The 144,179-nt window shown below is 38.3% G+C and overlaps 3 protein-coding genes across 4 annotated transcripts; all 3 read left to right on the forward strand.

The window, feature by feature from the left end:
* Nucleotides 1-27,289: 27,289 nt before the first annotated feature.
* On the forward strand, nt 27,290-65,954 carry nkd1 (NKD inhibitor of WNT signaling pathway 1). Of its 2 annotated transcripts, XM_030129997.1 has the most exons (12): nt 27,290-27,457; nt 27,573-27,605; nt 27,830-27,969; nt 47,954-48,011; nt 52,259-52,362; nt 52,486-52,581; nt 57,579-57,726; nt 58,578-58,659; nt 59,639-59,766; nt 60,966-62,072; nt 62,107-63,249; nt 63,557-65,954. In XM_030129997.1, exons 1-10 carry the CDS (start codon nt 27,433-27,435, stop codon nt 61,496-61,498), a joined length of 1,347 nt encoding a protein of 448 aa, XP_029985857.1. In that variant the 5' UTR covers nt 27,290-27,432; the 3' UTR covers nt 61,499-62,072; nt 62,107-63,249; nt 63,557-65,954. The 2 variants fall into 2 exon arrangements, with proteins under 2 accessions (XP_029985857.1, XP_029985849.1); XM_030129989.1 differs by having other exon boundaries at nt 60,966-63,249.
* An 11,344-nt stretch (nt 65,955-77,298) lies between these two features.
* nod2 (nucleotide-binding oligomerization domain containing 2) lies at nt 77,299-83,241 on the forward strand. Its single transcript, XM_030163363.1, has 11 exons — nt 77,299-77,525; nt 77,635-78,168; nt 78,387-78,513; nt 79,762-81,541; nt 81,662-81,745; nt 81,822-81,905; nt 81,994-82,077; nt 82,166-82,249; nt 82,407-82,490; nt 82,647-82,730; nt 82,999-83,241. Exons 2-11 carry the CDS (start codon nt 77,683-77,685, stop codon nt 83,069-83,071), a joined length of 2,970 nt encoding a protein of 989 aa, XP_030019223.1. The 5' UTR covers nt 77,299-77,525; nt 77,635-77,682; the 3' UTR covers nt 83,072-83,241.
* A 453-nt stretch (nt 83,242-83,694) lies between these two features.
* Nucleotides 83,695-107,758, forward strand: cyld (cylindromatosis (turban tumor syndrome)). Its single transcript, XM_030163376.1, is given in 18 exon segments — nt 83,695-84,053; nt 85,124-85,666; nt 87,251-87,571; nt 90,284-90,389; nt 92,256-92,357; nt 92,890-93,006; nt 97,173-97,561; nt 99,579-99,684; nt 99,687-99,743; nt 99,835-99,976; nt 101,201-101,323; nt 101,592-101,683; nt 101,815-101,881; nt 102,776-102,908; nt 103,684-103,792; nt 104,013-104,131; nt 104,469-104,685; nt 105,412-107,758. Coding segments are annotated over 17 exon segments (2,877 nt in total). The 5' UTR covers nt 83,695-84,053; nt 85,124-85,174; the 3' UTR covers nt 105,597-107,758.
* The last annotated feature ends 36,421 nt before the right edge of the window (nt 107,759-144,179 follow it).

Consider the following 144,179-nt stretch of genomic DNA (forward strand, 5'->3'; position numbering starts at 1 on the left):
CATATACTGTATGTATATCTCAAAACATTACTGAATACTAGAATCCTTTAAACGTTGGGTAAAAAAAAAAGCAAAAACTGCAAGAAGTAAAATCACTGGAGGGTCATATCATTTGATTAAACTTTTCCAAAACTGAATTATAATATGCAGCATTAATTTACACCTTTCCTGTATCATGCACTATAAAATGGTAATGTTACCTACATAGCTGAATGACAGTAGTCTATTAATAAATATGTTGTTGTAATTTGAACCACGGGATAATTTCCCACTGTATTTTTTCTGTCCATTGTCTTTTCCACAGCTGACCAGTTTTCCCACTTTGTGTTTGATCTGGTTAGTACTCTTGTTACCTCCGCCAAGGACGTTATGTTTTTGCCAGGGTTTGTTTGTCTGTCTGTCTGTCTGTTTGTTTGTTTGTCTGTCCGTTAGTGTGCAACATAACTCAAAAAGTTATGGACAGATTTTGATGAAATTTTCAGGGTTTGTTGGAAATGGGATAAGGAAGAAATGATTAAATTTTGGTGGTGATCGGGGGTGGGGGGGCCCACGGGGGGGGTACAGACCAGAAAATTTCATCAAAATCTGTCCATAACTTTTTGAGTTATGTTGCACACTAACGGACAGACAGACAGACAGACAGACAGACAGACAAACAAACCCTGGCAAAAACATAACCTCCTTTGCATGGGGGGGCCCACGGGGGGGGCCACTGATCAGCCTTGGCGGAGGTCTGCACTCTTCGAGTGCTTCTAGTGTTTTCCTCATATTTTACAACAACAGACCTCAGATCAGCATTGTGTTAATCCTTCCTCTTGACATGCACCAGGTGTAATAGGACAGTTACAGGTTTATAGCTCCCCATGGGAGGTTTGGTACCTGGCCTTTTATCACAAGAGACATAGGTGATCATATTGAAGTTAATAACTAGAAGCACTCGGAGAGCGCAGACCTCCGCCAAGGCTGATCAGTGGCCCCCCCCGTGGGCTCCCCCACGCCAAGGAGGTTATGTTTTTGCCAGGGTTTGTTTGTCTGTCTGTCTGTCTGTCTGTCTGTCTGTCTGTCCGTTAGTGTGCAACATAACTCAAAAAGTTATGGACAGATTTTGATGAAATTTTCTGGTCTGCGCCCCCCCTGTGGGCCCCCCCACCCCCGATCACCACCAAAATTTAATCATTTCTTCCTTATCCCATTTCCAACAAACCCTGAAAATTTCATCAAAATCTGTCCATAACTTTTTGAATTATGTTGCACACTAACGGACAGACAAACAGACAGACAAACAAACAAACAAACAAACCCTGGCAAAAACATAACCTCCTTGGTGGAGGTAATGATGGATCCATTCCATTTATGTGTCCTAGAATGTCATACCACTGTGCTACTATGTACAACCCAAAACCCTGGAACTGATGCACAGGTTAAAAGTATCACATTGGATCCTTTTTTGCTATAATGAAAGGTCTATAAATGTGTCCTGAAATGGTACTTTCAAGATGTAATATCATTGCCAAATGTAAAGCTGTACAAACATCTTATTTCTGACCTGTGTGTCTTGGCAAAACCTTCCTTTATAGAGCTGACAATCAATTTAACATTACATTACCAAAAGATTTGATGGTGTTTTAAGTAGGTAAATTGACACAGTCTCCTAGTATTATGACAAAATAGACATTATATTATTCACTGTCAATGCAGATATATATAATACTAGTGCGCTGACCCATGGGGAACCACAGGCTCTAGATGTGGTAGTGTTAGTACTGGGGAGATGTTAGTCTATATTTTATGAATACTGATTGACAAATTAATTGGTAAATCATGATGTTTAATATTTTATATATGATAGTTGATGTATTTCGATTACAACTGTTTGAATTGTGAAAGTTATTATTTTACATATTTAGTTAATGCAATAGATTACAGCTGGTACTGATGATACCCTGGACTTCATCATTGTCAATACTGAGGGTGGGATGTGAAAAAAGAAGTGTGTGTGTGTGTGGGGGGGTTCAAATCCACATCGTGACCCTGAGGGACAACATCCTGGTCCCCTGGCATGGATATTTGTTGTGTCTTCACGCACGCTGTACCGAATTTGTCCAGCAGTCACCGCCAAAGAGCTCAACATGATTGTAAGGCTATTGTATTCCAAAATGACTAATATCTCCCAAAATACTGGTCCTATCAACTTGCTGTTTTTGATAGTCTCTTCCTTGACCAAAAATACATCACTATTCCAAACTACAGCAGTCAGCTCTTTATGGATTTTGTGTGATGCCTGAGACACACACACATACACACACACGCGCGCACACACACACACGCACACACACACACACACACACACACAGCCACTGTGACACACATTTATCCTTTACATAAAACACATAAGTTACAGTGAGTATAATGTTACGTATATTACCTAGAGTATTGAGTGAGAAAGATTATGTTTGTAACCGAGGTATACGATGGAACAGGTAACAGACTGATTCTCACCCTGTGACTAAAGGTAAATACTAACTATACCTTATTATATTTAGTGACATTTTGATCACAGAATAACTGTCATATCTACAGTAATATAGAGCCTTTTACAGAAAAGATCACATATTCAGATGTAACCTCTTTGTTATCACTAAGATTTTAATTACAGTAATTGTCGTGCCACCTGTAATGAATAATAATAATAAAAAATTTGTAATCTTATTTTATGCAGTGTCATTACATGTAACTAGTTACTGCCCAAAGTGCGAGAGTCAGAGTGTTGGCATTTTGCTGGCTTGCTGGAAAACCTAAATGAAACAGTGTTTGTTAATGTTGTTTCACCTGGACCTTTCTCATTAGTACAAGTGCAAATGTTTTCAACACTTTTTTTTTTTTTTTACGCTGGAAGAGAAATGTATTTTTATCTGAATGTAAACTGAATAATTAGTGTTGGACAAGCTAATCCTGAATATAATTTTGACATTTGACATGATATGTTTGGCCGCATATCCAGTCTGATGGTACGTTTACATGCTGAGTCAAACACCAAAGCTGTACTTTACTACCAGACATGTTTCCACACAAGGTATAATGGGACCATAAACCGAAACAGATTACAGGGATCGCAGCTAAGTGGGGAAAAAGTAACCAGTCCATCAACAACAGGGATGAAAATACACAGCATCTGTAGTGTGAGGCTAAAGTGTAAAGCTCCTCCTCATCTGGAGTGAAAATGGTTTGTGAGTAAAGTAAACCCAGACAAAGTGCTGCTCACATATTTCTAAAAAAAAAATGTTAAAAACTTGGAGAAGTGAGTAGTGCTGACAGGGAACAGGTCTCCAAGTAAAGAGGCTTTGAGATCACTTCTGAAAAGTCCGTGAACGCCTCTCTCTACACTCTTGTGTTTCTGTCTCGTTATCTGATTCTTTAATCACATTTCTGTTGCTTTGTGACGCTGCTGTGACAGTGCTTTGCCGCTGTCACCTCACAGCTATACTGTGGGGTACCGTTGCGAATCCAAGACGATTCGCTGCCGCAGAACAGAGCAGCCAGAATCACAGTAAGAGAGACTTTAAAAGGCGAGCCACATAAAGCAGCCTGTCATTCTGTCTCAGCAAAAGCCAGAAGAATACAAGACCAAACAAGATAATTTGCAAACTTCATAATTTTCTTGAAAGGAAATAAAGAACCGCTCCTGTCCCGAAGTATGAGACTGAGTCCACCCCCTCCCTCAAAAGAGTGGGAGTGCAACCCATTAGCAGCAAGTCACTCGCACTGATCGTCAGCATTAGAAAGTGCTTTCAACTCTTGCAGGCTGTCAGCAACTCTGGCAGCTTGGAGGAGCTTTAGCTTCTACTCTGAATCTTAGTCGAGGGGCTGTGGTCGGCGGTGACAAAATCAGTTTGAACTGTTGTGTGGAGGATCTGTTAAAAGGGGTTTTGGATCAAAGCAGCCTAAGTGGGTCAAAATTACCTTGACCATCTGAGAACAGTCACATTCTGGAAAGGGGCGGAGGTAATCTGCAATGTAGAGGGTAGATTAACATTTTGCCAAGAAGATTCTTCCTAAAGATGTCAGATCAAAGCTGTGTGAAGATTTTATTTTTTTCTCCTCAGATGTTCCGCTGGCTCAGTGTTAATTTGGTAATTTGGATGGCGCTTCAGTCTGAGTCTGTCTAGTAAGGCAAAAATGTGTTTACCTTTTGAGTGTTTAGAGAAATGTCTGGGGGCTCTTTTGCTTTGCTATTCATTTGAATTACAACAAAGAATTCAATGTTATTTTGGTCTTAATGTGTACAATGGTTTAAGCCTTCCAGAGAGAGAAATGCTGTATTATACACATCTGGGAAAATATCTCCACACACACAGCAGTCATTTCCTTCAAAGGAGAAAAGATAGACAGCTGATGTTGGAGTGCAGTTTTTATATTTGTCTCTCGTTGTTTTTTTTTCATTTTGCATCCACGATCACATCAGGCAACCCATGTGTCTCTGCAAACCACAATGTGTGGCAACAAATCAACAGTTCTGAGCCATGACTGTGTTTCACGTCAACATTTCTCAACACATGTATTTATCCATGTTACACTGTTTTAGAAGCTCAAGTTGCTTTTGACTTGAACAAAAATTTTGTTTATGCAAAACTGCTTTTCTGAAAGTGGTCCACAGGATATGCAGAGGTCCGGCCCCCACTTATTATTAAACCTTTTAAAACAAATGTCTCTGACTATAATAGGCCAGTTGGTCACTCTGAATCACCAGTTAGTATGAATGTAAGAGTAAATGCTCGTTCATGGTTGTTTGTTTCTATATGTCAGCTCTGCGATTAACTGGCGACTCGTTCAGGGTGTACCCCGCCTTCGCCCATAAGTAGCTGGGATAGGCTCCGGTGACCCTAGTGAGGATAAAGCAGGTTCAGATGATAAATGAATGAATGGTTGTTCATCTGCATATGTCATGACATGTCCAGACTGTTCCCTGCTTTCACCTGTTGGTAGCTTGGATTGGCCCCTGCACCTCCATGACCCTCACAAGGATTAAGTGTTTCTGAAAATGAATGAATGAATGTCTGTAAAACAAAAAAGTTGTATATTTTGGTAAGATAATATTTATTCTGTCTTGTCGTTCATGTCAACGTTTACTGAAGCCATTTTTAACTGCATTAAACCTAATTTCTGTGTGAATATGCGCACTTCCTGGTTGCAGACGAAATGAGTGTGTAATACTTATGAACAGGTGAAATGATGTTTGTCCCCCATAGTTTCATAGAATTGTTTTATTTCTTGTCTCATGTAATTGGATATGGTTGGTTTTCGCTGTGTTGGAGAAGCCATCAGATACTTTCATCACTGACCTGCTCCAAATAGCTCCATTATCATTAACATTTCCAGGAACCGTATTTGTCAAATACACTATTAAGTTTATTCAAATGGACAGAGAGATGGTAGCAGTGCACTTTTTGGAGTGAGATGAATATGCTGTATAAATGGACCCAATCGTCCGTCCATTTCTTGTAGCTTCTCTTTTTTTTGCTCCATTTTCCTAATTATCAAAACACAAGTGAAATGAAGTTTGTAGAAATGGAATAAACACGTTTGCACACACACTAGTTTCAACACTGTGGGTGAACATTACTCCACCAATCAGCGTTCCACAGCACACAGTCCCGCCCCTCAAGAATTCCGGGGAATCTGAAAAGTCCCACATCCTACCAGGAACTTTTTTCAGGGAACATTTTTTACCTGGGTAATTTTGGTGGAAATATGCCAAGGTTTTTCAAAATCCCAGGAAAATTAAAGTTCTTGTTGTGGAAAAGGGACAAATATCAAAGTTTTGTCCTCCTCAGCCTGAGACGTCTCTGTTTAGTCATATCCACCTTTGGGTTTTACACGGGGACTGTAGTTTACTGGAGTATGAGGCCAAATGACACTTAGCTATTCAGTTGCATAGTGATGTAGGGCCTCTTTGAAGCAGCTGTTCTGTAGTTGAGTGAATAGCTCGTGGGTTTGACACCTGAGGGACTAGGCTTTGAATCCTATGAGGTACTTTTATTAGTGCAAAAAGAACTCCAAAATGCAAGTGGTCAAAGTAGAAGACATATTATCACAAATATTATAAAAAATGTGGCTCTCTGCACATATGTGTTCATATTCTCTTGTGCCCTCCCAGATTTAGCACCAGCTGCCACTGGTCAAGACCCAAAACAGGTCACGAATCTGTTTCTATTGGGTCAACGATTGGCAGCTTAAAATACAGAATAATATAACATCTGAGTTCATTTTCTTAATTACAATAGAACAGGAATATTCTGTGGATTAGACACAAGAAAATATAATGATAAAGAGGTGACTAAAACTGTGTTAAAAAAAAAAATCTAAAAGATGTAAGGGATAATATTTTGATAGAAAGAAAATCAGATACGTGAACATTTTAGTCTGCTAATTGTTTCTTGTGATTGTTGTCAGTTATTGAGATTCCAGAAAAGTGCATTTATATAGCATCATTTTGACAATGGAATAGTGTGCAAAAATGCAGATGTTATGTCCATTTATGACGATTAATTTTTGTAAATTTGGTGTCCCAAGTTGTCCTAAAATTGAAATTTTTGGTTTTGAGCTGACTCATGCAGTAAGATAAATTATGCATACTTGATGGTTGTATATACTCTGTCACTTACAGGAAGTTTGTGTTAGAGTCTGTTTAATACTAGGACACATTTTCTAAGCAAATGACTATCCCTGTAGCCTGCATTCATGATGACAGCCATAAAACACTGACTTATAGAGGACTTGTTTTGATTTTCTGTTAAAATCCTTATACACAGTTCTTCAGTGCCTCCTGTTAATCCATAGCTAAAACACTAGCTGTTATCTTAGAATTGCAGTCAGCAAACATCAAAACCCAACCAGCTCCACAAACAACAGACTCTAACACTAACAGCTTTTATGATTATAGTTAGAAAAAAAAAAAAAACAGACCTTGGTTTAAGACAGAAATATCCTTTATGCCACAATACATGACTTATATGTCATTTAGTATTATTCAAATCAAATTACAACATTTTCCTAACCTTAAACAAAGCGTATGACCTATATAATAAAAAAAATGTAGTTTAATGCAGGTTAATAGAAAAAACTGGCTAGTTATTATTAATATTATACTTAACCTCTAACCCTGGCCATTAAAGTAAAGGCAAAAAAGTACAGGATTAAAATTACACACATCTGTAGGATTTGTATCTGTGTGCAAGGCAAACAAAATTAAACTAGAATAAAACTCAAACAAATGTTAGAATTTTTCTCATTCATAAAATTCAACACCATTCTCATTCCTCCCTCTCTTCTCGTACAATCTTTCCAGAGAAGAGCCAAGCTCTCAGACAATACCTTCTCTGGGCTTTCCAGACAAAAACTGTTTGGTGATGAAGCAGCAATGAGCCATGGCAGTTACTCAATGGGAGCTCTGTATGAACAAATGGGCAAGAGGAGAGGTGCCATAACAGATTAAAATCAAATAAAACTCTGTATTGACAAATCACTGCAGCTCTTCCTGTGCTTTTAGCAAAATCACCAGGCGAGAACTTGTACCTGTTTGCTCCTTCCCTCCTCCTGAGGACCTGTCTGCTCTGTTACAGCACCTTTAACGTTTCTATGTGCGGTGCATTCTTTTAACCCAACGGCTGTAAGAAATAAACATAACTGTGCTGCACCTACAAGAAAACAGCAGTTTTTTTCATGCCTTCACATAAAACTGAATGTTAGCTACTCAAGATTATGCACATGTTTTAACCCTTTAGGTGCCAGAGTTGTTGTTTTTTTTGTTTGTTTTTTTCAAAAAACATCCAATTTTGATATTAGGATTTCAAAAAGCTGGATCTTGGAAGTGGTTAGCGATAAAAACATATTGTAAATGAGAAAAAAAATATTGGATATGACCCAAAGTTTATTATAGGGGTAAATTTACTTATCTAATTCACATGTTGTGATGTCACAGAGTGGCAACCATATTGGATTGCGTAACTTTTAGTAAAACTTTGAACATATTTACATGGAAGTTTTCTTTGTATGTTTGTTTTTTTGTCATCTAATCCTTAAAATAAATGAATCTAAACATTAGTAGAAAGTAAAATGCATTAAGTTTTAGTAGCCGTTTAGCCATGCAGCAGAGTAGCCAAATCTGTCCTTAACTATTTAAAAAACTAAATATACTTTACTTAATTACTTGCTAAAGCAGCTCACCACCACACCTTTCAAACTGGATTTTTTTCTTCTCTTTGAATAGAACCATGCCCTGAAATGGTGTTAGGACTGAAGAGGCACATGTCCGTCATTTATTTATGGGAAGTGGCAATTTAATCTGGAGCTATTCTCTGTTTCATTCAGTTATGTTGCTTATCACAGTATTGCAACTTTTGTGCTTAAAGGGTTAATATGCTTTAAATAAAACCATATAAATGCATTTTTTGTATCACAGTCATTCTATGGCTTCTGTTTATGTAGGTACCATTACATAACTCTAAATAAATGTTAGCAGGAGGAAACATTTTGCTTTTAATGGAGGACTTGAGTGAAATCATGTTGCCTCAGTTCATTAGCAGAGGTAATTTTTGTTTTAACCTAGGCCGTGCTAATTCCAGCCTGGCCTTTGGTACATGTGAGGCAGTCCTTTAAAGACGGCCTGCTTTTGAAGCCTGCTGGTCGAGCTGTTCAAAGCTGCAGCTGTTTTTGGTGGTGTTTGACAGCTTTAATTGATGTTTATTTTGGCATCTAGTTTCATTCCTTTCATGCAAATGTCCCGCATGCAGGGAAATGGGTCAGGGCAGCACTAGGTGGGCACAGTTTGTGTGTTCCAGGATAAGAGCAAAGTGCTTAACGAATTTACATTTTAGATCACAGAATCTTAACAAGCAAAGCACAACAAAAAGAAGCCACAGTAATGCTTAAAATTAAAAATGGCTTAACAAGTCTTTCTTTGATTAGATAATGACCGGTAACTCATTGCACAGCATATTAATGTATCTGACATTATTGCACAAAAACGGCTTTTCTCTGCTTTCAAGAACGAGATAATACTATGTTAAGGTTCACTTTTAAGTATGCATAAATTAACATCACCTAATTAAGAGGCATTACATAACAGTTAATTAGTTGGTGATGATACACTAGTTAATATATCATTAACTAACATTTAATATAATAAGCGTGATGTAGGTTTACATGATAAATGCTGTGCTAACTGCTAGTAAATGACTGACAAAGATGTTAATTAACATGTATGTGATGATGCAGCTTCGGCATTTCAGTAATCATTGCCCATTTCCGTGTCGATCTTCTAACAGTTTTTCATGACTGATGCTATATTCTTCACTAGAAAAGCACTCAGAGAGCACAGACCTCCACCAAGGCAGATCAGTCCCCCCCAAATTTCCACTGTCACCAGTCATAAGTGTTTGCTCCTGAAGGATTCTGTTGGGTTTCTGTAAATTGGCTTAAAATTTGATTTGATCTTTCTCTCTTTTATGTGAAGCATTTTGTAACATGTTGTTTTAAAAAGTGCTATATAAATAAAGCTTTACTTACTTACTTAAATTTCATCAACCCCTCCCCCATCACAAAATCCCTCCATAACTTTTTGAATTGTCTTGCTAACAGACAAACAAAAAATCTCCCCTCCCCCCCGATCATCACCAAAATTTAATCATTTGTTCCTTGTGCCAGTATCAACATTTCCTGAAAATCTCATGAAAATCCGTCCATAACTTTTTGAGTTATCGTGCTAACAAACAAACAAACAAACAAACAAACAAACAAACCCCGATGAAAACATAACCTCCTTGGCGGAGGTAATGAATTTAATAATGTATAAATGAATACCAGGATTAGTAACTGATTACATTAGTTTAAACTGAATCATCTGCTAATGTTTATTACATCGCATTACTTAGATTTAACTGCATTATAATGGTTGTAATTATTGTTTTATAATGTTTTATGGACTTATTCATTTCTTATTTGTAATATTTGTGTGAACTCTTTGCTGATGTTTTTGTGTTGTTGCCAGTCGGCCCACCTGTGGACCTACAGAGTCAGCACCTCTCAGACATTCTGGATTACTGCATACCCCTACCTCCCCCACCTCACCCCACCCCACCCCTCCTCCTCTTCCTCCCCCTCCCACCCCAAAACCCGCCATGCTTTTCCCTCCACCAGGGCTGACATCACCATGGAGGCACGCAGGGGCCTCCTCATCTGCTCCCAATTACGGCCTCACAGGCTCCTCCACGGAAAAGACTTCAAACTGTTATGAACCCGAGAGGAACAACCCGAGACCCCGAGAAAACAAACTGATGATGAGGATTGCCACCAGCGGGTCCGGCAAGGTGCAGATCTGCGTAATTGTCCAAGGACACTTTTTGTTCAGCGCGAAGCATTAGTGGCGCTTAGAGGACATTATCAGAGGGAGAACTAAGGACGATGAATGGATATAGAAATGTAAGATGTTCTGACAAGGCCTGGATGGGCAGCAAAAAGGAAGCGTGGGAGGATGTTTGTGTCCCATTCCCACTGAACTATGTGAAAAGAAGCAGGATGGTCCAGCTGACTCGTATGTGAACTTCTGGCTTGTCCAGAGCCAAGTGAATGGGAGGCCATAAAGTCCAGAAATGTCAGAAATGAAACCACTCAAATGGGCTTTTCATATATGATGCTATCTTTACTTCAGCATCAACATCTTTTTATCTCCACAGATTTATCCCTAGTCTCTCTCTTTTTTTTTTTTTTTTTTTTTTTTTTTTTTTACATTTTTCAACAACATTTCAGTTTTGATAGATGGAGGGAGATTTGTACTTCTTCTGAAAAAAACATGCCTAATTTTGGATTATAATACACTACCATTTTAAGGTCAAAGGCCTGCTTGCCGACACAATACATCACAGTCAGAAACAGTAGAATCAGAACAACGCAGACAAAATATACCCATGAACTGTGCATACTAGAAAACTGTAAAATCCCATTAAAGTTCAGTCAAAATGAACTGAAAAGCACATTTAAACAGAACAGCTGACCAAAGTACTGTAAAAAAAAACAAAAAAAAAAAAAAATTGAAAAAGGTAAAAACGTAAAAATATCATAATAAAATCACACATAACCCATTTTCAAGATAAAATCACAATAGCATACATCAAGCAAAAACAGGAAAATGAGGAGCATGAGTTAATTCGCTAAAAAAAAACCCAACTTCTTTTTGCTACACTTATGTGACAACATCCTGAAGTTATCATGACACACAGTCTGGCTTTATCCAGTTTAATACAGGCACATTCTGTCACCATGTCCTGCTCTGTTGTACTCAGTAGGGAATTTATTTTTTAACAAGAGAAATCCCAAAGGGAGACCCCCCCCCCACTCTGGCACCACAGTGTCCTTTGGGATGTGTTCCCATTGTGGCTTTAACTATAACGGTGACCTTTCTAGTTGTATGATTTCCTTGCTATCAGTTATATTCATCCTTCCCCTTCTTCTTGTCATAACTGTGTATGTAGTGATGAGTAAATGCATCTTCCTGAGTGTATTCAAGCACAGTTTTCCTGTGTTTCTCTCAAAATACAACAAGGAGTGTCATTGTTAGTTGCATAACTCACACAACCATGAATTTTCTGAGTGACAAAATAAAGACGAGAACATTATAACATAATACAGATAGTTAAACTAAGTATGTTAAAAATAAGACATATTTGTATCTTAACCCATAAAGACCCAAATATCTACCTGTGACCAAAATCATTTACTGATATAAAAAGGTAAATCACTGTTGATCCATTAATTCTATTAATCCATGGATATAACTGTTGTAAAATGCAGTTTGTCATCTTTTCATGGTCATCAGATATGACCCATTTGGACGTTCAGAGGCTCAGTAGTGAACATAGAAACACTGTCATCTTTTAAAACATTGATTCACCAGTAAATAAATGACAGTGGATGGACACACTTGGTTTATGTTCATTTCATAATATACTTTACTAAAAAAGTCACTTTTTCTTCATTTTTCTCTGTTTTTGATATAATAACCCTCAACTTTAATCTACAAAATCAGTAAATTAAATACAGGTAAATAAAAGATTTTCACAGAAAAATATGCAAAATACAGAGGATAATATAATTCCAAATGGTGATGAATTGCTCAAGAAAGGTTCAGTCTAGAGAAAAATTCAATTGGGAACTGACACAAAAGAAGCACAGGGTCTTTATGGGCAGAGAGCACAAAAAATACTCCACTGTATGCAGGGTTCTTACAGGTTTCTACAAGGTAAAATTAAGAACTATTAAGACTACGTAGAACAGAAATTAATGCCCATTTCGCAGCCATACTGTTTTCTCTGTTTTTGGTAAAATAACCCTCAAATGTAATCTCAGCATGATGACTACAGTACATGATAAGTAAATTAAATATTGGAAAATACCTGATTTTCACTGAAAAAATACAAAATGGAGAGAATATTATCATGATAAATGGGGATAAATTACTTAAGAAAGGTTAAATCTAGAGAAAAATTCATTTGGGAATTGCAACAGAAGTAGCTCTGGGACTTTATGGGTTAATGACAGGTTGACAAAGTGCATGTATTTTGGTCATTTTGCTAACAAGGGGGAAAACATTCCCCACCCCCTCAAATCAACTACAGCTCTATATAACATAACATCCTTTAAACTTGATTCAAACACTAAATTGTACAAAAAATGGATCAGTTGTGTTTGCTGGGGGTCTTTGCACCTCTATCTTCATATACTTGATACCCACACCCACACAGCTGTGACACATTTAATGCCTTTTCTCATTCCAGATACTCTCCTAGGCAACAGAAGGCACAACATCCAACCAAATGACATCACCGACCTCTGTGAAGCCTCCACCCCCTTCCCCCTTCGCTTCCCTCCTACCTTCACCCTCACCCCCCACCTTTAGAGACAGCAATCCAACTGGTCAGCCTTTCTCTCTCTGGGAACACGACTTCATTATGGAGATGAATTGTCTTATTGTGAAGGCCAAACTGCCCCCTCTTGCAGGAGAGGTGGAGCCTCTTGCTGGACATTGGGGCATCATGCCGTGACCCGGCTTCAGGGGTCAGTTCACCCACTGTTTGAAAAGCATCTCATGTAACGCATCAGTGGATGACCGCCTCCTCTTCTCAGCCCAGGGCTCTCTCACAGTCACATCAGTCACCAATGCACTGAACATTGTGTGTCTTTTGTAAAACGTAAACATGGAGTTAGCAGCTTTATTTGGCATCACTGGACAAAATTACACCATAAACCCCCAGAATATTGTAATTCAAATGCTCTGAGAGGACATTAGAGAGGTGATGTCCCACCCCCTCCAGTTGTAGAACCTTGATAAACACTATTATAGTCAAAGGTGATAGACAAGTAATTTTTGATGCTGTTTTGATTTATGCCACATATGATTTTTGACAGTTTAACCCAGTGCTACTTTTGTAGCAGTTCCCAAATTTTTTTTTTTTTCTCTTCTTAACTTTTCTTAAGTGATTTAACACCATTTATCATAATATTAACCTTTGTATTATGCATTTTTTCAGTGAAAATTAGGTGTTTTCCTATATTTAATTCACTGATCATGAACTTTACTCATCGTGCTGAGATCACATTTGAGAGTTATTATAACAAAAAAAGAGAAAACTTTAGAAAAAGTTACTTTTTCAGTTAAATCTATCATTAACTGAACCTAAAACAAAATGTCTCCATCCACTGTCATTGATCCAACTCCATGGGTTTTACTGGTGAATCAATGTTCTAGAAGATGACGGTGTTTCAACATTCATTATGGAGCCTCTGAACATCCAAATGGGTCATATCTGATGACCATGAAAAAATGACAAATTGCATTTTACACCAACTATTTACATGTATTGATAGGATTAGTGGATCAACAGGTATTAAACATTTTACATCAGTAGATGCTTTTGTGTATTTGGGTCTTTATGAGTTAAAAGATACATTTACAACCCAAGAAAGTCACAATTTTTAATAAAACTGTTGAAATCATAACTTTCTCTCCACAGTCTTTTTCAGAGTTAGTGACCCTGTTTACATGACCATAAAAATCCGATAACTTGGAATAATCAGATTATTGTAATAATCAGAACTGATATGTTTATGTGCACTTCAAAAATGTGATAACTGAAAAAACCCTTGGTTTAAATGTTTCAGTCCATTTCAAAAGTTCTTCTGCAGTACATACATATGTAGTCATGGTAGACTCAAACTTCCTATAGTTGTTTTCCGCTCATGTTTGACTACATCGATTCTGCTTTCTATGATTTGTTTTATTTTTTATTTTTTTACACATGTGCAGATGTAAAAGAACAAAATAAATCAGATTAACAGGTTTACATGCATGAAGACATCGGAGTACAGGAGAGAAATCCAGGTGTGTTAATTATACACATATTGTACATTTTACCGCTCGTATGATCACTCGAATGATTTGATAATTCCACATGATGATCCGATGATGATCAGAGTTTTAGTGTGCATGTAAACAGGCTCACTGAAGATCTCTCAGTATTAACAGATTTGTAGTGATTTTCACCTCTTAAAACTTCTTCACCTTGCTTTGGAGGGGCGGGCAGTTCTTTGACTTTTTTGATAATGGTGATGTGTATCATTTGAGACAAGAGCTGGAGACCACAGAGATGTGTCACACAAAAGTTAATGTTACGTTACCATTTTAACCAGAAACTGCAACTTTCTTGACTTGTATAATAATAGTAATAATAATAATAATAATAATAATAATAATAATAATAATAATAATTATTATTATTATTATTATTATTATTATTATTATTATTATTATTATTATTATTATTATTATTTCTAAAATAACATGTAAACTGGCTCCGGTTTTTTTGGGGGGCAAAATAAACAATCTTGGTGATTTTCCTGAACTACTCAACAAGATGAAACATGTTTATACTATATTTTCCAGTATTAGCTCAGAGGGGCCTCTTGCAACTTCTTTTTTCTGTTCTATTGTGGGTGGCCAATGTTAAGGGGCTCAACTCTGACCTGCCATGTGAGTGTGAACCAGAGATATCATCACCTAAACAAACGAGCCCAGAATAAACAAGACAAAAACTGGCTGTAACAAGGAACTTCTGCATTATTTATGGCTACTGGATGGAGTAGTAATGGGTATTCAGTTTGTCATAATCTGCAACTTCACCACTATATGTCACTAAATGTCATACACCCAACCTTGAATTCTTACACTATAGCCCCTTTCCCACCAGCATTCCATGGAACTTTTACAACCAGGAATTTATTTACCTGGGTAATCTGCTTGGTTTGCATTTCTGCCACACCTCAAAGTTCCTGAAAATTTAGGACCAGGCTTTTAAGAGTGTAGACATTAGCCCCCTTTCCACAGCACTTCTCTCACGGGAATATTTCCCCTTTATTCCGGAACGACGTCTGTGTAACAAAATGGTGGGATCATTTGGTCCCACCTTTATCGCAGCTTTGCAATGCCTCTGGAGGTAGAAACAGAGCCATGATATAGGTAGAATCATGATACTGGAACGCTATGTAAAAGGAACACCTCTTGTTCCGCAACCAAGGTGTGACGCTGTGATGACGTATCGTGTGTGCAAACCCTGCAACGGAGGGATTTAAAAATGCGCGCAGGTCCTGTACAGTAAACAAACATATCAACACAACCAGAAAGACGTTGAACTGGGGAGACGCCAAGATCCGCAAACTGTTGTCACTTTGGGCGGAGGACTCTATCCATGCTAACATTTGTGGAACGGTGAAAGACTGGAGAGGTTAGCAACACCACTATGCTCTGGGTATTTCTGACGTGCAAGTTAAACGTCACACTCTACGGTGCGCTGCATCACCGCCCCTTTGGTTCCGGAATGCAAGTCTGCTGTATAAAAGTCCAGCCTGTGTCACCTCTGTTACTCCTTTGGATTGGTTGTGGAAATCAGTCAGTGGTGGAAAAAAAGGTGGGATCACCATCTTACCTTTTTTCTGGGATCTGTGTGTGCCAATGCATTTGTAGGAGACTGTTAAATATGCTCAAAAGAGGATATTCAGCAAACATACATCACCATCCATCCATTTCTTGCAGTTTCTCTTCTTTTGCTCCTTTTTTCAAATGATCCAAACACAAAACAAAGTGAAGCTTATAGAAATGGAACAAACAAATTTGCAGCTGAATTTTGGCTTAAACACTGTAGGTGAACGTAAGTGTAGAAACGCTGCAAGTAACGCTGGCTGTAACAAGGAACTTCTGCATTATTTATGGCTACTGGATGGAGTAGTAATGGGTATTCAGTTTGTCATAATCTGCAACTTCACCACTATATGTCACTAAATGTCATACACCCAACCTTGAATTCTTACACTATAGCCCCTTTCCCACCAGCATTCCATGGAACTTTTACAACCAGGAATTTATTTACCTGGGTAATCTGCTTGGTTTGCATTTCTGCCACACCTCAAAGTTCCTGAAAATTTAGGACCAGGCTTTTAAGAGTGTAGACATTAGCCCCCTTTCCACAGCACTTCTCTCACGGGAATATTTCCCCTTTATTCCGGAACGACGTCTGTGTAAACAAAATGGTGGGATCATTTGGTCCCACCTTTATCGCAGCTTTGCAATGCCTCTGGAGGTAGAAACAGAGCCATGATATAGGTAGAATCATGATACTGGAACGCTATGTAAAAGGAACACCTCTTGTTCCGCAACCAAGGTGTGACGCTGTGATGACGTATCGTGTGTGCAAACCCTGCAACGGAGGGATTTAAAAATGCGCGCAGGTCCTGTACAGTAAACAAACATATCAACACAACCAGAAAGACGTTGAACTGGGGAGACGCCAAGATCCGCAAACTGTTGTCACTTTGGGCGGAGGACTCTATCCATGCTAACATTTGTGGAACGGTGAAAGACTGGAGAGGTTAGCAACACCACTATGCTCTGGGTATTTCTGACGTGCAAGTTAAACGTCACACTCTACGGTGCGCTGCATCACCGCCCCTTTGGTTCCGGAATGCAAGTCTGCTGTATAAAAGTCCAGCCTGTGTCACCTCTGTTACTCCTTTGGATTGGTTGTGGAAATCAGTCAGTGGTGGAAAAAAAGGTGGGATCACCATCTTACCTTTTTTCTGGGATCTGTGTGTGCCAATGCATTTGTAGGAGACTGTTAAATATGCTCAAAAGAGGATATTCAGCAAACATACATCACCATCCATCCATTTCTTGCAGTTTCTCTTCTTTTGCTCCTTTTTTCAAATGATCCAAACACAAAACAAAGTGAAGCTTATAGAAATGGAACAAACAAATTTGCAGCTGAATTTTGGCTTAAACACTGTAGGTGAACGTAAGTGTAGAAACGCTGCAAGTGTGTTCCATCAATCAACGTTCTTCAGCACACAGCCCCACCCCTTAAGAATTCTGGGAATCTTTTTTCTAGGGAAGGTTTGAGGTTGAGGGAAAGTTTTTTTACCCTGGTCATTTCGTTGGAAACACATTGAGGTTTTTCCCAGGTATCCCAGGCAAAGTTAAAGTTCCTGCAGTGAAAAAGGGGCTTACAAATTTTTTTTTTTGTTCTTTAACTTGACCCCCTTCTCTCATGATGAAAGGTCTTTATGAATAATATCTTTGGAACAGGCAGGATTATACACATCCTTGATGGTGGTCTGTTTGTACAGAAAAGAGGACGTTACAGTCATTAGTCAGTCAGGTAGAGCCGGCTTTATCAAATGCACACAGGAAATTAGTCATTTTTTTGTCAGATAGTACACATGCAAACCATGGAGGCAGACATCTGTGGGGTAGGTTATGGGGGCTGAGCTGGTAAGAAAGTCTTTGATCAGGTTCTAGAGGAAGCAGAAGTTTCCTCCTGTGGTAGTCTGTGAACGTGCCACCTAAAGCCTGCACACATGCATCTCTCATCAAGACCATAACACGGCCAAAATAAAGGGTTAAGAACCACTTTTTACCTCTGGAGAGCTGACTTAGCACACATTCATGGAGGGAGCCGCTGTAACCTGCACACATAAAGAGGATGCAATGGAAAAAAGCTCATGGTCACTATAGCTGTTTCATTCTTTCCCTGAGCACATAGAAGACCCACACTACAAAAGTGTTGCAAAGAAAGTAGCCCATTCAAAGATGAAAACTGAAACTGTTGATATTTTACTTTGTTGTGGCATTAAAATCAGATCACACTCATGTGTTGAGGCTGGAATTTAAAGCGTTTGGCTTGTCCTAGAAACAGCGCTATAAAAGGAATCAATATGCTTTATTATTTATTTGTTCATTGTAATGCACGGTTGTTGAAACAGTTTATAGAGGTAGAAACCAGCCAGTAAAGAATTAGTGTTGCTTTTATTGCTTTTCTTCTCAAATGTCCTCGCTGCTTTCTCACCAAGCAGCTGCTGGCAGAGTTCTGTGGGGGTGGCTATGAGCCGACATAGAAATGTTTTATTGTTGTGGAAAAATTATTTTAAGTACTTGCTTTACAATGCTGCTTGAGGCATGCCTGTTTCTGCTGACAGCACTCTGTAGCTTTAGTCTGGTTAAATGATATGCTTTACAACATTTTTTTTTAAGTCAACACATAAAAAGAACAATGTCAAAACACTCTGTTGTGAAATGCTCTTTGGAATAGTTATGCTCAGAAAGTCTACTGTATAATGTTGTTTTTTTTTTGTTTTTTTTTACTTTTCGCAGCATCAGTGATCGTATTAACCTTGTCATCCCTTGTGCTATCTTTGGAGAGGCGAACAGTGCAGTGGAATTTGTAATATTCATGCATGCAGGAAAAACACAATATTGTCTTTCCTTTTATTTAAGTAAGTGCATTGGCCAGTTCACACATTGACTACACTGTCTTAAGAAGTTTCACAGAAAATGCGTGAGGTCCCTTTCTCACACCTATGTTTTTGGCCTGATGCCTAGAGGTCTCTTTTGTGTTTCTTTGCTCCAGTCATTGAAGAAGCACCGACTCTCCTCTATGCATGTTGCATTAATTCTTCCATGCTACTCTGTGATGGACTGCTTATTTTCTTTTTTTTTTTTTTTTTCTTTAAAGCAGCTGAATACAGATGGCTGACAAACAACTCATTTTTTCTGCCTCTTTCTTGTCAACTTTTCCAAACAGTGAATTGGGTTTTCCACTTCCTTTAGCAAACTTGATGACTTTGTGCCAGCATATCAACACTTATTTGATAGTTTTGTTGGTGTTCTTATATTTGTATTTGCTTCTATCTGTATTTCCATCCTTACAGAGCGACACACTATCCTGCATGTTTCTCTCTAAATCTGTGGGTGAAAGGTTACAGGTCTGTGGACAGGAAGCTTTTCTGCAATAAGAGCTTAGAGGCTTGGTGCGCCAAACCATAGTCTTGTTATTCCGAAACAGGCCCCTTTGCTGTGGAAAGTGCAGCTAAATATTTGGGTATTAGCCTGCCATTGTTTTCCTGTGTGGACCTCAGCTCCGCATCTCGGGTCCAGTACCCTGAAGATGATATAACACTGAACGCAATTTGATCGTGGCCTCTGTGACTGAACCCAAGCAGAGAGTGCGATTTCAAAGCCTGCTGAAACTATTCAAAACACTAGCGGCCCGTTAACAGCCCAGCATAATGAATTCCATGGCGGGCCAGGCCTCTATGTGTGGGAGACTCTGAGCTTAGCTAAATAAACCTTGTCTGGCCGAGTGGCCCCACTGGTGCCCGGCCCTGTGGGGACAGGAGCAGCCTGGTCTCTCACAGGTCACTGGTCAGACTCAGTGTTAATGACAGCCTCATTTACTCTAAACTCATGTCCACTAGCAACATCCAACAAGTCACACCTCTGCTCTGTCACAGATTATGGGCAAGGGCATTGTTAGTGGCTCAGTTTGAAATGACAAACTGCATCTATAGAAGGTTCATATGAGTTGTTCTGGTTGAAGCTGATAGCAGAGATCGCTGTTCTTCCCTGTGGTGGGAGTGACGGGCTTTGATTTTTTTCTCCTTTCGTCATTAACTATTCACATTTTCACCTTATGTGCAGATCACCATCGCCACTCGACATGAGTCCAAGTAGTTCAAAGGCAGCGTTGCTTGGAAGTGCACGCGCCACCCCAGGAGTCGCCAGGCCACGGACACCTGCAGAGTGGTGGGTGCTGTGAGCTTGGGCGTGTTTGGATCAGGGACTGAATTTTCCTCTGAAGATGAGGAAAAGGTTTATGGCACGCTCCCATGAGAGTGTCTCCTGCTCTTTGAAGCTCCTGTCTTGGTGGCTGCTCTTATCTCAGGGAAGGATTATTTTATCTCCCCCTGTTCCCTTCTTTCTCTTCTTCTTCTTCTTCTTCTTCTTCTTCTTCTACTTCTACTTCTTCTTCTGTCTCACTTTCCATCAGCTCAGGTTTTGAGCAGATCTCTTAAGAGATCTTCTCCTTTGCCCTTGCTCTTTCACTACACTCATTTCCAATTTTCCCCTTTCAGTGTACACCCAGTCCTCTTTTCACCACTACCCCCACTCTCTTCCCTCTGCTTCCTCTGTTGCTCTCCACTCTCTTTTTCTTTTTCCCTATCTCCCCTATTCTACCCTTCCAACACATGACAGACTGTGTAATTAATGAGCATCATAAACCTCTCTTTCTATTAGCTACCCATTAGTAAACCTGGCAAGCCTGTCATTTTGGACAAAAACACACAGCTCCTCCATTTGATCCCCACATCAAAGGGGGAACCCCACTGTTTTCGGCTGAATACACTAATTGTGTCCTCGTTCTGGATGGGGCTACACCCCCACTGCTTCAAAAAAGCAGCCAGTGCCAAGTGCAGATAGTAAAGAGAAGTACAGAAGCAGAAAGTATTGATTATACAGGCCTAAATTTGGAGAGCCTCTGACGTTGGAGAATTACCAGTCATTCAGCATCGTACCTAAAAGTCTCCACAAGCATGAGTTTATTCTCACCACATCACCTGCTCTGTATAGTTACTGTAGACATAATCTGCAAAAAAAAAAAAAAGAAATTTTAAGAAGCTCAAGGCCCCGTTGTGAGTATTTTACACTCTGCTACTAAGATAAAACAGAATTTTTAAGTGGGATTGTAAGGATTTCCTTATTTTACACTACAAACAAATATATATAGGTTTGGCAATCTTATTTGAAAGATTTTTTAAAAATGTATGTCTGAGGTTTTGCCTAAAGTCTCATCACCCTCTCACTCAGTCTGAGTTTGAGCAGATTAATAAAGTTTTGTGCTAATATGACAACAAACAAGCTTAGAGGGGCAACTGCAAGTCTTTGAACTGAAAACGCAGCTCATGAATATTTATTTCATGCATTTATATACTACAAAATGAAAACGGCTAAAGACATATGTGACCAATAAACGTTAAGACTTTGTGTGTTTAATGGATTCCACAAAGAGATTTTTTAACCACATTTTAAATCATTGCTTCTCTTGCACATATTATAGATTTTATTTTCATTTTATAAATTAAATTCCATGTTTTTGTTCTTGTGCTTGCCAGAAAAATGATTGCATGTATTCTGATTTACTCTGATTAACAATTTGCACTCTATTAATGTATATTTGACTCAGTTCAAATAGGGTGCAGGTCTATTGTCGTAAAAAGTACACCAGTAGTACTAATATCAAAGTATCAAAGTATGTCTGTATTTTTATTGCTTCCAGCGCACAGGACGGCAAACGCATGCCAGCCTCTTTCTCCCTCCCCGCAGACCCTTCGCCTGACACATCACACGCTGGGCCACCACAATGGGCTGAGTCACCACCGCTGCAGGAATCAACACTGTACTTCAGTCACGATTGTCTTCTGCCCTTTACAACATCTATGCCCTTTTGTTCCTCAAGATAAAGGCAACAGTCACATGTTTGAGCTTTAAGCGCCTGGCAGCTGCTCTTCTCTGCCTCTATATGCTTCACATCCCCCTCTTCACCACCAGGCAGCATTCCCTCCGGTGGGCTCTCCAGGCATCAGGCCCCTAACATTGTTACAAGGACATAAACACAGACAAACCGTTAGATCCCCCTGGATCTGGCAGTCTGAATGCCCCCTATTATGCCTGTTTCCTGGGAGAATGCAGAGTTTTATGGTGGAATGAGTTCAAACTGACCACCAAGGTAGGAGCTCCCACAGGTCAATAAATACCTATATCAATCAGGCAGGTGTCTAAAGGGTTTGGCTTTTGTTCCAAGAAGCTTTTCCATCATAAAACGTACGCACACACACTAGAAACCACTGGACAGATATGACAAATGCCTCAAATAACAGTCATATATTAACCTCATTTATTCACAGATATGAAGACGTGTCAAGCTAGAATAACTACATCCAGTGATAATGGGGGTTGATTGGAGGTTTGGGGGTTCATGTCCATGAGATGGTACTCTAGCTTTAAACCCCCGCCACCTCCTCCCTCACAGGCTTCAAAGGGAAAGCTTGGAAATAAGGCCCGCAAAGCCATCTCTCCGTTGGCCTCTTCAAAGGACAGGAAGTGTGTCAGAGGGACAGGCCTTCTTTCCCAGCAAATTCATGTGAGTTGCTATAATAACAAGCTCATCAGTGTGTCTGTGGCAGACTAGTTCAAAGGGGAGCCTGATTCCTCTTGGTATAACATGTGATGATAGAGTCAGGATGCGGAAACCGCTGTTTAGTAGAAATGCAACTGGAGGGCTGGATCCAGCACACAAGTACATCCCTAAAGCTGTAAAATTCCTTCCCTGAAAATTGGGGCCAGATTTGTTTTTTCGATCTAAACTTACACTGGAAATCAACCCTGCTCATTTGTGTTTACATATGTCACATTTGGATGCTTTTACAGGAATATTCAGGAAATCTTGGGAGGATAGTTGGAAAGTTAAATGTCCACAGTCTCAATGCACATGTGAACTGGGCTTTTTATACTATAATTATATATTAACTCTAAAAGAAAGATTAGATCTAACCTTTACAAAGTGATTTATCACCATTTATTATTTTATTCTCTACATTTATCAGTGAGAAGGAGCTATTTTCCTGTATTTACTTTACTAATTATATAGATGTTCATAAAAGCTCAGTCTAAAGTCAAAGATTATATCAAAACAGAGACAAATATGTCTTTATCAAAAAAAACAAACAAACATTACCTGGATTTAAAAACAAGTGTCTACAACCACTGTCATTTGTCAAACTATATGTGTCTTATTGGTGAACCTATGTTCCTAAAGTTGACAGTGTTTTCTCGTTCATTATGAAGCCTCTGAATGTCCAAATGGGTCAAATCTGATAACTATGAAAAGCTAAGAAAACTGCATTTACCTGAATTCTTTAATCCATAAAGACCCAGCGTGACTTTTATAGTAGTTCCTTAAATTAATTTTTCTCATATTTCTCTATATGTAACCTTTCTTAAGTGATTTATCACCATTTATTGCATTTTGGGAATTTTCAGTGAAAATCTGGTATTTTCTTATATTTTATTTACTTATCATGGAAATGTTTATAAAAGCTGAGATTAAAGTTGAGGGTTATTATATCAGAAACAGAGAAAACTGAAGAAAAACTGACTTTTTCAGCAAAGATATTAATAACTGAGCATAAACCAAGTGTGTCCATCCACTGTCATTGATCCAACTCCATGGGTTTTACTGGTGAATCAATGTTGTAGAAGATGACGGTGTTTCCACATTCATTACGGAGCCTCTGAATGTCCAAATGGGTCATATCTGATGACCATGAAAAGATGACAAACTGTATTTTACACCAATTATTTACATGTATTGATAGGATTAGTGGATCAACAGGTATTAAACAGTTTACATTAGCAGATGCTTTTGGTTGGCAGTGGATGTTTGGGTCTTTGCGGCTTAAATGCATTAGTATTTATTGTGGTTCAAAAATTCAGAACATTTTAGATCAGTAGATGCTGTTGGTCAGCGGTTTATATCTTTGAGGTGTAAGCAGTACCAACCCAAAACTAGCCGACAGACAGACTGATAATATTTTCTGTTGTGTAAATCAGCCCCTTAAACTGTAAACATTAGTTGCTCTGCATTCACATCGAAATCCCTTTTGTGCAGCACTTCAACAAGTCTATTTGTTTTACTTTTAAGATTATGTCCTAAAAATGTACAAAGCCGGCTCTATGATTTTAATCTGCTTTGAATCAGAAATCCACCATGACAAAGAAATAACAAGATAAGAGTTTTTGCCTCTAAAATTAGACATCCCACATTTGAAAAGCACACATGGTGCCTTTTTTGGCAACATGATTGATAACACAAACAATACAACCTGTTAAGTCATATGAGAATCTGTTTGACAAAAAGATAACACTTCTTCTGAATGACTGTGGATGGCAACAGATCACAAAAATATCTTTAAAAGACTGAGCTAAGCAGCCTTTCAGATGAACCCCAAGCATTTACCACAGTGTATTGTTCTTGAATAAGGAACAATACGATTAAAACAGTTCATTAAGGCCATATTTGCTATTGTTAGATGCTTAATAATGATTTTAAAACACATACATCCACACAATGATCCAAATCCTACTGGAATTGCTGCATCATTAAAATTAGTGCCTGAGGAATTGTCCATTTTGTGTTTCTGTGCAATGATAAGCATGTATATTTGTTTTCTGTTCATTTTATTTTCATATTCATTAATCCTGCAGGCAGTAAAACAATGGCGTTATAGCTGATTAACTCACATATGCATATGTTCTACAGTGCATTTAGAACTAATATCTGTTAAGTGTTTCTGTGTCCACTATGGAAATATGACAGTTTCTAGGCCATTGCAATTGCTTTTTCAGAAGATGTTATCCACCGTTGCATGGAGCTACTGGCGGCCTGGTGTGAAATGGTGCAGTGGCTTCGATAATTTGGAGACATCAAATGATAGCCTGCTTTTTTCTTTTTTTGTGTGTGTGTCTCAGGCCAAAAAGCTGTAGACTCCTCATGTCAAAGACTGCAAACAAACAGGGACTGACCACACTGGCCTGGATAATATGATTTTGTCTCCAGAGCAACTACTGTAGGTTTGATTACATGGAGAAACAAAGAATAATCCAAGTATTAATGTAATTGCTGCCATTATTCTTACTTGAGCATGACAGCGTGACTGAAGGGGGGAACACCAGCTTTGCTCTGTTTATGCAATAAATAAATAAATGATTCGATAACAGCTGATTCGAGCTCAATTGGCTTGAGTCTGACCTGCTATTGTCCCGGGACACTGAGGCCCCTGGATCTCCGTGCGCTCCCAGGACCCCTCTCTTTTGTAAACAAGCCTCTCGTATACTACTGTATGTGGTGTGAGGTGTCAATCTTCATCTTGTCTTTCGGTGAAACGCTGTGCACTTTGATGGGAGACGAAAGGGGGGGGGGGGGGGGGGGGGGGCGACTGAGAAGTGATAAATCAGCAAAGAGTCAGTCAAATAGTACCGGAAGTTGGAAAATATTTTCATAATAAAAATCTGAAACGGTCCAACACACAAATGAACAGTGAAGATGGTTTGTTTTTGGTCCTCTGTGGGTTAGTTTAAGATGATCTTATGCAAATAGCACAACATGTGTTCATTTACTGCAGAAAATTAGGAGTGATTATCCTACTGCATTATAGAATTAATTGGTCTCTAGATGGCTGAGTGTTGCTCTATTTAATACTGTGTCTTTTTTTTTTTTTTTCATATTTATGCTCAAACCCCTTTAGTTTCAGTGTGATATTCATGATTGAACAAAAATTGCACTAGAATTTATAAAAGCTGATACAGAGTTTATTTAAATTTTCTTACATTTTTATTGGGGCTATATCTTGTATTTATATTTTACTCGAGCAACAAAATCAACATCAAAGACTTCATTGTATATGTTTATAGCAATCTGGTGAATAATGATTATTTTGACTCTCATAGTGTGTGGTGTTTGTATGGAAGTAAATCTGTGCGATCAGATATTGAATAGTTGTATTTCGCAAGAATTTTTTGTAAACAGTTATATTTCGTAAATTACATTTTTTATAATGGAATTTTTTTTAAATAGCTGCATTTCAAACTTTTTAGTTTCATAATCTGAAATCAGTTATTTAAAAAAAAGTTTTTTTAATTTAATATTCTCAAATACAATGCTTTTCCAAAAAAATTCAATATATCACGGACATCTTGACCAGGTAAAACCAATGGAGCGCAGGGATTTACATGATTGACGCTTATGTGCGCTGCTACCTGAGCGTCACGTGAGCTTCTGCGTGACGCATGATTGGGTGAAATTTAGATCAAGTAGCTCGATTCTCCATTGGTTTTGCCTGGTCAAGATGTCCGTGCTATATTGAAATTTTTCAAAAAGCATTGTATTTGAGAATATTGAATTAAAAACCTTTTTTTTTAACCCTTCCATGCATGAATTATGAGAATCGTAATCAAGATTTTTTTTTTTCCTGAATGTTTTTATTCCTCTTTAAGCATGAAAAAAACAATACAGTTGAAAATTATGTTATGAACCTATTTTTCAAGGAGTTCCAAAAATGTCCACTCAGCTGGAAACCATGCATTTAATTTTTTAAGCAAAGAAACATGTATTTACTGATATTCTGTGTGAAATCTGTGAAATAAATGCATTTTAATGCTACTAATCTGATGTTTTCTCACATTTTAACATACTGTAATACTAGTTACTACTCACTTCACGGAGATAATATGCAAAAAAACAACAACAACAACAACACTTTTTGTTTAAAAAAAAAAAAAAAAACAACTCTTAATTGCAGTATAATAACAATAACAAGCCATTGATTTACACTCAAACATGTGCAGATCAGGTTTATCAAAAACAGCAAAGTTACAGTAATGGCATGAGTGTCAGTGTATGGGATGGTGCACAAACGTCCACTGTGTTGGCTGATATGGAACTAAAACAACAAAACCCATGAATACATAAGAGAACAGCTTTGAACAGATGTCCACTGTGGTGACCACTATGCATGAAAGGGTTAATTTAATGCAGATTATGAAAAAATTCTTACAAAATACAACTATTCAATAACTGATGGCACAGATTTACTTTGTGTAATTCATTCTGCACTTGTACACAGTCAGTATTAAGGCTTTTCCAACTCCAAGTGTGATGTGACTTTGGTTTGTGCAGCATATTCCAGTCTCTTGGCTCCCTGACTAATTTATTGTGAAAGCGTTAACCGGAAGTCCCGTGCGCTCCTGTGTGCGTCTCGTCGGTGTCGGGGCCCTGGATCAAACAGTCGTTTGGCTCTCAGCCGTTCGGTCCTCCACTGAGCGCAGTCTGCTGTCGGTCTCTACGGACGCGCCTCTGTCTGGATACCGCAGCCTGTTCTTTTATCATATCCTGGGATTATATTTTCCTCTGATGGTTTTCAACTTCAACTCGATGCTTAGAAATGGGTAAACTGCACTCGAAACATGGTAAGGTTTGTTATTCCTGAGAGAAATCACAGCTGTAGTTTTGTTCAACTGCTGCTGCCAGACTTTCGAGTAACATTATTCATTGTCTCGTCTTTTTTTTCCTGTGTTTCTCAAGCCGCTATTTGTAAACCGAGGGAGAGTCCAGAAGGTAAGCGCACTTTTCCTCCTCTTCGTGATAAAAGTGGGTAAAATAAGGTGCAGTTTTAAGAGTCTTTGCTCATTGTAACCGCGCGACTCTTATGAGGATGAAGCGCTTTAATGGAAAACATGAGTGAGGAGCGAGAAGATACAGACTTAAAGCCCTAACGATGCGCTTCTTCTTCTTCTTCTTCTTCTTCTTCTTCTTCTTCTTCTTCTTCTTCTTTGTTCCAGGTGACAGTTTTGTAGTCAATGCCTGTTTGGCCAGGAAAGGAATCGACGACTGGCTCGTGAAGCAGAAGTACTACTGCACGAGCTCTCGCCTCGAGCAACAGGACTGTCACCACAAGAATAACTGCGGTTTGACTGCACGGGTGAGTACGACGCCGTCCACGAGGTTCACGTATTTATGGTCAAGTGGCGTGTCAGACTTGGTTGTTAAATTACTTTTAAAGTATTTCGCTGCTTGTATACGGCGTTTGGTCTCCTGAAACTAATTAGGACGAGGTTTCTGAGGCGTTTTTCTTTTTTCTTTTTTTGTCTGTGCGTAAAATCTTATCACATCGTGCGTAAGTCTGTCTTCTCCCTCTCACTTGTATCTGGAAGTACTTACAAACTTTCTCAAAGCCTCACAATAGTTTCCAGACGTTTTTTTTTTTAATCCATTATGAAAGAAACCAAACTAAACTGCGCAGAATTAATCTAATGTGATAAATGAAATGAGGCGTTTGGAAGTCTACTGTTAGTGTCGTAAAACGGAGCTACACATGACAGCAGGAGCCAAAGTTGGCGCATCACCTCCGTTTTTTGTGTCTGTCGCAGCCGATTAGACCCCAGTTTAAGGTTGAAACACAATGAATTTTAATACTCCCTCAGTGGAGGTCTCATCTGCTTATGTAGAGAACAAATGCTGGTATCAGCCTCTGCATAGATCTGAAGGCTCTTAAGGTAACAATAGATCAAGCTTGAGTTGAAAGCATTGCACTGTGACAGTCTGGTGACAAGTGTGGATTGTAAAGGCTGGGGAAAAATGTTGGAGGTCATGCTTGTTTTGTTTTTTTGGCATTGCCGTAAACACTGTGCTGTTGTTGTCAAGTAGGGAAATCCTTTGGAATTGCTACAGAGGAGCCTTAAGCCTCTTTGGTTAGAAATGCCTTCCTCAAAGGCAGCATGTCTGAAGAATTGGAGCCCATCAAGAAGAAAAACGAAAAGCAATTCCTCCACCCACGATCAAGACTCTCTGAGCAGAAATGCATCTATCCATTGAATGCAGCTCAGGAACCTGAATCTCTTGCATTTGGAACACATAAGAGTACCTTTTGTGATATTCAGCCTCGTTGATTTGTATTCACAGGCCGAATGCGACTTATATGAAAAGAATCCTGCCACTAAAACAATGCAACCAGCTCATGTCCTCTTATTAGATTAAAATGAAGGAATTTCAGGTGACTGCTTATGTTGGTTTGGCTTCTGTGAAAAATCATACAGTGATGTATTAAGGAGAGCTGGGACATCCAACATGAGGAAGTCTTGGCAAAGTAATGATTCACACTCTAACTGGGTCTAAAGTCCACCATTGTTTGCTTTTGTTCTGGAAGGTGTTTTTATTTACGTAGCATTGCTTGGCTTGAAAACAAATGGAAATGATGCATGATGCTTCAGTGATGGCATGATTTATTATTGTCCAGATCTGACTAACATGAGATAAATGAGATATATTTGCCACAAAAATAAACATCTTAGCATCTTTTTTTTTTTTTTTTAAATTGAAAATAGCTATAAGATGACTCCCAAATGAACTAAAATAATCATAATATTTCTGTAATATTGTCAGTTTTCACCCTGAATTGGAAGGATTTTACATTCTAAATTGTAGTAAATTAAAGCATATTGTTATTTCATTGTTTTCCTGAGACCACAGAGCTGAATTAGCATGTTTTAAATCATTTAATTAGATATAGGATTCTTAAAACATCACTAATTCAGGTAATTATATAAACAAACTGTCTGTCCCTAATAGAAAGTGTTGAGAGGTTGCCTTATGTTGTACCCACATAGTGTCAGAGTTGATAATCCTGCCTTGTGCCCGGACCAACAGTGAATATCTTCATAGTAACCAGATCCACTCAATGCAAAGCTGCGTCTTTTTTCTGGATTGGCGCTATGAGAAACACCTGAAAACAAAACATACCGTTTACGCTGTTGTTCATGTGTTGACTGGGCTTCATAAGCTTTGGACAATTTGGGCATTTAAAACCCCATTATTACCATGCAATTACCATACATTATTACCACAAAACAAACATTCATTACCTTGGTCCTGGAAATGTGCATGCACTTTGGCTTCATTTCCCAGCAAAAGTGGTGTGTGAAGGTTTGGCCGCTGAAAGAGCTGGATGTTTTGAAACAATTTAGAAGTAGTGGAGCTTAGTTTGTATAAATAATTCAAGCTCTGCCTAATGGCTTTCTTATCTGGAGGGAAAATAAATAAAAGAAGAAAGGTGTTTTCAATATGAGGCTTTATTTGGATGCTTTCGAATCTCATTAAAAATACAGACCCAAATGTTGTATATTGAAGTGTAGTTTATAGAAGCATTTGTTAGAAGGTAGGAGTCCTTGATCACCCATAAAGCTCTCTTCTGTTTCTGCAGTTTTATGTGTTTTTACTGCGTCAGAGCCACCCTTCAACACTTTATCATATCATTCCACAAAATCTTATAGCGGTGTTTTGTTAAATTTATGGTTGTGACATTCTACAAGTATTCTGTTCTCAAAATTTATTGTAAAAAAAATGGCTACAAAATGATATTGTTCAAGATGAAAACTTTTTCCCAAGGCATAAATAACCTTTTAACATTGGGGGAATACAGTATTAATGTCTTAGCTTAAAATCCTGTCTATATTCAATAGGATACCTGGTGGGAAAGCTATTTATAGCTGCTGTTTTTTGAGCCCCCTCCCAGCTGAACCAGGGTCCAGGAGAATTCGGGTCAGGTGTCAACAGTAGGGAGTCCACATTTGGAATTCTTTTGATCCAGTCTTTTCCAAAACTATTCCTGACAGGAACAATGCTGTTTATTTTGCAGAGGGTGTTGTTTCATAGTAGTGGATGTTTGTCATGTTGAGCGCGTGGGTGCATTAATAGACTAAACCCTACTTTAGTTTAAGGCTTAATGACATTTCCATGCCCACCTTGTGTCCATTCATGAGCTGTGTAGGCAGAGATGCAGTGTTGGTTGCAGACAGTGAGTGGTGTGGGCAGGTGGATCTGTGTGTTTCAGTTATGTGAGCCTTGGCACGCTTTCTCCCCTGTGTCCAGCATGGTGTCTACATCTACCCATAAATTTGATATGTTGTGTTCACTCCACAGAATTATGTTGCTGACATAGACACTGATAGCATTGAAGGTTTTTACAACTTATGACTTGGAAGTTCAGATTTCTGTTGGCTAGTTATTGGGTTGCTCCTGAAGCTTAACATGGCATGAGTTAAAAGAGGAGTGAATTATCTTTGTAGCATATAAGATTAACTGCGGATGGATTATATTTTAATGTTATTTGTAGCATTATGGTTATTCCCCTTCCTAGGCTTAAAATCCCCCTCCCCCGCTGCTGTTCGCCTTCTTTCTCCCCTCCTAGACTCCATCTGTTTGTTGCGTTTACCCTGTGGCCCTGTGTTGGTTGTGGCTGATGAAATGAGACTGCATTTGAAGTGGGCCACGCAGGGAGGTGTTTGTAGTGACACTGATGGCTCCTCCTCCACTGTGAAGCCCTTCCCTCTGTGTAGTAAACGGAGCCCCTCCACCTCCAGTCTTCCCAAGCGGCTGCTCGTACAATGCCAAAGCTTCATTTTGTTTTGTTTTTTCATGTGAGCTTCCATCTATTTGTATGGAACAGTAGGCAAAAAAGAAGCAAAGGTACATCTGATGACAGAATTCAAGTCTTCAAGTGAATCACAGTAAAACTTCTGCCCCCAACCCCCATGTCTCTCAGTAGGTTGCCAGCTCTTTGATTTTTCTCAAGTAAGTAAAGGTTTTTTGGAAGTAGGCCTAAAGCTTTTAAACACATTCCCTCAGCCTCTACGTCTGACAAAAGACATGGCAGGTTTTGCGCCCCCTTCGTTCCTTGCTTGTGCTGCGGTGCTTTTTCTCTCCTTGTCATTTTCACAAAGCAAGGGCCCTTGTCTTGAGGCTGAAAGCACCTTTCAAATGCAGACTCCTCTTCCTCTTTCTCTTCTTCTTTCTATTTTGTCCCATTGCGTTTTCTTTTCCCACCGACTGGCCTCTTTTGCGTGTTGTGTGACGTATGCCCCTCTCCCACCGGGCTCTACCCCCTCTGTGCTCCCAAGGGACCGAGGGCCTGTTGTTGCTCTTTGAAGAGGCTGGGAGAAAAGTTTGGAGCCACATTCTAAAGAGAAGAAAAGGCCTTAGCCTTTGGGGAGGAGGGGTAGCACCTGGCCATAGAGGGGCTCTGTGATTTTCTTTTCTATTTTCCCATGAGAAGATGGGATGGTAGTCTTGTGTTAATGTCAATGTAGCTGGAGGACTGGGAGGTTAGAGGACATACAGGTAGCTTTTATGTCATACGTGGCATCGTATGTCATGTAGATTACTCCAAACCGGATGAGTTTGTCCGGTGTGACAAAGCTGAGTGGATAACTCTCAGGTTCAGCTGTTATGAATGGTGCCCTCTGGAAAGGATTTCTATGAAAGAATGAAGTTTAGACCAAGGTAAATCTGCAGTGACATGTAGAAATTTGATCAGGTTTATCCATTTCCTTTTTGTGGCAAAGCATTTCTTCATTTCCTTATGTGTGCCACACTGGCCAGATTTTCTCATGAAATGCTGTATGAATGAGTAGAAGTCTATAAAACAGGTCAGGTTTCTCTTCAACAACAACCTTTTTCTTTACCATAACATGTACAGTGTGTCATTATGAATAAAACTGCACATATGGGATATTAATAGTGTGAGCGAGACAGTGCACATATATGTACACATCTGTTCATGCATGTGCTGTAAGTGTGCAGTATGTCTGGAGTCAGCTGTCCGGATGCACTCCCGAGATCAAAGACTTCTGCGGGAATGTGCTCTGAATCTCAGGGGATTAGCAGCTGAGATTGTGCTTTGTTTCCCCAAATATATGCTCAGTTTGGAGCAACGGTTAGCTGTTGATCAAAGTGTCTCTCACCACCCTTTCAGTGTTACATCTAGGCTTGTGCGTTTTGTTCCACGCTTGGGGTCGGGTGGGATTTATTTCAAAATGATAGAGAATAGCTTGAGCTTTAAAATATAAGTGTTAAGATGCACATTTAACCAATCTAGTTTTACCTTTTTCTAACCAGAGTTGAACATTGGATGCAGCCTGAAACTGAAATCCCTTACATTTAATATGCACATGGTACCGTGCAGATGATCTGTCTAAATACAGAGTGATTTACCTGAGATCATTATCTTTTTAAATACCCACATCTCTTCAACCTTTTGATCTATTTGGATGTCTTAGACATGCTAATGTACTTTCAAAGCATTGGGGAAGTGCTTCTTTTCCTTCTGACCTAAAATAGTAAGATCAAAAGAAGAGAAATTATGTGATAATTATGGTAGATAATAGATAGAGGCTACCTTAGTGCAACCAAAAAGAATTTTATTCACCTGTTCATGGCTTGTATGACTTTTAAGTATTAAAATAATCTCCCACAATATGAAATATAAAAGTATTTGTTCTTTCTCTGATTTCATTGCAGTACAATACACTAAAGAGATTATCTGTATGTCATTACAGATGCAGTAGCAATTGCAAACACTTAATTTAGTGGTGATTAATCCAAAATAGACCTACACATAAGCACATTTTGGCAGGTGCAACTTATTACTGTAACAATATCTCAGTTCAGTTAAGTGTACAAGTAAACAATTCTATGCAAAATTCAACAACCTGGTTTGTCATCAGTGGTATTATTCACACCTGTATGTATGTTATATGATGTTATTAACAGCTGAGTGCATACGACAGTGACGGTGTAGGAAAAACTCTTGGGGAGTGGGGCTTCTGTGGTGGTGAGCCCCTCAGAGCTTTCTGTGGGAGCGCAGTGCCCGTTTTAATCACCCACTTAAAAGGCTCTGCTGAAGTGGGTGTTTAAGTGTTTAAACCCTGAATAATTCTCTCTTGTTTGTTTATCAGGTTTCCCTGCGGGTTGTGCTCTGGCCCATGCAGTAAGTGCTGAATAATTTGACTGAACACTCAAAGTGGTGCTCAAATAGGATGAGATCAACATCTGCTTAAAACTCCTATCAAGCTCTCTTGAGAGTGCACACTGACACTCACAAATATACATACACTCATCCCATTTGTTTACTCTAATATGTGAATCTATTTATCACTGCTAACAGACGCACAATCCCAGCGTGAATCACTTCCACTGTTTTGCTTACAAACTGGATGTAGGGAAACATCATTGATAGACTCCACAGTTTCCATGAGCCCTGCTGTGGTATTTATCCTCCTTGTGTGAGAGCTGTTGTGGCTGAGGCCTTAAGGCCACCTAGGTTAAAGGGAATGGAGGAAGTAACTTTAGGTAAACAGAGTTGGGAGAGCATTGTGCCTCCTACAGATACAGGTTCCAGGGCTCTTCAGCTCTTCCTGTGGCGCCACTCCTGGAGGAGGTCTGGATTGTCTGTTAGGGGATGTTTTTGGTGGAAGGAAAGCTAAACACAGGATCAACCCTGCTGAAAGGAAAGCTGTCCTCTCCTGGTGTGTTTATGCTCCACAGGTGCCACAACCCAAAGAGGACCTCACCCTGTAGAGTCTGAATGAAGCCGTCCAACCCTATGCTCCCCAAATGGCCATTTGGCCCCAATGTTAAACTTTCCTCATCTCCACCCATTTTTTTTTTTACTCAACTTTGAAAAACAGTAACCTTGATGTGTAGAGAACTTCACTGGATTGGACAGAGGTTTTGTAATTCTTAAGGGGACTGCAAAGTAACCATAAGCTCCTGAGTGCAGCAGTGAGGTTGAGTAGCAACCTCCCAAAATAGTTTCAGTGGGATTAGTTTTACCTCTCAGTGTACGAGACCAACACTGTATTTGTAAGATGTGGGCCTGTGGTTTTTTATTTCCTCTTAATAAAAGTATCATTGTGTTCAATCATTAATTATGATTGCTCTTGGAGTTAAAATAAAGTCCCTGAGGTGTTGTTTTTACTCTGGGTCTTTGTTGATCAACCCCTTGATTACAGAGTCAAGTCGCTCTTTTAACATATACATATATATGGTATTTGAGTTTTGCTTGCGGGTTTGGCTGAATGTCTGACAAATTATCAGTAAAGGCAGAACTTGGCTTCAGTAGGGACTGAAGGATAATATTATAATATTGATTTAGATGTTTAGTTCAACATACCTACAGTATGCTGATGATGCAGTCCTTTTACAAAAGACTGAGCTGCCAATCCAACATGTGCAATAGAGCTGAAGTTATAAGAAGACAACTTGGTTTTTTTTAGCTTTTATGTAAATATTGTTGACTCATAATTGTTTTTGAGTGTGTGTATAGTTTTATTCTCTTTTTGTGTCTTTATATGTGTAGCATATATGTGGGATACTATGCACACAGTGACTTTTTTGGTGTGTGCATTGTTGGTGGAATTTGTTAGCACTTTACAGCTCAGTAACTGCAAGTTCATTATGGAGAGCAATGACACAAGCCACTAAATCCAGAAAGCTATGAATAGAAACGTGCCTCTGGCACCAGTGTACTTGTATATAGTAGTTGAAGTGTCTATTTCTGCTGCTGTGTTTACTTGCTAAGTTGAAACACTCTCTGTAATTACAGAAATTTTAGGTCCACAGTTAAAAGGTCAGATGTGAGGGATGTTTAGAGGTAGTGGCTTGTGGCTGGTGGTATGTCTGCTCCAAACATGCTGTGTGTGTATATCTGTGTGAGCATACGTCTGTGTGTATAGAGTAAGAGAGAAAGAACGGCCACCTTGGTGTTGAGGTCGGTTGCATCTGGTCAACATGCACACGTCAGAGGTTTTTAAAGCTGCCACCTACCACATAGAGGCTGATTTCTGTCATATAGTGTTAGAAATGTCTCTGACTTGGTTTTTACTAACTCCCCTGTGAACAGTTTTTATGACTTATCAGCTGTGATTACAAAGGTCAGGTTTATATAACATTTCTTTTGCTAGTTTTGTTATTTTTCCCATCTTGTGTTTTTGCTTTTGATTTTAGCTTTTGATGGCCCAGTTGGATCAGATGATAAAACACCTCACTCATTAAACTTAATTACACTGAATGATATGGTGGAGATAATATGATTCCAGCAATGAGGTTATAGTTTCATTTTGTTTGTCTGTCAGTAGGAGTACTTCAAACTGTAGCACAGATATTCATGAAACCTATGAACTCCTGGAACTTTTTTCAGTTTCTCTAACTTTACAGGATAGGCACTTACAGACTTTTACATTATAGACTGCAGACCTTCACTGTAATGGCGGTCTGTTGTGATTGAGTCATGTTTACAAGTTCAGTTTGAGTTTCACCTGTCTTGTTGCTCATATTGATGCTCCCTATGTTTTGATTGCCAACATGTGCAAATCAAATTCTCCAATTAGTTGTGTCCCTTTTCTTTCTTTTATCAAGAAACTTAACTGATGTTAATCATCAACATAATTGCATTACTGGAAAAGTTGGGTAGCCTCCAAAGGAGGGTTAATTCAAGCACCATCCAATGTGGGTTTACAGACATAACTTGGGATTAAATAAGGATAGGAAAGAGGAGGCTTCCTAATGTCTAAGCAACACAAATGACCTAATTATTTAGACACTGTAGTCTTGAATTTTTTAACAGCAGTGGGCATTGTAGAAACATTAAGCATGAGCTGCTGCAGTGTGGAAAACATGGCATTATTTTAAAGTCACAGAGGTGCACTATGCAGAGGTGCTGCGGTGAAAGGTTAAAGTGCTTGTCACTTTTTTGCTGCCCTCGAGGTAGACTTCCTGACTAAAATCCTGTTCCTCCCACACTTCAGCACTTGAGTCTGGCGTCTGAAGCCACCCAGACGGCTGAAGGACTGTCTCTCCTCAAAGAAGGCTTTGACTAATTACTGAGACCCTCTAGACACGGTGTTGCGCACTCGCAGTTCAACAGAGCACACTGACACTCAAGAATGAAAGCAGGATTATTGCCAAGCATTTGTCTTCGGAGTCGTGCAATCCATACCACTTTTGCAAATATGATTGACATGCATACACACACACAAACTCTAAGTGAGTTTCCTCTCACTGGACTGGTTCTCCTTATTTGCCAGGGAGGTTAGCAGCTCCAGAGCTAACTAATTTCCTTCATGAAGGGTGAGATATCCTGTTGCTAAACTAACCACACAAGCTTTTGCAGATGAGGTGTGTCATTTGCTCAAGACTCTTAAGTCTCTTTTCTTCCTCTCCTTTTTTCATTCTTTGGAACTTAGCTTTACTCTGAATTCAGAGGACCATAATGTTGTGATTTGTAACTCTTGGCAGGCAGAGACCACCTGTAAATCAAGGCCAAGCGACAGGCTGTCTCCATTCCCCTCCAAACCAGAGCTTCCTTTTGGGAATGCAGGGTCCCTAAGTGGAGTTCATTGCTTGGTGGAGAATGTGTTTTAAGGATTCACCTCTTGCGCCTTTTCCCTGTTAACCCTCTGACTCCCAAAGAAACTTAAGGATAAAACAGAAAAGACTTTGCTAGTGCTGTCTGCACCCGTTATCTTCACATCAACATGTGACTGTTGCTGCTGTTAACTTCTAAACAGAACAAATGATTAGAGATCATGATGAAGCTCAAGTATTTATCTAATTTGTTTAGATAATAGGAGGTTAATTGACTTCTGCTAATTACAGCCACACACATTCTACATATTCATTTATGTAAGAAATATTAAGTCCACTATTTGTGAATTAAAACTGACTTCCTTTGCAGTTTTGAAGCCAGTTTTGAACCACAGTGTTTTTGTCTAAGAAAATGAAAGCCCTCTTATACATTGGTTTGTCTAAATTGCTGGATTGTTAATTATGAAGTTTAGACTCTTGATCTTGACACCTTGTATCCTCTCTTTCTGCTCCTCTCTGGTAAGATAAGGCTTTGATAAACAGTGTGATAAATGTTAATTGCTATGGTTACATATTTTTCCCAAGCTACTAAAGCAGGTACTTTGAGTAACAGGTAGAGTTTAGTGCCCAGGGGGCTAGCTGAGCTATAAAAGCTTATCTTTGCAGGTGTAAAAGTTTTGTAAATGGGTCATTAAGTGTTGGCTAACTTCACACATAAAGCACATAAAGGGAGAGGGGGAGGGAGATTACTTCAAATCAGCATGTTTCTGAAGCGCAGAGATCAGGGCTGTAAATTCTGCTAATATTCCACTGAGCCTTTGAGGAGGCAGGCTTTGATGTGGGTGAGGTAATGTGACCATCAGTGTTTGCAATGTTAATCTGACGCGGAGAAATGGCTGGTGCTCCACAAAAGGAAGGCATCCAGTCACTGCACTTGTTCCTGTAAAATTCAGACGAATTCACTGAGCAAACAACACGTGCACTTAAATTCACACACCCACATGTGTCAGAACGCACATGCTTACTTATACATGTAACCACAAGACACGTGCCTCTTCTTCAGCAGTGACACACATTCTATCTCGACACACACATGCACAGTATAATTTATACCCGTTATAGTCTTTATAAATGAAGAATTTTGATGCTGCAGAGATGCCCTGGCCTACAAATCATAGTCGTCAGACATGGATTTGCTTGGCACATACCATACACTGTATATAAAGATGGATGCCAAAATGCTGTTTCCTGCTGTGCACAAATTAATTCAAAATCCCACGGACACAGGAGCTGTCATGTCGCTTGTGTGACACACTTTGAAGTCAGAGTCTGATTAATACGGATGTAAAGATCTATCTAATTGGTTTGAATCTGTGTGGGATTCAGTTAGACTTGTCATTGTAACACTAAACAATTCATTAAAACAAATTGATTAGAAAGGTAAATATGAAATACAAAAAATAGTATGAAATTTATATAAAAAGGCCAAAACTGCCTTTGGGAAGAATGTAATTTTGGCTGTTGAGAGGGTATACTACAGGTAGCCAATGGGAGAAGATATGTTGGCTTCACTTTTAGAGAACTTTCGTTGTGTCCATCTTCACATGCAGTTTGTGATACAGACCTTTTTAGTGAAATGTGAAAATTACCATTCCCACTATAAAGCCATTATGATTCTTTTTTTTAACATTGCTCACCCTACAACTCTTCATGCTTCTTAGTCCTCAGCAGTTTTTCTGTTGTGTGTTCATGTGGACAATCTCTGCATGACCTGTGTCATGAACTGCAGTTAAAATGGCAAACCCTCTGGTATGTGGAGCCTCCTCAAACCCTTACAACCTTGGTGTTGCTGACCATGCATGCTTTAATCATAGAGCAGCTTCCTCCAAACCTGCCTGGTGATGTATCCCATCTCCGTGGCTATAATTTCCTTCCTGGGGTGCAGGAAGAGGAGCAGGCGTGCCGTGACTGAGGGGTGTCAGGCATGGGGCCGCAGAGTCTGCCTGCAAAGAAGGTGTCTGTCTTTGATGTTACTGCTAAAATGTCATATTACACTTAAGCGCTCTTAGCAGTGTTTAATGTTTCATTATTAAGCTTGTTATCCATTTGTGTGGATTTGTTTAGTTGGATGGGCTGTTCAAGTGTGTTAATGGCTGACTGTGAGCTACATTGTTTTGTGTAGTATCATCTAAATGGACCCACTGTAGTCTATATAAACCTAAAATATTAGTGAACTGCAACTTACCCTTAAAAGAAATAGAGACAACTTTCAAGGTGACCTCATGAACAGTAACCACACTAATGCAACTGATTACTTAAAAATACCAGAGTACAGTGGTCCATGAAGGTTATAATTGACATGATCTGTCATTGTTTTCAAAATCTACAGAGCCAAAGCTAGAGGAATAAATAGTCAAAAACCAAACTTTAAGTATAACCTAATTCTATGGGAAACACTGCCATATGTGCTTTTAAAGATTCAAAATGTGTTGTAAACACTTGATAATGACACAAGTTTTCCATTAAATTTTTAGGAGTGTCATATTTATACTGTAGAATAAAAGCCTGGGTGCTGTTTTGTAAAGTCTTTCAGATTAAATTCATAACAGCTTATGTTTTGTTCATGGCGTATGCGAATGGCTCTACATCAAAGCATTTACAACTTGTGACCTCTGGAAAGGCGTTCGGTTTCTTATCAAAGGTGTAAAATTGTATTGTAAAACACAGCAGATATGATTTGCTTTTGGTGCTGCTGACTGTGTATGAGTTCAGTAAAATGCGTTTGTTGTAAAGCTGTGACATTGTACATGTTACACTGGAGCAAATTCAAGAATTGCATTATGATGATGAGCTTCATAGGTCCTTTGTACGAACACATATTTATCTCATTTGGCTGAAGAGAAATGCAAAAATTAATTGGACATGGCTCACTATGATGTAGGAAAATTGGCCCTGTTTCCCCTCCTTCCATAAATGGGACCGTATCAAGTCAGCTTTGCTATGCTATATGATTATCTAAGATCTTTATTTCATGTGTGAAAATGGATCCCCTTTGAAGCCACACTTAGAGGCAGTGCTGTGCTTCACTGCCTCACATCAACACCCTCTATCTTGACTCCAGCTCTGGCTGTTATGTTTTACTGCAACGAGGTGCTTTGAATGAGGCTGTTAAATGTTGCTGGAAGGTGAGGAGCGCATAAAGAACTGGAAGACGAGACTGGATACAGGTTTAATCGGCTGTCTGATGATGACTGGTGGTCGTCTTTTTTTTTTTTTTCTTCAGTATACTCACACACTTACCTCATATCGGAGGACAGGCACTGCTCCAGATTTCAGGAGTTGTGTTGCTCCGTCCTTTGAAAGTGCCTCCTGTGTATCTCAGTTTACTCTTTGGGATGGTGGAGGGGGATGGGTATTTCCTCTCTTGAGATCTTCAACGAGTAACACTACACCTATAAGCTAATTTGCAGCTCCAAAACTAATACAAGTTTTTTGTTGTTTTAGTTCTTAGTTTTCAACTTTTGGCTAGTGTTTGCACTAGAGATTCCCAAATTCCCATGCTGTACAGCTGTTTTCTCCATCAGTGATTCAGAAACTTTCACTAATGGGTGCAGTCCAAGTTATACAGAATGAGTCAAAATTGCTTATTTGCAGTGTGTTGACTACTTAGACCTTTACACTGTGGATCTTGACACACCTGATGCAAGGATAGCAAGGTATTACATCTGAAACTGGCCAGTCTTCTATACTATATTTGTAGGTATATGTGCAGATGTTGGCCATTCTGTAGTTGGCAGCAGTATGGTGCAAGTGTGAATAATTACTTCACACTTGATGTAATGCTCTGTTTTGCTTTCCAGGGCTTGGGTAGCTTTAATGTGAGTGTCAGAGACCTCAGCCATCTCCTGTCTGAAAGGCCCAGGGATAGCAGACATGTACTACTAGAAACACAGCCACTATTTCCACATTCTCCCTTGTCTCTGTCACTCTGCCTGTCTCAACCCCTCAGCTAAATGGCCTTTCATGTGTGTAGCTCCCCACTTCATGTCGGCACCGCTGCTCCGAATGACGCAGTGCTTTAGGTGTTTTCTTGCGCCGGGCGAGGGACAGAACAGGAGGCACCCAGCCGCAGTCCTAATGAGATTTTTCCTGGGTTTTGATGGAGTGCCAGTAGCACTGCCATTGCTCTAGAGGCCTGCCTCCACTGAGCCCTGGCACGCGATCAGGGGAAGCTGTCGTCGGCCGCATAAATTGTCAGCCTGTGTGGCAGGTCGTAGAGTCAGACAGCATAGAGACCAAGAGGCCCTGTGGGACTTTCCCACAATCACATACAAGTACATATTACTTGCACTTTAGTGTACCCTTTTACTTTCAAACACAGATACTCAAAACCCCCATAAAATTGGCTCAGTGGGTTCATTTTTGCTGTGCAAGTTTAAGGACGACACTAGCGGCAACTGTCTGTCTTAGCTCACCAGGTCTCTGTCAGCAAGCTTTTTCTCTTTCTCTGTCCCACTAGATTTATCCCAAGGAAAAAGACAAATTTAGATGGCAGAGGTTTGCACATTTAACTCTAGTGTTTATTTACTCAGGGTTGGTCAGTAGAGCACAGAGACCAACGACCTACTCAACGTATGCATACGATGTGCTTGTATCATTGTAGGGATAGTGTTTAGTCACATTTTATGAAATTATCTAAATCATGTCCTTGCTGTTAATGTGGCTATAACAAAATATTTAATTTAATATTTAAGAACTATAAAGAACTCTGGCTTCCTCCCACCATCCAAAGACACGCACAGATACGTTAATTGGTTATTCTAAATTGCCCAAAGGTGTGAATGTGAGAGTGATCGGTTGTTCGTCTCTGTGTCAGCCCAGTGATGAACTGGCGACTCATCCAGGGTATACCCCACCTTCGCCCACAAGTAGCTGGGATAGGCTCCGGCGACCCCCGCGACCCTAGTGACGATAAAGCTTGCTCATAAAGATGATGAATGAATGAATGAAAAACTATGAAGAATAACAGTCAAGCAACAATTGTCAACTCATTTGCTCCCTGTCAACTTATCAAAAATGCCGCAAGTACTTTCTTCAACATGATGAACGAGTCATTTCCCCTTTTCCTTGTGAGTACATTCCCACATATTCTGCATTTCACAGTTCGTTGACTTGAGAAAAATGTATCCACCCCTGTTAAAGTTGGTGGACCTTGTTCGTCATACATTCTTGCTTTTTTTCTGCCTTTACTGTCAGACAAATCTGTGGGCAAATGAAACTTTCATGTCTCACCTAACAGGAATGAATGTCGGACTTTATTATTTTACCAACCTGAAACCCAGTCCAGAAATGTAACTAGCTGTCAGAACAGAATTTCCATGCATCACATCTTATTTATCAGATATCAGAACATTAATCCTCCAATGGAGTAATGGCTATACTTCCTCCACCTGTGCTACATATTGGCAAGCTTCTGCCCTACTCGCAAAATTAAGATACAATACAGTAAATCATAGAAATTATAATGTGGTTTAATCTAAATCTTAAACTGTACTATTCTTTGCTCTAATAGTGAAATACATACCAGTCTATGAATTTATTGGTGAAGTTGTTACAGTTTGTTTGCAAAGAAAGAACTGGCTCTGGAGTCACTGTAGCCTATGTGATCCCATATAACAGCATGAACCAAAACATAGTGAATTATTTGTTTGTGACAGTAATTGGTCAGTTTGGTCAAATGAGCTTTAATGTTCCTTGCTGTAATGTTTTAAACCAGACATCCACAAAAAAGGAAAATACACCAAAGGGAGCAAAGAAAGCGCTAGCCTGACATAGTGTTAGTTCAGTAAATATTTTCAAATGCATTAATCTGTCTCTGCTATATCCAAATCCATATTCATAATGTGCACTGCTGATGAGCTTTGCCAAATATGTCAATATAATGCCAACGGCCAAACCAAACAGGTCTTCATGCTGGCGAGTAACGTAGTTGGGAAGTCGTAATAAGGCCGGCACACTGCGCTCTGTGTTATAGTCCTGTAATAAATCACTCTCTGTGAGGGGGCTTGAACAACTTTAAAGCACATGGGGGCTATACAATCCCTTGTCCTGGAGGCCCCAAAGAAGCTCTGAAGGACCTGGCTGCTGTTGAAAGAAAAATGCTTTATACTCTGGTTTCCACAGAACATTTAACATCATGTCTGGAAAATTGTTTTAGCTGGTCCCAAGTGAAGTAGAAAGATGCTTTTTTGGGCCCTGAAGCCTGCACCTCTGGCCGGATCATGCTGAGATGCAGGGAAGTGGCACCTCATAGTAGCATTTAAGTAAGGGTTGAGGTCGGATAGACAAGCAGTAAGTAAAACTGCAGCATCCTATAAACGTGATCAGCAGCTGTGTCCTTGAATCATATGGTGGTGATTTTATAACACCACTGCCAAAAGTGACTCTATGGAAGTTCACCACCTCACATTATCATCATCTAAACTGTGGCTGAGTCACTTTAGGTGGGAGTTTTGGGAGGTAGCTCATCTGGCCTGAGGTGCACTCCTCCTGTTTGTAAAGGTCACAAGTGAACCATCCATTGGATCAGTGCTTCACCAAAAGAGATTGATGGCTCTTTTGTGGCCACTGTTGAGTGCACATGCTCTCAAGAAGACGGCACAGATTTCTCATTGATAACCATGACCGTTTGGATTTTCTATTTGTAAAAGTTGCACCTGTTGAGCTATGTCTTTGATCATTAGATGAGAAATCACAAATGAGAGAAATTACCTGTACTGCAGTTAGAAAAAAATCCCATTTGAGTGCTGTCATTTCCAGTGAAACTCAAAAATATATCTCCTGTCCCTTCCACAGTAATGTGCATATTTTGAAAAAATTATATTTTTCATCTGTGTTTGGGCCTCATGTCCACATGTAAACAGTGTTTTAGGTTGCAAAGTGAAGATTTTTACATTTTTGTGTAGTGAACCTGCACTTGAAACATCAAATCCAGGTGTATAAATCAGTGTATGACCTACATTAGCTCGAGGTTAGCACAGATACCTCTGATAGACAGATTGGACTGGTGCTATGGACAATTCCATGTAATGTAAAGAATACACATTGATAACTTTAACCAACACTTAAGGTAACTCAAGTTTACATCTTAACTTGTTGCTGCTCACCTTCATGACAGATTAAAGCCTGTGTGTCTGCTATTTCCAACCCACAGTTTTAATCATTTGTACCAGTTTGTAATTGTTTTTTGTGTGGTGTTAGTGTGGACAGGGTGTCAGCTTTTAGTGCTGAAAACAGTTTAGTAAAGTAAAAAAGACTAAGATCCAAATCAATGAAATTACATCCATTTTGTGTGTCCGAGCTGTTTCCATTTCAGCCAATTGGACTGTATTTAGTTAAATTAATTTTAATTGAATGCTACCTTTCCTTTATGGATCCTGAACATATGAAAACTTTAAGCATGTTTTTTTTTAATAATTCTGTCAGTTTCATATTTCTGTATCACACTATTTATTAAAGCTGCCTTATGAATGTCAGTGATGTGAATCCTCAAGACCCCTCGGTCGACTGAGGTCAGTGGAGTTGTGTTTTCCTTACCTTACCTGAACACAACATGATAGTTCTATATCTGGTAGTGCCTGTTCTGCCTGTTAACATATGGACTAATATGGACTATTTATAACCCTCTGACGTGTGTATGAAGGACCTATGAGAAAGTGATGTTGTTGTCTCTTGACTCTGTAGTAGCAATTTGTGGACTACACTCATGGCCAAAAGTTTTGGAAATGACAGAAATGGATTATTACCTCCTCCACCAAGGAGGTTATGTTTTTCCCGGCGTTGGTTTGTCTGTCTGTCTGTCTGTCTGTCTGTCTGTGTGCAAGATAACTCAAAAAGTTATGGACGGATTTGGATGAAAATTTCAGGAAATGTTGATACTGGCACAAGGAACAAATGATTAAATTTGGGGGGGGGGGGGGCACTGATCTGCCTTGGCGGAGGTCTGCGCTCTCCGAGTGTTTTTCTGGTTTGTTTAAATGTGATTTATTTGTCATTAAATTTCATAGAAAATCTATTTAATGCTACTAATAGTTCTTCAATGTACCTCACAAACATGTAGAAATTAAAAAAAAAGAAAAGAAAACATAAGTAGCAAACTTCTAAAAAACAAAACTCCAAGGTTTTTAGTCATTGATCGTTGATCCTCACAAATATCCTGTATTAAAAAAAACCTATATAAATTTTACATCAACCAGTATATCGCTGAGCACTAATCAATGATGATATGTAAAAAAGCCTAATTTATATTATAGATTCAGTATCTAAAGCAACAAGAAACTTGTGATGTTGTGCCTTATGGTTGACATTCGTAACCACTTAGCTGCCCCCACAAACAACCTAAAAACTTATGCTTTTTATATTCAAAGTAAAGAAATCATGTCCTGCTCATTGCTTCTTTCTGTTCTTCTGTATATGTTACCATTTAGCGGTCACAGACTTAGTCATGACAGTAAGGGAGTGCATGTGTGTTGTGTGTAAAAGCACGGGATATTTTTTTCTTAACACTGACCAGAGCAAATCCCAGAGTAACCCCAGAGTACTAATAATACAGCTCCCATCCATCAACACAGACAACAACCAATTAGCACATTCCTCTGCCCCCTTTTTCTCATGTTCTTGGCTAACCCCTCAATAATTTTGGATCATTCATCAAAAAACAGAAATGCACTCAAGATGCTGCATCTGTGTGTGTGTCTTTGTGTGCATGGAATCAAAGGAATGTTGATCGTGGAGTGGCTTTATTTTTCTTCTGTGGGAATTTTATTTTCTCTGTGAAAATAGAGGTCAGTGTACAAGTTACTTCCATTTAAAGACTAATACGGTACTGCCAGTGACACTGATGCAGATCTTAAGCCTTTTTTCACCTCACAATTTATATGAATCTTTGGTTTCACTAGGCTGTTACTGTTCAGTTAGTTTCACAAAGTTTTACATCCATCAAGTTGATTTTGAGACCCTTCTGGGTTCATTTGTGAAGACTAATGCTGAGCAGGAAGCTGTACATTGGCCTTGTACAAACAACAAGCACACATTTTTTTTTTTACAGTTTCATTCGTCAGATATTAAAGGTTACACAAAAAATGCCAGAAACCTACTCAGAAAAATATCTGTTCTTAACTTGAACAATAAAAAACCTATTAACCAAATGATCAATTTGTTGAAATACGACTAAGTGGGATTTTTTAACCCTGAATGGTAGAGAGCTCAGTGATGCCACCTATCTTTTTACTCTTGTTTTAGATGGTTGGAAATACAGTAAAGTATTGAATCTACTTGATGCATCACAATGTTTGATGTGGGATGTAATACCTCTACTATACTGAATCATTTTTATGTTGAGAGATGATTTTTTTTGTCTAGTAAGGCTTTTTGATGTTTATTTGGTCAGCAAACTTTGCAAGAGTGTCCAACTAACTGACTTGAAATTTAAGTCACTATATACTGTATTTCTATCCTAATCCTATGATCATACTGTTGTTATAGGCAAGACTACTGTTGACCCTTTTATCATACTAAAACTGAGCAGACCTGCATTAAAACCAGCTCAGGAGCAGTTTAGTGAAGCCCAACCAGAACATGTGTTGACCTATTCATACCAACAACAAACACAGGCTTATCCTGGTGCTTGCTTTGTGGGTATCAGCCTCTCAATCTGACAGCCAGCCGGTCAGTTACTCTGCGGTTTACTCCATTCTCTTTCCGAGGCCACCCACTGTGCTGCAGCCTGGTCGGCACTAGACGAGAGCAGGGTGTGATCCCACCAGCTGACCCTCTGCTTCTCCAGGTTTCACAGAAATCCTGTCACAGACCACACATCTGCAAGCAGACAAGTGTGTATGCAGTAAATGGACATGTGCTTACACACTCATTCAAGAAGTCATTTTTATGAACTTAACTATTGATTATTAATTTAAATCATCCACTTTGATTCACCTGTTGGCTAATATGTGTTGTGTTCTTGTCTCAGTTGGATATGTGTGAGGTTTGCCTGTTTTGGTGATGGAGAGATGTTTTTTTTTTTTTGCGCTGTTTTCTCAGTGGAAATCTTTGAAATGAAGCCAGGGGTGGGTCTTTGAATGATTGTGTGTTGACTTATGTGAGTATGAATATGTGCATGTATATGTGTTTGTCAGCCCGTGAGTAATGTTTTTTTGGCCAGATGACTGTAATGCCACATGGATACCTGAGACAGACTTTTCCATAGTGAAGCCCAGGGATCACATGTCCCTCCAGTCGCTGTGGTATGCACTAACAGACAGAGCTGCCAGTGGGCCTGGGTGAAAATGGCCCAGGATAAAAAACAAGCCTCTGAACGTATCTCTGCAACGATAGACTGTCACATAAATAGCCCAACAACCAGCCCTCTTTCTCAGAATTCACTGCAGGACAGACAGCAATGATTTAGATACTTCTTTCATAGTTTCAATTCCTTCTGCCAACCTTATGCTCAATTTGTTTCAGTCCTGCAATTACCATCCTCTTAAATGTTCTGCTTCTGTTGAAGCTCAGCATACACTTGTCAAACTTTGGTCATATATAGACCTATAAATGCTGTAATTTTGATTTAGGCACACCAGTCTGCATCGGAAAGCTGTACTTTGGATTTACATCATTAAAACTGTTTGTTTTTATATGACAAACACATGAAATATTCCTGTTTTATGGTGCAAAACAATGATTTATGTGTTCACTCTTTCTGTTTCTAGGACTCTATGGATGAAGCATGTGCTGAGAGGATCAGCGGTGAACACTACCGTTTAGAAGGTAGGCCTCCTGTGTTCCTTCTTTATCACCGTCATTGCCAAAGACTACATGTAGTCTTAAGCTGTTTAGCATGTTTTTTTTGGCTTCTATTTGGTTAAAGGGATTTTTTGTGAAACTAAGTTAGCTAATGTTTGACAGTTCATCCTGAAAACACTGTTGTTAAAACTGCTACACAGCAGTGTCAGGGCATTGTGTGTTTCTGGCTTGCAGTCGTTCATCACTTCCCCTCTGCTCCACACCCACTTTCTAAGCCCCAACAATGTGCTGATGAAGTCCCTTTACCTTCTTTCCCTCCTCTCCTCCCTTCCCCCAGTGGGGCTCTGCAAAGTGCCTCCTTTCCCCATGTTTTATCCCTGATGTGATGTGATCCAGGATTAAAGAGCTCCAGAAGGAGAAAGTCTCTCCCTCCCATCTAAAGTCAGGTTTGGACGTGAGGTGCAGGCTGAAACGTAGAATAGAGTGAGACCGGCCCAGAATTTGGAAACATGGCAACTAAATAATTTCAGTCTAGTTTATTATTTCTGTCTATTATCCAGTGAAACTGGATAATAGACTGAGGTAAGAGAATAGATAAGAGACAAGAAATGACACATAATGTAGGTGAAGGTATTAATAATCTTCATTTAAGGTTGGACTGAACAAAGCACACTGCTCTGTTTATTCTCAACAATTAACAGGAGAAGATGTGCAGATGATTGGATCCACATTCAAATGACTAAATTGACAACATTCTTTCATTCATTCATTCATCTTCTCCACTTGCCTTGTCCTCACTAGGGTCACGGGGGGTGCTGGAGCCTACCTATGGGGGGTTTGTTTGTTGGTCTCTGTATGTCGACTAAAGATTCAGTTGCAAAATATTTGGTGATGGGGTTTTCCTGTAAAATATCTCTAATTGTTCAATTTGTTATGAAATTAGTATATCCTTTTACTTTAAACAAATAGACCTCAAAGTAAAATGTCCAATACCAAGTGAATTTGACCTACCTGAATCTTAATTCATATATCTGTAACACGAATTGTCACAGAGCGGTGGTGACATTCTGGAAGGATCAGAACTGGTGAATGACAATGCAATGAAAGAATGTCTGTAACTGTAATGTATGTATATGTAATGTACAAATATAAGTAAATGGTGTGATTACATTCAGATCACACACTTGGCTGTGGTGCTGTCAATGAAATAAATCAGATACCTGGTGTTAAATCAAAACATAAAGCCACAGGCCAACACTGAAGTATGGACAGCTGTGGAGCAGTTTGTGATATCCCATACATGAAGTGCATTTTGCACTGTTATCACTCTTATTGTCCATAGATCTAACAAAGTGAGAGAGAAAACAGAAATGACAGGACAAGTATCATACTTGAAAGCCTTTTTTCCTCTGGGTTTAGGGAGGAACCTTCAAAGAAAGTTTTGTGTGGATTAAAAAGAAACTGGGGCTCTATGATGAAAGTATCCTTAGGATATTTTACATCGATACAGCAAGCATGCAGAAAGAAAGGCTTACACTGGCTTTTTATATTAAGTTCTTTAAACTGTTCTTCAGCAATCAAAGGGCTGTTAGAAACCACTGACTGATGAAGTGCGTTACTCTTGAGCACTTCAGAGATGGCTTCTGAGAAGTAAAAAACAGACTTTCTTCATGATGACCATCTCTTCCATCTCATCCCTATATTACCTCAGGTCCCAACACTTTGCTGTTTGTCCATGAACAAACAGATCCTGTCCTGGGTAATACAGCAGCCTTGCTAATCCGGGTGTGATCACTCACAGTGTGGGGCAGTTTTTGTGACTGGCCAGCGTCTCTGTGTTCATGTGTATGTGGGTGTGTGTGTGCACGTGTGTGTATCAGTGCTGCTGGAACAGGCTTGGCGTAGAGGGTGCCAGCTTCGGCTGCCCTCGTCTTGCCCCTCAGATCTGATGTGCAGCCAATCCCCTGGCGGCAGCTTCTCTCATAAAGAGACGGCTTATGTCTGTGGTGGGGGGTTAGAGAGGGAGGAGGGTGATAGCAGATTACTGTTACTCCTCCCGGCATTTCATTAGCTGCGAGATAAGCATCTCACCACCATATTGAGCCTGCTACGGAACAGATTTGCCCTCGCACACAATGTTCCCTTTGAGCACCTCAGATGATCAAACAGCGGGACCCCAAATGCTGCTCCTCTCCAAAAAGTTGGTAAAAGCTCCCTGGGATGATGCCTTTCATTTCTGGCATTTCCCCTACCCAGGGATGAGACAGGTCTGCTTTGATCTGCTTTGGATCAGGAGGAAAGAAATTGGGCTGTTGTGTCTGCTCCGTTGGCGAGCAAACAAACAGTGTTTCAGATTTGACTTGGCTTAATTAATTAGTGATTCTGTTTTACAGCCGGTCTGATCCTCTTCCAAAAGGTTTGAAAATGCAACTTCAAAGTGTGGCAGGAGGAGAGAGGCATTGAGAGGGTGGTGAGAAAGGGGTGTGGTCTGCACGGTTTTATGGGTGTGTGTGCTGCATGTACGACTGTGATTGGACGTATTGGCTGATGCTCAAGCAAAGCCAAATAACCAGAGGTGGCACTAACAAACACACAGCGACTATGTAGCTAGACTAAGACTGAAACAAGATTTTGCTGGAAGAAATCACGTAAACACATTTGCATATTGATGAAGCAACGAGTTCTGGGTAGCTGTAACTCATAGATGCACCCCTCCCAAATCTCAGTTACGTGTTACGTCTAATGTGTGAATCAAATGATGGTTTGCAAAGCTGAGAAGGATATCCGGTAGCTTTAGATCTGGGCAAAAATCCAATGCCGAAACTAAAACATCAAACCAGACAGCGACAGTCATGCTATTTGTGTGTACCAGGGTGCACGACCTTACAGTTTATAGCAATATAAAAATACACCTCTACTCACTGTGACCTCAGTCATTACCATAATAGTGAACCAACCCCTGTATAATAGTTAGGTTAAAAATGACACATATGGTATTTCTTCATTACAGAGCAGGGCTGTGGACTCATATTAGTAGCAGACACAGTGATAAGTGGATAAGTGTGCACGACATATTAAACACCCCCCAACGGCCGACTGTGTGTTCATCTGAATTGTACTATACGGTAAATGTCAGTCCATAAAATTATGAGCTCTGCTGCACTGAGCCTGGGACTCAGGGGCCTCCTATGGACCTTTTGATGTTCACACACTGTTCTTGTTCTCCCATTTATATTCAAATGCCATGGATTTCTCTTGTGTTTAAGGCCTGTTCTGCCATTCAGTTTCATGTTTGACATCTCTTCCCAGTCCATGAAGCCATTGGGACATTTATACTTTAGCTAAAAGACATAAACAATTGCTATATCCCTCTGTCACAGTCACAACAGTTTTCTAGGATTGGATCCACATTTTTAATTCCAGTGCCAGCCTTTGTTATTGCATTCCAAACACTACTCATCTCTCAAATGATTCTGTTCATGCTAGCTGCAATAAAATAGACTAAGTACATTCTAATATCACTGCTTTCTTTCTTAATTTGCATTTTACTGCGGTACTGTTTCTGATTTTCGGTTGTTTTACAAAAAAAAGGTCCTCTGCTTGTTTCTAGTTTTAATTTAGGATTCCATTTATAGAATTTGTTACCACACAAGTATAAGAATAACCTTCAAACATCTTAAAAGAACAAGAGATTGTTAGATTGTGTTAAACATTGTTGTTACTTGACCGGTACACTCTCATAGATCAACTTGTTTTGATGGCTCCCTGTTGTGTTTTTGATGAAAAGGAGCTCACTTCTTGATTGTGGGAGTCAAACTGCTCTTGATTTTACTTGTCCTTTTTGTGGAGGATCACAAACATTATAAATGCAACCTACAGTCAGCTTTTTTATCATCTGCTTCTGGTTTGCAAGTAGCAACAACTCAAGAGTGTAACTGTATGCATTACTTATAAGTACAGCTCTGTGCTGCCTCTGCAAAAATATTACATGAGTACGTTTGTTAATATTAATATAAAAATACAGTTTCATAGTACACACACTCAGACAAATACAGTGCAGGGTTTTGCTGTGTAGGTTTGCTTCCAACCAGGAGCACTTGAATGTGTGACACATCTTAATTGCGGCTGCCAAACTCGGAAGTAGGAACTTACAAGGAATACTTGAAGGCGACGACATTTCCTCAGGTTATGACTGCACCCAACGTTTCCATCCTCAGGCTCTCTCTTTTATCTTTGTGTGTGTCTGTGTGTCTATGTGTGTGTCACTGCAGTGGCTTTACCCCCGGAGAAGACAGACAGCTGCTGTGTGGAGGAGAAGATGCAGGAGAGGGACAGCCAATCCCCCGCAGGGCCACAGAAACAGCTCCAGTTTGAAGTGAGTGTCGATACCGAACAGTGTGTTTATTACTTCCCCTCTGGATGAAACTAGGCCAATAGCAGGACACACACACATAATCACACTATATGATTTTGATAGATCAACACTCTGCTGTTTCAGGAGCTGGAGTGTGCTGTATCTGTGGAGGAAGATAACAGGCAGGAGTGGACCTTCACCCTCTACGACTTCGACAACAATGGCAAAGTTACCAGAGAGGTAATAATATTTTGCTTTGAGCAGTGAAAAACATGATTATTGAATTCCTACATTAAATAAAAAACAAGCAAATAAACACTAGGGATCTGGGCGAATACTGATACTGAATTTTAAACTGACATGACTGATCCCATTGTTTTTTAGGAGGGCCATTATCTTGTTATTGTTCTTATTTGTTCTACTGTTTATGCTGGGGAAACTCATTTCATTAGGAAACAACAACTGAACTGTGATAGGGAACAGGGACACTGAAGACAGAGGAACAACCAGAAGACTGCAGAGGTATTTGGCAGGAAAATGAGCTCATGAGAACAGATTACTCAATATAGGAGACTGAAGAATTTAGTTCTGAACTTTCTGACTTCCCATTGTACAAACCTTATATAGTGCAAATATAATAACTCACTCTGTAGTGTAAGGAACAGGATGGAGTGAGTGTATCTCTGCATTATTGCAGAGACACACTCGCATTGTGTAAATATATCTATAATCTAGTCATACGCCAAACCTAAGGAAAACATAGTGACTAATAGACATATACAAGTTCTAAAGGACTCAGAAGCAGATAGTTTAGGCAAAAGTATTTTTCAAAACCTTGGGCTATAGACATCTTGTCTACAGATCCAGATAGAGGACAGAATACAAGGCAAAGTGTACAGACAGCTGCACACATGACTTTTGCCCTGACCTCAGAACTGAGACATCAGCCACTTTTACACAGAGATCCTGGAAAAAAGATGACATGGTGATCCCATCTTTTTTCCACCATTGATCAATTTCCACCTCCAAACTAAAGGAGTAAAAGAGGTGAGACAGGCTGGACTTTTACACAGCAGACCTGCGTTCCGGAATCAAAGGGGCGGTGTGCACCATATAGTGTGACGTATAACTTCTGCGTCGGAAATAGCGGTGTTGCTAACCTCTGCAGAGTTGACCCGTCTTTCACCATTCCACAAATGTTAGCATGGATAGAGTCCTCTGCCCGAAGCAACAAGAGCTCGGCGTCTCCCTAGTCCGACATCTTTCTGGTCACGTTGATATGTTAGTTTACTGTACACAGCTCGTGCTTATTTTTAAATCCCCCTGGCGTGGGGGTTGCACACGCAATCAAAACGTCACACCTTGGTTGTGCAACGAAAGTTGTTCCTTTCACGTAGCGTTCCGGAATCATGATTCCACCTTTATCATGGCTCTGTTACTACCTCCAGAGGTGTTACAGAGTCGTGAAAGAGGTGGGACCAAATGATCCCACCATTTTGTTTACACAGACGTTGTTCCGGAGTAAAGGTGAAATATTCCTGTAACAGGGTTTCTCTGACAAAATGTAGTAAGTATTTCACCCTTTAATCACAGAATCTTTGAATGAGCATAAATTCCATCATCAGAGTTCTAGTATTATTTTTAATCTCTGTCATGGCTGATATTCAGTTTTAGTTTGTCTGATGCTGTTCTAGCAATACATATAGTGAATCCCAAATAAACACCATTCATTTGTCTTCTAAACTAAACTTTTATGTCAAGCATATATCTACTTTTTATCAAATGTGTGTCTTTGTTACTTACATCCTCAAACATACAAAATATATGTTTCAATGGACATATTTCTTATGACTGACACAAAACAATACATACCTAGATGTTCACAGCTAAAATAATCAAAACGAACTGAATTACCACTTATTAGCTGTGATTTTTATCCCATTCTGGAGTCACCACACCCAAAAACAGAGTGAGGCCAAAGGTAAAAGCACCATCTTAATACTAGGAATCAGTTCCAGCAACATTTGTGTGTTTCCGCTCCTGCAAGGTACATTGTGGCTTGCATTTGCCTGGTAAAGATCTGAGAGAACATCCAGAAAGGCCTGTGTTTTTTGAGAACAACTTGAAACAGCGCAAAGAGACTGGAGCTATCCTCTGTGTGGTTGGCTGTGCAGTCTTTTTGGCATTGCCTGTGGCTCCACGGCTCATGAGACGGCAGGCGGCGGCTTGGAGGGGAAAAGAAAGGCTTTCTTCTCCAACTCTTTTTTTTTTTATATCCCTTCACACAAATAAAAAGAGAAGGAAACCAAAAATGACACAGGAAGCTTTTATTTTATGTTATTATATTTTATTTTTTTTACAGTGTGTGTATGACTGAAACCAGTATGTGGAACTGGTCCCTGAAGAATTCATAATAGTTCTTTTTGTTACGTGCCAGAAAAGTATATTGAGTAAAAATCATGTCATTTGAGTCTATATTCAGGCTAAATTCTCAGCAGTTTTTGTCAAAGGGGTTTTTATGTTGAAGCTGGTACCTTATGATGAAAAACACTAATCAGATTTCAGATACTGTATGACTCCATTCGTGCCATAGTCAGGAAATGTTTATAAATGAGTAGGATTTGATTTGCTATGAAAGATCCAACACAGCTGCTAACATCCACGAGGGAGTCATTAGCCCAATATGGAGCAAAAAAAAAAAAAAAAAAAAATCATCAGTGCAAAATATGATTTATGATCTTAACAGTGATAAGATGCAACATTATTACATGTACTTTGCTCTTCAAGTTGTTAAAATATGGTCAGTTACCTTCTGAAGAATTTATGTACTTCTTGTAATGTTAAAACTTAACAAACATTTTTCTCTCGGTTTTGACCAATGGTCCACATGTTAACAGCATTTTAGGTCACTGAAGCTCAGATTTTTTGAAACCTCTTTGTGTGTACATATGTGGGCAAGTAAAACAAAGATTTAAAAAATGATGGCGCCCATGCGTGAATTTGCTGATGTCTGTATTTTTTTATCGTATAATGGACATAGACCCAAGACATCAAATATGGTCGTGTATATAAGTTATCGTCATACCTGCATGAGTTTGGAGACAAATCTAACTGTAATGTGGAGAAAACAGTATAAGGTAAAAAATACAATTGAGCAAGTTTATAGCAATGTATTACTGCTGAACTTTATGAGTCTAAAGCATTTGTATCTGCTATGTCCAACATTATCTGAAGTGTTAAGCCTGCCAGAAACAATGTTTTGTCTGATGGGTTTGTGCTGTTTTTACAATGTAGTGTGTACAGAGATAAAATTAAGATAAAATTAAGCTCATGTGGACAATTTTTTTTTTTTTTAATGGAGGCAAAAAATTTCCATTGAGGAATATCTGTACTACTGCGGACATGGCATGAGATCGCATAACTATTATCAGGCTAGGGCTTCATTAAATGGTCTCATTTGTCTTGTTTTTTCATGTACCTCGATGTAAATGCTATGCTTTTAAATGTTTTTTTTGAAAGCGTATGCACATATTGGTGTTCATTCAGGTGTCATTTTAATAATTTAAGAAAGAAGAATTACACATACTGATATGTAACATGATTCATATCGGGCCTGACATCTCAGTCATGCTCCTCTGCCACCGCTGTGATGTTTCTTTTCATGAATTTATAACTTGGCTTCACACCCTGTCTGATCACTTCACTTTGAATGCTGAACTAAAACAACTGACAGTGTGTTTCTCTGTTCGCTGTAGGCTGTGTCACTTCTTTAAATTCCTCACTGGTGTGAAATTTATGATAGAGAATGCACAAAGCTGTAGTGTATTTTGAATGGAAACAGTACAGTAAAGTGAATTGTGTAGTATAGTGAGCATTATTTTATTGGTAACTCCACCAGGGTTATGTGATCACTCCTGTTTGTTTGTCCATCTATCTATCTGTCAGCAGGATTACACTAAAAACTACTGCACCGATTTAGAAATATGGCAGGATGGGAGGGCAAAACCCCCTGAATTTTGATGTATCAGGAGAAAGGGTTGAGACTGGAATTGTTTTTCATATTGTATTTTAAGATGGAGGAACCCTAGGCCAATGGTAGAATGGTGTAGGACCTTTATAAGCATGGTAAAGTTACATCAACTGACAGAAAGAAGGAAAGCATAGGTTACAAAGCGTGGTTTATATAAGAATGAACCATACACAGGGTTCCTACCGGGTCTTAAGAAGTCCTAAAGTCTTGAATTTACAACTCTGCATTTTATACCATAAACAGGTATTAAATTTAATATGTTAGGTCTTAATTGATGTTGTTGTTGTTGTTGTATTGTGTGTGTCAGGGAAAACTGCAAAGAAAGTAATGTTAGTCTACTCAGTTCCACCAGTTCCAACCAGACAATTTGTATTGAAATTAGGAACCAATTATGGCTAACTTTGCAGGCCTCTGTGAGAAATGACTCATGGTGCTGGAGTAAATAAATACATTTTACAATTTAGGAAAATACATTTTTCACAAATTTTTGCCAGTGTAACTGTGAAATGGGTATTAAATTCTGTTCTAAGTAGACTTTAAAAGGTCTTAAAAAGTCTTAAATTTAACTGGTAGAAACCTGTAGGAACCCTGCATACAGTGGAGTATTTTTGTTGGAGGTCTTTGCTCTCTGACTGCTCCACTAGTCTCTTTATTAACCTATAAAGACCCAGTGCTACTTTTGTATCAGTTCCCAGTTGAACTTTTCTCTAGATTTAACCTTTCTTGACCAATTAATTACCATTTGGTATTATATTATCCACTGTATTTTGCGTATTTTTCTGTGAAAATCATTTATTTACCTGTATTTAAATTAACTGATTATGTAGATTAAAGTTGAGGGTTATTATATCAAAAACAGGGAAAACTGAAAGATATCAATAACTGAACTAAAAACACTCCATCCACTGTCATTGATTCAACTCCATAAGTTTTACTGGTGAATCAATGTTCTAGAAGATGACGGTGTTTCCACATTCACTACGGAGCCTCTGAACATCCAAATGGGTAATGTCTGATGACCATGAAAAGATGATAAACTGTATTTTACACCAATTATTTACATGTATTGATAGGGTTAGTGGTTGGGAAGTTATTAAACATTTATACCAGTAGATGATTTTGGTTGCCAGTGGCTGTTTGGGTCTTTATGGGTTAAATCAGTATCAGTATATCAACCATAATATGCTTTTTCCTCTTTGTCTTGCAGGATATCACCAGCCTGCTCCACACCATCTACGAAGTCGTGGATGCATCCGTCAACCATTCTCCCAGCAGCAGCAAAACGCTGAGGGTCAAACTGTCTGTGGCTCCTGACTCCAGCCAGCGATGGAGGAGTTGTACGCAGGGAGCAGCAGGTAAAACTAACATTAACACAGAGGGTGGGGTTGTAGGAGGAGAAAGGGCATTTTGGGGTCCCTCTTGTACTGCGTACTGTCAGCTCACCCAGAGATGTGTTTGTTGTCAGGCAGAAAGGCGGCTGCTTCAGGCCTGTCACAACTTTGTTCCTTGCCGTCTCTGCGTCGCTCCATCTCTCCCACTCAATGGGGTTCATTTTTAATGATGGGGGGAGTGACAGAGCCAAGAGAGTCCCCCCCCAGTGCCTTCAAATACTCTGAAAGAAACCTTAAGAGATGTGCCGAGTCCTTTTGATAACCACAGCCATTTTTCTTTTCTCCAAAGTTCCCTTTTTTCCCCTTCTCCTCCCCCTCTCTTTCTCCCCCCCTCCTCAGAGCTGCCGGGAAAATATAGCTACGTTCAACTTAACTTTTCTCACCGACGACTTGGTAAACAAGAGACAGGGAAAAATAACTCAAAAAATATATATTCCTGTGTGTTTGCGTCCTATTGTTTTAGCTATAAATATCCATCAAGAGATTCAAACAGAGCGAGCTTTGAAAATGTTGCTGGTTGCCTTCATGCTAATTTCAAACTGCATCAGATCTTGCGTCCTTAATAAACTATTTCTGAAGTCTGCATGTTTTTTATTTCATTCCATGCTTTATAAGAGACTGGGAGTTGAAAATAGAATAAATGAAGCATTGTTGTTTTTCTTTTTCTATAGATCTTCAAAGTAAAACCCCAAAACAAAGGTTGCTTTCTTCTGAGGCTTGTGTGACGGTTGTCGTGTGTGTGTTTCTGTAAGTGTGTGTGGCTGTTCTGTGTAGCTCTCTTTGATAATAGCCTCCTGTCTTTCACACATACACAGACATGTCCCACCCCAGAGAGAAAAATGACAAGTGCATAGAAGACCCCAAGAGTGCAGACAAAAAGAGTCGAGCTCTCCTAAGGTAAACCAACCTCCTCTGTACACTACACTTCCACTCATTGTTACACTTGTGTTATTTTTTCTATTATTGCATCTATGTAGACTGTCCCCAATATTGATATTCACTTTGCTAATCTTACACAAACTCCTTTTCTTTAACCCATAAAGACCCAAACAGCTACTGGCAACCGAAATCCTCTACTGATATAAAATGTTTAATTAATTAATTAATTAATTCAACCACTGAACCTATTAATACATGTAGATAATTAATGTAAAATCCAGTTTATCATCAGTTATGACCCATTTGGATGTCCAGAGGCTTTGTCATCTTCTACAACATTGATTCACCAGTAAAACCCATGGAGTGTGATAAATGACAGTGGATGAAGACACTTGTTTTTAGTTCAATTATTGAGATCTTTGCCGAAAAAGTCACTTTTTTTTTGCAGTTTTCTCTGTCTTTTATATAATAACCCTCAACTTTAATCAGAGGTTGTATCAACATCTACATGATCAGTTAATCAAATACAGGAAAAACACATGATTTTGAAAAATACACAAAATTCAGAAAATAATAGTATAACAAATGGTGATGAATTGCCTAAGAAAGATTAAATCTAGACAAAAAATTCATGTGGGAACTGACACAAAAGTAACATTGGGTCTTTATGGGTTAAGTGGCTAAGCGCATGGGAGTTTGAGGATGGATTCACACTTACGAGCTGCAGTGGTTCTTAACTGTGTGGTTACTTGGTCTAAATTTACTTCCACTGTAAAAAGAAGGTGTAGGGGAGAGTCAGCCCTCTTATTTCCTAGTTCAAATGCTCCATGTTGAGGTTTAAACCTGTGATTTTCCAGTCAAAATCTCACTTCTCTAACAATTACTCTCCTGCTGCTTGATCATAAGGAACACTTGTTTTACTTGCTCCAAACACTACTATACTGAACTTCACTCGCCCAAACTGCTGCCTAATGAGAGGTGCCTCTTGTGTCCGCAGGCGCCACCACAGTGACCACCACACCCAGCCGGGCTGCCAGCGCCACTGTGTGGATGAGAACCTGGAACGCAGGAACCACTACTTGGACCTGGCAGGCATCGAGAACTACACATCCCGCTTCGGAGCTGGTGAGTGGACCACGGCCAGGGGTGTAGAGGCAAGAGGGGAGAGCGAAACACTGACTGTGGCCTTTTGAAGCTGCATCCAGGGGCCCTCATTACTGCGGCACCTGCTTGGAGCCATTAGGTGGAACTACCAGCCCACCGCGCTCCTCGCCAGCACAAACATCTGGGCTCGGGCAAACACAATACATCAAGTGTTCAAGGCTAAAGCCCATCAACAGTGCGGCCTGTTGTGCAGTGAAATATTAGGTCTAATAAGCAGCAGCCTTGATCTAATGGTCAGTGATGACATGTGATTATTTTAATGTTGGTTCTGTCAGGAAAGTGCTAACAGAGGTCTGCACTATGTCACATTGTGTCAGGATTATCCTCATGACGAAAGAACCTCAATTTAAGTTGCCAGAATCATATTGTGAATATTTTAGAAAAGCTGCTGGCACAGTAACTTTGTATGTCATTATAGATTGTTGGTTTTGTGGGCCCATAAAAGTAAAAAAAGACAAATAAATCACTATTATTATGCAGGCAGCGACCTATTTGTCTTTTTTTACAAATTCAAGAGATAGGAACGATATAGATTTGTAGTAAAAAGGAAAATCTTATAATTCTGACACATGGATAAAAAAAAACTAAATATAATGATAATCCTTGATAACCCCTTACTGCCTAAATTTATTTATAATTAATTGTGTTGTTGCTGACAAGGAGATGCAAAATTAAGTGGAGATTGTTAATTTGAACATAGTACCTACAACAGCTATGATACAAATTAGTGACATTAGGCATAATAGTAATTAAACACGTTTTTCAGTCTCGGGTATGTGGATTATTTTATTGATTTTGCTAGTTAACAATTTCTCCAGTCAAAACAAAACAAAAATGATCCAAAAATTAGTACAATGATCATGAAATGAAAAACACAGTTATGGAAAGAGGCTGTTGAAATGGATCCATGCACGTCAGGGATCATAGGTAACCAGGTAATATATGTACATTCACAAAGAGTGTTGAGCAGCATCTCATTACAAAAACAGTGGAATACTGAGGTAAATTTGCGACAGTAGTCTTCAAGGGGTTAAATGCTCTGTGTAATGAGTGTCATCCCCTGTTCTAACGACACTATTGATTCTGTGTGTATTTGTCTGGTTGTATTTTTTTGTCACCTTTTCCATGTAAGTAAATACCTGTGTCCCTGTACTCTACAGCCCCCACTGCAGAAACAACAAAGGCTGAACCTCAGACCCGCTCATCCAACCAGACTCGCTCCCGCTCCCACGAACCAGAAAATGGCCACTCCCATTCCCACCACCGCCGCTTGCAGACTGTTGTGGACGCCGTTGTTCCTGACGGCCTTCATCTCACCCGGCTTCGAGGACAAGACTCAGGGAAACACGGCATTCGCTCTCCGAAGACCCACAGCCGCACGCCTCCTGCACAGATCAGCGGCAAGGTGATGAGAAGCCGAGGCGCCCCCCCTCCCCCGGCGCTCCCCAGCCAAACCCCCCCTCACCAGTCAGCAGCCCCCTACCGCAAGCACAAGCAGCGGTCTAAGGAGAGCCAGGGGTACCGGCCTTTGGGCCCTTTGGCGGCTTCAGGACCGGTGGTGGAGAAGGAGCAGGTGAGGGACCTGCCCAGCGTGTTGCTCTATGAGGGGGGGCTGGCACAAGTGGTGCAGCGGCACGAGCATCACCACCACCATGAACACCATCACCACTATCACCACTTCTACCAGTCTTGAATTTCCACACTGTTGGGCTCAGCTCAACACTCCTACCGCCCCACTAAGTCCACTCAGCCTGGCAGACACAGACTGCTTCCACAGTGAGCCTCCTCCCTTGAACACTGGAGACACTGGAGGGACTTTAGTGGACACAGGAAATGGGGAGGACAGAGGGATCATGGGAGACATTAAGCAGTGTTATATGGAAGTGGTTCAGATGTAACAAAGTAGGACAGCGATTCGCGGCGTGGCAAGGACTGAGGATCACAGCTGGAGTTACAGTGGAGGTCTGGAGGAACACATTGAATGAGTAACCTAAATGTTCCTATGTCCTCCACCTCGGTTTTCCCCTTCCTGTTTAACTGTGTGGCTCCAAACCAGCACCACAACACTTCCAGACCACTAAGCCAAAAGGTTTTTAGGAGAAGGAGGGACAATAAGAAGAAAGACTGTGATGTAAAAATGAAAATATATGAAGGATTATAGGTAATAGGAGAGCAGGGCATAGTGTGTATGTGTGTCTTTATGTGTCTGTTTGTGTGACAGAGAAAGACTGTGTGAACATAAGAGCATAGCAAGACAGTGTGTGTGTGTGTGTGTGTGTGTGTGTGTGTATGTTATGTGAGTGTGTGTGTTATGTGAGTGTCACAACACTGGTGTCTGTTGAAAACCACTTGAAGTGCGCTCATGGGTGCGTGAGTATTTAAAGTAGGGTGTCAGGCAGGTTTTTGAAGATGAAAATGAAGATTCTGATTTAAGCATGCAATACCCCCATAAGCAAAAATGAGAAGGAACACGTTGAAATGTTAAAGTAAAAAGAACAGAGATCCCAAATCCGCTGCTACCTCTAATTTTATCCTAATTATTGTTGTAATGGTGACTTTGACAAAGCCTTTAGAGGTTATTTTGAAATGACTTCAAAACTTTTTGAAAGAAGAGTAAACATGTCACAATTTGCAGTACTTAAGTGTGAAAAAGCTCCTTACTTTTATTAACTAACAATTATTGTATATAAGGTATATATTGTTATCAATTTTATAAGCTTTATTGATAATGTGATATCTTTGTATTCACTATCTAAAGCTTTTGTGTTTGCTCTCCATGACTACATTTTGTAAGACCACTAGGATCCTCATTTTGATCTGAGTAAATCAAACTGTTTTAGCATCACATACACTTTATCTTTCCCTGTGTCAATCAAGCTCTCTCGTTTTCTGTTTCAACTCTCTGACCATGTGTTTAGTTTTATCTTGTAATTTAATTCCCAACTCTCAACAGTGCAGTTCAGTAGTGTACGTTACAGACCACTAGATAGACAAACTACATGACTTTAAAGAAGAATACATATGAAAGCATGTTAGTCTTAATTTTAGTTCATTGTAAGCTCTAGTTTCTTGCCATCATCGTGTAGACTGTTAAGAACTTGTTTCTGCTAGTACACAAGACTCTTTAATACATACATTTTTGTTCTTTTTTTTTTTTTAAATCTCTGAGACCACTCTCTGTTTGTGACAAAACATCTTTTATTCAGCTCCTCAAAGTGTCACCAGTTGAATCGCATTCAGTCTCATGATACCCAAATTGAAACTAATGGTGTGATTGTACATCAGAGCTGCAGGCCCTTTGGCATGTGTTCATTAATTAAACTCCACACATTTTTAAAGCACGACATCCAGCCACTTACAGGGGTGTGTTTTCATTCAACAGCATAGACCGTGGTCTTTAAGAAGATGTTATATTTATTCATGCAGGGAAATGTTTTGCTGAGGGTGTACACTGGAAAAAATCTAAATCTTACTAAGTGTATTTTTCTTATTTCTTGTCAAAATATCTCATCACACTTAGACATAATCACCTAACCAGTAACTTTTCAGTGAGATATAAGAACTTAGTTTTAGACAATAGATCTTGAAAATCTTATTTCAAGAAATCTTACCAAGATAATTTTCACTTGTTCCATTGGCAGTTTTTTTTTTTTTTGCTTGAATTAAGCAAAAAAATCTTGAATTAAGTGTGATGAGATATTGTAACTAGAAATGAGAAAAATACACTTGGTAAGATTTTGATTTTTTCCAGTGTAGAAGTTTTTTTAGCACATATTCCCAGGTAGCTGCCGTGGTTTTCTTTTTCTAGTTTTAAGGTTTCCTGTATTGGCCGGTTCTGTCGTCTGGTTCTCAGCCTGACCAGGTCACGTTGCTGCTCCCTCTGTTTCCGTGGTGTCTTCCTGTCCCCCAGCTGTCAGCAGGTCTTTCACTGTGCCGCCATGAGGCTTCAGTGCTTCGCCAAAAAGGATCTGTTTGCGGTGTGGCAAGGCGAGGGCTTCTTTCAGCTGTCTCATTCCTCTGGTGCAGGATGACTCTGGGCCTGGTCTGAAGTCTTCACTAGACCCATAACTCTCTCATGTCCTCTCCTGACAAGGTCCCGGCTCACAGGACTGTCCTGATGCTGTAGAGGTGTGTCATTCCCTCACAGATGTTCAGCTCTGATTGAACTAAAGATATCTGGGTGTTTCTAGTGCCCCATTCTGTGCTGTGATCACACTCATGTTCAAATATCAAAAAAATACTCCTATGAAGAGTGTGACTTGTAACATATAAACAGTATAAATAGTACTTTCTATCATCACATATGTATGCCGTACAGCTATATCCTCCTGACAGCCAGGAAAGTTAAAATTTTGGCGTTTTTACATTTAATTGTCTTGATTAGAAACACCATAATTCAACAGTTTTACAGATACATTTTGTATGGGATGTCCTTTGCAGTAGACAAGGTTTTTTTTTTTCCAAACTTAAAGCATTGGTCTCATCAGTGCCACTGAGGATACGCTCCAAGATTAGAGCTGATGCCTTCGTGAGCCCATGTAGACATCTTTTTAATACTTCAGAACATCATATTTTTTCTCTATTCGCGTATTATTCCAGTCTTGGGAGCAGAAGAAGATAAGATACAAGTGCCTTACTCAAACTCACTCATACTCACTCAGATGATGGGTGTTAACATGTGGATTGTCCAAAGTAGATTATCATTTACAGGCCGATTGTGGAAACTATGTGAGATTGAGTTAGTGTGTTTTGGATGAGCAGGAATGCTGTGTATGCCAGTCTTGCCCCAGGCCCTGAGGCGTCCTCTCACAGTTGCAGACTGTCGTTTAACAGAGGCACCAGTCAGGCGGGTCATCTCTCTGGACCTGGTGGGACGGCGTCATTACCCAAGGGGGACCACAGCTGCAGCCCATACCTCAGCTTCCTCACCTCCCACTGCTTTCCCTACCAGACCCCTCATAACACTGTAACTCTTTTGTCAATGGTTTGACCTCACCCAAAATAGTGACAGCCAGCATGACTCTCCAAATGTAAGTGGCGAGGAAATGGCATCTAGTTGAGAGCAGGCGACTGTTTGTCCGGCATGGTGGTCTAATTTGACACAGTGAGCGTATATTTCTGAAAGAATTTGGCTTGAAATTTTCAACACTCCTCTTACCCAGACAGTTTTTCTGAACACCACACCTGCTTAGTATTCACTGAATTATGTGAGCTGTCCACTACAACCATATTGCGACACGTCAGGGTGCTACACTTTGCCCGAGGGCGTCTCAGCAGCATTTGTTGAGGGTTGGGAAACAGTTTTTTTCTCGGTTTAGTCACAGACATTCATAGATTCTCTGGGGAGTACACTGTTGTGAAATCACTCATTCTCAAAAACTCTAACATTTAGGCTTTTTGTCACTGTCCCTGTTGTCTCTTCTTTAATACATTTTAAAGGAAAAAAATCATACTAAAATGTTTTTATTTTGTTTGCAGTCAAATCAGCTATATCCCTGTAAGTGTACCAGAATGTGTTATTTAATTTTTTCTTTATTTTGTCCAGAAGTTTATTACATGAGAGTGTAACTTTTTATTTCAAATTATAAATGCCTTTCTTTAAACATTATGTCATTTAAACATCAGTAGATGTTCGGCCTTCTGTCATTTTTGTATAGGTTTCTCAGTATTCAGAGTCACTTCTCTGTGTTCATATGTATTGCACCACTAATTTCCTTTGTAAGATCCATGTAGCAGCAAATTCTGATGTATATAGTGGACTGCAGAGGGTTTAACCAACATTATGTAGAAAGAATTTAAGGCCTATTTATGATTAAATGACTCTCAAGCTATCACACTTGCCTACTGTCAGCTAGTTCTCCAATATTCACCAGATCAATCCCACTTACAGTGGAGAAATAATTACAGTATGTCTCTAACAAGCTGTTCTTCCCTCTGCACACACAGACACACTTTCACTTGGTGTTTGTTGTAAAAGAAAGTTGTTTAGCACTAGCTGTTTTCCCCTTATCTGCCTCCCTTCTAATGCTTTTTCAGGACTCTGTTTAGTTTATATAGATTGTATTTGATTAATTGCTTTATTTATTTGATAGCAGATCTGTGCCAAGGGAAATGCCCTTTTATTAAAGGATGAACTTGTTCCTTATTAACCTCCCGAGTCATTCTTTCTTTCTAACATGTATGTGCACTGTGAAGTTTTTTTTCCCATTGACAATCTTTGGCCTCAATATATACATTCAGTTCATCTAGTATTTCTGCTAAACATATATTTTTGCAGGTTTTAAACTGTATTTCACACCACACTCTCATTGCACAATGCCCTTCAGGTAAAATACACAAACCAGATTTTTGAGACCATATTTGAGTCTTCTTTGTTTACTTTTTACATTTAAGAGTAGATGTAAAATGTTTTGATGGAAATACTTAAATGTTGATACTTTAGTTTATTTGTCTCAAATTTTGGGGTAAAAAACAAAAGTTAGAAATCAATGGCATATGCACCCATCAACGGTCATTAATCACAGAAAAAGTAAACACAAGTAACTGTTTCCAAGCATGACACCATTAGTTTTTTCTCAATACATCATTGTGTGAGGTCGTACAGTAGTATCTAAACTAATGCAGTATGGTGAACTGGATTGGCTAAAAATCTGAGTTGTACAAACAGAGCTTAGCATTGTGTTATAGTCTAAAACCTGGTGAAGAAGTACTGCAAATGACTCTGGGATAACACAGAATCATGAGGAGGACATATATAATTTATAAAAGGTTTTGGTTAGTTTTTGTGTGTGTAAATTTTAGATTAGATTAGATTAGATTTGATTAGGTTGATTGATTTCATCCTAAATGGAAATCATTGATCACTAACATTATCAGTTACATGTGGTCTTCAGCTGCTTTATAAAAATATTATCATTTAAGTCTGTGCCATATATTCAGTTTCATCTACAACTGCTGACCTTACTACATTAGACCTACAGTACTTGAATGACTTAATTTTGAAAGAAAGAATTTTTTTTTTCAGTTACCAATGAAGGCAGATTTGTTCTTATGAGATGCATTATGAGAAACAGGCTTATCTATTGATCTAACTGACATCATTTATATCACAGTGCATGTGCAGAGTGACCCTGAACTAAAGTCAGTCTTTGCTCATACAGGGTGGGGGAGAAGTGAACGTCTTGGTCAGGTCTCGGTCATACGGTGTATTCATTCTATGGTTAACACATACAGTACATATACACACAACTATGTGCAGACCACATTCACACCTAGTACAAAAACATCAAACTTCCAAGTCTGTTTACTCTGTGTCTGCACTGTTAACCACAAAGCCATTGGGCTTAGAGACATGTGCATGACATCTGGACATTTAAGTCCAAACAGCATGAGAGAGGTCGGCTAAGAGACAGCCTGTGTAATTTTAGACACCTTATTTGATGTTGCTATGCCGTATTTATAATCCACTGTCCGAGACCAAATCCAACTGTCCTTTGATACTGTGAAGATTCACATTTTATGTATATTTTTCCATTTTGCATTTTCACAAAATGGTTGTTTATGTTTTGAAATATTTATTAAGTTTTCCATTTCTGTAAGTGAGGTGGATTGATGTGAAGTGCATGTGTGAAAGAGCTGTATTTGTAGTGTAGCAAAAATCCTCCCCAGTATATCTTTCCGTGGTGTCACAGAGAGTTCCCAAATCTGGCAGACCACAGCTGCTCACCACGCCATGCTCTCTACATGCACACACACTTTCATCTGCAGCTTAGCAGCTTATCTCTGGTCAGGACAACCACAGAGTGTCCGCCTCTTGGCAATGTGATACGCCTTCCTCTCACGAACACGGCTATTTGAACTAATATCATCATTACAAATGTTTTTTTTTGTCCCTAACACAGCTTACCGAGGCATTATTACCACTGCTTTACACATTTCAGCCATTCCAATCATCTGTTATGCACTTTAAACGTGTAAAGTACTTACAATTATAGCGGGATGTTTACTTTTTTTAATCACAGTTTATTAGAATATACTGATAATAACTGTTTATTAATGAAAAGTGTTGGATTTGTACAAATTTTTAAAATGCATTCTAAATATACTGTGTTTAAACACTGGATTTATAAAAGTAAAACTAATCGCTTCACTTTTATTTATATTTTACATGTTCACTTTTGAAGTCATTGTATATTAAGATTGAGAAGTTATAATATTTCAAGATAAAATCAAATCATGAACCAATATTTTGTCAAGTATTCCATAAATCTGAATGGTTTCTGGCAGGGTTTAAAAGGAGACAGATGTCGGTAACCAGCAACAAATCACACAGAAATAACACTCACTCCTTAAACTATGATTCTGAAAGATATCCAAGTGGTCATCCATTTATAGGCACTGCATACACTTCTAAAGTTATAGCCTTTGATCAGACAGGCTTATTAGTTCTTAGCATGGCTATATTTCAATTTCAAAGACAGAGGAAGAATAGTCATGGCTTGACACACACTATTAGGTGCATACAAATTACATACAATAAAGAAATGTGTCTGCAGCTTTCACAAATCATCCTCAGAAAGTGACTCTGACAAGCAGACACAAACTGTAAAGTAGCTCAGCGTTGAACTCTAATAACACCGAAGTTCAGATAATGAACAGTTTCATCAGAAAAGAGCTTGTAGGTTCATTCTGATTAACTTTACTTCCACTGATGAAACTATATGCACATAAAAAAATATCTTAAACTGTAAACTGAGCATGAATCAACACAGAGCTGTAAACCTAATGAATCCCAGACTGACTCTGAGTTCATCTGTTCACTATATTTGGTGTAGCTAATGCTCAAGCTATGACAGCTGAGACGCACATTCAACCAGGAAAGGAAAATAGGTTATGTAAGCCTTTATAAAAACAAAGCTAAACCATTTGCAGTAATTAACCCTTGGCACTGCAACCTCGGATATTACCATTAAACACTTCCCAAAGATTAGCATGGGGATGAGTCAGAGTCTGACACGCAAAGGGAACGTAGAGCAATTAAGATATTGGCTCCATGTTCTGGAGTCTGTATTTTTGTTTTGGATTGGATTGGATTTTGACATTTATAATCCAAGGCAAAAACACAAATGTCTGTATTTTCATGTCTGTCTTTACTCCATCATGTTGCATAACAAGGTGGCACAGTGCTTTGTCATTACAAAAACACAGACTGTGACTCAAACCCAAAGCGCTACGGTACCTCTGGAATGGTCTTCAATAAAAACACACATATTTTAACTTTCACATGCCAGAGTCCAATGGGCCAACGGTATCATCCTGCATCCTCTCTTCTCGGCAAGCTGGCATAAAACTTTTTTTTTTTTTTTTTTACATTTACTTCATCTTCAACTTTTTTACTTTGACTTTGATCTGCACTCCTTTCAACTCTTCACATATGTTGGTAATAGCCTTGGTGTTCATGGAGATTTTCTTCTGCAGTGCAGAGTAACGGTCGGATAATGCATTCACGCCTTTTGAAACGACAGCACAGGAGACAGTGTCCTTCCTCTCATCTGTGAGCCTGTCATTGCTACTCAATCTCTTTGGTTCGGCACTTTTCATATGGTAAAGCAGTGTGGTGTATGCACCATGTTTTACAAGTTCAAAAGAAAGTTTTCAATGGAGTTTTGGAGGTGATTTACACTTCATGACTACATTTCAACTACTGTTGCGCTTTATTAGAGCCACACCAGAGCTCCATGTCTTTGGTCTGTATAACTGTAGTGCTACTACTTGCAACCATATCATACTTTTCTTATCATGTAGTTATTACAAAAGCAAATCAGATTTTATGCGAATCATGCACTAAGGCTATTGATGCATACATAAGTAAAATCCTCAACAATACAAGTAACAGTAAACAGTAATTACTACTTTACCTCAACACAGTGTGTTTATGTGAATGAATCTGTAAACATAGAAAAGGAATTGACATTCATGTTCATTAAATGTGTTCTTTGTAGGTTTTTTTTGAAGAAAAAGCAGCAAAAAAACTACATTCTACCTCAAGCAGGAGTCCATCCTGGCTACATAAAAATGTGAGATGCTGTAAATAGATTTCTTGCTTCTATCTGATCAGTGTTCATTCATTCATTCATTCATTCATTCATTTATTTATTCATTTCTTGAACTGCTAAATCCTCGAGGATCACGGGGGTGCTGGAGCTTATCCCAGCTACCAACAGGTGAAGACAGGTTACACCCTGGAAGTGTCACCAGTTCATCGCAGGGCTATTTGATCAACATTTACAGACAATTTACAGCCATGTTTTGTAGGACGGCACTATATTATCCTTCAGTTAATCATTTACAATACCAAGCCAAAAGTGAATGAACAATGTAACGTCCCCTGGCTTTGTATTTATGTTCCAGCATTGAAGAACTTAGTGCACGAAGCTCACAATATAAAACAGGACAATGGGTCTAAATTGATCTGCTGGACCCTTTAATTCTCAGCTATAACATGAACAAAGGTTAAAGTAAGTTATCATCTGAGCAAAGGGTGTATGATCATTTATAGATGAATACTACCCACAGCAATTACAGGGAGCAATTACTGGCCCTCCAGGGACCACTACGCCTTCCACTGGAGAGGCGGAAGACGTGGAAGTAGGGAGTACTCATCTCTGAGTACGGTGCAGCACAGAGGTATTTAAGGCTACCATCTTCTACTTATTCTAATGAATCTCCCAGTACCCAAGAGGATATGCATTTGTTAGTTATGTCCTGGTGAGTACACAGTGGTGTAATTGTGGGTGTCTAGTAATGTAAGATATGATGCAGCAGAATACAAAGGATTTTATTACAGTGAGACAGATACTGCTCAACACAATATCTTTCTTGTTAAGACTAAACGATCCAAATGAATCAATAAGGACAATTTAATTCCTCAAGTATAAATTCATTTCTTAGTTTATATCTATGAATTGCTTGCTGACTATCACAGAAAAAAGTAATATTCGCTGGATTATAATAGGATAAAACTATCCAGCGCGTGTGTACTGTGATATTTGTGTCATAGGAAGAAAGGAGTTACATAGAAATGGTCTTTTTGGGCAGAAATAAACTGCATCTCTGTGTTGCCACCGGCAAAAAAGCAATGATATTGACTTAAATATGTGGAAATGAGAGGCTGCCATAATATGTTCTCTGTGCTTTGTTTCCAGCAGATAGGCAGAGAGCTTTGAAGTGTGGATTGGCACAGCGGGGTGCGAGCTTCTGTAAAAGCAAGATGCTAAACGCTAAGGATGAGAAGGACATGAGGTAGTCTATTACCAATACAGGAGCAAAGAGAAAAAAAGGCAAATCCAATGATAATGTACATCTGTTCCAGTGAATTTATGAGCTTTGAACATTTTTTCATGTGGGATAAGTGGATCCTTTTTCTTACAGAATCTCAGAACTTCAAAGCAGATTCGCTTTGGATAATGCAAATGATCAGAATATGCTGGTTTCTGCCTACTCAAGAGCATGAAAAGAAAGAGTGAAAAGGAGAATTAAAGCTAATTGGCATGGCAGTCTTTTATGTGTGGAAAGAAGGGCAAAAATAAAACACTTCAATTATTGTCAAGTTCATTCAATTAGGGAACAAGCTGACAAAGTGTTAAAGTTCAATGTGCCCGACCCAGTATCCATTTGCATTAAATGTCACTTTTTATGTGGGATTTTCCTCCCGTTATATCTGATGAAAATGTAATTAGTTTGATTAAATGCACACTATAATCACCAAGCTGGTACTAGAGTCAGAGAGGCTGCTTTGTTCAACTCTGATGCTGTGTTGGCCGGGGCCATCGGTAGAAACACTCCTTCCTTCATCCCTAAATCCCTTATTTTTTCTGTTCTTACACATAAGAAAATCTTGGCAAACAAAGCAAAGAGAGGACTGGCCATTATTGAGAGTCCACCCCAGTGTCTGACAGTGACTTCAGATGCTCAGACTCTAAATTGTCTTTTGTCCTATTTTTCATACTGCCTTAGATTGATGGCAGGCAGGAAGCTGGGCAACAAAAGCACAATTTGTGTTCAGGAGAGATTTTTCATTTTGTAGCTTTCATCGACATGGCCATTTATTTCTGTCCGACTCCTAGACACAATCTGGAGTTAACTAACTTCATTTGTCATAAACAAGACAAAACACATTTGTCACCTGCAGAAAGCACAAGTAAAAACCAAATACAGGATATAAAATGGCAAAAAATTGCATTCATTGTACATGTTTCTTGTGTTATCACACGTTGAATTATTGTAAATAATCACAGACTGTACCCTGTACAGCTCTCATAGTTGATGACCTGATTCTCACTCAATGCATGCTGGGACACGCGCTGGCCACATGGGACCCTGTGGATGGTGGGTTGATTGATGGTTTCATTATGTACCTGTTTCACCTTGAGCTATGTGACAAAAACCTATTACTGTCGAGCCACTAACATTAACCTATTAAAACACATATACACACTCAGTTATACATTTAACGATGTGGCTGATTAGACATTAAAAAGACCTTGTGTGAAGGCAAAATGAGTGACATTTCTCTGCAACTTTATGACACCCATTTTAGGGAGTTTAATGTTAAAAGCACATACCCCATGGTTCTGCAGAAACAGTACGAGTGGATCCTTCATTGTGCAAGAAGTGCGCTTCAACTTGTACAAATATAACTGGACTTCTGGAGACAGACTCCAGACTTCTAGAGATAGCAAAATGAATAAAACAAGGCTCCAGAAAGTTGCATTGGTTTTTAGTAGATCATTGGAGCTCTTTCTTTTTGCAACATCAAAGGGAGCCGCAGCTCTTTGATGTGGCAGCATGCTGTTTAAGGTACAGAGTGAATGGAGAGATGTCAAGCTGCAAGGTGCCTCTGTAGTTTACGTTGAGTGCTGCAGAGAGCTGCAGATGAAAGGAGCAAACAGAGTTTGATAATGAATGTCCAACAAGTAGGACCCATCTCAGACTGTGCACACCCAGCAGGGGGCCCGGCTAACCTTGAGCGCAGCACCCCGAACCTCAGGCAGACGCTGGAGACCAGACTCCTTTAACTTGGATGCTCCTGAAAAAAGGGGGCTCTCAGATGTGAGCTTTAATCTTCCTGTCAATTAAATCCTGACTGACGCACACACCCATGCACACATGGTCATGCACACGACTAAGCACACATGGTCTAATCAACCAGTTACCTCTGAAAGCGATGCCATCCACTTCCTCCGCTGAACACCTCCCCTAAGAAACAAATAAGTCAGCATCGGTCTCGTCTCATCTCAATCCAAAGTAATCAGTAATCCATGAAAATAATTACTTGTATTGTTTGTGAAGTGCTAAATGTGTTATTACAAGAAACATCAAACTAGTTAACTGAGCAAATCAAAGTAGATTATCTGTTAAATAAATGATGCTGGTTCAGTGATTGTGTACATATACTCACTAAGTAAGTAAGTAAATAAGTTTTATTTATAGAGCACTTTTCACAGACAGGGGGTCACAAAGTGCTTTACAGTGCAGATACAGTTAAATGCAATTCAAAACACAGAGTAATATACAGTTTTAAAATGCAATTAAAATACAACACTACCATGTGCAAATTTCCATATGATTATCTTCGTTGTGGCATATTTTTATTTTATTTTTATTTTTTTACCTTTATTTAACCAGGAAGTCCCACTGAGATTAGGAATCTCTTTTGCAAGGCAGACCTGGCCAAGGTAGCAGCCATACAAAGTCCAACCAACATAAAACACATACGATACACAATGAACAATAAAACACAGTAACAACTATTCAACCACAATGGCATCAAGAAAAACAGTGACATTCCTCCTTCACTGCATTGTCTATGATACTTTTAAAATCATTAACAGAAATGAATGTATGTAGTTTTATAGCTTTTTGAAGATTATTCCACGACCATGGTGCATGGTAGGAAAATGCTGTTGTTTTGTCTTTTATTAATTAAACCAAATAGTTGTGTATTTTTAATATATGACAAATAGCATTATTTTATGGAAGGAATGATAACTGTTCAAGCGTAGCAACCTGTGGATTCACTTAAAATAGAGAGGATAGAAGGTGCTGATTTGCTTCTGGGAGTTCTGTGTCTCTGGCAAACCAATCAGTTCACATCCAGTCCATCAGTGCACCTGGACTAACACTGAGCTCACCACATGTGCTTTTGATATCTGCAGAGAAAGAATGCACAATGATGAAATGACTGCAGCCAAATTTTTCCATTCCGGCTTGAGGAGAGAGAGAGAGATGAATCCAGCTCTGAACTGCACAACACTTACTCACTGACATACAGTTTAAAGTGACTTGGTGGACAAGGTTATTTAGTGCTGAGCAGCAGCTTTAGAGGAGTACAAAGAGCTGAACTGACTCCAAATGGACCAAGACGTAACTTTCATGCCCAATAAAGTGAAAGCAGTGAAGTGGATCATCCAGGCCAGGTTTATGTAAGTCAGCCTATGGGAGACTGATGGATGGAAGATTAATTCCACCTCTTCTGCAAAGTGATTGGAATGGACATCAAGCCCTTAAATTATCTTTATCCTACATCTTGGACAAAAATAGATGGATTTAGAGTCTTTGGTTCACTTCAGATGTTGAAAGTGTCTAAGAACTGCAGCTTCTTTAACCTACATTCACTGATTTTATTGAACTCTAACCATAAGCTGTAGCAAAAGGATTGTAAAACTAAGATGCATGTATTAGACATTAATGGGAACATCATCGTGTTTCAGTGTTTAAGAAGTGGCAGTAACACCAGCCTAGTTAAACTCCAAGTTTAATCATGACTAATGCAGGGGTGTCAAACTCATTTTAGCTCAGGGGGCACATTAAGCCAAATTTGATCTGAAGTGGGCCGGACCAGTGAAATTCTAACAAAACAAGTTATAAATAATGTCAACTCCAAATTTTCCTCTATGTTTTAGTGAGATAAAAGTAAAATTATGTGATAAAAATGTTTACATCTACCAACTGTCCTTTAAAACAATGTCAATAACATGAACAAACTGAAATTTCTTAAGTAAACAAAGTGCGGTTTTAACACTATTATGTCTCAGTTTATCATTTATACATGTAAATTACAACTTACAGATCTCAGTGGACTGAAAACACACAAAATATTTCATAACAGGCAGAATATTAGTAAACTTGCACTTTAAAAATGTTCATATTTGTTCAGGTTATTTGCGTTTTTGTGAAATGATAGTTTGTTTTTGCGCAAATACAGTAAAATGACATGAAAATGTTCACATTTTCAAAGAGAAAAATTTGGAGTTGTGAGTATTGATAGGTTATTATGACAGTATTTTACTGATCCGATCCACTTGAGATTAAATTGGTCTGTACATGGCACCTGAACTAAAATAATTAATATCTTCATTGTAATTTTTGCATTTCACAAATTCGTCCCACGGGCAAGACTGGACCCTTTGGCGGGCCGAATTTTGCACCCTGGCCGCATGTTTGAGACCTCTGCTCTAATTCAACCCCCAACCCTAACTAACAGAACTATTGTTTTGTTGTACCCTGGTTAGTTCCCATTGTTATGGAAAAATAATACTCTACTAATTCGTCTTCAATAAAGAAGGATCAGTTCAAGCGTTCAGTGTCAAAAGTATTCACTTTATTGGAGCTCCAAGAAAGAGATACAACATCAGGCAAAGGCTGAAGCTGTCTGAGCCCAAAAACACAAGTAACAATGTAGTCTTCTGTCTCCCATAAGATAAAGATGAGAAAATTATGGTGTGTCAAAAGTGTTTTGGTTAGTGCCAGGAACTTAGAGATAAGACCCCTGTGAGAAATCATCTTCATTCTACCCAGGTGTCGGTTTGGCCTTCTCCTCTGGACACAACACAGAAGAGGTCAAAAACTGCTCCATAATACACAGTGACATGTGTATGCATGTGAAGATATCTGGAATAGGGTTAAAAGTCTATATGATATATGAAATACATGCAAATATATATGGATATAAATGGATATAAGTAATTTAGCCATTACACCATTCTCAGTCTGAAGTTCTATATGTTTGTTCATGATCAAAAATTGCATTACAGTTGATCACATATCGTCAGCCTCGAAGCATAAGCCGAAGTCATATTTTTGACTAAATTGTGCTATCAGTGTAATTCTACTCTCTTAACACTGCTGCTTCATTTTATGTAGATATCGTAATATGACTTGGGCAGTCATGCTATGAAGCTAACCATATGTTAACAGAAGTGCCCCACCTAGGTTTAATCAGCCCAAACGTCACTTCACTGGTGACGCATACAGTCATATAGAGTTGGAGTCACAGATATTCCACCTTGACACAAAGTGTTAAGGATTCTCTCACAAGAAGTGAAAAAAAATATTCAGAAATGTCTATTGGGATTGTGCTTGTATTTTTCTATTGACAATATCTTACCTGCTTTCTTATCCACCCAAACTTGCCTATACCCCCTACTGTGATTTGGATGTCAGAACTCCATATTAGAGTTTTATGCAGGATGCCTGACAGAAGAGTCTAGTACTCTGCAATACACTCCCCTTGGTGATGCTGCTTGCTTCTCAGACAAGAAGAAAAAAAAAAAAGACACTCACTTTAGAAAGTTTTATTCCGGTGCATCTTTGATTACTTCTGCCTTTGTGTGTTTTAGGATTCTTTCCAGAGAGTGAATGAAAAAACACAATAAGCTCATTTTACTACTCAGGAGGGAGCTATATTAACAATAATGATGTCTGTGAAGAAATTCTTGCATTTATTTTATCTTGAAATGAAACAGACACAGTATGATCTGCTTCCAGGGTTGTGTTTTATGTTACTTTTTTAAAGTTTACATCAGAATTCAACATTTGGCAAAGCAGCGGGTTCTCAGTGGAAGCATTAGAACTGAACTAATGCTGAAAATATGATCATACTCAGATATCACACTTTCTGTGATAAGGAGCAAAAAAGAACATGTGAGAAGTTTGTAAATACTGTTAAAAATCAAAGGTTTACCAGTCAGTTACTGAATGGCATAGTTCTTGAAAAACTAGAACACTCAGAAATTTAAAAAAAAAATAATAATAATTTTTAAAAAAGGTGACCGAATATATAACAAATAAGTAAAAAGATTAACATAGAGGACGTCCAGCCCATTTGAGGAACCAGGATGGTTTTATTTATGCAACAGTTCCATCAAGTGGCTGCAGGACAAAATTGCAAAAGTAGGGCGGTAACTGTGGTCACTGAGTTTCATACTACTGACAGTTGATATTATGTAAGATGAGCATTTTCTATCTAGTAATGCATCATAGTATTTACACATTTTCTGCTTTTACTTGTTTGGGTTTTTTTTTTTTTTTTTTTTTTTTTAAGTGTAACTCATTTTTATTGTATTCTGTAAATGCAGTGTCAAATGTAATCACATTGTGGTGGAAAACAGATACTTCCTGTGTAATTCTTTGGTAATATGGTACTGTGTTCAAATGGGGAAGAGGTGAACATATGTGTATATGGGCTAGCCCTGGCTGTGCATTCAATCTGGAGACATTTCCACACAAATTTTAGTTTCTGTTTTACAGGCAAGACGTGGTAACATCACGTTTCACTTTCGGTCGTGGAATGAGGAAGAAGTAATCTAGAAAGCAGCCTCCCTGTCCCTGGTGCAAACACAGATGGAAGGAAAAGAGCTCTGTGTTGTGAGGACATAAAGGTAAGTTAAATCAACCATAATAACCTTACTGGGTGTTTATTGTTATTAAATGTGTAATACTACTTACAGAAACTGATGATTGTTGACATGCTGGTGTTGTTTCTGTCAGGTTGAACTACTGGAAGTGCCTGACTATGGAAGCTAGCAGTCAGAAACCATGTTCAGCAAGGAGCTAGTGTTGAAACACAGAACAGAGATACTGCATGCACTGTGCAGCAGTGGGTCGGCTGAACCTTTAGAAAGAGTTCTGGACATTCTCCTGGCCCAGGGTGAACTTCTATGCGAGGATTACCAGAACATACAAGTACCGGGCAGAGCACTGTATACTAATGCCAGACAGCTGCTTGACTTGGTTTATACGAAGGGTGTGAATACCTGCATGTTATTTCTTGCTGCCCTCAAACAAGTTTTGCCTGAAGCACATGGAGCTACCATTCCTTTCTCTGAGTGCTGTAGTAATCTAGAAAAAAAACAAGAACCACAGACGACATTTACTCAGACTCTTTTGGCTCAAAGGCCCAGCCTGGTCAGTCAGCTACAGGACTGTACTGATGATGCTCTAGATGCTCTACTTGCATCAGGACATTTCACCCCAGCAGAATATGATGAAGTGCAGCTGCCGATACACACACCGTCTCAAAAGGTACCATAAATAACCTAAGGTCTGAGGTTGTCTTCACATTAGTTATTTATTCTTTAAAATATATGTAGGGTGTTATACTGGAACAACACATTTTTCTGTTTTTTTGTTTTGTTTTGTTGTTTTGCATCCATGCTGTCTTCTTCAATTTAGACTTAGTTTTAACTGACATTTATCCCAGTGATTTTATTAATATTTGGTGTTATTTACATATTAATCAGGCCAGGCGTTTGCTCGACCATGTCAGGTCAAAAGGGGAGGTAGCAGCTGAAATCCTTTTACAGTACATTCAGCAAAAGCAGACATCAGGATCACCAGTCAACAAAGAAAAATGGAATACTCCAAAAGGTATGTTATAAGCACGCACTAAAACCTTTATAGTGTATGAAAGCAATGTATACAAGTATATAATGTGAGACTAATTTTACTCAACTTCTTCACATTCCTAAGTGATTTATCACCATTTATTATAATACTATCCTCTGCATTTTGTATTTTTCAGGTAAAATTTGGTATTTTCATATATATATATATATATATATATATATATATATATATATATATATATATATATATATATATATATATATATATATATATGTATATATAAACTTAACGATCATATGTTTACAAACAACTCAAAGGTTACAAAACAGAGCTGAAGAAAAAGTTACTTTTTCAAGAAAATGTATCAGTAACTGAGCATAAAAACAAATATTTACAGTCACTGTCATTTGTCAGATTGCATGGGTTTCATTGGTGAATCCATTTTGCGTACTATGATGGTGTTTTTACATATACTACAGAGCCTCTGTCTGAATAGGACAAATCAGATGATGTTGAAAAGCTGAGAAACTATATTTTACCTGAATTATTTCAATGTGTTGATAGGATTAGTGGTTGAAAAGTTATTAAAATTGTAGATCAGTAGATACTTTAGGTTTCCAATGCCTGCTAATGATTTTAAGGTTTAACCTTTAAGTCTCAAATAGGTTCTAAGTTTATGTGGTGAAAATCAAAAAAGTTGAGCTAAGTTCCTGCTAACATTCAAGAAGTCAAGGTGTTATTCAGGTTAAGCAAGTGACTTGTTTAAGAGGGGGTTTTTTTCTCTAAGAGTTGACCCATCCACAAGCCTCATGAACGAGTAATAGTGAGTGGGCTCTAGTCATCTACTACATTAGTTATTCCTGCTCTGTTGCGATTGAAAGAAGCTTTACTATTGTTGACACACATTGCACAAAAGTCCTAAAAAAGTCTCCCACCTCAGACAATTAGGCTCCCTTTTGGCTGTTACAAACAGTAGTATCTCATTAGTCAATGGTTTAACATGCTGATTGAAAAAGGAATGAAATAAAGTAAGATAAACAGCTTACAAGGTCTGAGATTCAACAGAAAAGGCAGCAGTAATATCTTTGCAAAAATAATGATAGTAAAATGGTTGTAACTTCTTTGAAAGTATATAATACCCACTTATTAACTGTATTGTATTCAGAATTACATAATGCATGCAAATATACTGTATATAGCCATTACATACCATTGTACATACCATTTTTCTTTACTTTTATCCCTGTTGACCTTATGTTTTGCTTTCAGAGTTCTTTAAGTATCAAAAAAAGCTCAGCAGTTCTCTGGCAGCCCAGTCCTGTTTTCTCAGTACCTATGGAGGCACCAGCAACATGTCTTTGGAGGACATTTACACTGAAGGCCATTTGGAGCTACCACATGACTGTATCGGAGTCCATGGATCTCTCGGCCTGGAGGACATCATAGGTGTGGCAGGAACAGTAAATGAGGAGGCTGACACCATTCTGGTGTCTGGAGAGGCAGGCAGTGGAAAGAGCACCTTGCTCCAGAGGCTGCACCTTCTTTGGGCACAGGGGGCAGCATTCCAGGACTTCCTCCTCCTGTTTCCATTCAGCTGTCGCAGATTGAACTCCGAGCAAAGGGAATTGTCTGTTAAGGATTTGCTGTTTCAGCACTGCTGCTGGCCAGACAGGGAGCAGGATGAAATTTTCCAGTTCATTTTGGACCACCCTCATCTCATTCTCTTCACTTTTGATGGCCTGGATGAGCTCAAACAGAGTTTTTCAGATGAGCACAGGCTCTGCTGCCCCACCCAGTGTGCACCGGTTCCCATACTGTTGTTTAATCTACTCCAGGGGTGTTTAATGAAAGGGGTGCAAAAAATAGTAACTAGTCGTCCAGAAGCTGTAGGTCCGGCTCTGAAGAAACACCTTCGAAAAGAAGTCCTCTTAAAAGGCTTTTCCCAGGCTGGGATTGGCTGTTTTGTGAGGAAGCACCACAGTGACCCCACTGTGGCTGCTAAGGTTTTAGAGTCATTACAAACTAACACAGCTTTACTTGGGCTCTGCCATAGTCCAGTGCTCTGCTGGATTGTCTCTCAGTGTCATAAGGAATTGTTGGGCTGTGGGGATGGAAGTCCACAAACTATTACTGATGTTTACTTGATGATCTTACGGCATTTTCTCCAACACAAAAGCCCTGTTAAGAACTCCATTGGTTTTGGATGGATAAAGGAGCATCTAGACACAGTCTTGCATCTAGGGCAACTTGCCTTTGAGGGGATAAGAACTTCTTGTTACATCTTTTCAGATACAGAGATGAACGCATGTGGTGTAACTGAAAAAGACATCAGCACTGGCTTCCTCACACAAAGCACAGGTCTGTCGTCTGTTCATGCTAAAATGTATGAATTCCTACATGTGACCATGCAGTGCTTCTTTGCAGCTCTGTACACTGTTTTGTCCACTAATACTGACCATTACATCATCCCTAAACTCTTTGAGTCACATGTCATGAAGGAGATGAACATGAACAGCACATGCTTTGGGATTTGTTTACCCTCTGTTGAACAACAACAGCAAGTCTCAGAGAGGGAGGCTATGGCAGTAGAAATAACGAATTTGCAAATGACAGCCACCTTTTTATCTGGACTACTGTCCCAACGACATCGAAGTCTATGGCTCAATTGCTGCCCCAGGGCCACAGTGGAGAAAAAGGTCAAAGAGGTGGTGAGATGCCTTTCAAAAAGCCTCCGAAAACACTTTAGGTCTATTCCTAAACCAGTAGATGGGGAGAAGAAGAGCATGCATGCAATGCCAGACTTTGTCTGGCTTGTCAAATGCATTTATGAGATGCAGGAGAGCAGTATTGCAAAAGATGCCATGAGTAAGTTAGATGTGAACCACCTGAAACTGACCTATTGCAACATTGGGCCTGTAGAGTGCACTGCCCTGACCTTTGTGCTCCAGCATTTAAAAAATCCTGTGGGGCTCCAGCTCGACTACAACTCTGTAGGTGATGTTGGTGTGGAGCAGCTTCTTCCCTGCATGCCCATTTGTTATTCACTCTAGTGAGTATTGAAATAATGTGACTTTGATAGTATGTATTCCTTTTTGCAAACAAAGGTGTTGCATTTAGGAGAGAATTAAAATACAGATTTTGCTCAACTGTCTTTTCTTTAATCCTGCAGCCTCAGAAATAATAACATTACAGATGAGGGCATCAGCAAACTGATTGCAAAGGTTATCCAGTGTGACAACTTCCAGAAAATTGCGTAAGTATTGTCAAAAATAATTAATAGCATAAAACTACAAATAGCATTACTCTGCATCGCTATTTTGTCGTTCTAGGCTCTTTAACAACATGCTAACAGATGCATGCACTCAGCATTTTTCTCAGCTTCTGAAGACCAAGCAGAATTTCATTTCTCTAAGGTTAGCTCACATTTTCAGTACTTATCGGGTAAGGCATGAACATGGACTGTCTAATGTAAAATGACATGAAAAGAGTTTTCTTTTTCAGGCTTGGAAACAATAACATAACAGCAGAGGGAGCAAAGCAGCTGGCACAAGGACTGAAAGTCAATCATTCACTGCAATATTTGGGGTACAATAAAACTCTTATTGCAGAACGGCAGGTATCTACTTGAGTGTGCACTATGATATAATGTATTAATATTTATTTTTATTCTCAGGCTTTGGGGCAATAAGATAGGTGATGTAGGAGCAGAGGCTCTTGCAAATGCCTTGGAGAGCAGCAAAACTTTGGTGTGGCTCAGGTAATATTTGTTAAAATAATGTCATTTTAGATTTTTAGTTTGCTATCACATCACTATGTTTTTACCTTCTATGATGTAGGAGTGGATGTGCATGCAAGCTTATAGCATAGTACATGCCAATATATTTCATTTTAATTCTGACCTTTTGTGACGGCAGCTTGGTGTGCAATGGTGTAGGAAATGCAGGAGCTTGTGCTCTTGCCAACATTATCAAGAACAGCACATCACTGGAAGAGCTCTGGTAAGTGTTAGAAAAGACAAGTCATAGGATCAGTAAAGTTCTGTTTGATCTAATCTAATCTAATCTAATCTAAAAAACAAAATTTGCATTATCTGTGTACCTGATTTGTCATTTCAACATGTACAGTATTGTTTACTGTCTGTTGTCCTTTAAAAGGTTGACAGACAATTGCATAACCAAAACAGGGGCGGAGTGCCTGATTCAAGCCTTAGAACACAACACTCATGTGAAGTCAGTCTGGTATGTGATACATGTTGAGTTCCAGAGCAGTGTGATATTCCTTATTGATATTAAACATATTTGAAGATTTTTGTGTCCTGGATTTAGGGCACGTTAAAACAATTATTTGGAATCTACAACTTACATTTCTCATTTATTGACATTTTAGTAGTCATAGTAAGTAGGAACATATCTTGTAATTTGCAAAGATACATTGTTTAGTGTAATACTGTCTCTTGCTTGGAGAGAAACCCGTTGTCTGTGTTTTTTTTCATTTTTTCCACTTTAGGTTGAAAAACAACAATCTCAGCGTGGAAGAGGTAGAAGAGATGGCACAGCGTGAACCCAGACTGATCCTCTGATTTTCTGTTTAGGTGGCTGAGGACTGTATGTTGCATTAAGAACTGTTTAATTTATGAAATGAAAAATTTCTTTTGAATTTCAAATGTTACTGCTTATGAAATACAGAAAATATATCCTACCTGCATGACTGGACTGTGTTTTGTATACTGGTGATGGTATTAAATCATAAAACTTCCCATTGCCCAGTTTCTTCAGTTATCAGTTTGTTGTCACTTATTGAATCATCCAACTATATACAAAACATTTCCACTTCAACTGAAGGTTCACTATTAATGCACAGGTAAAAACAACACAATGCATCAATGAAGCCATATCATAACATTAGCCTTTAACTAAAAAAAAAAAAAAGCCGGCAACACTGCATGGTGATTTCTTGTATTATTACATTATTTTCGCTCTGTTAGAATAAATAAATCACTAGCACTACCTGTGGTCAGTTGACTTTAGACAGCATCATCTGCCATGGAAGCTACACTGCAACCTATCTTAAGTATTCGCAGATTCATGGGAAAACCCCACAGTGCGGGGCTTTGTTACTGACTTGATTTTCAGCCAATCTGCGACTGGCAGAGACGGCACTGACCAATGGTTGGCAGGGAGTTTGTAGACGTCACACCTTTAACTGTAGCGAGGTCGTCTCCTGTAAATAATATATCTCATAGCTGTAGCAACACACTGTACTGTTTTGCGTATTTTCCATGGAGAACAGATTAATATAAATGCTGGTTGTATACGTGAGAGGGTGGCAGTCCTCTGCCATCCAGCTCACAGTTTATCAGCTGACTAGGCTAACTTCAGTGTGATACTTAGCTCATTCAAGTATCTCAGCTGGTTAGGACGCTAGCATTAGCTAGCCACCTAGCTAATCAGAGGTTATCACAGTAAGAATTCAGCGCATTTCTAGGATCATATACGTAACTGGGATGGACATGTGAAATGACAGCCATCTGTAACGTCTAACTGAGCTGATACTAATCTAAGGTAAGGTATTCACGTCGCTAATATTGAACGCTAACGTCTATTTGCTGTGTTTTCGCTCACTGTGCGTTAGCCACTTCCCTGTCAGCGCATTTGACTGACAGCATTTGCCTGGTGATGACACTGTTGCTTTCATGGAAAATGTTCCTAAAAACGAGTCCAAGCATTACTGTCAGTAACGATGACACTTACATGTACAAACATGTCTTTTTTTAGTATCGACATCGAAATCACCGTGCTAATGGTAGCCCAGATACATGTCAAATCAGGACAGCATTAGCACACCAGAGGTGACGTTACCGATTAACGTTACTTTCGATTTTCATATTATGTTATATTTTCATTCATGTTATTGTATATTCATTCGTGTTAATTCATTAGCCATATAATATCGTCTAAAAGTTGCATCATTGATTTAATGAACACTGCTACAGTTGTGCAGAGTTGACACAGCTTCCTCTGTCTGACTTCTTGAGACCAGTGAGGTGGTGTTAGCTCTGGTTTCTGTCAGGACGTTTGATCACATCTGAGGTGGTGTCGGGGGAAATCCATTCGTCTACTGTCACAGTCTTTACCCTAAGTTTTAGTGTAAGTCACTGCCTACTCAGTGTCTATTTTTAGAATATTCAAATCAGTAGATATGACTAATATCACACGAGGTCTTCTACAAACAAGGGTACCAGCCAGTGTATCGTCCTGTCCTTTAGTGTTCTGTCATGTTATTAGTTATTTATTTGAGCATGGTCCATCAGTCACCACTTTTCAACACATCATTAAATTCTGTCAGGTTGTTAAACCCTTGAAAATGTATTGGTTTTAAACAGCTAAAACAATGAATTCATAGTTACAGCTTTTATTTTTAACATGTATTTTTAGTGCAGTGAAGATGTTTAGTTTCCAAGGTCTCAAATGCCTTGGCTGTATGAACAAAAATTAGTCTTTAATAAATGATCTAAATGTCTTTTATTTGTACACATACTCTACCATGTATTTGCTTGTATACACCATTGCATTATGTTGCCCACTAAGTATTTTGAGTATTGTGCTATCTATTTTGTTCATCTTTACTACAGACCACAGGTCAAGCTTGCCTTGATGTTGGATCTCCCGATTAGCATGCAGCCATGAGCTCTGCCCTGTGGAGCCAGGAGAAGCCAAGTGGTGGCTTCAGGGAGGACTGGCGCTTCTACATGGTTGTCAAAGAGTGTACTGTGGAGAAACCTCCCCAAAAAACCCTGAGGATTCCCCGTGGCAGTCTAGGCCAGGCTTGCCAGGAGCGCAATAGCCTAGGGCGCACACTACCACCTTGCAAAGGTAAAAAAAGTCTCCGCATTCTGGACCAGACCAATGTGGTACTTAGCCTGGATGAGCGGGATGTCCTTGAACTGGACGAGAAGCTGGCCGAGCTGCTGTTTCCCATTACTAACTGCGAGGAACGATATACCCTACTCTGTAACAAATCACGGCTTGAGCGAGTCCGTGACATAGACTGTGGCTCTAAGGTTCGTGTCCAGTTGCGCTCAGGGGATGAACCTCTGCCTGGTGTGGTCCGATTTAAGGGTTCACTGCTCCCTGATAGGGCCCTCTCTGGAATCTGGTTTGGAGTTGAACTACTGGTAAGATCTTTTAGTTACTTATTTTCTTCTGTTCTGTCTTTTTGGAGAGACTGCCCTGGAAGATTGTAGTTTTTGCTTCCCTAAACTCCACTGTGTTTTACTAGAGAAATATACACTACAATCTGAAAGGCACTATTACATTTACACAGTATATTAACACTATTTCCTCATTTAAACATTAGAAAATGTAGTTAATGTTTAAAGGTGTTCAGTGCTAATAAGAGTAGCATGACACTGCCAAAAATGAGAGAGCGAGATAAGAAGAAATGATTCAACTTCCTCTTTTTTCACAGTACAGATTTTAAAGTAAAGCTGCAGCCATAAAAAACTGTGACTGTGAATACTATATGAAACACTCACTTTGTGTTTAATGGTTTCATGTCATGAAACTTGTGCAAGTAAAAACCAGGGGCTTCCCTACCATTATAAACGCCAGATGGAACACCTAAGTGAGGTTGGGCATTACCTTTGTGGTGTAAAATCAATGTGGAGAGCATCACAAATAAAATTTCTTTTCTCAAATTTGATGGATTCAGTTGGTCTCTAGTGGACTTTTGTTTTTAACATTTTTGGATGTTTAGATTTTTTCTGCTGTAGTGTTTCAAATGTTTTTGTAAACAGATTCTCTACAGTATTTGATCCAAAATGACAGGAAATTATATATAATCGATTGAAAAATGTTCTTGTCTCACCCATACACCTAAGTCTTCCACAATCTTGGGGAAAATACTGGATTCTCAAGCACATCTAAGCCCCCTGAAAACATAAAGAAAACATCTGTACAAATTTTAAATGTATGCGTATAATTATGGAAGGAACATTGTTTTTTCTGAGTCCGATGCACTTGGAAGCTAATTGCATTTTTGTAACCATTTAATAAATTGATAAAGAAAGAAAAATTTTCACAATATATATTAATCCAAAGGTTATTTACTCATAAATGTTGGTAGTGCTGCAGTAAGTGTCTTATGTACATTGTCAAATAAATTACAGTGATATGAGGCATGCATATGATGTTTATAACTTATATAATTATTTGACTGCCATGCTGCTCTGCATTCATTCTGTATATAAATACAAAGGGTTGTTTATTACAGCACAATGTTGTTATTATTCCACTGTTCAGCTGTAGTTTCCCTGAGTGGGCTGATGAAGCTCAAGCATTCAGACTGCAGCTCAATATAAATGCCTTAGAGTTAGCATATGCTTTAAAATTACCATTCTGATTTTCTGCTCTTCTCCAAAAAGATCCCTGTGTTCCTTTTGCTTATATATACCAGTAATTATAGTGATTCAGCAGTTTTTTATATTTAAAGTGCCAGCATGAGAGAAAAGGAGCACAATATGCAGGCACAGTCTCCAATATCTGGACTAGAAATGTTTGAATTGGTTAATTGCAGTAGGTCAATATTCCTGGTGCAGCAATCGATCATATGCTCGCACAGCTATATGATTATGACTTGCTTTTACTGAAGGATGCTGAGCAAGCAGCTTCCCTACCTGACATCTTTGCAAAGGCATAAGTTGTGTCTCTGTCTTGTTCCTGTTCTGTCTGTTTCACGCTGCACTCTTCCCTTCTCCCAGGAGGAAGGCCGGGGCCAGGGCTTCACAGAGGGCTCCTACCAGGGCCGCCAACTTTTCCGCTGTGAAGATGAGTGTGGTGTGTTTGTGGCCCTGGATAAGCTTGAACTTTGGGAGGATGATGATGACGACGTTTTGGGTGAGCTAGAGGTGGATCATGTTAGTTTGGTAGAAGAGGACCCGGATTACCCCCCACTCCCTCCACTGGAGATCAACTCAAGGGTCCTAGTCCAGACCAGGGGTGGCCCTGAGAGAGGCACTATCATTTTTTGTGACCTGCTGCCAGGCAATGAGAGCCTGGGCTACTATGTTGGTGTTGACATGGTAAGTAAGCCTCTGTTGAAAGAGAGAGACTGATTGAAGCTTTTACATCAGTGTTTTCTTCTAATTCTTTCATACTGGTTCTGGAACAGAGAAATAAAGGGAAAGAGAGAGAACCCTATATGGGATTTCTGAGACATGCTCCGAGAGCTGGGTGTCTTCTTACTCACCTTAGTATGTAAATGAATTGTGTTTGATCTTAAATTGGATGTGGGTACCAGACAGTTTGCAATTAGCATTAGGAAACACCACAGTAAACCTATATAAGGGCAAAAAGCTTGAGTGCTGTGTGCATACCGTAATTTAGAACTGCAGTTTGACAGGTAACCTTAAAGCTGCGTATGACTTTCATCACCAATTTTTCATCAGATCTGTAAAACCTGAGTCATAGCCTAAGTATCACAAATCTGTAAGTCTGTCCGTGATTATGCACCTGAATCTCTTCCCTCATGGTGAACAATTTCGAAGTGTACTCCACCATAAACAATCCATTTGTTTACAGAGTTGGTAGGTCACTCGGACATTTTCAGAAATTTGCTGCAACACGCATTGCAGGAAGTGGAGCTCCATGCAGCTGCAGTAGCAAGAGGCAATGAAGCCGTTTCTGTGTTTGTTGCCGCTATAATGCCGCTGCATGGAGCATTGTGGGTAGCAGCTCTGTTTGTAAACAAATGGATTGTTTATGGTGGAGTACACTTTGAAATTGTTCACCATGAGGGAAGAGATTCAGGTGAGTAGTCATAGAAAGACTTACGGATTCGTGATGCTTAGGCTATGACTTGGGTTTTACAGATTTGATGAAAAATTGGTGATGAAAGTCATACGCAGATTTAAACCCAAATAAGAGAAGAAAAGAAAGGAAAAAATGGAAAGTAAAATGTCAAATGTAGAGAAACATTTCTGCGGCAGGTATTCAAACTTTACTTAATGAGATTTAAAACATAAATTTCAGGTTGTATTCATAGTAATAAGATAATAATATAAACTTATATTTATATATAACACTTATCAATTAGGCACCATGTTGTGCAGCAGAGCTGTCTACTCTGCATGGTCAGTAGCCATCACTTTTAATAGCATCACATATTATTTTAATTGAATGGCATTATCTTCTGTTGAGAAAGTGGCAAAGGTTTAGACACAAGTACAGGTGGCAACATCAGAAGTATAAACTTTTTAAATTATTAAATACTTGAAAAAAAATTTCTGTGTGTTTTTAAAGTGAATGGTTTTTTCATCCTTAGTATTAATTCACATAGTTTGCTTTTGTGTGTATTGACTTGAATGTGGTCTAGGGAACTATGCAAGTATTGCCACAGAAGTTCTTAAATTTTTCAATTCAAGGTGCAGTTCAAGGTTGAACCTCTTTGTTCCTTCATGAAACCCATTTTTCCCATAAACACAACAGTCTTTTATCTCTTTGCTGACTGTGAGAATGAATCATAAATCAGAAGGTTGCCTTTTTATCAAGAGAACATTACAATCTTGTGCTGCCTCAGCCAAATTATTAGAATAAGGTGCTTTTTTCTGTTTGATGAAATTTTAGGGGTTTTCAGACTAAATTAAACATGTCAGCTCTGTGAAAATTTGACTTTCATTTTCATATTTGTATACAGCTCAACACTGTGAAAAGAACACCCAAAGTAACAGACTGAATGAATATTGTGGTTTTCTGTCACTCATATGGTCCAGACTGGCACATTTAGTATTTCTAAGTGGTTTATGTTCTGCTCTGTCCACACGGCTTCTAACTTTACTGTTGGGTCATGACTCATACATAAAGTGTAACATACTCCTACATTTGTCAATCTTTATTATGATGTGCTGCTAGAATTTTCTCTACATGATAATGTATAGGATCATTGTGACTTCTACATTAAACCACAAAACTGACTTTAATTAAGTGAGATAATTGTCATAAACAGGAATCAAGATTCTCTGCCACGTTTCACAGTCAGTTTAATTAACTTTGCCTCAGAAGAGGGCAGCAATGTTCAGAATGTTACAAATGATTGACAGTGATTTTATATTTTTTGACATGACTCTTAGTTTTTTCATGACGTTGATTGGTATGTTGAGGGAAAGTATTTTGGTGATTTACTGTTGCTTGGCATCACAGTGGTTGGTATCTATGACTACTGTTGTCAGGCGGGAGTTGTATTGTAGTCATAGAGAGATTGAAACACATAACTGAGGCATTTGACTGCTGATCGTTAGCAGCAGCACCACCAACAGCAGCAGCAGCAGCCCACTCAGTGCATCTGAGCCACCCACACAAAGGCAAGGCAGTCACGAGGGGAGTGAGGTAAAGACTCAGTGCTGTATGACCCAACAGCATGGCAAGGGGCCAGCAGGCAGCTGAGGAGAGCCCACTGCTCTGCCTCACTCTGCGTCCAGCCTCGCCCTGCTTTCTCGAGTGGCAATGGCCTCATGCTTATCTTAGATTATCCCACTGGAGCAACATCGTGGATTTCAAAGTATACTAGAAGAAAACCATGGAAGTGCTTACAGAGAAAGTGGAGCAGATGAGATGAGCAGTTTGGTTTTTACTATTCAGCCAGCATAAGTGTGCTTTTAGAGTAGTAACACCATCACCGTGTTGGTCACCACGAAAATACTGGAAGAAGGAGCAGTGGCAGACAGGCATTTGTGTGGCACCAGAGATGAAGAACGTCTGAGTGAGTTATAAGTTTCTCATGTCTCCAACTCTTTCAGGACAATCCTATCGGTGACTGGGATGGTGTGTTTGACGGGAAGCTACTGTGTAATTTTGCCAGTTTGGAGCACACACGACTCGTCCCCATCTGTGACGTAATGCCAGGTGAGTCACTTACAGTCATATTTATCCCTGTTTCTACATCATATACCGTATATCGCCAGTTACTCTCAAACCGTTGAACCACGCTTTTCTTGGAGACGCTCTGAGCTCCTTCTGAGCATTCTGAGTTTGTGTTTTGCTTGCAGCAGGAACAGAGAGCCTTTTGTGTTGATGGCTCACTTGTTTTTGAAAGTCAAGTGAGATACTCAGGCTCTTTGTTCTTCACATTGGCATATTGATTTGTTTATGTGCGACTGCTTCTTCTCCCACTATTCAAACTTAGGAATTCCAAAGAACATATCATTTCCCTTTGAAACCATAACTTTGCCATTCTTTAACAGGCGACTCGAAGTATAGTTTGTTCCTGTGTAAAACCATGTGAAATACTAAATACTAGGATTTATCAGCCTTTACTGTCATTGGACTTTGAAAATAATTTGCCATTCTGAGCATGCAGTATGCAAACTAAGAAGGAAGAAAATTAAGAAGTAACTGGTATGCATAATTATGTAGCCACTGTTAAAGCAGCTTTCTCTGAGTTGTCTGTTGAAAGAGTAAACTGTTAAACATGTTGCAAATCTCAGATCCCCACATGCTAAAAACTCTAGCCCACACATTTATTTAAGCCGTTTGTAGACATCAGTTAGATAGTTACCACTTATAATGCTGAGTTCACACAACGCGATTTCAGCCTGATTGTGGCCTGATCTGGCAGACGTAGAGCGTTAAGCCAAGAATGACAATGGTCCTTGTCTGTCGCTGTAATCAGTTGATCCATCTTGTGGAGTGTATCATAGCGGAGAACAATCTATGTCCCATCTTAGACACGTCACAATGTTCAACAGAAAGACAATCACTCTTAATGTTTTTGGGACTTTTCACAATGGTTTCAGTCACTTGCTTGACATTGACCTTTTTTGTAAACAGCAGTAAACATGACAAAGCAAGTGTTATTCGGCCTCCTGTTGTTTTCAACAATATCACAATACATGCCAGCCCAGAATAGGTCCAGAGTGATTTTTAGGCTTCGTTGTTTTTTTTTTTTTTTTTACACAAAACAGGCAGTTTCATACATACTACTTGAGACACTGTTATTTGTTTACATTTTTATTCCTTTTGAGAAGGTCACTAGCACCTCATTACCAATGACAAAACACATTATGAAAGGCAACAAGTGATGACTGGTCAGGTAACACTCTGTAATATCTCAGCAATGATATTGTAAGAATTCATAACTCTATAATCACCTAATTTGTGAGTGACCATTGTAACAGACTACAATATTGTGTATTCTCAACCTGGCATAAGGAGACAGTGATTCTGATGTAACTATTACTCACAATAACACTATGGTTGGAGTTTACACCTCTATGTGAGGTTTATGAATCTGCAGTCGCAGAAAAAAAATTATTAGACCACCCTTGTTTTCTTCAATTTCTTGTTCATTTTAATGCCTGGTACAACTAAAGGTACATTTGTTTGGACAAATATAATGGTAACAACAAAAATAGCTCATAAGAGTTTAATTTCGGAGCTAATATCTAGACATTTTCCATATTTTCTTGATAATAACCAAAATCACTTAAGTTCTTATATCAATAGCTATGGCATTATACTGCCAAAAAAAGTGCTTTTAGGCATTCCATGTTTTCTTTTCTGTCTGTTTTAGTCACGTGATCCACACAGGAGTTAATACTTAATTGTATAACTACTGTTTTTGATGACTTTTGATGGTCTAATAATTTTTTCTGTGACTGTATGATATAGCAGTAAACAGCAGGCACATTCAAAGTCTCTTAAGAAGTGTTCTCTTCACTATTAAACTGTACCCAGTGCTGTCTAATGTGGATGTATTTCTTGGCTCTACAGAATATTCCATGCAGGACCAAAGGCTGCAAAAGCACAGTTTTGCCCCCAGAGGCGCCAACAGTGACAAGTCGTCCTCTGGCCCAAGCAAACCAAAGAGCAAAGGTATTTAACCGCTGTGACTGAAATGATTCACACGGACATGAAGCTTGCTGTGATATTAATTCCCCAAGGGCCATTCCACTTAATGTAGCTGTGGGTCTGGAAATATTAAAAAAAACAAACAAACAAAAAACAACAAACCATGACACTGATTCTTTCCTGATTTATAAATATTAATTTTCCACTTTAAGAATCCATTGATGTGATTTCTGATAGCACAATTGTGTTTTTTTAGTGCAATAGAGAACTGTTCAAACAAATTACCAAAATGTGTCTAATTCATTTTTACCCAAAATATAGTATTCTCATTTTCCGGCTGCAGCTATAATGATTTCATGTGAATGTTTTGGAATTTATTGCTACCCTAGTTCTTGTCTTTGACTTTATTCTCTTGTGTTAATCTAGTCATGAAAACTGATTGCTGATGAATCAACCATTTACTAAATATTTTATATCGGCCATCGCAACCCAGTGACACAATCACGCATTTGGTTGTGTCTTTGTGTTTATTGTTATTTACTTGTGTTATTTACAGGATTAGGTCATCAGTGTGGAAGTAGAAGCAAGTCTGAATTTTACTATACTTTAAATGGCAGCTCTGTTGATCCCCCAGCCCAGTCCAAATCCAAAAGCACATGGTACATTGATGAAGGTAAAACATGGGTACTCATGGGACGTCAACCATCTTACCTGCAAGCTCCTGTGAACAACAAAATACATAACTGATTTGTTATGCTAAGGCACATGTTTACAGGTGGTGTGTAGTGTAATACACTAACACTCTTGTGCCCTACAAAAGTGTAGTTGAAAAATAGATGTTTAGTTCATATGTGGGAACTTATTTCTTCCACCTGCTACAATACACTGTGTTTTTTTCCCCTCCCAAAATAAGGTTTAGTTCTTATTGATCTCAAAGTAATGATCACAATAAAGTGTGTAATTTTATTGTTATGAATATATGCCAAATTCATGTTGAAAGTTTTTGTTACATTGCTACAATACTAAGAAATACTATTTACTGCGTGTTTTTTAGAAGCTGACTTAGTACGAGAGTGTACTAATATAAATTCAATATGCCTGTGCTAATGCAGTGGTAGCGTGCTGTCTTCACCACGCGATATGAACAAAAATAGGTTTTAGTGGGATAAGAATATGTTGGAAGAGTTCAGGTGAAAGCAGAATGCCATAATGACAGCTTAAGTTCTGACACATTATCACATTTAATAGAAACATAACTCACAGAGAACATAGAAATTAATGAGTTTTATGACTTTTCAAGTGTCTTCTGATTGTGGCTTTACATAAATCATAAGTATAGTTAATCAGGAAGGAATAATAGAAGTTTATGTATTTGACTTTTTTTTTCTTTTTATAGCAGGTGGGAGAAATAGTTAAACAAAAAAAAAAATGCACATCCATGTATATATAAGCAATGTTCCTCATTTCTGCACAAGGAGGATCACTTGCTGCTGTTGTTTTTAACAGTTACAATGCTGTACAAGTTACAAGGTGCTTGAACTGTTTGGATACTCTCAGCAGAGGCAGATCAGTGGTTTGTTGCAGCAGCTTGCTATAAAGACCTTTCCACCAGTTTCGTCCTTCACCCTCATTTGATGTGAAAGTCCACCTGCATGGTGTCGTTCGTGTAGCTAAAGGCTTTTAATAATGCTCAATGCTACTAATTGCTCCTTTACTGGCTTTTTCATGCAAATGTGCAGAAAAGAAATATATTTCTGTGAAATATTATTTGCAGGCCAAAGCATTAGTAAAAGCCGATATATCTGGTGTCAGGCCAGACTGATTCAGTCAGCACATTTTGTCAGTGTTTGTGTTTCTTTTGGTGTGTAGATATTTTTTTAATGAAGTTTCATTGATTGTTTCGTCACCAACATCTGTCAGTTATAGTGGTTTGTACATTTGTTTTTGGGCTCTGAGGTATTGAACAGTAAGTTATTACTTTATTTTAATCGATACATGCAGAACTGTAAATGTTTTGTAAAAATCTTGAAACATCACCAAGTCACCCATAATGGTTGTAAATGACTGACATCCTGTTTTTACAACAGTTGTTTACTCATCCTTTGAATGCATTCAGTCATTTTTTGTTCTTCCCAGGGTCTTTGGTCACTGTTTCGGTTCATTTTCTGTATGGTCATGGTGGTTTTGGGTCTGTCATCAAGTCACCAAGCTCCAAAATGCCATTATTCTTTGATTGTGGGACCAGTTGAAGTCAGTGAGCACAACTCTCTGTTTAGTTATGAAGGTGAATGCCACCCAATCCAAGAATTTCTCTACTTTTTATCTGTGTAATGAAAGAAAGTTAGTTATATCCTGATTTATATAATTTAAGTTTTTGTATTTACTAGTATTTACTTTGGCTATGGTATGGTGTGTTACTTTTAATGGTATTACAGCTCCAGTGTATGTTTTTTGATGCTATTGAACAAAAAATAAACCATAATTACCTTTCATGTAATTGTAATTCATGTGGTCTGAGAGTAGCAGGACCACTTCTATGGACTCTAAAAATATGCTCTGTGACACAGACCTTGGCTCATCACAGGTGTGTTCAGCGGGGGTTAAAAACATGATTGACAGCAGTAATTACTGATCTCTGATCAGATTTGGTCAGATCTAACTCTCTGCTCTACTGCTGGCTTGACAACAAAACTTGAACTTAGCTTGAAATAGACCAGTGGTTCCCAACCTTTTTTGGCTCGTGACCCCATTTTAACATCACAAATTTCTGGCGACCTCAGACATTCAAAACTGAGACTTTTTTTTTTTTTTCCTAAAATTAATTTGTTTTTGTTGATGTAATAGTTTTCTATACTGTGTTGCAAATAAAGGTTAATTTTAGATGACATTTAGTCTATATAATGTATATTATAATGGATGGAGGCAGAAAAGCCAGGTGTAGATTACTGCACAAAGTGAGAATTTGATTTTCCTTGGTCAGGATATGTACAGTCAGTCCATCTTGGATTTACAAGGCTGACAATTAATACTGAACAAATAATAACTCAAAGTATGAATTATGAAAGAGCTGGAGCATCTGAAACCGACCACAGTGAACATTTGAAAGATGAACAGTACCACAGTGCTTCAGTTTCAGCTTCAGTTTGTCATGTTTTTTATGGATTAGGATTATCTCTGTCAACTCACCACATATTTTTTATTAGTAAGTTTCTCTGTTTATTTTTATCAATTACTAGAAATCTCAGACGACCCCGTTTGAATTCCAGGCGACCCCACGTGGGGTCCTGACCCCAAGGTTTAAAAACACTAAAATAGACTCAGGTCATTTATCTGTAGTCTTTTGACTTGGACTTAAAGGAGAGAGCTGTAGAATATTATTCCCATGTTATCACTACCTGCAATTTTGAGTATTAATTTTTGCTATTTACTATAATGGGCCATTTTTGGTTATTACTATATAGGATTAATTAAGCTATGACCTTAAAATCTACTCAGAGCATGCTTTTCCTCCTCAAAGAAGAACCCTGTGATGTAAGGGTTAAAAAAACGTATTTTTATGTTTTACCACACATAAAATCTAGTATACGAGAATGTGATCTGTTTTTCAGCTCCTGTTGTTGCACCCTACATAATTTGTCTGTACTATACAGTTAAAGGTGAGAAATTCTTAAAAGTGGGTGGCATGCACCTTCATGTAACATTACAGATTGGTGTTTTGAAAGGTGTGAGGGTGTGTTATCTTCCATAAAGCACTCGGGCACCACCTGTCTTCACTTACTATGAACGCTGAGTCATAGTGACACATTTTAACACTGTGAATTTGACATCACACATCAACTGAAGTGAAAATATAGTAAAGCATATTTTAAAACACTGTCAAATGAGAAAAAAATATCTGCACACTAGACAACATACTAAAGATGAAAGGGATCTTATTTAACTGCAAACATATACCTAATAAATGAGGACCCAGTATTTTTTTTATTTTCAACAAGAAATTCACAACAGTGATTTAATCTTCAAAAAGTGAAGATCACATCCCTCCAATGCAGTCATTAATTCATGTTGTATGATTATATATTACTCTAATGCGTATAATTACATGTAATTAGGTACATTGTAATGGAACAAGTACAACCGGTTTCATTTAATAAAGTAATAAGCCTATAGCAGACACAAAAGCATTTTATATTTCTAACCTTAAGAATCAAGTTGCAGCATTACTTAGTGTAAGTCACAGTAAATGTGTCTACTGTCTGAGACATACAGCAGTGATGAGGGGGATTTGGATGTGCATATTTTGAACTTCCAAAACATGCTGCTAGCAACTGGAAATGCCCATTCAAAAAAAAAAAGTGCCTGAAAAGGCTGAGATATTTTGGGTACAAATAATAAAAGGAACTAGGATTGATAGAAGCGTATTCTTTGTTAGTTCCTCTTTGTAGTTGCGTTTAGTTACTTAATTTACATAAACCATGTCTCCTCATTTACTAGTGTGCAGGGTTTCTTTTTTTTTTCTTGATGGTGTTTCAAAGGGCAGCTTCATACCAGCTTAAAATCTTGTGTTTACTGACCTCCAGTGGCTGAAAACCTGACATTACTGCAGTGATGTAAGAGAGCTATGGTTCTGTACACACTGGCCACACTGTAAACCGGACATTACAACCAGAAGAGGTCAATGGCACTAAGATTTCCAGTTTGATGCTGAGTTACTCTTTAAGGGCCGACATCTCTGCACCACTAAACACAGTCTTCCCTACATGATGTATGTGATGCGTTACAAACTGTGTGTGCCCCATAAAATGGAAGTTAAGCTTGTGTCTGCTTTCTCTTGTACAGTTGGGGAGGACCCTGCCAAGTCACTTACTGACACACCCCCTGACTTCAACCAGTCCTCCCCACCTTCCAGGGTCCCGCCTTCTGCCTCACTGTCCAGTGACAACAAGTTCCACTCGCTGCCCTTCAGCTTGAACCGAAAGACCGGGCCCAATGACAGCATGAGTCAGGGGCCTCTCTCCCTGTCTGTCCAGTCTGTGATGGGAGAGCAGCCCGAGCCCTTGTCACCCGCCGCCCCTCCCTCGCCTCGACCTCCGACGCCACCCCGTGGACTGCCAGGTCTGGAGGTGGGCTCTCTAGTGGAGGTGAAAGAGAACCCCCCTCTGTGTGGTGTCATTCGCTGGGTGGGCCTGCCTCCTGGCCTCCTGGAGCCTTTGGCTGGGCTGGAACTGGTGAGACATCAGAAACCAACCAACCATCATCATAAACAGTATTGTTTCTCACATTTGTCTCTGAGTACCACTATTATAAATGATGTACAATTTTCAACTCTGCACAGATCGTTCAGGAAGCAAATGTATCACTAATAAGCGTATTTTTTCAGTATCACCGAGTCATGTCAGTTCATTGAAGTTTATGTGTTTTTGCATCATCATTACAATTGTGTCTTTGCAGTTCAGCTTGTAAAAGCTAATTAGCTTGTAGCTTTACCTATAAAGACCCAAACATCTATCACCGACCAAAAGCATCGACTGATATAGACGTTTAAATACCTGTTGATCCACTAATCCTATCAATACATGTAGATAATTGTTGTAAAATGCAGTTTGTCATCTTTTCATGGTCATCAGATATGACCCATTTGGATGTTCAGAGGCTCTGCAGTGAACGTGGAAACACCGTCATCTTCTACAACATTAATTCACCAGTAAAACCCATGGAGTTGGATCAATGACAGTGGATGAAGATACTTAGTTTATGTTCAGCCAATGATATATTTTACTGAAAAAGTCACTTTTTCTGCAGTTTTCTCTGTTTTTGATATAATAGCTCTCAACTTTAATCTGAGCTTTTATGAACATCTTCATGATCAGTGAATTAAATGCAGGAAAATACCTGATTTATACTGGTAAAATGCAAAATACAGAGAATAATATTGTAATAAATAGTGATACATCTCTTAAGAAAGTTTAGATATAGAGAAAATTCCATTTGGGAACTGACACAAAAGTACTGCTGGGTCTAACTTGTAAATAACCATATATCAAAATTATAATTAACATATTCCACCAGAGGGAAGTTGGAAAACCACATTGTGGGGAACCATGGATTTAAATTGTTCAAAAACATTAGACCGACCTTTTGCTGCACAAATATCTTTCAACCACTTCCTAATCTTTCAGACAACTGGTGGTTTGTCTAAATTAGACAAAATTGCTGAAAGTCTCAAATGGTGTTTCTTAATCAGTCTATTGCTTTTGATATCAAGCTTTCTCTTAAAAAAAAAAAAAAAAAAAAGGGCTCTGGATCACTAGTAGGACATAAAATTTAGCCTAAAACTTGTGGTGCAACATGTACAAAAGGTCTGTTATGAAAAGGGAACTGAAATCTGAGTTGAACTTTGCATGTTTAAAATGGACACTTCCTTCCCTCAGTGAACTTCACTCAAACTTCATTCTATGTCAGTGCAAACTGAAAAATGTTCTTATCCCAAATACCCAGCACTAAACTGTGTGTCTTAACTTTTTATGATAATGCTATATACAGGGTGCTTACACAGGTCTTGAAAGTTGTCAAGTATGGAATTTGGAAATGCTTTTTTCCAGACCTTGAAAAGTCAGGAATTTTGTGTGAAAATCTCAATGAAGTATGGACAAACGTTTGTCCCATAGTCAAATTTTAAAGTATGCTCAAAGGCACATAATCTTAAGAATAAGAAATACATGAGGAAAGCATATAAATAACTTGATATAATTTCACTAACCGGTTGTTACTGGAATGATTGTAGTGAAACTTGTTTGTGTCATATCCGTGCACTTTTGGGATTTTCATGTGTTTTGAAAATGTTTCCATCAGAAAAATATAAATTACTGAGAATTATGCATTCATTCATTCACACATTTATTAAAATGAACTTTTGTACAATAGGTACAAGCCCAACCAAAAAGTAGGCACGCAAGTATAAAAGTACATGACATCAAAGTCTTGGAGGGCCAAATATAGCAGTTTTGAAGAAGTCTGGAATTTTTATTTGGATAAAAAGCAAGCACCCTGTATATAAAGCTATAGTATACACTGTGTACTTTACTGTTTTATTTTTAACTGTAATTTCTTAATATTTTTCATAATGACATCCAACTGTCCCTACTCTGTAAGCTACACCTAGAATTGGTTTTCTTAAAATGGTAGAACGTGGTGAATGACTGAAAGGCATTTACAGACTGATGTTTTCTTAACCTCTTCTTTTAGGAAGAGGAGTGCCCTGGCTGCACTGACGGAACCTTCAAAGGTACGCGCTATTTCACCTGCCCACCTAAAAAAGCACTGTTCGTCAAGCTCAAGTGCTGCCGGCCTGACTCCGCTTCCCATCCTTGCACCATTCATCCAACCCCATAGAGCGTTGCAATTCCATCGGTAAGTCAGTCAAAAGAATGAGAAAATAAAAGACTCCTCTTAAGCTATCACTCTGTGTGTGCTTACAGGTGTCTGTTCTATGTTCATGCAGCATTTGGGGGTTACCTGAGTGAGGTAGTGCATGAAAACACTCCCCCACGCACAGAGAATGATGGTTTGGATGTCATGGTGGGCAAAAAGAAGGGCATCCAGGGCCACTACAACTCCTGCTACCTGGATTCAACCCTCTTTTGGTCAGTACTTTACCAGTATACATAACTACTTAGTTACAGTGTTTGCCATTAGTTGACAGAGGCTAAATGGTAAACTGTTAAACTGCTGATTCTCTCAAAGGGCCTTTAAATAGATCAGTGGTCCTGTAAGTAACATCTCATTCTTTTAATTCTTTATCGGGCAAGTGACTGTTTTTGGTAATTTCCACATGCATCACAAGTCAGTGGCAGCAACAGTTACAGTGAGGACAATGAGGCAACAATCTCAGGTCCAATGTGGTCTACAGGGTCTGTAAGGTCCACCTCTGCATGAACAGTGAGTGAGCCTGCTTTGTTAGGTACCATGAAGTAATGGCACTAATGTAAGGAATGATGTTCAAAGGGATAATATGGATGTGGACAGGTGTCTGGATCAGCACTTATGATGTAGTTTTCTAAAAGCGATTTTCTAAAATACATGTTACTTTCATATTACATGTGTTTTTCTTGTATTTTTTTATATTTACTTCTTGTATTTTTTTTGCCACTTATGGGTAAGGAACCAAATATGGTAACTTCATTAACTTTGATTTTCTGCATAACAGTATATATATTTTTTAATTTCACAGTAAGTAATAAAATCTTATGTCCTCAAATAACGCTCTAAGGTTGAAATTTTGAATTTCAGAGTATTTCTATGAATGCCCTATAAAGGGTTAATAATATGTAGTCAGTTTAAATAATAGTTTCCATTTGACCAAAAATTCATATGTCCTCCTGAGACCCAGCAATGTATTTTTGTCCTCTGTAGGAGACAAGAGTCTCACAGTTTTATTTAAAAGAAAACAAAACCAAAAAAAAAAACAAAACGCTGTCCACTGCAAAGGACATTCCATAAAAAAAATATATCTAAAAAAAAAAAACGTTGCATCATGCTGTTTCCAATCAGGTCAATTATTTAATATAAAAAAGCCAAAACCTTTCCTTCCCTTGGTCTCAGGAGGATATGATGATATGTTGCATCTTATTTCCTATTTATGCTGCTTTTCTTGGCCAGGTCACTCTTGAAAAAGAGTTTGCAATCTCAGTGAGGCTTTTTTACCTGGTTAAATAAAAGATATGTATATTTCAGGTGACGTCAGCTAGTAACATAGGTTGTTCTATCCTCTTCTTATTTCTTTTTTAATTAGATATATGACCAGTATTTAGCAGAAATCCAAAGAAATGACTTCAGATTGAGCCTCTGTTCTGTGTTGTGCTCTGCAGTCTTTTTTCCTTTAGTTCTGTACTGGACACAGTTCTGCTAAGGCCTCGTTCAAAGACTGACGTCGAGTATTACAGAGAGACCCAAGAGCTGCTACGCACTGAGATAGTCAACCCCTTACGCATGTGAGTGTCTGAAACTGTGTTTAGAGGCTGCTGCATTTGTTTAACATCAGCACAAAACAACTTTATTATCTGTTTTAGGATGTCACTTAGATTTTTGCATGATTCTATAAGTTTCTGTGGGAGTTCCAAATAAGGGCTCAAACATCATATAGATTCAGGTCATTTACTTAATTTAACATTTGCAGCAAAGTGAAGCACTAGAGCTTGTGCCACTAATATTGTTATTCATGCTGCAGTGGTTGTGACTTCTTTTGTCCTTGACCTGTAGACATGGGTATGTGTGTGCCACTAAAGTGATGAAGTTAAGGAGGATCCTGGAGAAAGTTGAGGCTGCCTCTGGGTTTACATCTGAAGAAAAAGGTTAGGATGATGCAACAGAAACATTCTTAGTAATGACTTCTAACCTTTTGACACTATCACTGATTGACTAGGAGTTTTTACACATTGTTATTACTTGAAAAAAATCACTTAAATGACATCCTCTGCTTCAGATCCAGAGGAGTTCCTTAATATCCTTTTTCATCATATACTGAGGGTGGATCCACTGCTAAAACTAAGGTAAGAGTCAGTGGGCCTCTCCAAAAGGAAAGCTTGAAGGTTTTCCTGATAAATACACAAATGATGTTGTTATGCATCAGTAGGACTGTGAATAGTAATTGGATAATGAATTGAATTTAAACCTGAACTAGTTCATTTTTATACAGTCATGTGCTGTGTAAGTGACATGAGTTACCTCTGTAATTCTAAACATAATACTGTTAAATCACATAATTTTTGTGTCCTTTTCTTAATGTCCAGTCTCTGGGAACACTTGCGTAAAGCTTCAGTTTCAGTTTCAGAGCAGGAGAATGAATGGCAGATGCTGTGGATGAAGTGGTTACCTCCGCCAAGGAGGTTATGTTTTTGCCAGGGTTTGTTTGTTTGTTTGTTTGTCTGTCCGTTAGTGTGCAACATAACTCAAAAAGTTATGGACAGATTTTGATGCAATTTTCAGGGTTTGTTGGAAATGGGATAAGGAAGAAATGATTAAATTTTGGTGGTGATCGGGGGTGGGGGGGCCCACGGGGGGGCCCATTTCCAACAAACCCTGAAAATTTCATCAAAATCTGTCCATAACTTTTTGAGTTATGTTGCACACTTACGGACAGACAAACAGACAGACAAACAAACAAACAAACCCTGGCAAAAACATAACCTCCTTGGCGTGGGGGGGCCCACAGGGGGGGCCACTGATCAGCCTTGGCGGAGGTCTGCGCTCTCCGAGTGCTTCTAGTTTAACTATAGATTTGTTTGATCATGTTATGAAACCTCCATTCAGATTCATACCAGAGTTACATGCCTCATCGGTATCCTTTGCTGAATTGTGTAATACATTAGTATTTTATTGATGTTTATTAGATTTAAAAACACAGAATATGATGAGAGATTTTGCTGTTTTTATTTATGTTTTAGGTCAGCAGGACAGAAAGTTCAGGACTGTTACTTTTACCAGATCTTCATGGACAAGAAGGACAAAGTTGGAGTTCCTACCATCCAGCAGCTACTAGAGTGGTCTTTCATTAACAGTGACCTTAAGTTTGCAGAGGTGAATTTCAAGTTGTATGATGACTTTTTTCCATGAGTTTGGTGTAAATACAGGCTGAGCTGTACAGGCTGTAAGGCTCTTGACTTGAAGTACTCATGTGTCTGATTGCGTTTCAATGTAATTGCTCCCCCTTGTGGCTATTATCAACTATTGAAATACTGTGGTGGAAATACATTTTTGGACATCCCATGCATTTGTGATATATTGCATCAAAAATCATTCTTAAGTCATTTAACTCTGACAAGTATTATTCCATTCTCCAAACCCACAAGCTCCCTTCTGCACATGCTCTGTTCTGTCGAAGGTCAAAACTGGATGTTTCGGCAAGTTGATGCCCCTTCAAACATCCAGGACATGACATGATGAAACTGCCAGGTTTTGTTTGTGTCTGTCTGATGCAACCACACCTTTTGAAACACCAAAAGGATTTTTCCCAAAATATTTCATGGCATTTGAGAAATTTTAAGGGTGTCCTTAAACTTTTTTCCACTACTATATGTGTCTGCTAAAATAGAAAGAAAATGTAATTTAGGTAAGAGAGGAAGAAACATGGAAAGTATTGCATGTTCCATAGAAATAAACCAATTTATGTATCATCTGTATATCCTGACCCTAATTAAAATTTTTTTTGTTAATCCTGTCGACATGTATACTCAGGGTTCTGGGGAACAGCAGCTATAGGCCCCAGGTGATAGTTCTAGTCTGCCCAAAAGTCTGCCAGTATAATGGTGGTTAGTAAATAACCTTCCTCTTTGTGTGTTTTACCAACCCTCAGGCTCCCTCTTGCCTTATCATCCAGATGCCCCGCTTTGGCAAGGACTTCAAAATGTTCAACAAGATTTTTCCCTCGCTAGAATTAGACATCACAGACCTTCTTGAAGACAGTGAGTTGTATCCATTATTTTGTTCCACTGTGTTAAGTGTTCCTGCAGATCAATAGGGATTCAAAGCTCAGTGGCATTTGATAATGAAATTCCACTGAGTTGTCACTGCAGCTCAGCTGAGATAAAAGAACCCTCCTTCAGACATGCTTTTAAGTTTGTGCAGTACTTTGCTGATGTACAGTGCGTCGGCCAGAATAATTGTGCATTGTCTGTTTTCCAGCTCCGAGGGAATGTCGAATTTGTGGTGGCCTGGCTCTGTACGAGTGTCGAGATTGTTATGAGGATGGAGATATCACGGCTGGCAAGATAAAACAGTTTTGTGAAAAGTGCAATACACAGGTAAACAACAGAGGGCAGTATTGGAGCAGCAGTTTGGCAGTAAACCAGTTGTCAGGATCATCCATTTGGTGGCAGCAAATCCAAAGGAATCATTCTGTTTCAGTGCACAAGTTATGATGCAGAAGAGTGGCTTTTAACTGATATTAACTAACTATATTTAAAGCATTAAGAAGAAAATAGGTATTATTGCAGATGTTTCATAGTGATGCTTGTCTTGCAGTGTAATACCACCTCTCATGTGCTCACTTTTATTTTTCTATGACATTTTGAACACCATTTATTTAGACAAATTCTCCGCTGTAGTGACGCATCGTTGTACTTCTATGTCTGTTTTTAGGTTCACCTCCACCCAAAGAGGAAAGCACATCGACACGGCAAACTGTCTGTTCCCAAGGAGCTACAAGATGGAACAGGGCGGCAGGGGAGTTTTCCCCGCCAGAGGATGGAGCTGTTCGCTGTGCTGTGCATTGAAACCAGTCACTACGTGGCCTTCGTTAAGTATGGCAGCGCAGATTCCGCCTGGCTCTTCTTTGACAGCATGGCAGACCGCGATGGTTGGTGTTACAGCTTGTTTGTTATGACTTGAGGTCCTGTACAGATGATAATATAGATATAGGTTTTATGACACTTAACGCATTAATAATACCCTTTTTTTGTGTATATTGCTATAGTACAGCCAAGAATAATACAATAAAAATTGGCAATGTTCATTAACTAAAACCAATTACTACTAAGTTTTGTTTTATCATATTTTTATTTTATTATATTGTTGGCTGCAGTAATGCGTGATAGATGGTGTTAGTGTTGATGACGTTAAACATAATACGTTACAGATTACTAGTTACTGAGTTGAAGGTGTAAAAAGTAATATAGTAAGTAACTGTTTGAATTACTTGAGTAAAGTAAATATTATATTTGATTACTTTACTTTTCTAATAAATGTTTTAAACTGAGTAAAAAACCCATAATTCATGTGTTTTGTGACCTGCATTGTCCACAAATCAGCCAGAGACAGAATAAATGTTATTTTCTAATATGAACCTCACAAGATCTATGTATTTAGTTGCAACCAGTTTTTAATCCCCAACTTTTTGATTAGAATTAAATGACACATTTTACTGAGTGACTGTAACTGAGCATAGTTATATTTAGTTTGTAATTTAATTCCAGTACACTGTCACATTCAAATAGTTACTCCTCTAACTGGTGACTATTTACTCATTATTATTATTATTACAATACATTATATTCTTTCTAATGATTTTTATGTTGTTCTACAGGAGGGCAAAATGGTTTCAACATCCCCCAGGTGTCTCCGTGTCCAGAAGTTGAAGCGTACCTGAAAATGACCCCAGAGGAGCTTCACACCCTGGACCCCAAGAGCATCCAAGGCCAGGCCCGACGTCTGCTGTGTGACGCCTACATGTGCATGTACCAGAGCCCTACAATGAGCCTGTACAAGTAGAATCCTCTCCTCAACCACCCCCCTACCCCTTCAACCACAACACCCACCCTTCCCCCCGGGCGAGAGATTCCCAGAAAGACCAAAAATGAAAAATAAACTAAAAGAAGAAAGGCTGCCTGCCAGCAGGGGTGCTGTCCAGCGTTAACCCCTTCCACCCCGCCACTCTTCAATGCCTGTCTGTCTCTGGAGGTTAGAGAGATGGAAGAGAGGGGGGTGAAGCCTATTTGCACTGTGCATTAGTTGAAGTGTTGTGTTCTTCATGTAGTCCTATGTAGCTTCCCTGTGTCTCACAGATGAGTGTTTGTGGTGGATGATGAAGCAAAGGTAGGCCTTATGAAGATTCCCTCCCCTTTCAGGGAGGACAGTGGAGACGATGGGCAGGAGGGCAGATTTTTGTCGGTCTGGCTGACAAAAAGAAAATCTGCTACAAAAACAAGATGAGCTAGTGGGAGGACCTTGGCCACCTCATTTACCTTAAGAAAAGAGGAGTCCTGCTATTCTTAATCACTGATAAAGACAGGAGCTTTCCATAACGCCACATTAAGAAAGTAATGCAGTGCGCAAATCTCATCCAGCCCGTGTGTACTGTTCTAAAATCTCTGTGTAAAATCTATTAGTAGCATAGATTTATCCAGGTAGTAACATCAACAGAATAGATGTCAACCTACTGTGCAGTTACATTAAGACCAGAATATTCTGCTCTTTGTGGACCGGTTTGCATATTTCCCCATTACGCTGTGTAAATGTCATTACAGTATATGTTTTGCAGAAACAGATGTAGCCATTGTAAAAGTCTCACGTTTTACTGCATACGTTGCTCAACCAATGCTGCACTTTTGCTCTATCCCCAAGTGGACCTATCAGGAAACATTTAGGTTTGGCTTTTTTCTTCCAATTGGAAGTCACAGTGAGTGCTAATTTGTTGGTTGGGAGACATCAGAGTTTTGTCTTACAGAATACAAATTTGCTTCTCCTCTGTAGCTGTAAAGAACGGTCTGCATTGGTGATGCAGAGTAGATGCCAGATAAATGCATGAAGGGAGACTTCTACAATGGCTCCTATTGTAAAGCTGCCTGATCGAGCACTCCATGCATTCGTAGGGCCAATGAGGTGAAATACTGGAAAAGTCTGGCTTTTTTCTTTAAGTAAGAGTGTTATGTGAAGAATTTGTGAGGAACATGAAGTGTTCTGTTTTTAAGTCTCTGACTTAGTGTGTTGATGACTAAATCTAAATTATATTTTATGTTTACAAAGCCTTTTCTCTGCCTCAAGGTGGATGCGAGTTCCTTTTGACGAGGTGAAGCAGATCAAATAGTGGGTCTCGCTGCCTTTTAGTAAGATGTGACATGAAATGTTTCCAGCCACGCATCAGCAACAAACAGTTGAATAAATACTACTATTTATTATATTCTGAACATATTATAAACACGAGTCCCTTTTTAAGAAATCGACACAGGGTTGATGATACTGGGTTGGGTACTCCTTGTCCTCTTTCACTGTATATTGAAGGGAGTTATTGTAGTTTACGCTGTTTCATAGCAACTACTGAATGTTAATAGTGACACATTGAACAGTGTAGGGAAACAAATGATGGGACATGAAGAGGCACAAGGCTGGTAACCTTGGGGCACTATATACTGTATATGTATTTAAAGAAAAAATAAATAAATTAAAAACTTGATCCTTAATTCTGTTGTATTCCAGTTTTAAAGAATACCTGAAGTATACCAATCATACTTTGGATCAAGAAATAGGTGTCTTTTTTTTATATATGAAACAAAATCGGGGAAAAAAAAAAAAAACCCTGCAGATGATGGAATCGGCATTATATTTTTCCTAATCTTAATCATTGATTAAGTATAAAACTTATGCACAAGAACATTTTAAAACCTACGTACCAGCTGACAGTTTTAATTTTGCGTCGCGGTAGCCTCTGCTGTCCCAGGGATTCGGACATGGGACCCTCCTGTGTGAACTTTTTCTGGACTGCTGAAGCTGGTCACTGACTGGAGCACGTTCTCTACCAGAGATATCTCAGAACAGAGGATGGGGTTTTAATTTTTCTGTTGCATCTGTACAGTATAGACATATGTAACGGGTGGAAATTAATGTCAGTGGTGTTCCTGTAAATGTTAACTAAATAAAGCCCATTTTGAAGGCTACAGTGAATGTTTTGAGTACATTAGAAAACAGGTGCAGTATGATGTAACGGCAAATCTCATGTTTTATTCCCAGAATAGGTGAACGTGAAGGAATAAGTGAGGGTTCTCTAATGGTTTTCTAAGCTGGAAGAGTAGATTTCATCTCATCAGGAGGAGCACAATTCAGAAATGTAAGTATGTCAGAAAGGAGTTGAGTAGAATTGGAAGTTAAAATGTTCTACTTACACAGTGCAGGGGAACATCAACCACCATTACATACAGTAAATGTTAACAGAAAAGAACATTTTTGGATTGTAGTGCACATTACAATTAGTAGGTAAAATACATGTGCCTATAAAGTTGTGATAAAATATTTTTACTTCTCATGAAATAATGTGATTTATTCTTGATAAAGTGTAACTTGGACTCGACATGTAGTCATTGCACAAGTTCAAAGGTGATTACTGATGTGTATAAAGAGGAATAAAAAGAGGAATGTGTCTGAAATTAAAAAATTATTCCAACTTTATGGGCGACACTGTAGATACAGGGATGTCAAAAGTGATAAAAACTAAAGTTTCTGAAGCTTATATTTGGTTCTGCCTCAAGAATTGCAGAAACATGACAATATAAAATATGGAGACAGAATAGATGACAGAGATGGGTGCTGCAACATGTTGGAAAAGACCTCCCAGGACTAAATGCCTTTCAACAAGTTGCTATTCACTATGGTGCAAAGGGTCTAGTAACAACTGGGTGGTTTAAACAAACATTCTTATCCAAGGTTCCTGTGTAAATGTCTGTATATGGCTAGACATTTATCCAGTTTACGATACGCCAACTGTGGTCTCTATAGTTCAAAAGTCCTAAATTTGAGATTCATGTCAGAGAAAAGTGAAAATCTCTGCAAGGTTGAAGTGAGCATACATATTTATTCCTTATTCTTTTTTCTTCAGATATAACAAGAAAATACAGGGAATATATGCACAGCCTTAAAAACATAAAACTGAACTAAATGGGTTCTAAAGGTTATTTAGTGTGACCTCTGACCCCATGACAAGAAGCAGCACAAACAGTTAGAAACAGCTGACATGTGTTGAATGAAACCTGGTACAAAACATCACAAAATTAATGCAGTAAATCTCAGATTGTCTGAACAAAAGGGTGAAAGACATGTTAAGTGCAAAGAGAGGTCACATTAAATACTACCACTTTGGTTTATAGAAGCTGTTTTTTTCCCTAAAACTGCTGTACATACTTCCTATATATCTGGATTTGTATGTAAATACAGAGGCTGAGAGAATTTAGAAACTTACTAAACCAACAAACCTAATGTAGCCTGAAACTTTTGCACAGTAGTGTATGTCATTACACACATTACATGACCACATGCAGAAATTGAAGCTGTATCATTTTAATTATCTTGAGACATGTATTTTTCCAATGATAATTTCCCTGTTTTTAATCAACCTCTAGGAAGATCAGAATCTTCACTGATAGGATTATTACGATCAGCCTCGATTTAAGCCTCAGATACAGCGATCAGACATGTAAACATATAACAACAATATGATCACAGCTTGTTATGCTTATAGGAGGATACGAATGATAAAGTACATTCTGTTTTGATCACTTGGATGTCTTTATCTGCCCTATATGTGCAGATTAAGTCTACAGTACATCCACTGACCCAATTTGACAGACTGTCTGACAAAACGATACCCTGAGATAAATCAGCATGTATTATACATGCATCTCCCCCACAGGAACCCTATCCCACATCTTACTCCGTTTAGTTTTTAGTCAAACTTGAAACCAGCTTAGCAAGCTGACTTCAGAAGTGCCTGATAAGTATTTGTCAACACAACAGCTGGCACACAATGCCCTCTTGTAGCTTTATGCCACAGCATATGCCAGTCGCTCGTAGCGTGTGGTAATTTAGCCGGGGCTGGTTCTACAGGAACAGATGGGCTCAAGTATTGTTATTCTCGCTCCTGCTCAGGGCCCCTGGGGGGAATCACTAAATAAAATCAAAGCAGATGGACCTCTCTGGGCTAGGCTGTGTTTATGATAAACAGCCAGTACAACCAATGTCCAACTAACACCTTAACCCCACCTCTCAAACAAACTCATGGCAAACGGTATGACAATAGTTGAACCTTATTTGAGCAGGCCCCAGCTCCCCATTCACCAAAACAGCAGGCAAACCCAAACATAATGAAGACAGGAAGTACATTAGAACTTAATCTGTCCTGAGGAGAGTTTGAATAATTCCTTCTCACAACAACAAATCATTTTTTAATCCCTTTGACCTTAAAAGATAAAATTCTCTCACAACAGTAACTCAGACATTCTCACTCCTTTTTTTTTTTTTTTTGCTGATTTAGAAAATTTGTCTGACTTCCCTGTTTTTTCTCAGCTGAGAACTGTTTTGTTCTTTTATAACCTTGCAAATAGTGCTTTGCCTTTGCTGTGGTTCTCATGTCCACGCCATGGACCCAGGCCTTGGAAAATCCATGACAGTGTGATCATAGTAAACACCATCTCTGAAGGTGTTGTAGTGTCCTCTATTGTTACACAGTCCATGGGAATGTGGAACAGTTCTCACTTAGCGCTGAACATCAAATCTACTTTCATTCCCATGGGAAAAGACAATAAACAACGAAATCCTATCAGTGCAAAAGGAAGGTAAATGTTTAAAGCCATTCAGACAACAGGAAAGGAGTGATTTCCGGCACTAAAGATGAAAAAGAATGAGACAAGAACAGTTTTAAACCAATCAGTCCTAACTCAATATACCACTTAGGTGTTGTTTTAACTCCATCATGATAACCAGTTTTATTTAGTCTCTTCAAAGGTCACTTTCTGATGAAGTCAAAGTAGTGTAATCACCCTAAATGTGTATAGCCAAAAGTATTAACTCAGCACTTACTCAGTCACTTTACACCATCCTAAAATCTTTGTTTTCCTTTTCTTCAGGCATTACCAGAGAGTTATTTTTCATCATTACACAGATCTGTTTTCTCTCCATGGACACATAGCTTATTTCTCCATTAAATTCATCAGAGGGACACGACTGCCTGTGGCTTTAATGTCGTCAAGGAACCAAATTGGCATCTCTGTCTTCTATCATTGTGTCTTGCATTTTGTACAGAATTTTAACTGCAGACACTGTTTTTTTTATGCTGTAAGATCTATAAAATGACAAAAACTAATCCTACCAACTGGCTCTCCGATGGACATTGTTTTATCCTGCTGAAATGTGTACTCATCTAAGTAACACATAAGTCCTTCCTCCCCATTTTCAGAAAGGACCCTGGCCGCGTGGATGAAGAATTAATTGCCTCTAAAGCAACAGCTACCAGATGTTGTTGCTCCTAAGAGCCAGGTGTGGATAAATTGCATATGCAGAATGTGTGTAAAATATTTAAAGTCGTATCTCTCACTTAAGGTGTGAAGTGTTTTTATTGCCCATCACTGCTTTGAGTATGACGAGAGGAAAGGCCGGTGGCCCCCCTGGGCCTGCCACGCTGGAGCTCAGCACCTGCGGTGTTAAGGCTACGGATGGGGAGGCTCAGAGTGAGACTTGGCATGGCTGTGTGTCATGGTTGTGCATGGGACCAGAGTGGGGAGGGGTCCTTCCACCTGTTCGCCCTCTAATCCCCTCCTGGCTGCCACCTTCAACACTGCATTATTTACAGGTGCTCACTGGATGGAGACACAAGCTGCCGTCTGCTTTAAATATGGATGGTTTTGAGTGTGTGTGTGTGTGTGTGTGTGTGTGTGTGTGTGTGTGCGCGTGTGTGTGTACATACACTGTGGGTGTCTGCATGTGTGAGAGGAAAAAACTCACTGCTGGAAGAAGTGAAAATGCTGTCTATCTGAGGAAACAGGACAAATGGGATGAGATAAAAGTCTCCACCTACAGTATGATGGAAAACAATGTTTCTTAACCATTTATGGGGCACTCATAGAAATACTCTGAAATTCAAAATTTGAACCGTAGGATATTATTGGAGGACCTGCCAAGACTTTATTACTTTAGTGAAATTTTTCAACATTTTTTATTGTTATGTAGAAAATCAAGGTCAGTGAAGTTACCATATTTGGTTCCTTACCTGTAAGTAGCAAAAAAAAAAAAAAAAAATCCAAGAAGTGCAAGAAGTGTGTCTGTATATATATATATATATATATATATATATATATATATATAAATAAAAGAAAAACACACATAAGGTGAAAAGAACATCCCTTTTAGAACATTAGTTCATAAGTGCTGATCCAGACACCTGTCCTCATCCACATTATCCCTTTGAACATCATTCCTTACATTCATACCATGACTTCATGGTACCTAACAAAGCAGGTACACTCACTGTTCATGCAGAGGTGGACTTTACAGACCCTGTAGACTACATCGGACCTGAGATTGTTGCCTCACTGTAACTGCCTTGTAATGTGTGTGGAAATGACCAAAAACAGTCACTTACTCACTTGCCTGATAAAGCCCAACCTTGGGGTCAGGTCCCCATGTGGGGTCACCTAGAATTCAAATGGGGTCACCTGAAATTTCTAATAATTGATTAAAAAAAATAAAATAAACTTAGTAATAAAAAATAAATGGTGAGTTAAGAGAGACAATCACAATCCTTAAAAGACATGACAAACTGAAGCTGAAACTGAAGCACTGTGGTACTGTTTATTTTTCAAATGTTCATTGTGGTCGGTTTCAGATGCTGCAGCTCTTTCATAATTCATAGTTTGAGTTTTTGTTTGTTCAGTATTAATTGTCAGCCTTGTAAATCCAAGCTGAACTGAATGTACATATCCTGACCAAGGTCACATTGTGCAGTAATCTCAACCTGGCCTTTCTGTCTCCGTCCATAATAATATACATTAAATAGCCTAAATGTCATCTAAAATTAACATTTATTTGCAACATTGTATAGCAAATTATTATATGATCAAAAACAAATTATTTTTTGCAAAAAAAGAAGTCTCAGTTTTGAATGTCTGGGGTCGCCAGAAATTTGTGATTTTAAAATGGGGTCACAAGCCAAAAAAGGTTGGGAAACACTGACTTAATCTGTCACTGTGCTGTGATTATTGCTATTTATTTAGACACAAAACAGGCATCAGTGAAATTGTCCCCAAGGTTATTATCAATGCAAGCACAGATTTCATTAACATAGGTGCTGGTCAAATATTTGATAGTATGAAAAATGCCAACTGGCCTCAGATTGTTGACACCTTTCACCAGGTAAGATGAACTTATCTGTGAAGGTTCATCTATGTGTTCAGTGTGTGTTCTCTGCAGGACTCATCCCAAAGCGGTGGAAATGACCTGTGACCTCACAGTCTTGGAACCATCTGTCCACCCTACCACTCCACAGTATGAGGTAATATTCAACACACACCAAGATCAAAATCCACTTCACCTTAGACCGATCAATGCAATTACACAACAAGACCATCACAAGATCCAGTATAATCTATACAAAAAAGACAAATATATACACGATAAACTGGCCTCAGACTGTATCATCAGCTTAGATGAGTAAATCACCCTCAGATTTAATTTAGGTTAAGTTAATTATGTCCTTCATCAATTACCCTTTGGAATCTGTCCTGTAATGACTCATCAACGGGCCGATATGATTAAACTGTTGAAAGGGCATGCAGATATCTGAAGAGGTGAATAATGTTAGATGACGTGAAATAAGATCATTTTTCATCTTAAATATGAAGTTATCAAAAGAGGTTCCTTGGAAAAGTGAATGGAAGAAAAATGTGCCGAAAATTAATATTAAAGGTTCAGTGTATATGATTTGGAGGCTTTTAGGAGGCTAAAACTACAGAAATGAATATTCACTATAATGTTTTCATCAATGTACAATCATAGAACCATAAGAACCACTGTGTTTCTGTTTCTTTTTTATAGTAGCTGGGTGCCTCTATGAAACTGGGTTCATTTTGGTACCTGGCACTTCGGCAGCTTTTTAGACCCAATAATAAAAGAGAAATGTAGACATATTTCCCCCCAGGATGTACCTAATGATGACGTCAGATAAATGCTAAAAAATTATACCCTTGTTCTGAGCCATCCCAAAATTAATGAATTTTTAATAAAATATCGGGGCAAAAAATAGGACCAAAATTGGGACAGGAAAAACTACCTAGGTGTCAGTGGATTTGATCTGGAAAACATGACTTGAAATGGTCTTATATACCGCTATAAAGAAAGACACTGTGAAATTTGATGATCCTATTGGTTTTTCTATGCAGGTTTTTCATGAATCTCAGTTTCATTCCAGGTTTCGTGTGTAACCCATCGTGTCCACTTGTGTTACATGCAGAACCTGCCCAGTTAAACACAAATAATTCGCGAATGATTTTGCAACGGCGGCCATTTTTTGTGAAACACTCTGCCTTGTATAATTAGTTCAATTCCAAAAATATACCTGTGAGAGAATAAAAAGATATTTTAGAGAATAGTAGCGCGTAATTTTCATGTCCGTTTGATTGTGTTACATGTGGATTTTTGTACAAAAATAATGTAAAATAATATAAAAATGTGTTTTATCTGAAAAATAGTTTTTCTTTTATCTCAGTAAGTATTTATTTTTAAAACAGACCCAAAATGCTTCCAAACTTGCTTTATAACATTAGTCTACATCTGGTTTGAATTTTTAGCCCCCATGTCCTGTTTTAGGGACCAGTTTCATAGAAGCACCCAGCTCAGAGTGAACTTCATCTTCTCCTTTTTACATTTCATAGGAAGTTACACAGTGTTATTGCCTGTAGTAGCATGAATGAATGTGGCATTCACACATTGCTGTTATGTAAAGTGGACTGAATGTGTAATACTTACTTAAAGATGTAATCTATTATCTTACACAACTTGTGAAAAACAGTAAATAATGAAAAGAAGAGTATATGAATGTGAAGTTCTGTAATAGAAGATTTTCTTCCCATTTCATTTTGTTTTCAGTTAGTTTTGTTGACTTTTCAGTTAACAATGGGATCAGAAAAGGCAGTTTTTACCTTCTCTGTTTTCATCTGGCATAAAATTGGTAAAAATAAGTAATATGAGTAACAATACCTATACATGTACAGCTGGAAAATGTGACTTTGTGGTACATAGTCCACTATGGTGCAGATGACTCTTTTGTACTTTTAATTTATTTTTTTTGTCAGTATTTTAGCAAAAATTCAATTAAATTTCAGACTTATCAAGTAATCCCATGATATAAAGAAAGAAGAATGTAAATGTGTTCAGATTATTGCATATTTAAACCATAAAGACTCACAAACACTCACAGGTGACCTAAACCAACTACTGATCTTAAATGTTTAATACCTTTTGATCCACTAATCTTATCAATCCATGTAAATAATTGGTGTAAAATACAGTTTGTCATCTTTTCATGGTCATCAGATATGACCCATTTGGATGTTCAGAGGCTCCGTAGTGAATGTGAAAACACCGTCATCTTCTACAACATTAATTCACCAGTAAAACCCATGGAGTTTTATGAATGTGATGGAGACACTGGGTTTATGTTCAGTTAATGATAGGCTTGTTGAAAAAGTCCCTTTTTCTTCAGTTTTCTCTGTTTCTGATATAATAACCTCTGAACTCACTCTGATCTTTTATGAACATCTACATGATCAGTGAGTTAAATATAGGAAAATATCTAATTTACACTGATAAAATGGTAAATACAGAGGATAATATTAATATAAATGGTGATAAATCATTTAATGAAGGTTAAACAGAGAGAAAAATGTATTTGGGAACTTCACCAAAAGTAGCACTGGGTCTTAATGGGTTAAACCAGGGGCCACATAAAGCCCAATATGACCTGCAGTGGGCCGGATCATTAAAATAATAACATAATTATCAATAAATAATATCAATTCAAAAATTTGTATGTCTAATTTCTATGTTTTAGAGTGAAAAAAGTAAGATTATATTTATCAGAATTTCTATATCTACAAACTATCTTTAAAAAAAAAAATACAGAAAAACATGAACCATGACCAAAATGAAATTTATAAATAGAAAAAGTGCAATTTTAACAATTTGTGCCATTATTTTGCCTCAGCTTGTCATTTTTACATGTTCATTACAACTTACAGATCACAGTGGATCTACAAATGCACAAAACATTTAATAAGAATATTGGTAAAATTACTCTTAAATTTCTTAAGACATTTCAGGTTGTTCATGTTCAGGTTTTTCACATTTTTTGTAAAAGGCTAGTCTGTAAATGTTAACATTTTTGTGTAATTTTACTTTTTTTTTTTTTTTTTTTTACAATAAAACAAAGAGAAAAATATGTGGTTTTCGTTATTTATACTTTGTTATGATAGTATTTTACTGGTCTGACTCACTTTAGATGGAATTGAACTAAATTTATTTTGACATCCTTGATTGTTAATATCTTCAGTGTAATTTTTGTATTTCACTCATTCATCCTGCGGGCCGGATTGGACCCTTTGGCGGGCCGGTTTTGGCCCCCGGGCCGCATGTTTGACACCCCTGGGTTAAACCATAACTTAACACAATTATGTAATTTGTTATTAAATGCATGATGCTGTTACATGTATTCCATTATTCTCCAACACTGTCTACAGGTAGTTTCCAGAATGAGCTCAGTTTGCAGCCTTTAGATAGTCTCATTAATACTGCATTATATTTTATTGTATGAAGTTTAATGGTTTACTTCTGCATCAAATATTACATTTTTACAAAATTCAAGCATTGTATAGAAGATCTTTCAGAAAAAAAAAAAATTATTAGTAGATGTCCCACTCCTAGCACACGGTGGTGTTACATTACTTCTTATATTTTTCAGGGGTACACCTTGAAGAGCCTTTCGTTTTTCCAGAATATGACTGTCTTCTGGCTACTGGATTCATGAGGAGCACCCTGTACTGATAAATGCATAAACACTCCTTGTACCCAAACAAAGGCATCAAGCAGGCATTTCATTAGACCATTGTGTGATATGGCAGGCCGCTGCTGTGAATGTATTTATTAGTTTGCGATACATCCCTTTTCCTGTTGTTCCCGGGGCAGTGGATAATGCTGGTTTTGTTCACGGCCCAGTGTGAACGGCGCCTCGGCTGCCAGCTGTCAGGGCTGATACCGTCTCATTTGGATTCCCAGCCTGCTTGCTGAATGGCTAATTAGATTTGCCATTTTCAATCCACTGATTGCTATACATAGTGGGACAAAGGAGTTGACAGCATGTAGCATTCAAGTCCAACTGTAACAATTAATAACTACGGTAATTAACATGTGTGTTGGGCACCATTGATTATGACATTACCTGCAGAACGGATGGCCTGGCCCCTGCCATTTCATTAAGGAGCACAGATATAGATTGTTATTAATAAACTGCTCTCTGCAGCTGAGGGGAGGTTATTAATTACACAAATTAGCGGGTGCAAGGGTAATCAAGTTAAAGCGATTTCGTTCACAATAATTGATCTAATTTTTACTGACCATTCCTGTTGGATTGTGTCACACGCCCCCGTGTGAAGAGAAATCACCTCATTAACAAAAGTTTAATCCTAATCATAGTTCTTGGTCTGCCTGGCTTTAAGGTCATATCTGAATGTCAGAACCATTTGAAATTGATTGGTGGTAAATTGAATCAATGTCATGTTTAGAGAAAACAATAACAACTAATGGATGGGGCATGTCAGTTCTAAAACAAACAGGTTTATTGGAAGTGTTGGTGTCCACCAGTGTGTGTGTGTGTGTGTGTGTGTGTGTGTGTGTGTGTGTTTGGTCTACCACTTTCATAATTCATCATGTCCATAGTAAGAGAAATGTCAGGATCTTGGCAATTAGCAGCAGCTGCAGGGACCTGTTGGTTGGTGGTGGAGGGGTGGGAGGGGGCTATTTACTGGAGAAAAGACAAAGATGGAGCAGAAACAACTGCAGCCACACTGACTGAACCGAATGAACTGAACATGTACAGTTTTTACTTTGTTTCACATTTTAACAACTGTTTCACTTTCTATTCAAACATGTTCATACAGTGGTCCTTTTAGACTTCCCAGTGGATTACATACAGAGGACACTGTGTTATGTTCCATGCAAGCAAGAAAAGAAAGAAAAAAGGCAAGTATTCATACAGATGCTCAGTGCAGATGTCAGCAGAATAATGTTGTTATGCAGTTTGGCATGTACTGCAAAATCAGACCCACTATAAAGAAGTCAAATATTCTTAAATGAAACACAATTGCTTTGTACTAAGGGGGAAAAAAAGCCAATGGGGTAAACAGAAGTTCTTAACATTGCATTATATCAACCCAGTATAGGACTATAATGAGCCTTAAGACTAGGACTATGTCCAACTTCAAGAAAATTATGCTTATGTCAAGCAACAAAAACAGTTGTTTAAGCTAGACTATTTTAACACTGTTAAACGGAAAAGTTGTACTAGTCCCACTCTTAACAGAAGAAAAACAGTCCTGTTCTATTTTAGATTGTTACTGATAAAGTCTAGACCAGTATTAGCTGGAATATGTAACTACGTCAAAATTAGAAACAATATTTCTTTTCTTTTCTTTTCTCTTGTCTGGTCTTCAGACTCTGTTTCTAGAAACAAGACTTTTTTTATGTTTGTAAATGTCCCTCTCTGCTCTGTGAAACAGGAGCAGAACCTGTGTTAATCACAAAGCTGAATCTATCAAGCAAACTGTCCTGATAGGAGGTGAAATTTTAGTAATTGTTTTTGACCCGACCTAAGTAGCAGACATTTGACATTTGGCATCTGTTTTATTTGACTTGACCACAACACAACCCAGAAGTCCCTTTTCTTTAATTGGCTTTTCTGTTTTAGGTAACTGGCTCAATGCCAGCAGAAACAAATCCTCTTGATCCTTACAAAGCTGCAAAATGTGAAGGGAACTGGCCCGTCTCAGTGGTTCTGATGGGCCCACTGTGTGGTTTATAATAAAACCTACATCAACACACCACAACCTCTTTACGCATCAAAGGATACACATCAGATTTCTATTTCTCCTCCACCTGGAAAAACAGCAGCCATTTTCATCATCCGGAGTGTGTGAAATTTCACACTCATTTTTCACAACACGTTTTAATATGCACTGCTCTTTTTTCCCCCTTCCTCGCTCCTCCGCATATGAAATCCTTCCATTCTTGGCTGCCAACACCAAAGATGCAGCCAATCATCTCCAAGCGATGGCAGTTACAATTTTCTGTGAACAATTTGCTCCCTTAAGAGGAAAATTGCTTTCAATATAAGCTCCCTTTGAAAGACAACAACAATAAAAAGATACAACTGTAATACCGTTGCCTCTGTCAGCACTTGGCCGGGACAGCTTCAGCAGGAACGTATGACTGGGGGATGAGGTGCTTACAAGTCAGCCTTGTAATATCAGCATGTGTGTGAGACAGTCCGGGCAAATGAATCCCACTTTGAACATAACAGCTTGGCATCACATGAAAATGACTGCCATGAGCAGTAGTTGTCAGATATGCTCTTGCCATTGTGATGGTGAATTGTCATTTATTATATGTTGTGCCTGCTTCTGTCAGGTCCTGTTGACTGTGTGTATTGATTTGCAAGAGCAAAGGGGGGCAGAGGTCACTTTGATCAACATTCTGAGACGCACGGGAATCACACTGAGTTGACATTCCATTACCTGAGACAAAAAGGACTCAAAACAAAGAATATGTTAAGAAATGCTGCACTTCAATACAAGGATATGACTATAATTAACAGAGAAATGGATGGCTTATGTTCCTGAAGGCTGTTGTGAACTAGAAACAATATATCACATGCTTGACCGTATGGCTCACTGCATTTGTTGAGCTCTTTCAAATCAGATATTGTCCTTTTAGACACTTTAAAATCACCAAGCAGATCAAGAAAGGCAGTAACTGAAACTACATACGTTCAAGTGCAGGGAAAAAAATCACCTGCCTTCACTCAGGTACATTTCACTTGGAGTCGTAACCTCTAATATTCTATACTGTTGTTTTGTACATGAAGAAATGACATTATTCTGTAATTCCATACATATATGTCTCAGCAGAATCTGGCAAAAAGTACCAATTTTTGATCCTTAAAAAAGAGCAGCACATGAACTCTTACTGTTCTTTTTTAACACTATAGTCATGAGTAAATGTAGAACTTTTGACTGAAATCCTTCATCCTTTAAGTAGTTTATTACCATCATTTTGGTCCCTGCCCACTGTTGTTTTCAGCCAGTGTGAATACGTCATTCTCTGCTACACAGAGTAAAGACAAATGTGGGCTTAAAACTATCCTGGCCTGTTGATTTTATACATGAAGAAATTATGTTATTATGTTATTCCACACATATATGTGTCAGCAGAATTTTGCAAAAGTACCAATTTTGAGGGTGATCCTTAAAAAAGAGCAAAAGACCAACACTTCTAATCTTATTTGCTGTTCTTTAATGTAGAACCTGTGCCTGAAATCCTTCATTACTTTGCAGTGTGCCAGTATAGCGCTATCAGAACGAATGCTGAGCATCATTATACCATATCCGACCAATTCGAAGTATCCCATAATTATGAAAGTAAATCTATGCCATCAGATATTGAACAGTATTTTGCAAGAATTTTTTTTGAAAAGTTTTATTTCGTAAAATTGTTTTTTTTTATACTTGAATTTTTTCTTTAATTGTTGAATTTTATTGTTGATTTTTTTTCCAGTTAGTATACAGTTTTATAATCTGAATTCAATTATTTAAAAAAAATAGTTTTTTAATTCAATATTCTCAAATACAATGTGTTTCAAATTCAATATAAAAAAAATTCAATGTAGCATTTACATAGCATAAAGTAGTTTATTGACCAGTCAAAACCAATGGAGAATTGAGCTACTTGATCTAACTTTCACTCAATCATGCACCGCGCTAAAGATCATGTGATGCTCAGGTAGCGGTGCACATATACGTCAATCATGTGAATCACCGCACCTGCAATTCTCCATTGGTTTTGCCTGGTCAAGATGTCCATACTATATTGAATTTTTTAATATTGGACTTGAAACGCATTGTATTTGAGAATATTGAATTCAAAAACTTTTTTAAAAATAATTGAATTCAGATTATGAAACTCTATGGGTAAAAAAAATAGAGATGCAACTATTCAAAAAGAATAAAGTATAAAAAAATAAATTTACAAAATACAGCTATTCACAAAAATTTTTAGCAAAATACAACTATTCAATATCTGATGGCACAGATTTACTTCCAAACATAATGCATCATAAAATATAATGACACATCCCACAAAGCTGTGACAAAAAATGTCGTATATCCCAAATCTCAGTTTAGATAGATACTTTATTGATCCTTTGCAGGAAATTGCTTTGTTACAACAGCAGCAGTACAAGAAGAAAAACACTCTGAACATCCCACAAACAGCCATCAATGGAACAAATAAATAATAAACAGAATAAAAGATATATATATATATATATATATATATATATATATATATATATGTATGTGTGTGTGTGTGTGTGTGTGTGTATGTATGTACAATACAAGTGATGTATATAATACAATAACCTAAAACACCTAACACACCTAACACACCAAAGTATGCACAGCATACAATAATAATTGATCTATATCTATATCTTATATAATTTATAATTTATAATAATTTATTGATCATTAATCAAACTATTGAATATTTGTTGTAAGTGATTTTGTTTTAGAACAGTTAAAAAGAAAAAAAATAGAGAGTAGACTACTGATGGAGATGTGTGCTCTGTTCTATATGCTCTAGTTCTAGTTCTGTATGTTCCATTTACATAGCATAAAGTAGTTTATTACCATCATTTTGGTTCCTACCCACTGCTGTTTTCAGCCAGTGTGAATGCATCGGCCTCTGCTACACAGAGTAAAGACAAATGTGAGTAAAAAACCATCCTGGCCTGTTGATGTTTATTAACCCTTTCATGCATAGTGGTCACTACAGTGGACATCTATTCTACAGCTGTTCTCTTGTACATTTGTAGATTTTGTTGTTTTAGTTCCATATCAGCCAACACAGTGGACGCTTATGCATCATCCCATACACTGCAATTCATACCATTACTGTAACTTTGCTGTTCTTGATAAACCTGATCTGCAGTAACATGTTTGAGAGTAAATCAAGTGCTTGTTCTTGTTATTAGACTGTAATTAACAGGTTTTTTGTTTTTTTTTTTTCAACAAAATGGTTTCTTTTTTGCATATTATCTCCAGGAAGTGAGTAATGACCTGTATCAGTGTATGTTAAAATGTGAGAAAACATCAGATTAGCCGCATTAAAAATGTTTTTATTTCATAGTTTTCACACAGTATATCGGTAAATATGTTTCTTTGCTTCAAAAATTAAATGCATGGTGTCCAGCTGAATGGATATTTTTGCAGCTCTATGAAAAATAGGTTCATAAAAAATGTCAGTTGCATTGTTTTGTTTTTTTTTAATGTCTAGAGGAATAAAAAATACTCAGAAAAAAAAACTTAATTAAGGCCGTCATAATTCATGCATGAAAGGGTTAAAGATAATACAAAGCTAAATTGTAGCCACCCACAGCCCACAGACTCCGGAGAACACAACCCAGAAAGAATCATGGTTACACCGTTTTCCTAAAAAAAACCCCACCATTAAACATGTTTATTAATGTGAAATCCCAAACACCAGACAGAGGATGCTACTGATCTGACAGCAACAATATGCTTTTATTTATTAAAAAACTGTTGGCAATAATTAGGGCCATGAGTGAGAGCGTAGGTGTTTTCTTTGACTGCATTGTTGCAGATGAAACGCTTGTCTCTGAGCTGTGGTTTGAGCCAGAGCCTGGTTGAGTGGCATTATTGCGTGGGCCAGCCCTGCTGCTGTCTGTCGTGCCTGTCAAAGTCATGAGAGGATCACTTTATCATCGTTTGTCTGCCGTGTCTGACGCTATTGAGTAGGAGGGGGCCCTTAGGGAAATGGGGGCAGGCTGCTGTATTTGCTGTATGCTTCTTTTTTACTTAGTTGCTAGCTTGGCTTTATCAGGATTGTTGTTCCAGGCTGTCAAATTGCTCAGTAAGGTTTGTTGCAAAAACCAACACTCTGGCCTCATGTGGTATTACTCAGTATGATGACTTGTCAAGTCCTCAGCAGCAGCACACACCGAGGCTGCTCTGCAAGACCCGGTATATTTGCACAGTTGTAGAAAATATCAGTAGTGGAAGATGCATTCAGATCATTTACCTTGAAGTTAAACAACAAATAACAAGTACGGTCCTGGATGTACTTATCTGCAAAATGTATGAAATGTATGTTACAGCAGCGTGAATATGGGTTTTACATTTATTGCTGTAAATATTGTAAGATTGTGCTTATTTTGAACTCTTTTACTTACTGTTGGAAGTATAATCTACTTAATACATCATATTTCATAAGATCATCACATATTTCATGGATCATAGAGTTATAAAAGACCCATCCAGTACCCTTATTCTAAACATGAGTTATTTACCCTCACAGCAAGCTAAAAACAAGGCCTTTCCTCCAAAATTTGACAGCACTGGTAGGTTAGATAACAGTTGTTGTTGTTGTTGTTGTTGTTTTACAGTTGTTTAGCTCCATTCTTATGGCACTTTAAATGGAATTATTTAAACTTTTTATGTAGACATTATTTTAATCTTTGTTTTACTTGCTAGTTTTATTACCTATGTTTTTATTAAGGTATAAATTATTGATAGTATTCTTCTTATTCTTATTTTTACTTTCATCTCTTTTATCAGGGATTAATTATATTACACATTCAATTTTATAACAGTTTGTGTCTTATTTATTTATCTTTTATTTTTGCAATATGAAAACAGACTGATTGTGCGACTGAGTGTTTTTGTTTGTATTTCCATTTCTAAATTCTATTCTATTCTATTCTATTCTATTCTATTCTATTCTATTCTATGTCTGCAATTAACTTGTAATCAACCTAAATTTGTATGAAGATGTCATTGAATAACATTGAAATTCAAGTCTATTAAATGGGGAGGAGAAAGAAACACAAATAAATAAATATATGCATAAATACATCAAATAAAAATAGATAAATAATAGAAATAAGTAAGAAATAAAAAAGGTAAATGGGATTGAAATGTGACCCAAGCCTGTTTTCATTTATTTCAAGACGGTTATTAAGGACTTTATTTAGCTTAAGAAGAATAGGGATTTTCTCAGCACATAAAGGAACAATTAATCCTCCAAAACAAAAACAACCCATTTGGAGACATGTTTTTACTAGAACAAGACGGGGATGAAAAACAAAAGCTGTCAAACCAAAGTAGTGGAGTAGAAGTATAAAGTTGAAATAAAATGGAAATACTCGATTTAAGAACAAGTATCCAAATGTGTAACTGTAGCTAATTCACCAAATATATGAAAGAAAATAGCATCATTTCACAGGATATTTTAAAACACTGAATCTTGAGAAGGCGCCCATCGACAGATCATTCAAGCAGATGGACAAACACAAGTTGAATCCATCTCAGCCTATAAATCTGTGTAACGGCGCCAACGACAGGCTCCCATCGCCAGGGCACAGTGTTAGTGCTGCCCGCCATATGAAAACATGACACAACATTTGAAGCTCATTAGTAAAATGTTATGATGCTGAACAGCAAATTACATGGGCCGTGAGCCTGAGCGGAGAAAATCACAGTCTTATTCCAATGCATTACATTCAAATGAAAGTGATGCAGCTTCCTGTGAAACTGAACGGTTATGCTGGGACCCAGTGAAATGAGGTTAATCAGTTCTGACTGGTATTAACATTAATGGACTGTGTCGGCCGGTTTGCATGAGTCAAACTTTAGCCTGTTTATGAAAGATTAGAATGAGTGAGTCAGTGGGGAATTACAAGATTAAAAAAAAGTGAGTGTTTGTCATAATTGTACAATACCAGTGATTCAGTGTCAGTTAACCTTTTAAACCCTAAGCCTAAAATGCTCCATCTGGACTTTTTTTTTTTTATTTTGACAATAAAAAGGTTAGCAAATATTCTGTGAGTGAGTCCTTTTTCCCATTTTTCCCACGCACTTAGAACTTTCAAAATCTAGGAGTCATTTACAATTTAATGCATGTTATAATTCTGCTAAAACAACTTCTTTTCCAGGTTCTAATACAGGTGTGGGTGAAATTACCATAATGACCTAATAAAGCCTATAAAGCGCAAAGTCTCAGGTTTCATAAACTGTTGGAATTTTTTCAATTGCACAAACAATGAAAGAGTTACAGTCATCCAAACTGCATATGCGCCGGATGTGTCAGCGATGACACATCAGGTTTGAAAGAATTCAATCAGGGTTCCCACTCTTTCCCTGAAATTATTTTCCAGGACTTTTCCAGGACATTTTCAGCGCTACAGAGATAAGTTATCATGTCATATTCTAATTATTCCCCTGTCCCCCTCATTCTTTGGAAGTGTTCTTTTCTACAGTTGTGACTTGCATTTACACAGATTGTTTCTATGATTATTACTCAGACATTTGATTTAGATTCAGATTCAGAAAACTCTGTTTATCCCATACGGGCAATTCATTTGCAGCTTACCACAGACATCAGTCCACATTCAAAGTGCAATGTGACAAATATGAACATGAACATAATTTTTTTTTTTTAGTTTAGTTTATTTTGAATATGCAACAAGACAAAGTAATCTTACTTAGCCCTTACAATTAAAACAGGTAGTGAGAAATCATGGAAGAAAACAAAAAAAAAAACAAAACAAAACTTAAACATATACATGACTTCATTTGCACAATTGAAAAGGAGTGGGAGGAAGTATAATTTATTTAATCCCACCCCTTCTCCTCCTAATGAACATGATGAACATGATTTGATGTGCGGTCTATGGCTACAATTTATCTATGAAAAAAAATTATGACAAATGTATCATATAATAATAATAATAATAATAATAATAATAATAATAATAATAATAATAATAATAATAATAATAATAATAATAAGAAGAAGAAGAAGAAGAAGAAGAAGAAGAAGAATTCAAATTTTATAGCGCTTTTCAAGGCACCTAGAGCACTTTACATTATTGATCCATTATTCATTCACTCTCACATTCACACTCTGGTGGTGGTAAACTACATTTAGAATAACACAAACCCACCCACAGATTACAGTGTAGCACTTCATTAGCCTGACAAACTGGAGTTACACTGTTCAACTGGTTCAATTCCCAACTCAACTTTCTCTTCTCTCTTTCTTTCTCTCCTGCACTTCCTCTCAAAATATTTGTATGTTTTCAATAAATCACTGAAAAACAACTTACTTTGTTTCTCAGTTTAGGCACACAAGGTCATAAGGCAGGGGGAGGATGAATAATTTCCCAGGATAACTTCACCGTTTCCAGGACATTTAACCATTTTTCTCATTTTCCATATGTTTTCCATGACTGGAAAATTGGTCAATCATTTTCCAGGTTTTCCAGGACAAGTGGGAACCCTGTTAATGCATGTGCTGCTGACAGTTCACCGTGCCAACATGCCAGCTGGTTGAGCAGTCTTTGTAATCGTTCTTCACATGGTCATGTCCACAGTTATGAGTATGTACAAGTATATTGGACAAGGAAGGAAAATAGCCAATCTTTAATGTTTTGTACCAGAAGAGTAATTGTCACCAAATTGATGTAAGGTTTAAATTTCTGTGATTAGAATCAGCTCATTTTCTTATTAAATAAAGATATAGAAACCTGCCCAAGATGGAGTATAACAGGGTATGTGTGCACTGAATATGATAATTCTCAACGATACTGACTCCTCATCACAGTTATCATTAGAAGTTTGATTGGAGCGCCTGCGTACATCCATCCTAGCATAGACACCACATGTATTACGCACTGCTCCGGGGCAATCCACAATGCAAAATTGATTAATATTTGCTTTCAAAATGACACAGCTTGATGCATGGGGGACCCTCCACATGTAAATGAACACTTTAAAGGAGATGAATAGCCTCAACGGAGGATTGTAAAGTTCAAGCAGCAGATTTGCATATTTATGTTACAAGTTACTGATAATAAGCAGGGCAGGAGGAAGTAAATGCAACCAGTTTGTCAATGTACAATTCCTACATTGCAAAACTAGGTCTTATTAGCTTCTGTGAACTGATATGTTCAATTACTTGCCACAATAGCTGTGCTGAAGATGTATTGTTCTGCATTTTGACTTTATAATACAATTTAGATGAAGACAGAGACATGAGACAATTGATGTTTCATTTAAGACACCACAGAGAGCAGAGAGAGAGAGAAAATAATCTCATTTTAGGGACGTTGTTATTTCTTAATAAGGCTCCACGTCCTCTTTGATAATATTTTGCAAGTTTTTTTTAACAGATGATGTAATGGTGAAAGTGCTATTAATTACATATCATATAGTCATTGGAAACTTACTGTCCTGAATAACCACAGAGCAGTGTATGTACGTTTTTAAAGGTTCTATGGAGGTACATCTGTACCATCAGATATTCAATAGTTGTATTTCGGAATGATTTTTTGGGAATAGTTGTATTTCATAAATTTAATTTTTTTTTATTGTTGAATTATTTTTTTCTTTGAACAGTTGCACCCCCCCGGTCATCACGAAAATTTAATCATTTGTTCCTTGTGCCAGTATCAACATTTCCTGAAAATTTCATTCAAATCCATCCATAACTTTTTGAGTTATCTTGCTAACATACAACAGAATACAATATTCTCAAATACAACGCGTTTCAAATTCAATATAAAAAATTCTATATAGCACAGACATCTTGACCAGACAAAACCAATGGAGAATCACAGGCACAGCGATTCACATGATTGATGATGATGACATATGCGCGCCGCTACCTGAGCGTCATGTGATCTCCAGTGCGACGCATGATTGGATGAAAGTTAGATCAAGTAGCTCGATTCTCCATTGGTTTTGCCTGAGTCAAGATATTTGTGCTATAGGACTTTTTTTTTATAATGAATTTGAAACGCATTGTATTTGAAAATATTGAAACTATGTGTAAAAAAATTTTGAAATTCAACTATTCAAAAAAACTAAACTATAAAAAAATCAATTTACGAAATACAACTATTCAAAATCTGATGGCACAGATATACTTCCATACTTTCCTCCGTTCTCCACAGTCATCGCTTTCTTTTGGACAGTCAAAGCTCGCCTTCAGTGAGGATTTCCTGTTCCTGAGGAGAGATACAAAGACTGGACACCACTAGAGAGATCAAACCGCCACTATGTGTGACGAGGAGAAAAAACAGGAAGCTTGTGTTGTCCAGTAGCGTCCAGGGTGATGTCACTTTTCTCCCCTCAGCAAAACTCTACCCCAGTGTTTCCAGTTCTTACAGCTGCTGTTTCACTGGGATGGAGTTACAGGCACTGGTTCTTAATTGTCGGTCAGGCAGGCATATATTGGACCACTGACAAAGCAGTAACAGTTATAAATGTAATATAAGTCAAAATTAAAAGGTTGAATGGTTTATGGCCTTCTGCTCTTACAGCTGCCAAAGTGAACAATAGTAGCACTATGGTTTACTTACATCCTAGTAAGTAAGTGGCCGTTTGTTGGGCTGTAACGGTGAAAACACTCACAAACTTCAAAAAATATGTGTATTTTAACATTTTTAGTTTAATGATGCTACATTCTGTTCCAGGAGCCACTATAATGGGAAAGTACATGTTTCTACTTACATAATGTGCAGCAAAATATTGTTTTAGTAAATACTTTGAAGAGATATTCAGAATAATTATTTAATTAATTAGTCTAGGTTTGTTTCTGTTAGTATGGAACTGCCCTTCCGGTGCTGTTTAGATATATGGTGATAAGGAAAAGTACTATAATAGCTGATATCAGATACCTTGATGACTTCAATAGCCAGTGTGATATGAGGAATGAGAGAGAACATATGTTGCATGAAGCCCTCGGATGAGACAGATGATACTGCCAAAACAAAACACAATATATGAGTAATCTAATATGTGCCATATGTTGACCATATAGGACCTCCTCTCTGCTGCAGTAAGAAAAAAAAATGAAATCAAATATCACAAAAATGAGCAGAGGCCATTAAATTAAGATGATAGAAACTGACTGTGGTGTAACACACACCATCCTTTGAATGGGACATTTTTGTGTTTGGCTGACACTCAATATCACAAGTTGGTCCCCCCTCCCTCGCTTTTTCATCAGGTGAATTGCCTCTATTGAGCTCCTTAACAAGTCATCATGTTATAGTGCTTAGCGAGGGTCAAGCCAGGATTCCAGGTGTCAAAACTTGGACTTGGATTGGTCGAAGGGTCCAATCAAAAGGAAGATTATCCAGACGGACCGATCCCACTTCCCTCCTCCAGCCTCTCACTGTCCAAAACAGAACCGGTACAAACACCAAATTCCACATTTTTAAAGGATATATTCACTCCCTCGTCATACTGTACATTAAAAAAGCCCTTCCACTTATGTAAATTCATTTTAGATAAATAGCGGAATAGATCCTTCAGCGTTTGTTTTTTCAAAAAATAAATAAATAAATAAATAAATTCTTAAGTTAATTTGAAGCTTCAACCTTCCAATTTGAAAGGCATGCTTCCAGATTGATTCTTTTTTAATACTAGTTGAATCGGTATGGAAACACTGTCCAAGAAAGGACTGAAAGTTGGGGGGGAGGGGAAATTAAATAAATAAATAAAAGCCTGTAACTTGAACCTGTAACAGCTTAATTTCAACTAACTCTGACTTCTATGACATTATATTATCTTGGAGTAAATACACTATTGCCCATAAAATTAGATTTTATTCCTATTTATACACATCAATAATCATCTTTGACCAGGTGGAATGATTACATCCTAAATCCCAGTTGCACTTTATCTATCAAAAATCACTCACACTGTCAAAATCATTTCATGACACAAGCAAAAAATATTTTATTCCAACTTTTTTCTTTTTTTCTTTTTTTCTTTTTTTTTTTTTTTACAGATAACAGCTACAAATTTCAAATACACTGAAATCACATCACAAGGGAATCCTTTAATGTCCAGTAGGACCAGGAAGACTGATTTCTATCTTCAAATGATACTTGAGTTAATGCATTCATACTAAACGTATTACACTGTATGATGTGGTGTTAGCATGTATTTAGCATGTTGTATTCATATCTAGACATCTGTACCCCAATCCTAATCCTCACTGTAACATTGATATTAATATGATAAAACCACATACATACATACATACATACATACATACATACATACATACATACATACACTCTCTCTCTTCATGTGCTGTTGAAATGGTGTAAACACAATCACACACATTCATGAGTCCATAAGTGGAATGCCAACAATTATTGAAAGTGCTTACACCATATTAATCATGTTTTATACTCTAAGCAGACATTTATTCAGTGCTCTACTGTGCAACACATCCACTCTCAGTGTCTAATAAGAATGTTATTTTTGCTAATGAATGAGACATAAAAATCTAACCAGGGACAGATGCAGATTTAATTTAATTTGGTACAATTGCTGTGACTATTGGAGAACGAAACATTTTTGCTTGAATTTTTATTAAGCTGATGTTGGCCAGTGCAGTCAACAGCTAAGTCCTTGTGCTATCCCCGAGCCATAAATCCCCATCATTTTAACAAGAAGAGACAGAAACCAATTTGTGAGATTTACGTTTTTATTCTCTCAAATATGAACCGAGAACAGACATATCTGTGAAGTGATGATGATAACTCTAAATCTAATCAGAGTGGAAAATGAATTTTAACGGGCTTGTCGTTACAGTTTAAGTCTCTTAAGGAGCTAGTGCTTCTGTCACGTTAATTCAATTCCCGATCACGATGATCTCCGCAGAACATAGAAACTTCTGAACCATAAAGAGGGGCTTTAAGGGCAAGCATTGCATGTTTGAGAGGGAGATATGTCCTCTAATTGAATAATAAACAATGCCTAAATTGCATTATAGTCATCTAGAGTAATTGAATTAGAAGAAAAATGCAAGTAAACCACATAATAATAACATAAAAAGAAATGGATTGGGAGCAGTATGCTGGTCATTGATGAGACAGGAAGGGTCTGTACTGCACGCTGCTGTAGTGGAATCACTTGTAGCTTGACTCGTCTTATATTAAAAAGGATAAGCAATGAGTTAGCCCACATATGCAAGCAAACTAACGCCACCCAGTAGCTGTTAATTAAATACTGTATGAATCAGAAAACTGTCAACGTCAACATGTGAAAGAATCTGTTTCTCACAAGTCCTAATATTATTACGGCAGAATCCTTGAATATATTCCCTCTTGTGAGTATTAGAAAATCATATTACAGATGAAAGAGTCTCTGACCTCATTATTTAAATATATCCCCCATGACAAAAATGGACGGCTTCCTTTTTCCAAAAGAATAGAAAACCCACAAAACCATAAAATGCCTTAATGTATTGGGGTGGAAGAAAATGAAAGAGTGTTCAATCCCATCATTTCACTTGGGGAGTCATAGAAATCCGGTGGAAATGAATTAATGAGGAAATGCACCAATTTGGGATTTCCAAAACATTATATTCACTTATTGGAGTAAAGGCAGGTGCTGAATATTTTCACACCTGTATTAGTCTGAGACCAGGTCCAACTGAATACGCTTTTATTATTATTATTATTATTATTATTATTATTATTATTATTATTATTATTAGGGGCTCGGGCACCTATTGTTCTTCTGCGCATTTATTATTATTATTATTATTATTATTATTATTATTATTACAGATTTTACAGATTACAGATTACAGATTACAGATTTCTTTATTGTCATTCGACAGCACAGTGTACATACAGCACAGAGTACATCAAACGAGATTTTGATCAATGATTAGGGACATCGGGCCACTGCAACTGGTGCGCTGCCATAGAACCCTTTTATTATTATTGTTATTATTATTATAACCTTATTTAACGAGGGAAAAAACCTCACTGAGATTGAAGTTACACAAAATGGAAATCACAGCCATACATCCACACTAATATACATATACACAATGAAAATCAGTAATCAAAACAAACTTAAAACTGATATGATTTATATCACAGAGGCCTTTGTAGCTTTAATACACTGAAAAATAAATTTATATAAAAAACATGAATATTATTTTTGTGCTACCATTCTGAAGTTTAGAGGCCTACAAGATTGTATGAGTTTTTATGTTCCACTCTGAGTTTCTGCAAAAAAACAACATTTCCTAGCCAAAACTACATTTCACATTAACATCTATAGATATACTAACGCATTTAACTGTTCAAGGTGCTTTTGGCATGAATGTAGATGTCAATTATTCACAGACTAGATATTTAATTACTTATCTGAAGACTCACCAACTTGATTTGCATTATCTTCTGCTGTAACAATGTAATTAAAGTTTTTATTGTCAGATTCAGGTTCTAGTTCAGCTTATGAAAGTATATCAGGCCTTTGTTTAATACAAGACATACTTTTATTGCCTGGATCCTGAATCTCTGATGACTTTGATTGTTTTGTTTACCTGGTACCTGGGGTGCCACTAGCAAATGTGGGCCCCATGAAAGGTTAATGTTGTGGGCCCTTCATGAAATAAAAATATCTGTAAATTTGTTGTGTCGGGGGGGGGGGGGGGGGGGGGGTGTCTGCGTTGGGGAGTGTCCATAAGTGCTGTAACTGGTGTGAAACCAAAAGTGAAACTTAACTTTGTGCAAATTGGCAAACGGAAAAATTAAAATCCATAAAAAAGACTTAGTGGGGAAAAAAGCTGGCAATAAAATTTATTAGGGAAAAAAATACCAGGAAAAAAAATTGTGGGGAAAAAAACGGGTAAAAAATTAGTCGGGAAAAAATTTGTGGGGGAAAAAAATAACAGGAAAAGAATTTAGTGGGGAAATGAATACCAGGAAAGAAAGAATCATTGGGGGAAAAAACAGGAAAAAAAATGTAGTGGGAAATAATGGGGGAAAAAATATGGGGAAAAAAAGCCCCAGGAAAAAAAAATGTGGGAAAAAAACTGTAAAAAAAAAAAAAAAAAAAAAAAACAATTTGTGGGGAAAAACAAAACAGGAAAAAAATTTAGTGGTGAAAAAAACTAAAAAAAAAAAAAAAAACCTAAAAAAAAAAAAAAAGGAAAAAGACATACACAGCATATAAATCCAAACTAGTGGACCAGTCGGCCCCCCAGGTTCCCCAAGAACTGTAAGTGCAAGGAATGTATGTGCAAATTGGCAATGGGAAAAATAAAAACCATAAAAAGAATCAGTGGAAAAAATAAAAAACATAAAAAAGACTTAGTGGGGAAAAAATAACATAAACAAAATTTAGTGGGAAAAAAATACCAGGAAAAAAAAATCAATGGGGAAAAAAATACCAGGGAAAAAAAGTTAATGGGGGAAAAAAATAACAGGAAAAAAATTTAGTGGGGAAAAAAATACCAGGAAAAAAATTTAGTGGGGAAAAAAATACCAGGAAAAAAATTTAGTGGGGAAATGAAAAAAAAAAAAAAAAAAAAAAAAAAAAAAAACAGGAACAAGACTTAGTCGGTTTTAAACAGTCCTAAATACCTCACATGTCACTAATTGATGCCTTTGGGATTATTTAGACTTGTCTTCTTCCCTGGAGTCTCTGTGCTTTGTTGCCTCACAGGTTTTTCCTGGGTCATCTCTGGACCTGCTGCTATGGTCCTGCCTCGGTCCTGCCTTCATCGTCATCACTCACTCATCCTTATAGGGGGTGTGTTCTGTAAGTGCAGTAACGGGCATGAAACCGAAAGTGAAACTTAATGTTGGACATCAGACTCCTGGCTTCTACACCTCTCTTTTACTCTGGAGCTTTCACCAAATTGTCATAACTTCCACTGGGCCCCGTGGGAATGCTGGGCCCCATGAATCTGTCATGTTTACCCCCTCTTTACAGCGCCCCAGCCTGACACCCACTTCATACACCTCAGACTTTTTTGCTCTCTATCAAAAAGTTAAAAAACTCAGGTCAGAAATATACAATGACAGCATTTTGTTTTGATGACTGGATTGTTTTTAAATTCACCAGACGATAGGCTATGAGCTGTTGGGAAGGCCAAGTGTCTGTTATTGTCATTTTTGTCTTTGTCTTCAGTTTTGTCGTCTTCATTCATAATTTCTTCAAACATTTTCTCAGACGAAATTACTGGTTGGATTTATTCCAAATTTTATATGTAGCTTCCTTGGGACAGTTTCTACAACATTTCCTCCACAATTTTGAGAGATTTTGAGTTTTCAATAATGGGCCATAGTTTGATGGCTTATAACATGGAAATGCTTAGAGATATCACTATAGTTACCATTGAGAACAGATACGAAGTCATCAATGGACTTTCATTTGGGCACATGACCTTTGACCTTGAGTGACCTTGAAGTGTCAAGCTCAAGATCACCAATGTCTAGATTTCAACAATCTTCTTCTCCAAAACTACTGGTTGGATTCATTTTAAATTTTATATGCAGCTTCTTTAGAACAATGTCTACAATGTTTTTCAGTTTCAGTGAATTTTTGACAAATTTTTGAAATATTATAAATTTGCCATTTTATACTATGTAGGCTATATTTAGATGGCTTATAACATGGAAATGGTTAGAAATGTCAATATAGTTACTGTTGAACACTTATAGGAAATCATAAATGGACTTTCATTTAATTTGATGAATTATAAGTTAAAATATCACCCGCTTCTGCTGACAGACTGATCTCCTGCATCAAGACCACAGGACTCTAACACAGAGCCAGAACCTGACAACCTCACAAATTCAAATTGTTATTGTCTTGATAGAACATGCCGGTGAGATACAGGACCATTGGTGCTATTTTTATTTTCTTTTTTTAGGCATTCTTAGATCTTCCATGCACATCATTTATGTCTAACACACATACAGTACATTGTACATGACCACATGCACTGTCACTTCCTCAGCACAGACACATCATTCCTCCCACTAGAAGAATTTCACAAGACCTCCTAAAAGAGCAAATACCTTTGCTCAGCTCAGCCAGCATGCCTTGTCGTGCGTGGAGTAATCTGATAATATCAATCATAATTGTGTTAGATGTAATCCATCTGACTTTCAGTTTGTTGGGGTCAGCGTAGGAAGCAAGGCCCCACTTGCCATCAATTATCAGACATAAGAGAGTGGTAGATGGAGCTCTCCTCTATAAATAATATGGTGGGGCCCCGGCGCTGCCGATCGATGTTGTACAGTTCCACTGTCATGGCTTTAATGGCAGCTGGCTTTCTTGGCTGTGTGGATCAATAGTGTGTCTCCTCAGGGCTCAGTCTGGGTCCAGGTCACTCCTGGTGACAGGGATGTAAATGACACCTCTGTTGTGATTGGAAAAATGAAGGCCTTTTGGGTTATTTAGTCCCACTGCTGTGTGCTCACCTTTGTCCTCCGAGCGTACACAGAACACCTGTTGAGATGATGCGACTGTCTTTCAGATATCCTCACTGAAATATTAAAACAAGGCCTTTTTGCCTTTTAAGAATCAGGGTGGAAATCACAACAGTGACGGTGTCACAACACAGGGATTCTGCAATACTTGAAATATTGCAAGATATTCAGGATCAAGATGTCTTTTTATCTGAAGTACTGGAATGAGGTACACTGTTGATAATAAAGTTGGAATAATTCCATTTTCAGACACATTCCTCTTTTTATTCTTATTTATACACATCAGTAAACACTTTTGACTGTATGCAATGATTACATACTGAGTCCAGTTACACTTTATCTATCAAGAATAAATCACATTGTTGCAATCATTTCATGAGAAGACATAAAAAATATTTTATTCCAACTTCGTAGACAAAAGTGTATTTATGTATTCACATAATCTGGCTAAACAGTGCACATGGCTTTAGTTTGGGGCCTCTTTAACACACTCTGACTACAACATGCATATCCATGTGCCAATAATTCTAGTAGTAGTGACTCTGGTTCATCAAATTTGCAGGGGAATCTTTTTAGAATGCATGTTTTAATAAGAATATACATTTTTTGGTGCCAGTGTATCAATAACATTTTGCAAGAGGAAGCAAGAATTTATTTGTGTATCAATATTTTGTCCCACTCCTATTCAGAACAAAACTCAACTGCTACCAAGTACAGTCATTTAATCAGTGAATCTCAGTTCATGCTAATTTCTTTCAAATCTTTCTTCTAACAGTTTCACATATGTATATCTATATTTTTTTTCCCAGTAGAATTCTGCAGACTTTTGTTCCCCATGTTCCCAGTGTGTAAACAAGGAAAGTGAGCCCTTTAAATTCCAAACAGGGTGGTTTGAAGTGATGTCTAATTGAAAAACATGAAGAGGCACAGCTGCTCAGTCTGAATGTCAATGGGTACAAGAATGACAGGCAGCACAGCAGGCAACCAGGCCAAGATTGCTTGGCCAAGACTTACGAGACACATAAACAAATACACACAAAATGAGTTAACATGGAGACACAGACACAAAGCCAAACTAGGTGGAACCACAAAGAAAGAGCATCAGACAAATAAAAAGCACAAAGATGGGAGAGATGGATAAAATGTTATGCCTTCAAAGGGACACAAGAATGACCTGAACCTTGAAAACTAAGATGTTTATCATAAAGTCAGGACGTAGCTGCATGTAAAACACTGAAACCTTTCATCATTTTCTGCTGCATACACACAGGCTTCACTGTGTTTGTCCTGTAAAACAAAACAAGAATAAATCATGGTTAGACCGAAGGAGGATGTGAAGCAAAATATCATGTTTAGTATGAAGAAAACATGTTCTCAAATGTCAGCATAAAAGTACGGTAGTACCAGTGTGACCGGATAGATCGACAGAAGATAGGAGCTCATGACATTGAGAGGCCACGGAGCAAACACAAATCTACATCCTCGTCCAGTTTAACAGGGAAAATGTCTTGACTGTAAGGGCTGCGGGTGCCAGAGATAAACTACATTTGTAATTAACAGAGATACGGGTCAGTAGGCGACAGAGGCCTCGTCTGCCAAATGGCCCTTTGTGTTGTTCTTTTTTCCATCCTCATTGTTCTTAAGGAGATAAAATGAGAAGTGAGAGTTTCATCTTCCAGAGTAAAGACATTTCTGCTTCGTTGTGACTAAAGAAACACACTGATGCGAATGAATCAACCTCTGGTGGAGTATTCAGGGAGGGGAGGAGCTCCTGAGAGCATGTCTGACTTTGATGTGAACACAATCCCGCTCTATAAAACTGTGCTGGATAAAGTTTTGTTCTGCAGCACTTCAAATGTGTAGACAAAACAGTATTACAGAGCTCCTCCGCCCTCTGTGCTTTTTTACAGATACTGGAGTGGCTTCATTATACAGGTGTTACACTGTAAAGGACGGGGGCCGAAAGTTCAGTTTTCCATTCTGTGACAATTGTCCTTGTTGTATAGACATGGCATGTGGAAGGCTTCCTTGACTGATTGCTTTTTCAGTGATACAATACGAGGAGCAAAGTACAAGCTTGACACTGTTCGCAGTCAGCAGCCTACATCAAAGACAAGCATGCAGTAAATAGTGTAGCGCTCAGGGATTTGGCCACACTAGAAGTCTCAGGTACAGTTCCAGTTCACTTTTTCCACAAACGTATTTCACTGAGAACAAGGAGAAACTTGTGTAAATAAAGTCTAAATCAGTGCCCTAAAGCCTCCACCATGAGGCTGTGTTCATTGTCCACAGACCTTTCCTAGAGGAGTAATTGAGTGTGGAGGGTCGCTGATGTCGGAGAGTGTGTTTCTGCTCTGCTGCTGCCATAGGCCACTAAGGGCCCGGGCCGCCCCTGGAACTAATGGACCTTACTCTGGGTGTCTTTTCCCCTCAGATAGGCACAGCTGGGGGAGATCCGCCACCCAGAGCTGAGGTTACACCCCCCCCTTCCCCTCCACTCCCAGCTGCCACCTCCCCTCCTCTTTGCTCCTCCTGCCTCCCAGTCCTGCTGTGCCAATGCTAGGCCTCCAGTCTGTTGCAAAGTGCTCCACAGAAGGGGAAGTGAGCGTGGGAGTTGAAGAAGTGGGTGGACTACCATGATGAGTAACGTCAGGCTCATATCTGCCCTCACAGAATTGAGAATGAAGGGCGGGAGCGTTGCTTTGCCATTTCTACAAAGCAGGTCCACCCACAGAGGCCATGAGACAGGCATGTTAAATAACACAGCCATCTAACGAGGCCAATGAAACTGGCTGTGTGTGCTGGACCAGGGGGGTGGTCGGCCTTTTGATATGCCTCTGTGGAGCAGCCCTGTGGGCTTACTCAGCCCTCCACCTCACTGACATTTAACATGGCCTGGGAGACAAGGCCAGGAAAAAAGAAACCTGTGTCATAAAAACATTACAGCAGTACGGTGGAGTCGCCACACAGGACTGTTTGATGTTTTCTCCCTGCATTCTTTTGTCAACCAAAAAAAGATGTCCACTTGACTCTGCACCAGTCTCTTCTCTACTGTATCAGAAACTCAAATTTGGCAACCTTTAATTGAGAATACTCAATTAATATACATTAATGCTGTGCTACTGTTGAGCCTTAAACACATTACATTTCACACATAAAGACAAATAATACTCACAAGGTCAAGAACAGTGAGATGAAATAGCTATACACGATATATTCTAAAACGTCACATCCAGTGCCAAGCATCGTGCATCTGCAGCAATGATCTTATGCTAACAATACAAGGGAGCGTGGGTTCCCCTCCCACTTTATGTGTGACTTTGTGTGTGTGTGAGCAGGTTATAAAAAAGTGTACTTCCACACCGTGGAACTTGTAAAACATAGTGAAGGCTACACCCTCTGCAGCCACACAGCAGGATCCAATTAGGACTCTTATCTACTAATTATGTCCCTTACACATCTGCATTCCAGAATTTAAAAAAAAAGCCTGCTGTCCTCTTGCCGTAACAAGCTCTCGAATTAATGAGATTGCTCTGTAATTGAACCTCTTCATGGGTCCCTTGGCAGGGAAAATACGCTAAGTTGAATTTGTATTAACAGTGCATCAATCATAGCTGATCAGACGATAAACAGTGTTGATGATCACAGGCGCAAAGTGGTTGCACCTTTATGTAAATGGGCTGTCCACCTTGGAGCAGAGGCACATGGTGTTAAGAGGACGGAGGTGCTGCGAGAACCAGGAGGAAGGAAAACTGTTCCGTGCTGGGCCACTGTGAGGCACTGTGCTCCAGATCAAACCAATCACCAGGGCTCACATGAATACACAAACACCCCCAGTTTGTACTACATGTTTGCACTTTGTAATGAACTTTCATGTGTGTGTGTGTGTATGTGTATGTGTGTGTGTATGTGTGTGTGTGTGTGTGTGTGTGTGTGTGTGTGTGTGTGTGTGTGTGTGTGTGTGTGTGTGTGTGTGTGAATGAAGGTTCAACTATTTTTCCTCTCCAGAAGACTAAAAGAAAGCCTTTAGCAGCACATACGTAAAAGGTGATATGAATTAGTTTTTGTTTTGACTCTTTTATTATAGTAATAGTGTAAAAAGTATACATGGCATGTTCAGAGCTGAATTATTTGTTTGTGCACATTAAAAATGAATATATAACACATCCAATACTAATACGAATAAATGAATTAGATCTGTGGTCAAAACAAAGTCACAAGTTTCAGTATGACGACACAAAGCAGAGTCCATTCACTTTCCCCGAACATCTATTCCATGAATTTAGATTAAATGAAATAGGTCTTGTATAACTTGACCTTTATGTGCAGATCTAGTTAGACTGTACCAAACACATCCAAAGCGGACACAAAACAACAAGACAAGTGGAAGCTAATTGAACTTTTTTAAATTTTTGCCACATTTAAGAGTATTAACCCATAAAGCCCCAAAGATCCACTCTCAACCAAAAGCATAAAGTGTTGATCCATTAATCCTATCAATATATGTAAATAATTGGTGTAAAATACAGGTTGTTGTCTTTTCATGGTCATCAGATATGACCCATTTGGACGTTCAGAGGCTCTGTAGTTACCATGGAAACACCGTCATCTTCTACAGCATTGATTCACCAGTAAAACCCATGGAGTTGGAACAATGACAGTGGATGGAAACACTTGGTTTATGTTCAGTTAATGACAGATTTTACTTTTAAGTTCAGTTTTTTTCTGTTTTGATATAATAACCTTTGACTTTACTCTGAGCTTTTATGAACATCTACATAATCAGTGAATTAAACATAGGAAAATAGACGATTTTCACTGGAAAAAATGCAAAATTCAGAGGATAATATTATAATATATGCTGAGAAAATTTCTAAGGAAAGGATAAATAGAGAGAAAAATTCATTTGGGAACAGACACAAGTCACACTGGGTCTTTATGGATTAAACAAGACCAACAGAATATTTTGAACAATTATTAAAAAGGTATTTATTTTCAGTAATTTTGAAGTAATTGTAACACACATACAATACTTACTGTAGTACATCCACTCTGAGTTTTAATGAGTGTATCAGCAGCTTTGATTTACAGATTTACATCACCAACTTTCTAGTATACATGCAAAAAAGAGTGTGCTGTCCTACGCAAACAGACCAGGTTGTGATTTTTTCTTCCTCTTTGAGAACACAGTCAACTCAGCGTAATTCAGTCAAGTGTCCTGAGAGTTTAACAGGTGCTTGAGACTTAAGAGAGAGAAACCTTCTTACAGTGTAGAGGAACGCACAGGTATGCAGAGTGAACACTGAAAAAAAAACACATGGAGAGAAGAGAGGACATGCTCATAGTGAAAATGCATGTATAACATTTAATGACAACATAAAAACTAAATTAATTCTGCGATATCCTTATGTTTGTTGCTTAAACACCAGTCATCAGTGTTTATTATACAGCATAAAACTAGAAAGCATATTTAAAACTAGAATGTAAAGGAAAAACTCACTTTTATTACTACTTTTGTCATAAACTTTCTTGATACTTGTTAATAAATGTGAACTCTGACTGTTGTTCTACTGATCCACTGTCAGCTATAGCTCACATGTGACTGGTCAGGAGTGGAAAACCAGAACTGGAGGTGAATGTAAAAGGCAGAGGCTTTCTTGGGAAGCTGAGCTCACTTTATTAGCATTGATTCCCTTTTTATGTATTTTGTCACAGCTAATGTTATTGATCAGAGCTGCCACTAACTATGCAACCTTTAAAACTTCCACAAATGTTTTTTTGTGTGTGTGCTGTTTAGCTTCTGAAGTGTCTAATGTCCTTTTAGTGGCATTTATTATCCTTGGATATAAATTGCAACAGTGGGGGTTTGAATCATGTATTACTTCTACTTTGTTTTGAAAGTTGATACAACTTATTGAAAATTACAACACACACATTTAAATTTTTTTCCCGCCTGTGATTAGGAATAAAACAATAAAAAATAAAAAATAAAAAATGAGGAGAAAAGAACAAAAAAAAAAAAAAAAAAAAGAAAGAGAGAGAGAGAGAGGAGTTTCTTTTGCTTGGAGTTGACAGATCTCCTATGGTCCAGAATGTTGACAGTGTGGACAGGAACAGCAGAGAGGACTCCTTGTGTCTCCTCCATCTTAAACAGAATCCCCACTGAGGAGGTGAATAGTGATTAGCATGCTAAAAGTGGCACTAATGCAAGGCCTTTGGTAACGGGCAGACTGGTTCTGTGTTTATACAAGATAATCAAGCATGTGGAGTCAGGAGAGCAGATTGTGAAGGCTAACCTGTGTTACACTGAAGGTCTGGAAGTCACTCACAGGGGACTCGTACGTACATTTAGGATATGCTATTTATTAGTGCTGTCAAACGATTAAAATTTTTAATCAGATTAATTACAGGGTTACAGGGTTAGGGGCGACACGGTGGTGCAGTGGTTAGCACTCGTACCTCACAGCAAAAAGGTCCTGGGTTCGATTCCAACACCAGTTGACGGGGGGTGGGACCTTTCTGTGTGGAGTTTGCATGTTCTCCCTGTGTCTGCGTGGGTTCTCTCCGGGTACTCCGGCTTCCTCCCACAATCCAAAAACATGCACTAATAGGTTAACTGGTTAATCTAAATTGCCCATAGGTGTGAATGTGAGAGTGATTGTTTGTCTCTATATGTCAGCCCTGCGATGAACTGGCGACTTGTCCAGGGTGTACCCCGCCTTCGCCCCTATGTAGCTGGGATAGGCTCCAAGCGACCCCCGTGACCCTAGTGAGGATAAAGCGGGTTCAGAAAATGAATGAATGAATGAATAATTACAGGGTTGCAGTGGATTAATTTCGATTAATCACGATCAAACATAACTAATTTTGATCTATATTAATCGTGTTTCATTTTGCATAAGCAAACTCAAGAAAGAAGGGAATATATATGCACTTAATGTGTATATTAAACACCTTCAACCGTTTCAACAAAACAACTTGAAACAATTGTTCTATCTTGGGCTTTTTTGTACTCGTATTTCCATCCAGAGGACCAACCTGCTGTTTAGTGTCTTCCATCTGTATGAGTTGGTTCTGCTGCCTGTCACTACCGGATCAACTGCCCATTTGCACATGCACGATGATACTCTACTTAGACAAACTGCACGAAATGTGTTGCCAGAGATGTTTAGAGTCATTCTGCACTGTAGACGGGTTATTTGCATTAAAATTTTTAATCCAATGAATCATGATGATGGATTAATCTGCGTTAACACGTTAATTTTGACAGCCCTATTATTTATGTAAAAAGTTTAGACTAAAACTCACTATTTGTTGGAGGTTTGGACAACTCATAGATGTATGCAATGTGAGCCAAATATGCAGTTTTTAAGTGACAAGAAAAGTAAAAAAAGAAAAAAGAAAAAAAACACCATTGGTTCAATCTTTAATGTACTTTAAAGACTTACTATACATTATATGGACAAAAATATCAGGACACATCACACCTGCAACTCATAGGAATTCCCATTCCTGTTGAAGTGAATTATTAACATGATAAAAATGCTCCTGTCAGTTGTTGTCAATAACTATAAATGTCAAATCAATATTTCCTTTAAGTTTAAAGCCTGATTTTTCTTCATGAGTGAAAGTTGACAAAACCAGATGGTAACTGGTTTATTTATGGTCAGAATGTGTTAGAAATCTAGATGTAGAACATTCATACAATTATAATGAAAAAAATTTAAAAATTTTTTAAAAAGTGTTGAGTAAAACTAAGTAAAAACAAACTCTGAAGCGATAACTATATAAACAAAATCAATTGGAAAGATGAAATTATAGTATCTGTTCTAATGACATTTAAAATGAAATCATAACACTGGTCAGTATGGTTTTGTAGTCCAATCCTCTGTTAGCAGTGAAACACACAGTGAATTCAGTGGATCCCAATACTTTTGTCCACATAGCGTATATTAAAATCTATCATAAAAGCTTAATCTTAACTGTGATTACTGACTAAAATGTAGTGGAATAGAAACGATTTGCCACAATATAATATGGAAACACGTTAAGTACATCGAATTCACACTAAAGTACAATAACTGAGGAAAAGTACTTACTGGCTTTTCATCAATGCCTTGTAAAAGTGTGAATCTTTCAGGTGTTCTCAGTTCATGTACAAAATACAATTAAAAAAAAAACCTCTGAAAAGGATAGATCGCATGGGGGCACTAATTAGTAGGGGAAAGTTTGCTCAAACTAGCAGGAGCTTTGACTTTGGATGTCTCTTGTATGTTATTGTCATATTCTACATCACTGCTAGCGCTAAAACATTTAAAAGTCTGAATAAATCTGTAAATATATATACATGTATGTGTAAAATCCAGTTTGAGTCACACACATCTTTCACATCAGTGGCCACTTTTCCACTGACCCTCAAATTGCGCAAATATGAAGTGCACAAAAAAAATTTACCTAATGGAAAAAAATGACAATTTCCCCAAAACTCTCATTATTCAATTAAAAGTTTTTGCACTGACAAGACATGTTTTTTCGGGCTTGGCGTAAATGGTACATCATGCAAAACTGCAATGGAAAGATCTTTTTTCACAACTAGAGTCAGGTGAATTAAAAAACTGGATTATGACGGATGTTACAACAAGTGAAGAAGAAGAAGAAACATGTCACGGTATGTGTGGACACACCAGGAAACACAATCATTTTTTAATTTAGTATGAGATAGAGGGGTAATATATAATAATAATAATGAATATATCTGTAAATCAACACTATATTTATGTTCGTCGCCATGTTTATGGAATGACCTCTTGTGTCATCTCGCAATAATAAATAAACAAATCATCGCATTTGTGATTTAATGGAAAAACTGACATAACGCACTTCTGTTTTTTTGGCATTTAGTAAGTATCAGTAAAGTTTTGCGCAGATGT

This window comes from Sphaeramia orbicularis, chromosome 3 (genome assembly GCF_902148855.1).
Source record: "Sphaeramia orbicularis chromosome 3, fSphaOr1.1, whole genome shotgun sequence".
NCBI lineage: Eukaryota > Metazoa > Chordata > Actinopteri > Kurtiformes > Apogonidae > Sphaeramia > Sphaeramia orbicularis.

Bases quoted from the DNA above. Each gene is read 5' to 3' on its own strand.
- nkd1 (XM_030129989.1), top strand. From the start codon at position 27,433: ATGGGTAAACTGCACTCGAAACATG. The intron at 27,606-27,829 runs GTAAGCGCACTT...TCTTTGTTCCAG, and splicing joins ACCGAGGGAGAGTCCAGAAG to GTGACAGTTTTGTAGTCAAT. The intron at 57,727-58,577 runs GTAAAACTAACA...ACACATACACAG, and splicing joins TTGTACGCAGGGAGCAGCAG to ACATGTCCCACCCCAGAGAG.
- nod2 (XM_030163363.1), top strand. From the start codon at position 77,683: ATGTTCAGCAAGGAGCTAGTGTTGAAACACAGAACAGAGATACTGCAT. The intron at 78,169-78,386 runs GTACCATAAATA...CATATTAATCAG, and splicing joins TACACACACCGTCTCAAAAG to GCCAGGCGTTTGCTCGACCA. The intron at 81,906-81,993 runs GTTAGCTCACAT...TTTCTTTTTCAG, and splicing joins CAGAATTTCATTTCTCTAAG to GCTTGGAAACAATAACATAA.